Raw genomic sequence first — 121,896 nt, 5'->3', positions numbered from 1 at the left:
GACCGCATAGGGGCCGCGACATGAATGCCAATTCAAAACGCATCACAAAAGAAAAAAAAAAAAAGGCCAGCGACACGAACCGCAAAGGGACTGCCACACGAAGCGCAAACGGGCCGCGACACGAAGCGCAAACGGGCCGCGACACGAAGCGCAAACGGGCCGCGACACGAACCGCAAAGGGGCCGTGACACGAACCGCAAAGGGGCTGCGACACAAACCGCAGACGGGCCGTGACTCGAACCGCAGACGGGCCGTGACACGAACCGCAGACGGGCCGTGACACGAACCGCAGACGGGCCGCGACACGAACCGCAGACGGGGCTGCGACACAGACCTCAAACGGGCCGCGACACGGACCGCATAGGGGCCGCGACATGAATGCCAATTCAAAACGCATCACAAAAGAAAAAAAAAAAAAGGCCCGCGACACGAAGCGCAAAGGGACTGCCACACGAAGCGCAAACGGGCCGCCACACGAAGCGCAAACGGGCCGCGACACGAAGCGCAGACGGGCCGCGACACGAAGCGCAGACGGGCTCCGACACGAACCGCAGACGGGCCGCGACACCAACCGCAGACGGGCCGCGACACCAACCGCAGACGGGCCGCGACACGAACTGCAAAGGGGCCGCGACACGAATGCATCACAAATGACAAAAAAAAAAAACGTACTGCAAAGGGCCCACGACACAAACCGCAAACGGGCCGCGACACGAACCGCAAAGGGACTGCGACACGAACCGCATACGGACCGCGACGCGAACATCAAACGGGCCGCGACGCGAAATGCAAAGGGCCCGCGACACGGACCGCAAACTGGCCGCAATACCATTGCCAATTCCAAACGCATTGCAATGGAAAAAAAACACATACAGCAGAGGGCCTGCGACACGACTGCAAAATGCCATAGCACGAATGCAAGAGGATGACCTGATGCGGTTCGTGTTGCGGGCAATTGGGGTTCGTGTTGCGGGCGAACAGTGATCGTGTTTCAGGCCCTTTGCGGTTCATGTTTGAGGCCCTTCGCGGTTTGTGTTGCTGGCCCTTCGCGGTTTGTGTTGCAAGCCTTTCGCGGTTTGTATTGCAGGCACTTTGGAGTTCGTGTTGCGAGCGATCGGGGTTCGTGTTGCGGGTGATTGGTGTTTGTCTCGTGGCTACTGGCACTTGTGCTTTTCTTTTTGCAAAGCGACTTTGCAGTTCACTTAACTTATCGGCCACCGTATAAATGATGAACTGGCTTGATCAATAACTTATAAATGCTTATCGGACAAATGAAGCAAAATGCCGTGCTTGGTGAATAAATACAGCCAAATATAATCATGTATTTACAAATTGCTTTCTTCAATTTAAATACTATTTTTGATTGTTGGAGAGGAAAAAAAAAAAACGTAAAAATAAATAGTTTTTACAAATTTGGAGTTAAGGTTTACGGGTGCTAGTCGTGGAGAGCAACGGTGGCGGTCCACAGTTGAGAGGGTGAGCCAACCTCCGCGTGAATTGGCAGGCCAATGTCTGCAGGGAAATAAAGAAACAAATATGACCAACCAGTTCAACCAAGAACACAGTGTTAATCGAGCCTAATTTTAGAGCAAGTCTGATCAAAGAAAGCCCAATTACCCTACCAGACATCGTTATGACGTGCTTTTATTTTTGAAATATTCACTGGAAGTAGGTTCGGTAAGCCGCTAACCATAAGCTTTACACTCGGTAAAATAAAAAGTGCACTTGTCTTCTGTTTTCGTCATGCATGTGGTATTGGGTCTAGATTTTTCCATTTTTCGCTTTGTTTGCAAATGCTCTAAACCAGCGAGTTTTCATGTTTGAAGTGTCACCTTTTAACTGCAGGTTTGCATTTCGGAGACGATTGCCAATGTTTTATTGGAGGTTAAAGTGGTTGGTACATTGTATTTTTTCCTCTTAGCCTCAATGTAGCAATGCTAACATTTTACAATGTTTAATATAGATGTGTTTTCTTATTTTACATGTCTGACCTTTAGTTCTAAGGTGTGTTGATGATCTGTTAAAAGAACAGGAGTCTCATATGCAATCAGCAGCGCACACGTGTGCCAAGTGCACACGCAAACACACCACTCGGCGATATATCGCAACCAGGAAAATTACCAACCTAATTTTTATTTAGTGTGATTAATTTACTTATAGCATATTGCGACAAGCTTATGTGTTACTATCATCATCCACTATAACATACAGTGGTATGTAAAAGTATCTGAACCTTTTGGAATTTCTCACACTTCTGCATAATATCACCATCAAATGTGATCTTATCTTCGTCAAAATCACACAGACGAAAAAACAGTGTGTGATTAACTAAAACCACCCAAACATTAGTAGGTTTTCATATTTTAAAGAGGATAGCATGCAAACAATGACAGAAGGGGGGAAAATAAGTAAACTCTATGCCAAAGGAGACTTGAAGAGCAATTGAAATCTATTTTTACCAAACAATTTAAGTCAAGTGAGTGCCCAATCACTGGTGAGTGGTTTAAAGCTGTCCTGCCCACTATAAAACACACAACTGGTAATAATCGTCTTGATGAGAAGCATTGTCTGATCGGCATCATGGCTCGGTCAAAAGAGCTGTCTGTAGACCTGCGATCAAGGATTGTTACCTAAAGTCTGAATGTTCATCAATCGACAGTCAGAGAAGTTGTCTACAAAAGGAGAGAGGAACTGTTGCTTCTCTTCTTAAGTCCACCAAAGATGACGCCAAGAGTTCAGCGCAGAATACGCAGAGAGGTAAAAAAGAACCCTGGAGTGTCTGCTAAAGACTTACAGAACTCACTGGCACAGTCCAATACCTCTGTGCACACATCAACTATATGTAAAACTAAGGCCAAGAATGGTATTCATGGGAGAACTCCACAGAGGAAGCCACTGCTGTCTAAAAAAAACATTGTTGCTCATTTAATGTTCGCAAAAAGGCACTTGGACACTCCCAGGAGTTTTGGCAAAATATTTTGTGGACTGATGAAACCAAAGTTGAATTGTTTAGGAGTAACACACAACGTGTAGAGGAAAATTGGAACAGCTCACCGACATCAACACCTCATCCCCACCGTGAAACATGGTGGAGGTGTAGCATTGTGATTTGGGGCTGTTTTGCTACCTCAGGGCCTGGACAACTTGCAAACATAAATGGAAGAATGAATTCAAAAGTTTATCAGGATGTTAAACAGGAAAAACTGATGTCGTCTGTCAGACAGTTGAAGCTAAAAAGAGGATGGATGCTGCAAGACAACAATCCCAAACACAGAAGTAAATCAACTTCAGAATGGTTTCAGATGAACAAAATACATGTCTGGAGTGGCGAAGTCAAAGTCCAGACTTGAACCCCATTGAGATGATGTGGCATCACCTAAAGACATCGATTCATGCCAGACATCCAAGGAATCTGAAAGAACTACAGCAGTTTTGTAGAGAAGCATGAGCCAAGATTAGTCCTGATCAATGCGCCAGACTGATATGCAGCTACAGGAAGCGTCTGGTTGAAGTTATTGCTGCCAAAGGGGGTGCCACAAAATATCAAATATGGTTCACTTATTTTACCCCCTTCTGTCATTGTTTGCATACTATCCACATTAAAATATGAAAACCTATAAATATTTAGGTGGTTTTAGTTAAAACAGTTTTTTTCATCAGTGTGATTTTGACAAAGATCAGATCATATTTGATGGTGATTTTATGCAGAAATGTGAGAAATTCCAAAGGGTTCAGATGCTTTTTCATACCACTGTAGCTCCTATAAAGAAAAATGACAATCTAGCGAGTTTAAATGAGTCATCCGAGTACGATCCATATTCTACATACCAAGAAGGCCTCTTTCCACTGGGATCCTTGTGCATCCCCACTGGGGCTTTAAATGTCTTGTTCTAGGATAAGATAGAAAGTTGAACATGAAGCTGAGTGAATGTAACTTCAGGAAACCAGACAAACTTCAGACAGGAACGTCTCGGCAAGTTGTCCCACATCAAGAGTTGTTTTGCGCTCACCTTGTGCTTTTTGCACTTCATGGAGAAGTTTTCCTCGATGAGGACACAATCTACGAGGACAAGAAGAGAAGGTGAGTCGGCCCACGCGTTCACAGTGCCAACAAATAACAGGAAGTGGGTGTAAGAAAACATTCAGCCAGAATAATGGTCATGTTCATTTTGAGCTGCCGCATCACAATCTAACCACATGTGAGAAAAGTGCCCACACGTTTTGTGTTTTTGAATAGATTAAAGGGGCGCTGACATTGGTTCCTACACTAAAGCTTAACCGATTACCTGTAAGTCATTCAAAAGATTAATTTAGCTCTACCAGTTCAATGTTGATGGGGGAAAATATTATGTGATGCCTTAACATTAGCACATTATGCCTTTGTGATGTATGATTGCTTCTGTGACCTAGATTGCAACAACTTCTATTGTGTTTTCACCTTGGGTCCCATAGTTAGGAGGGAATCTCACGAGATAACTTGTTTTGCACCATAGTATGCGCTTGAGTTCCATAGTTAGAACTTAGGAGGGAATCTCACGAGATGACTTGTTTTGCACCATAGTATGCGCTTGAGTTCCATAGTTAGAACTTAGGAGGGAATCTCACGAGATAACTTACAGTGGGGGGAACAAGTATTTGATACACTGCCAATGGAAAAACCCATTGGCAGTGTATCAAATACTTGTTCTCCCCACTGTAAATAAACATTCTACTTTAACCGCTGGGAGCCTCAATTGGGGGGATCTCATACCCTTGCGGGGGGGGGGGGTGTTCTCACGAGTTCGGGTGGTGCGCTTTCGTGGGGGCAGGGAGTGGCCACCCATGTCCCTGCGTCAGACGTGCCTATAAGAGTCGGGAGATTCCCCCAACTCGCACAGGTCGCTTGGCTTTGTTCCTTCGCCGCTTTGCCGGCGCGTTTGGCTCCCCGCTCATTTGTCAACGGTAAGCGATTTTCATTTTTAAGGAACAGTTTGTTGTGCTGTAACGGTAACGCGGGCATTCTGGGATTGACAAACTAGATCTAACGTCATCGTTACCACTTATTCTTGTAATCAATAAATCTCATTGATTCTGCATTTTCTAATCAATAAACATCGTCTATTGAGCAAAAGTGTGCTGGTTGCTGACTCACCGCGAACCCGGAAATTTCAGAAAACAAATGTTTATTACATTCAATTTGATGCAAACTGTAAAACTTAACACTCAACATTTTTTTCCCCACATTTCCAACCTGGAGTTTGTAATGCTTTTCATTTTTGACAGATTGCGTGATGATTTTTGCACATTTATTTTTGAATACCCCTGCATACTATAGCCTGAGCTTACCTGCCTCCAGAGCACACCTGTAGTGGTATTTGCTGGGACAACCTTTGAAGAAGCAGCCTAGCGTCGCACCAGGGGCAGAGCATGCCGAGCACATCTGCACATACACAAAAAAGGTTTGCATTTGTGCATCCAGTAACAGATTGTTTTTGCTGTGTATTTTACATAGATAAGCACTATCAAGTGGAGCCGACAATATTAAGGGAAAAAACTGACATTGCATCTTTTAAGGGGTTCGCACCTTCGTGAAGCTGGCCCCCCATCAGATGCAAATTTATACAAAAATGTCAATCGTTTGTGCTTGTTTGTGGTGTAAAAAATTTTGTTTGTGCTGCCATCGTTTTTTTAGATATATTAATTTTTAAATGACGATGTCACGCAGTTCCCCATTTATTGCAAAATGGACTCGAAATTGTGCCATTAGTTTATGCTGTAAAAATGTCGTTTTGCTGCTATCGTTTTATCGCCCAAAATTACCTCATTGCCTGGCATTGGCTGCCACTACCGGCCATAGACGTTCAGTCCGTTTGAAGTGGGAGGGATGGCAGCGAACTCATTTGCTGCCATCCCTCCCACTTCAAATGGATTGGACATCTACAAGTGATAAAGTCATTCCAATTCACAGCAGAAGCTTGTTTTTCTGTTTATTAGTCGTTTGTAGAATATCCTAGAATGATTTTCTGACCAATGTATCGATACCCAAAAAGTGCCACATGGCAAAAAAAAAAAATGCCACATGCCAAAATCCATTTTGCCACATACCCAAAAAAACGGCAAATGGCAAAAAAAAATGCCACATGCCAAAATCCATTTTGCCACAAGCCAAAAAAAATGCTACATGCCAAAATCAATTTTGCCACATACCCAAAAAAATCCACATGGCAAAAAAAAAAAAAAAGTCACATGCCAAAATCCATTTTGCCACATGGGAAAAAAATGCCACATTCCAAAATCCATTTTGCCACATGGCAAAACAATGCCGCATGCCAAAATCCATTTTGCCACATACCCAAAAAATTCCACATGGCAAAAAAAATTCCACGTGCCAAAATCCATTTTGCCACATGGGAAAAAAATGCCACATGCCAAAATCCATTTTGCCACACGGGAAAACAATGCCAAATGGCAAAAAAAACGCCACAATCCAAAATCCATTTTGCCACATGGCAAAACAATGCCACATGCCAAAATCCATTTTGCCACATGGCCAAAAAATTCCACATGGCAAAAAAATGCCACATGCCAAAATCCATTTTGCCACACGGGAAAACAATGCCACATGCCAAAATCCATTTTGCCACATGGCAAAACAATGCCACATGCCAAAATCCATTTTGCCACATGGCAAAACAATGCCACATGCCAAATTCCATTTTGCCACATGCCAAAACAAATGCCACATGCCAACATCCAATTTGCCACATGGGGAAAAAAAGCCACATTCCAAAATCCATTTTGCCACATGCCAAAACAAATGCCACATCCCAACATCCAATTTGCCACATGGGGAAAAAATGCCACATGCCAAAATCCATTTTGCCACACGGGAAAACAATGCCAAATGGCAAAAAAAATGCCACAATCCAAAATCCATTTTGCCACATGGCAAAACAATGCCACATGCCAAAATCCATTTTGCCACATGGCAAAACAATGCCACATGCCAAAATCCATTTTGCCACATGGCAAAACAATGCCACATGCCAAAATCCATTTTGCCACATACCGAAATAATTCCATATGGCAAAAAAATGCCACATGCCAAAATCCATTTTGCCACATGGCAAAACAATGGCACATGCCAAAATCAATTTTGCCACATAGCCAAAAAATTCCACATGGCAAAAATAATGCCACATGCCAAAATCCATTTTGCCACACGGGAAAACAATGCCACATGCCAAAATCCATTTTGCCACATGGCAAAACAATGCCACATGCCAAATTCCATTTTGCCACATGCCAAAACAAATGCCACATGCCAACATCCAATTTGCCACATGGGGAAAAAAAGCCACATTCCAAAATCCATTTTGCCATATGGCAAAACAATGCCACATGCCAAAATCCATTTTGCCACATACCGAAATAATTCCATATGGCAAAAAAATGCCACATGCCAAAATCCATTTTGCCACATGCCAAAATAAATGCCACATGCCAACACCCAATTTGCCACATGGGGAAAAAAAGTCACATTCCAAAATCCATTTTGCCACATGGCAAAACAATGCCACATGCCAAAATCCATTTTGCCACATGGCAAAACAATGCCACATGCCAAAATCCATTTTGCCACATACCGAAATAATTCCATATGGCAAAAAAATGCCACATGCCAAAATCAATTTTGCCACATGGGAAAAAAATGCCACATGCCAAAATCCATTTTGCCCACACGGAAAAACAATGCCACATGCCAAAATCCATTTTGCCACATACCCAAAAAAATGGCACATGGCAAAAAAAAAAAAAAAAAAAAAAAAAAAGCCAAATGCCAAAATACATTTTGCCACATAGCAAAAAAAAAAATGCCACATGGAAAAATCAATTTTGCCACATAACAAATACCATTTTTCATTCTCGGCCCCGCTGATAAGTCTTTGTTTTTTTGTTACAAACAAAACAATGCTAATAATAAAGTTATACTTTATTGTAAGTTGAACTGTATTCTTTTTTTTCTTTCATATAAAAAAGGCATGTTATGCTGAAGTGTACTTATAATTAATTTATGGACAAATTATACTATTTACAGTAGCAGCACGGTGGGGGTGGGGGGTGGGGGCGAAACATTTACGTCTTGTTAGGGGCGGGCGTAACACAAAATAATTGAGAAGCACTGGACTAAAGAGTGCCAGCAAAAGGCCTCACATCAGAAAACTGATACGCAGCCATTAACAAAGACATTATCTTGTATAAAAAACAAAAATTGACATCACAGCCTTAAATTGCTACTTTACCATCTCCTGGGCCACTTTGACAGATTCCACCAAGCCATAGATTCTGCCCTTCACCAAGAACACGCCTGCTGACCAGATGCCGCAGTCCTCGTGCAGCCAGTACTCACAGGAATCAAGGGGCAACACCGGAGGGCTGTACCAGTCCTCACCATCTGTATTCCACATTTCTGAACAAGCGCGTTTTGCTGCGGGGCTGCCCGTGTTGTCCGCGGTCCTGTGGCGGCTTAACGGGTAGCTCTTCTGCCACCGCTGATTCGCCGGTTTATGGCTCCAGGACGAAGGTACAAATGCACGTTTTCTCCTCCTGCCCGCGTCGCTACAGCTCGAAGAATCACTGTCGCAATCCGTGTCACCTTTAAGGGTGGGCGAACATGCAGATTCCTTAGTGCTCGGCTTGTACCCTGCAGGGTAATAGGGACCGTGGAGATCCCCCAAGTCCATCGCATTGGCAGAGAGTCCACACAGGCAACAGACGAGGGAGTCCCGGTGTTGACCCTGAGTTGACCTACGTCCCAGGTGGAGACAAGAACTGCTGGGTACAGTTTCAGAAATAAAGTTACCGCTATTATCCGTCAGTTCTCGCTGCGCCCTGTTCTGCGGCGTCTTGCCCTCTTCTGGGTAATTCACGACTGAACACAGCGACGTCGATGAACGTTTCCGATGAACGCGGATAAAAGGGGAGAAATTATCATACCGAAAGTCCTTTCTCTCCTCCCTGTAATGAATATACTTTAATTTAATCTCTGGCTCCTTGGGAGCAAAGATGGAAGAAAACGGTTTCGGTTTATGCTTCTTTCGTCGCTTCTTGGGAGTGGGCGCTACCTTGGTCTTTGCAGCTGAACGTTGGCTTTTTGGAGAAACTTTACATGCTGGTGGGGTGGCTTGATTTTTTTCCAACTTAGATTGTACAAGTTTTTTGGAGCTGTTTGACCGAAGACTCGATGCCAAACAGTGCTTTCTGTTTGACTTGACTGGGCTCGTCAAATGTCCAAGGCGGGAAGTGTCCTCTAGTGTACTCTTTGTAAACTTCGGGCTTTTGCGATTTGATTTTCTAGAATTATTAACACGATTCGAGGTAGTGCTTTGGCAATGATTAGTTTTAATGCTATTCGTTTGACCTTTTTTACAGTGGCTTACTGCTTTTTGTTTCGCTTTACTTTTCCTGACATTCCTCTTTAGGTTTGTTGCATAAGAATCCCAAGTTGCCATTTTGGAAACGTCTATGTTGGCATTAATGCATCCGGATACTTTATAACTGGTTGAACTGAGATTCATAATGAACGATTCTAAGCGAACGCCTCGATTAGAACGGAAAGGTAGTTTCCTTTCCTGTAGAGTTGTTTGGATTGGGCTGACGTTGCCGTTTTCGTGAGGTGGGGTGACAGTTTTGGGTTTGTCCTCTGAAATTCTTGACAGACATCCATCCTCTGTCAAGTCAATTACAGGGGTTAGCTCAGTTTTTTTCACGCGTTCTGTTTTCTGTCCGTTTTCATCGCTTGAATCGAAACTTTTAGCAGCGTTGTCAATGCCTGACCGGAGCTCAACGGCTCCTTCATCCCATGCAACCGCGTCTACTCGAAAAGAGTTTTCCCCGCTTGGTGAGCTGGAGGTCAGGGGCAGCATGAACACATCTTCAACTGAGGTAGCAGAGGGCGAGACGGGGTCCTCTAGAGGGCTTTTATAGTCCTTAGTCAGTGAGCACAGCTCTATTGCAGCCATTTTGTTCTCGGCTACCACTTGCTCTTCATTTTTAAAGATTTGTGGCGGTGTCTCAGAGCTTCCCCCGCTCTCATCGTTGCTTAGGACAGTCATGGGAGTCTCTGGAGACATTTCAGTTGCCACAACTGAACTTGAGCAGCTGTCATGTTGCCCGTTCTCCAACCGTTCGCTGTGTTCTTCTCTGATCGTCGTGCTTAAATTTACAGCCCCGTTTAACTCGCAAAGCTGCTGCGGTAGATATACCACATCGATCTCTGGGGGTTTAGACAATGAATGAAAAGACTTGGTAGCGAGGTCCACTGGTTTGCCGATAGGTTCCAAGTAATGCTGGTTCAGTGTATAGGCGGTTTCAGCCTCACAAGAAGGGATGAGGGAGAATTTGCGGATAGGCTGCAAACCGGTTAGAGGCTGAGATGATGAGTAAATGTGAGACCTGCTCACGTAGGATAGGGTTACTGTAGTGTGGGACAAGGCATTGTCGGGTTGAATTTGATCAACTGATTGGTGCGAGGCATTAGAGGATGTAGTCTCTAGCAATCCAGAGTTTGGGTGCCAGTCTGGCATGTGGATCAGGCGCTGGACGTTGCAGGACATGACATTCTGACTAGCTTTCTTGGTCAGGTCAACCACGCTGCGGATGCTTGAGGTGGATAGGTCCTGAGGTTGCAGATCATCTAAGCTCCCTGGTGGTTGCTCCATAGCAACTGCAACAAGCGAGGACAAATTTTGTAATTTAACTTTGAACAGTTTTAAATAAAAATGTTGCATTCAAATCATGATTTGAAACAAGTTCAGTCACTAAACCACACCCTTTCTTCCTGTAAACGGCGTTAAACATTCACACGTAAAAATAACAAAGACACTCTTTGAGTTCTCGCTTAAAACGACTTTAAACTTTTCGAAGGCATTCGTTTTTTTCTCTTTTTGAAACGACAATGAGTCAAAAACGTAACGCTGACACATTGTAAACAGACGTGGAGGCGAATGTCTTGTATTTCGCAATAAAAGACGCAATATAGTCAAAAGTATACGTTTGACGTATTTAACCAAAACGTTGCCGAATGTGTTATAGGTAACTACTTGGGTTTAAAAGATTATTGTCTTGGAAGCGGCTGACAACTTAACATCAACGTTGACAGGTCAGGTATGCCAACTCGAGGCTAAAGCTTAGCTATGGCAGATGTTAGCTAGCTAGGCCCGGCTAAACGGAACTACGCCTACAAATTCTCAGTTTTAGCTTGCTCGGAAAAATAAGACAAAACGTCGACGTAAATAAAGTTGTTTCGGACATGAATGCAATTGACAACAGCTATTATTAATTTCGGCGTGGAATACATACACTAGAACGCTAATATTTCTCTAAAATATCACATTTTATAGCTGAACCGTTCGACGTGAAGTCACTGTGCTAGTAACTTCTTTATAAGAAGAACGGCAATAGCTATTAAAGGTTAGAATTATTTAATGGGCGTTGTTTTCTAATTATTATCCCGAATTGAAAAGTGTATGTAAATGTGTATGAACTAGATAAATGATTATTTTTGGGCACATTCAACCTTCCAGACACGAGTTGTTAACAAGTTCGGAGTTTATTTTCATTGACTTTGGTAACGTGTGTTGGAGCAATGTACGTAACACGGAAAGGCCTGTGTCTGGCTGGCTGAAACAAAGACAGAACGGAGGTAATGCGCTATATACTGAGAAGGTGCTCAAGCTTACCCGGACGGGAGGGATCCTCGCGTTTTAAAAGTCCAGCTGACAAAGACTTCCACCCAGCATCTCCTTCAAGAGGCCATTTATTTAGACAAAATTACTACGGAGAATGCGCCAATTTAAAAATTGGAACCTTAGACTTTTCAAGAACGCTGATGAATTCAGCATCAAGTTGTGTGTACATTTTTAATTTCCGCTTGCTCCCTCCACAATAAAACTACCTAGCTCGTTTGGAAACCATTGACGTTGGGCAGGCTCTATAGGTTAGGTAATAACTTATTCAGTTCAACTTTAGTCAGCTATAGTAATGCATATTTTCTTTAAAAAATGCCAGTTTTCTGTTAAACAATCAGTTACATTATTTCACACAATATAATCATAAGTTGCGCATTAAATTAGATCCATACATAAATCTAAACAAAAACGGTACCAGTCTGTACAGAGCATAGGTAGAGATGATATAGAGAGATATAGAGGATATAGAGAGAGATAGAGAGGGGGTCAGTCGGGGCAGTACCCCCCAAAAAATGTCATTGCACGTATTTGACTCTTCTATAGAGCTATCCCTCGTTTTTCGCGGTTAATGGGGACCAGAACCCGCCGCGGTAAGTGAAAAAAACACGAAGTAGTGCCCCCCCCCCAAAATTTTGTGTGTTCAATGTATGTATTTAGATTTATCATTCGAAAGAGATACACATAAGACATGTTCAATTTTTCTCCGCAAAGTATAATTTAAAAAAATGTATGCATCGGTTTAACATATTTCAATAAATGGTTTTGAGGCACTTCAAATGTAATAGTTATGATAAGTTTTAAACATGTTACTGTCCCACCAAATTATTTGTAAACAAGAAAAAAAAGGAGACGCCCAAAAAAAAACGAAAGAAAAACGCTTCATTGAGTGAGTCCACTCAAATCCGCTCAAGCTGCTCACTTACACACAGAGTTGCCACAGCAACTGTTTAACAAGTTAAACAATGTTGACGCATGCGGTACTTTGAAGTTTCGGCTTAGATGCTCTCTGGCAAGATCAGACCTCGAATGTCTGTCAATCATTGTTAACTATAATAAGCAACCCCAGCGCACTGCCTGACCAAGAAAAGCGGCAGGAGCGAGAGTGAGACAGCTCTAGAGACAGCGGGACAGCTCTATAAAATACTGCGATGAACTGAGGGTGCAGTTTGAAGCACAAAGTAGCGAGGGCTCACTGTAAATGAATTTAAAGGAGAAGTTCAGAATTTTTGACATCTCAATACGATATATAATGCCATTATAAAATGGATGAAATTATATTTTAAAGACATTGTAAAGGCTTTAAAATGATAATAAATTGGTAGAATATAACAAATACAGCATAGATGGTAGATGTCTCAAAGTGGGAATGCATTGCGGGGACAGGCACTTTTTCCCATTGATTTCAATAAAGTTCAGAATTTTTGACATTAGGCTTAAACTTCGAGTTAGGAGGGGGGGTTTATCAGTCGGTGGAGTTGATTTCAACAAATTCCGTGCAGTTTGTTAGGTTTTTTTGTAGTTTCAGGGCTCCAGAATGGCTAAGCTAGCGCGAGTCAATGATGCCTGCTGAGCATACACATATACCAAAAAAAAACAACCAAAAAACAAAACAAAAACATGTACAGATTGAGAATTACTGATGACCCATGTAATCAATAGTGTTGGCTATGTTTTCAGGATAAAGTTATTAAAACTTATCATTGCACATCAACAATTGTAGTATGAACAACAACATTTGTAATCCAGCAGCTCTGCAGGGAACAGGCTTTTTTGTGATATCACATCATTTTTTCCACTGCAGATTATTTTTTTTTTGTGGGAATGAAAGGGACTCCCCGGCAGACTGACCACGAGTGGCCGAAGCAGTCCTCTCTATTGTGTGGTCGCATAACGCATCTTAAAAAAAAATTAAAAAATCCGCAGAATTAAATGAATTATGGCTGTTTGGTGTGACCACATAGGTATTTCAAACAATGATCTGCATTTTGAATTGATTTGAAGATGTTAGATCTGTTAAAATTAGGGCTGTCAAAATTATCGCGTTAACGGGCGGTAATTAATTTTTTAATCATGTTAAAATATTTGACGCAATTAATGCACATGCCCCGCTCAGACAGATTTAAATGACAGTACAGTGAAATGCCCACTTGTTAATTGTTTTATGGAGTTTTGCAGCCCTCTGCTGGCGCTTGGGTGCGACTGATTTTATAGGCTTCAGCACCCATGAGCATTGTGTAAGTAATTATTGACATCAACAATGGCGGGCTTCTAGTTTATTTTTTGATTGAAAATTTTACAAATTTTATTAAAACGAAAACATTAAGAGGGGTTTTAATATAACATTTCTATAACGTGTACTAACATTTATCTTTTAAGAACTACAAGTCTTTCTATCCATGGATCGCTTTTACAGAATGTTAATAATGTTAATGCCATCTTGTTGATTTATTGTTATAATAAACAAATACAGTCCTTATTTACCGTATGTTGAATGTATATATCCGTCTTGTGTCTTATCTTTCCATTCCAACAATAATTTACAGAAAAATATGGCATATTTTATAGATGGTTTGAATTGCGATTAATTACGATTAATTTTTAAGCTGTAATTAACTTGATTAAAGATTTTAATCGTTTGACAGCCCTAGTTAAAATCGTTTGTTAAATTGGTATGCTAAGCAGGCACCATTGCTAGCTTAGCCACTCCTGAACCCTGAAACAAATAAGTGAGAAACTGCACAGAATTTGTTGAAATAAACTCCACCGACTAATTAAACCGCCAGCAACTCGAAGATTAAGCCTAATGTCAGAAATTCTGAACTTTTCCCTTTAAAATAAAGACCTAGCTGTTAAATGTTGTCTATTGAAGTTGTAAAGCAATAAAACAAAACAACAAAATTTAATGTAATTAACCAGAATCCGACAAAATATTTCATCATCATCTTTTGGTATAGAGTATTAATCTCACCAACCAGTCCATTTGCGTTTCTTAATGGGTTTCTGAAGAAATGACAAACTTTGTGCTAGCAAAGAAAAAGCATATTATGCGAACATATTTGTCAAGGTCGCTATATACTGCCGTTGAGTGAATAATAATTTTGAAGGACCTCAAGAAATAGCGAACCACACAACACAGTCATGAGGGGTGCAAAAATATTTATTGCTAATAAACTTGTAATCAGTTGGTGAATATGTGTATTTGGTTTATATTTACAATATTAGAGTACAGAGGAAGGGGAACGTGAAAGAAAAATCCCAACCATTTAAATAAATACAGACCGTCACGAAACAAAACTACAAACACAACCAACTTCTAAACAGCTGGAATGATGATTGCAGTGAGAAAAAACAAAAACTATATAAAATTTTATATATAACTTATTGTCAGAGAACCTCATCCATGTGCTTTCAGCTGCAGTTTGTCCACGGTGATTCCCATCGATGATGTTACTTTGAAGATGGATCATCGTGGTTATTTGACCATGCAAATCTGCATTTCTCTATCCGCTGCCGTCTGTGTTGAATGACCGAGCGTTTCACGTTCGGACCTGAACGCCAGAGCCATTCCTACATTTTACGCGTGTATTAGTCGCCGAAAACGCTGGGCCTTTCCGACCTCACATTCTTGGCTCGCAACAGTCTAGGAAGTAAAACAGTAGCTTACGCAGTCATAGTTTTAGTCTACGCGTGGCGGATGCTTAATTAAAAACAATATTTACAGTAAGACAGCAACAACAACAAAAAACGTGACTGTTAATTGAAGTGCATGAAATGCAAATTCTAAGCATGAAATGCAGACTTCATACCATGTGTCCTTTTTGTTGACCAGTGTGTGTAGCGATATCAAATAAGTCACGGAGAGCTTAAATAGTGGACTTTTAGGCATGCGGCAGGGTAGGTGGCGGTGACGCGTAACATTCAAAACTCCTTAGTGTCCTTATTTTCAAACAGGTGGAGTCGTTGCTCAGGTGTCAGCCCTTCCTTAAGACTCTGTCGGGGTTGCAAGGAAAGCAGACGTTAATGTCGAATTACCAGATGTACATTATTCAAAAGCAAAGTTGATGTAAATATGTTTCCACCAAAAAAGTGCAGCTGAGTGTGTACATTTTTTGACACTCTACAACCTTTAATTTGACCAGGAAACAGATGAAAAGAACTCAAATTCAAATCAGTTGTACACAAGTTTTCCCCCACTTTACTTATGTTTCGGCATGTCGTAAGTAGCAATGAAGACAAAATGAATGACAATTTCTTCTAACTGCATCGATTATCAATTCGTTGGCAACTAATTTATTAATCGATTAGTTGTTGCAGCTTTACTAAGAAGCTATTTTAGACAGTAAGAATTGTTTTCCCAAGTAAAAGCAGATATTTGTTAATGTCCTACTTCGACTTAACATATAATGGAGAAATGTGATAACATTTACAATTGAGAAGCAATATATTTTTTATACTTTCAAAAATTTTGACCTCAACAATTACTGTAATTTTCGCACTAGAAGGAGCACCCGAGTATAAGCCGCCACCCACCAAATTTAACACTAAAACAGCATTTGTTCATAGATAAGCCGCACTGGACTGTAATCCGCAGCTGTCCTCACCGTATTATCAGATATTTACACCAAAAATATCAACCGGTAACACTTTGAGAGCGACATCATATGACTGGCATAAGACCAAATGAACCGCCATGATTCATTGGTTCAAGAAGCTTCAATTTGGCCATCACTGTTCTCTTGGGGGAGACAGTCAACCTTTGCTGCCACCTGCTGTGAACACTCTTGTCATCCAACATGCCTCCTAGCATGAATTGCAGCGCTACTGATTTAAATAAGAAATCAAAATGGATGTTCTGTGCTAATTATTTCGTCAGTTACTGCTCTAGTTGTTTCATTAATTTCTAGTTATGGAATTTGGCAACACTTTATTTGACAGTGGGGCCATAAGACTGTCATAAGCCCATCATAATTATGACATGACACTGCCATGAGCATGAATGAATGCTTATGACAGATGTCATTTAGTGTCATCTGGCAAATTATCTCCTTTTTGAATCGATGTAAAAGATCCGAACTAGCGATAGAGTTAGCAACATAATTTGCCAGATGACACTTAATGACATCTGTCATAAGCAATCATAATGATAATGTCATGTCATAATTATGACGGTCTTATGGCAGTCTTATGATGCCGATGTCAAATAAAGTGTTACCTATTAAACCAAACAAATCAACAAATAAGCCGCACTGGACTATAACCCACAGGATTCAAAATGAGGGACAAAAGTAGCGGTTTGTAGTCTGAAAATTACAGTAATTCGTTATTAAAATATTTGTAGCACACATATGTACACTTATGTTCAAAACGACACAAATTTTGACAATTCCTGACACAAAATAATTGATGTTCAAATGTCAATATCGTCTGATTAAAATGTAAATTTCGTAGATTAGCCTAATTTGCCGAGCAAAAGTCAGCCATCTTAAATGCTACGAATGCTAATGTGTTAACAATTTTCAAACCAAATTGCTCACATATTCAGGTTACGTCGCCAGTGTAGAAACGGAACTCGTTGGTAACCTGGGGAACACCTATATACATGTTAGAGTATGAAGTCATGCTTTATTTTAAAGTTCATTTTTGTATATGGTGGAAAACACAGACAAGACTGAAAAAGCAGTTTCTGCTCTTGCAACCCTCTTTAAGATAAACTGCTGTATTTTAAGTCAAAAGAATTGTTGTGTTTGATAGAACAATATTCAATTCAATTCAATAACAATATAGAACAGATTCATGGCGCATTAAGCCCCCGAACAATTAATTTGTCCGTGTTACCCTGGAAACCCCCGTTTACAGACGTCGTGCAACCGCTTTTGTTTCTACCCATCCATAAAACGTAGGTAATTAATTATATTTATTATTCAAAATGTCATTTTTAGCTTAGAATCATTAATTGATGTCCTATATTTCGTTAAAAAAAAAAAAACGACTTTAAAAAATTATTCACTCACATATTTTTAACCTTTCAACAAATTATGTCACAATGAAAAAAATGCCATCTGTAAAAAAGTCACGGATATCTACCTCATAACTATCGCTTAATTGTATTTTTTTTTTGTTACTGTCGCATTTTCTCCAATATGTTAGATGATAATCGATCCAAAAAAAAAAAAAAAAAAAGTTTAAAGGGCAAATATATGAAAAAGAAAATCTCAAACATGCCTTGATGTCTGCGATTTCTGCATCGTGACCCTTGTTATATTACCAGGTTTCACCCCTAAAATCCCCCCAAAATCCAGCTGTGGCCATTCACAGCTTTATCTTGACACTCAGTGATACATGCTACATGGAGTTTTTGGATCGAAACAAGGTAAGTACGCGATAATATCTCGTTAAAGTCATGGCGTCTGTAATTCTGCTCTCGCATGCTCTCACCTCCAGATAGGGTTTTGCTGTTTTAAAAAAATAAAATAAAAAAAAAAAATTTTTTTTTTAAAAAATGCCCTCGTATTCAAAATTTCAAATTTTTTCTTCACCCAGAAAATTGAGATTTTAAGCTTTCCAATGACGTATCACGCATGCATATCGGACAATTTTGAAATTTGGCCAAATTGGGGGTCTCAGAGTGGAACTTCAAGTCACCTGAGTGTTTTCCGCCATATTTATAGCTTAATCAGGAAAAAAATGATGGGGTAAAGTTGTTCAGTAATTAAAAATGCTGAGTGCTCTTCCTGTCAGTTCCTGATGTAGCAAGCACACAAACATAATAAACTAATTAGCTTGAGTGTTCATGTTGGCACTGCAAACAAATGTCCACCATGTTGTTACACAAAGGTTAACATTGTAATCATCGGCGGACGAAAGGACACCACACACACAAACAGTCCTCCACAACAGTTCTCGTCACCATCATGCATTTGTGCAGAAATGTGTGAATTGGAATGTACACGGGTGACTCAAATTTGCCAGGTGCTTTGGAGGAGGATTGAGGAGGACGTACTCAAAACGCGTCATACCTAAAGGTGAGGAAAGGGAGGCCTACACATCTTCAGCAACACTAACTGTCCCAGGGCATGTCACGACTCACTGACTGGGGACACAAGGGGGAAGAAAAACCAAGTAGTGCGCGTTAGACTGCTTTGGAGTTAACTTGGTAACACACACTTAACGCTGTAGTGGCTGTACTGTCGCTAAATGTGCAAGTCCGACCCAGCCAGTAGATGGCAGTAGGACACTGAGATGTCATTGTATAGTCTGTTACGGCAATTTACCCTAGACACAATGGGCGAGTCACTTTCATAAGAAATCCTGATTGGCGACAATTATTGGATGACTTAACGGAATTTGGAGTTAAAACAAAAACCCACCTTTGACCTCATGGTGCGTTCTGAGCGTTTGGCCGCTGCAGCTGCCATTTTGAGAATGTCTGGGTTGCTTTTGGACTTCATTATGTCTGAGGAGGAAAACAGAAACCAAAAAAAAAAACATAAAACTGGGTGCAATCAACTGCTAAAAAAACTTGTAATGCAATAGTTTGTCCAAAACTGAATGATTTATACGGAGACCCTAAAGGGACAACGACAGAAACAATACAAATTTAAGCAATCTAGCGCGCAACTGAAACTATCTGGTAAAGGTTAGCATTATATTGCATTTAAGCTAGAGGACTTAAGCTATGCAAGTTAGCCAATTGTTGTAAACATTAGCATTATATATACTGGTGCACAATAATTATCGGTCCGACAATAGGAATTATGACGTCATCCCGATAAATCCAATAACATTTATAATAGGACCGATAATATGTACTGTTCTGGCTTTCCAGTTTACACAGTAGTATGGGAAATCAGTTGACCATTTGCGGGGCATTGCTCCCACCTGCTGGTCAAAATAATTCACTGCATCAATTTTTTTGTTACAGTAGTAATCACTTACACATTGCGGTGTCTAGCGGTCGCATTGACAGTCGTGAATGCTTTCTGTTACGTTTCCGCCTCGGAAATATTTGTAAGTATTTTATGTTTACTATAACATATGGATGTGCAATATATGTTTACTTCTGTGGTGAAGGGTCATATGTACAGAACTTCATAAATTGTTGTGTTATATTAGCCAGCCAATGCTTTAGTAGCTCAAGCTAATGTGCTATGCTATACATATAATAGTTGTGTATATAAGTGCATTGTGCAGTTTGTTCTATATTGAGTATTGAATATGTGTATTTTTCTGTTGTACTTACACAATATTAAGACGAGTGTATTCCCATAAAAGCGAGAAAAGACCAAGCCTTGTGGTTTATGGAAGTGCATTCATTCTTAGCTGGCTGTCGGGCAGTGCAGAAGTGAAACGCACTGTTTTGTTCATGTCATTATGGAAAATCTGGTGAGATCAAAGGCAAATCTATGTTGAATCCACCACTATTTTTTTTTTTAAACCTCCAGGAGTCCAGGTGTTCAAAAGCTCAGGTTATACATTAAAAAATTTATATATTTATTATCGGTTTTTGATAATCGGTTATCGATATCGGCTTTGAGCAGCAGGAAGTTATCGATATTGGTTTCAAAAAATGGATATCGTGCACCCCTAATTATATAGCATTTAAGCTCGCGGACTTTTGCAATGCAAGTTAGCCAATTGTTGTAAACATTAGCATTATGGAATTTAAACTCGCAGACTTTTGCTCTGGAAGTTAGCCAGTTGTTGCAATAGGCAATAGCTTAAATGCTATATAATGCTCACGTTTACCAGATAGTTTCCGGTGCGCACTTGAAACAATCTGGTGCGTACCAGATTGCTTAAATTTATTTTATTTTTGTCGATGTCCTTTTAGAGGCTCTGTAGATTTAAGACGTGTAATCAAGTAAACAAACAGTTTTCAGTGAACTAATTAGCTTGCAATATTTTTCTTTAAGGACCTATAGAACCATGGAAGACAGTGCTACATCTTTTATTTTGTTCAGGCCAGTGTTGTTTTCGTCAACGATGACAATAACGAAAATATTTTGTCAACCAACAATTTTTTCCTGACGATGACGTGCTAAAAATGTGTCTTGGGAGACTAAAACATAACAAGACGAAAGCCAGATTTTATCTGATGAGACGTGAACGAAATGAAAATAAGCCAGTTTCCGTCATACGTTCACGATGTATGACATTTTCTTATCATATGTGTAGTTAGCACGCATCGTAGCAGTGTTTGCCCATGTCACTCATGTGATGTGCTGTGCCTCAAACACGCTACGTGTGTTCTCCAGGCTCCAGAATTGCCTTTTGTGATCACATGTAAGGTATTGCTTGGTAAGTTTTCTTATCTTGGCTAAATATGCCATGTTGCTTTAGTCTTTAAAGGTCTGTGCTGAGTGATCGTCACACACCAAATGTAACTTGTAGCTTTAGCATTAGCATAGTGAGTGTCATCCTAAACATTTGGAAAACTTTATGTACAGTTTGTGGCATCCAGGTGAGTTTATAATTTTCCTGCTGAGTGTTTATTCTCATCAAGAAGATGGTGATGTCCTTGTAGACTCTACAATTACGTTCTTGTCTGTCAATGTTCATTTGAAATTGTTGGAAACCTTGACCTTTTTTAAGTTTACAGACTAAACATTTTGAGTAATTGTCGACTAAAACTCGACGAAGACAAACACATTTTGAAATGACTACGATATGACAGACTAATAAGTGTTTTTGTCCAAAAGACTAACGAAAATTAAAAGGGCACTGGCTAAAAAGTGTAAACCTATTTTTCTGTATACCATATCCTCCTCCTCGGTCCACTTCTTCTAGCGAAGGTTCACCAAGTGCCTCATGAGCCAGCTGGAGCTGGTCCCTGAGCCGCCCCAGATCCCGCTCGGCTTTGGCCTTGACGATGCTCAGCTCTGTGTAGATGTCTTTGTATTTATCTGTTGCATATTTTTTGTCCTGAAAAAGACATGTGGTACTTAAGTCAAATTTCCATCACGAGCTACACAGTCCATTTAAGGGACATTAGGAAGAAGGTGGAAATAAATACTCTTTGTGCTGCTTGGAGTTCATCTTTTAAGGAGTTGATTTCCTGCTTTAAGTACTGGACCTCAGATTCCTTCACCCTCAGCATCACCTGCAGACAAGCAAAAGCAGCAGACAACTTTACCTGAAATTCCAGGTAATTATGTATATAAGTCACGCACAGTAGAAAATACAGAAAAAGGCTGTGACAAAATATCAAAATGGTGATATACCGTGATACTTTGTATCCCAAAAAGGTTATCGATATGCTTACGCCAAGAATTGAGATATCGTTTTAAAAATGTGTCAATGTTTAAAAAAAAAAAAAAAAAAAAAAACGGCCAGCTGCTAACAAAATTTTCCACCATGATAGTTTTTCTTAACTCTATGGCTGCCATTGACGAACATTCGTTCGAAACAGATCATTCACCGCCAGTCTTTCTGATTTTGGGGTGTTTACGGGTCACTTTTAATTCATATTAGGCCATTTACAGGTCACGTCTTACGGAGCCCTTAAAGCACAGGTGTCAAACCGATTCCAGAAAGGGCCTAGTGGGTGCTGGATTTTGTTCCAACCGATAACGCGCTGAGAGTTTAACCAATGAACTTCCTGCTGAAACAAGCAGCACCTGACAAAGTTTAACTGACTACACATGTAAAAGATCTAATTGGTGAAAAGGTGTCCTCTTCATTGGTTGGAAAGCAAACCTGCACCCACTAGGCCCTTTCTGGAATCTGTTTGACACCTGTGCCTTAAAGGGACAACAACAAATGTAAGCAATCTGGTGCACCAGAAACAATCGGGTAAACATTAGCATTATATAGCATTTAAGCTAGCTGACTTTTGCTATGCAAGTTAGCCAATTGTTGGAAACATTAGCATTAAATAGCATTTAAGCTTGCGGAATTTTGCTATGCAAGTTAGCCAATTGTTGGAAACATTGCCAACATAGCCAATTGCAACAATTTGCTAACTTGCATTGGGTAGGGTGACCAAACGCAACAATTTGCTAACTTGCATTGGGTAGGGTGACCAAACGTCCTCTTTTGCCCGGACAAGTCCTACTTTCACGTATCCTTGTCGTCCAGGCGGGTTTTATAAATTCATAAAAATGTCCGTTTTTTATGATTTTACACGGGACCGATCTGAAGAGTCCCTCCGGCCGCTGGGTGGCTCCTAGCAGTAGGGAGGGAAGGAGTAGTACTTGTTTTTGTTGGCAGTTTACCCCGATCATGAGGCATTACCGCCATCTACTGGGTTGACGATTTGGCCACAACGCCTGCCCAGTTAAGTTTTTTATGATAAATACGTATAGAACGGCAACTGTTGACTTCTGTCGGCGCTTTGACTGTAAAATCCCGTTTGTTGTCGCATCGTTACGCTGCCAATGATTGTAAACTTTTATAGCGAAGTTTGATTTTTGCCTCAGCTAGCCATCAGTAAGCTAAACCACGCTAGGTATTATGGGAAACATAGTTTTGAACAGCTACGTTTGGAAACATGCTGGTTGAAAGGTTTGTCAGTTTATTTCGGTTATTGTTTGTGTGCAATCTAGAACATTGAGTGAGAATATCAATTGAATGGGAATAAAAATTTGTCAAGGACAATTGTCGTGATAGTAATTTATAAAAATGTTTAGTTGGCACATAGCCTACTGTGTGTATGTGTATTGACTGGACTACATTTCCATGGGTCTGCATTATATATATATATATGTCAATATTATGTTTTTCAAAATGCATTTTTCCATCCAGAGTGAGGGGGCACACTATATTAAAGTGATATACTGTAGGCATCTTTGAGTGAACTTCGAGTAAAATTCAAGTATCTTGAGGCCAGGCTGAGTGTCCTCTTTTTTGGAAATCAAAATATGGTCCCCCTAAATTAGCCAACTGTTGGAAACATTAGCATTATATAGCATTTAAGGTAGTGGAATTTTGCTATGCAAGTTAGCCAGTTGTTGGAAACATTGCCAACATAGCCAATTGCAACAATTGGCTAACTTGCATAGCAAAAGTCCGCTAGCTTAAATGCTATATAATGTTTACAACAATTGGCTAACTTGCATAGCAGAAGTCCAGTAGATTAATTCTATGTAATGCTAATGTTTACCAGCTAGAAACTAGATGGATGGATGGCAATACTAGACTTCATATCTCAAATTACCTTCCTTATTTCTTTAGTTTTGTGAAAGCAAAACCCCGGGTCAACAGTCAACACCCTAATCTACGTGGTGACGTAGGCTCTTACGTGATGCGTCATAACTCCTTTCAATTTCAAACCAAAATTCACGTCGCCTACGTTGCCTCAGCACAAGCAGAGTGTTGATCCTTTGCTGCATTTCGACCATTTTGCGGGCAGTAAAAAGCATGAAAACAAAACACAAACGGAAACGAGGCTTCCATGTTGCTCTGCATTGTTTACTTCCTTGAACTGAATGAATTCGGTCGCACTTGTCGATGCGCATCTTAGCGTGGTGACGTCACGTAACCTTACGCATGGCTGAGGAGGGGTGGGGGGTTAGACGGGTGAAAAAAAAGACTCGGCTTTTTTTTGTCAATGGGAAAGGTGCCAAATGCCAATTGCTAGTGGGTTGCATCGGCTTGGAAAAAACGCGCGTTGACCTACTAGTTTCAGTGGGAAAGGGGCATTAGACTGTGTTCCATGCAGGATTTCAGAATTTTAAATCCCATTTATAAAGAAAACTGAACTCTGTGGCATCCTATAAGGGGCTAGCTTCAGACACACCTACTGTGTTTACAGAAATTTAATACACATTTCACCCACAGCTTTACAAACACTATCGCCAATTAGCAGTCCTTGTACGGGTACTTCACAAAACCTTGCCTAAAAAGTCTTCACATTGACAAGGAATATTTATTTTTAAGAAAATAAACATCTAGAAGGCGATCAATGCTGCTCTATGATTTCACGCATCTGAATGTGTCTTTGTGTCATCATTTTTATGATCACATTTTTAATCATTTGTGTTTCTATTTCTATCAGTTGTGTCTTGGTGATATTAATGTGATGTAAAGCACTCTGAATTACCTTTGATGTACAAATAAATTTGCTTTGCCATTTGTTTGCACGAGCCAATATTTTTATTATACACCTTCCTATGGCTATATATAAAAAAAGCCATTCCAAATAGGTCTTTACAAAAAATACATTCAAGAAAATTCCTCTAGCAGTGCACAAACACAAATAAGTTATTTCAGTGTTAGTAAGAGTTTGCAGGGAAAAAAACAAATCTCTAAAAATATGAAAGTGCAATATATTAAACACAAAAATGTTACGAACTCATTTACTGCCATCAACATTGATATACATCACCATTTTTACTGGAATGGCCGCCATTGAATAGTCATATTTGAGAGTCGTTGAAAGCGATAGATGTCCAATCAATTTTAACTGGGACGACTGACAGCCAGCTCTCTTAATTTAAATGAATCGGATGTCTCCTGCAGTCAAAGGTAGCCTATTAGTTAATTCACGAAATAACGAGGGCTGTCAAACGATTAAAATTTTTAATCGAGTTAATTACAGCTTAAAAATTAATTAATCGTAATTAATCGCAATTCAAACCATCTATAAACTATGCCATATTTTTCTGTAAATTATTGTTGGAATGGAAAGACAAGGCGGATATATACATTCAACATAAGGTACATAAGTACTGTATTTGTTTATTATAACAATAAATCAACAAGATGGCATTAACATTATTAATATTCTCTTAAAGCGATCCATGGTTCTTAAAAGATAAATGTTAGAACAAGTTATAGAAATTTTATATCAAAACCCCTCTTAATGTTTTCGTTTTATTAAAATTTGTAAAATTTTCAATCAAAAAATAAACTAGTAGCTCGCCATTGTTGATGTCAATAATTACACAGTGCTCACTCATGGTACTAACCCATAAAATCAGTTGGACCCAAGCGCGAGCAGAGGGCGCCGAACACCAAAAAACAAGTAACAAGTGGACATTACACTGCACTGTCATTTTAGTCTGTTTGAGCGGGGCATGTGCGTTAATTGCGTCAAATATTTTAACGTGATTAATTTAAAAAAATTAATCACCACCCGTTAACGCGATAATTTTGACAGCCCTAGAAATAACATTAAAGCCATTAAAACAGTACAAAGGTTGTTTATCTGTTTGCTTATTTTCAGTCTTGTAAGTGACAAATATACAAAAGTTACTACTCGGTCAATGTAAAAACAGTTCATTTTTAGAGCAACTCTGGATCCTCCATCACTGTCAATGGCAGCCAATGAGTTCAAATCAATGTTTTCAATGTCGTCATAGTCATTTAATAGCAAAAAAACAACCCGGATAGGAACATACTTTGTTCCGTTACTCTCTTGGCTGAAAGAGAAAATCATCAGAACATACTTCCAACTCGTAGAGCTCTTTCCCCTGAATTGCGTTTGTGTCTCCAAGCCCGTCCTCAGAAGTCATTGAACGCATCTTGGTGATCTCTGCTGCCAGACGATTGTTAAGTTCCTGTAAGCGCCACGCAAAACAAGCTTAGACCAGTTGAGCAAAAGCATGTACTTTGTACCACAGTTAATACAGTATTTGGGAAGGCTATTATTTGTTATTGGCACCTGGTTGTGAGCGTTGAGCTCCTGGTTCTCTCTCTGACACTGCCTGAGGGCCTGCCTCTCAGCCTCCAGCGCATGGGCGAGGTGGGCGTTTTCAAGGCACTTCTGGGAATACTGCTCTGACAACACCTCAATTTCTCGCTGGTAGGAACACAGTTCCTCGCTGTCGCACAGCAAAATACCAGAGTGAGGACAGAGTTGACAAAAAATGTGCAGTTCTAAAAACATACTCATGCTGTCTGCGGATCTCCTCCACGTCTGCATTCTCCGTGTTGCTGTTGGCCTTACGAGCCTTGTCCAGCTCTTTCTCCAGCTCATTCCGGTGCGCATTTTTCATTGCTTCAATTGCTAAGATAAAGATAAAAGTCTTATTTCCCTACATCAATAGCAAGATAAAATCAATGAACTATGACTGTAATTGCCTATAAAGTCAGACATTGAGCTACATAAACTGAAGCAGGAGTAAATGTTTCATTGCATAGCTCATAGACTTCTTAATGTTATTGATAGGTCAATTCAGCCAGCCACTGTGCAACGCCTTCAAGCACATCCCACAATCCACTTCAGCTAGTCACAGCCGATCGCAGCGACGCACGCTGCGTTCTAACGCCGGATTTAGGATAAAAGTACGAAAGCTGTACCGCATACAAATGGGAAGGATTGTCTCAGAAGTGATTTGTTCGAAGACTCAAGGTAATTACTAAAGATGTCGATCGGGTCCGATCACGTCATTTTCAAAGTATCGGAATCGGGAAAAAATATCAGACATGCCTTTTTTAATATATATATATATATATCTAATTGAATCGTTTCCTAATTGTATTTAACGTTACAGACAAATGTCTTACACTCATCCAGAGTCTTTAGTTTTGGCTTAAAATAGGGCTATCAAATTTATCGCGTTAACGGTAATTAATTTTTAAAAAATTAATCAAGTTAAAGTATTTAACGCAATTACCGCATGCGCTGCACGACCCACTCACGCATTGTCACGTTCAATCTATAATGGCGCCGTTTTATCTATATATAGAGGTAAAAGGCAGCGTAAAACGAGTAGAGTGAATTTTGGCAGTCTTTGGAGCCTTTTTTTAATAGGCTAAAGCCTTAAAATCCCTCTCTCAACAATTGGAAATATCGTGACAAGCAATGTGGGGAAGAAAGGTAGTGGTTGATCTTTTTCTTAACACTATGTTATTTCCCAACGCAGAGAAGTTATATAAATTGGTGCCACTATGCACAGTCATGGTTGCACTTCCCATCATGCATTTGGGCAGAACAGTTAAATGGGTACAGTATCATTTACTGAAAGCTCAACAAATACACAAGATGGCAATATTTAGTCACAATATACAAAGTCACATTTATCCTTTAAGAATTACAAGTCTTTCTATCCGTGGATCCCTCTCACAGAAAGAATGTTAATAATGTAAATGCCATCTTGAGGATTTATTGTCATAATAAACAAATACAGTACTTATGTACTGTATGTTGAATGTATATATTCGTCCGAGTTTTATTTTTTTTCTTAATGCATTGCCAAAATGTATATGATCGGGAAAAATTATCGTGAATGATTGGAATTGAATCGGGAGCAAAAAAAAAAAAAGCAAGTGGATCGGGAAATATCGGGATCGGCAGATACTCAAACTAAAACGATCGGGATCGGATCGGGAGTAAAAAAAACATGATCGGAACAACCCTAGTAATTATCGTATTGGCCCGAATATAAGACTGTGTTTTTTGCATTGAAATAAGACTGAAAAAGTGGGAATCGTCTTATATTCGGGGTCTAGACATTATACCCATTCACGACGCTAGATGGCGCCAGATATCATTGAAGCGATGTTCTGTCATGACAGATCTCAGCTACTCTCAAGTTTAACCAGTTTGCATTATTTCGGCACGACACCGGCCGCTGCTTGCTTCGCATGCCTCCCTTTCTATAGTTGGCGCCTCGCTCGGAAATTTATTAAAAATGATCACATTCGGTTCGTCCTTCCTGACATCACAACGACTCTTGGGATAAGTAGTCTTTTGTGCTGCTTTCGCTTTTGAAAAAGGACAAGAAATGATGGAAATATGGAGATGGATACATGGTCCATGCAGCGTTTTAATGCATATTTATGAGTGCAATAAAACTATAAAACTCAAATGACATTATCTCCCGTTTTTCTTGGCCGATTGACTTCAAATAAAAACTGGTGTGGACATCAACTTCTGCACTTTCACACGAGACCAACCAGCAGCACGTGGGTGATGTAATTACAGCATGACGAAGCTTCAAAGATGATATGCGTAAACGCGTCGCTGCCGACACGTTCGGTGTTAAAGGGTTAAATAAATGTAGCTTGACTTGAACTGACACAAACTATCACGAGTCACGAAGGAGAGGCCAAATCGGCCATTGCTCGGGAATATTAGGGGTGTTTGTCTCGGGAAAGGCCAAGTCTGCCTCTGCTGGGTTTTCTAGTGTTAACTGTGAATGATTCATTTTAATGATGGACATTTCGGCTTATTTCAATTTGTCTTATTCATATGGGACATTTCCTAAAATGTTAGTTGTTCTCTTAATTTTCACAGAAAGTTTATTTTATTTGGAAAACCTTGAAGTTGTTACATTTATCATTATTAAAGTATCCAGTAGGGCATCACAATACAATTAGCAATAATATGTTAAGTGCATGTCCGCATATATCAGAATCTGTTTTATATCGGTATCAGATTTTGAGTTGGGGTATCACGGCATCTCGGTTATCGGTTAAAAACTCATTATTGGACAACTGAAAGCTCCTTGCGACAGCTTTAATTTTTCACAACTTACCTGAAATAGTGGCTGCGGTCTCTTCGGCCAATAGTCTTTCTTTTTCCTCATGGAGATTCTCCAGCTCTCTCTGATGTTTCCTTTGGAGCTCATCGATCACCTTCTGATGAGATACTTCCATTGCAGCAAAGCCCCTCTCACAAGTCGCCTGTGAAGGAACAATGCGGGTAAAATGAGTATACGGTTCAGCTCAAAAAGGACCAACAGGCTCCCTGGACCATATGAGCTGAGCAGGAAAAACCTCTCGGCACACATGGACCCGGACGGATGGCCCGTTTATTAGCCTTGCAAGCTACTGCTGCGTGTTAGCCATGAGCAAGTTGAGCCTGTGTGAGTACAAAAGGGTTTAGAGGAATGACAGGATACATATGAAGGTACGATACGATGAAGGAATGCATAGACATGAAAGAGGGTTTATCGAAGTGTATGCTGTCATTTTTTTTCGTATCAACAAATATGTCAATGTTGCTTATGAGCTGCTATACAGCCTCATTCACACGCTGACAAGCACTGCACAGCAGTCACGGTGCAAGTTTCTACAAGCCCAACCAAACACATGGAGTGCTTCCGTTCCTCTATTCACTGATGCTAATCTGTGAGCTCAGTCCATGGCGGCAGATCAGCCCGCGTCCATTCTTTGGGCCTCCGTTTAAAACGGCGGCCACAGAGGGGAAATGGTGGTCTAGTCTGTTTTTACAGGGATAAAATCTCCTGGGAGCTCAGCTCTAGGAACCTACTGTGAGAAGCTGAAAATCCTCCCGAGAGCAAACGTACACTTCCTGCTCTGACGTCAGACCAAGCAGAGGCTTTATTTAGCAGCATGTCGGACTATATATCATTATCAGTAATGAAAAACATACTCGGTCATGAACTCACTATTCAGACACTTCAGAAAACTTAGACAACATGTAAGTGGACTAACTCCAACTGCATATAGACGTACAGTACATATTCTGCATCATTAACAAAGACCATGTTTGTTTTGACAATACAAACCACTGCTCTACACTCTACAGGAAAAATAATTGACTGTAGTTTTGCTAATGATACCAATAGTTAATTCAAATTTTTTGGACATACAGTATTTGAATGTTAAGATTCGGGATGTCCCGATCCAATCACGGAAATCGGGCCGATTGCACCATTTTTCAGAGGATCGGAATCCGGTGAAAAGGATCAGGTTTTTAATTAAAAAAAATATATATATTTATTTTTTTCTACTTAATGCTCGTACAGCCTCTCACTCTCCCTCCTGCTGCTTTTCTTGCTCACCAGGCAGCTAGAGTTTGCTACTTAAAGTTAACGATGATTGACAGGTCTGTAGCTTTGATCTGGCGAGTGAAGGCGCTGTAGCTCTACGACAGCGGTTCTTAACCATGCTAAAGGTACCGAACCTGACATGTTTCGCATGTTGATTCACTGAACCCTTCAGAATTAAATAATAAATCAATTTTTTTTTCAAATTCAAAACCGATATATCTAAGCTAGCGAGCTAATAATTTAGCAAATTCCCATTCAAAATTTCTCTCATTTTGACAGCATGTTTTATAAACAGGTTAGAATTTGAGACCACGCTCCCCATTGGTCAGTTGTATTCCTTCATACCAAGCTTGAGCCAACCTTCCACTGAGCAAACCAGTTCCTCCACCTATCAGACTGAGGACTAGCAGTTAAAAGAAATATGTTAAGCCAGTAAATTGGGAGCAAACTAGTCCAAAACCTGGCCTAAAAAGCCCTTTTGCGTAGATTTAATCAGTGTACAAAAATAGGGCTCTGTGTTTCTTTATCTTCGCCGAACCCCTGGGGTTTGATCGAACCCAGGTTAAGAACCACTGCTCTACGCTCAAAGGCTCAAATGTGTCAATCATCATTTAGGTTTTTACAGACTAGCAGTAGTGTGCTGTGACAACTCAATGTGTAAGTGAGAGGCTGTTCTCAGCAGCGTGAGTGGATTTGAGTGGACTCACTCAATGAAGCACTACATAAAGACAAGCATTTTTCTATGTGATTCTTGTTTAAAAATAATTCAAATTATGAAGGTGGGACAGTGGGACAGTAACGTCTTTAAAACTTTTCTTTAAAAATAACTTTTTTTTTTGTATCGGCAGATTCTCAGAAACAGGGGACTCGACCATCGGGACATCCCTAGAAATGACTATTAAACATACTTTTCTCCTTTACAAAATGTCAACTACTCCACACCGCTGCACCACAAATACAATATCTCCATAGACAGTAGTTGTAGTATTTCTGGCAAGTTTATTTCAGTAAGCGCACCTAACCATAAGGGTCATCGCATTAGTGTTTGTTGTTCAGTGTTTCGTCAATGATGACTACAAGAAAAATATTTCATTAACGAACAATGTCCTCATGACGATAACGAGCTAAAAATGTACCTTGGTTGACTAAAAAAATTAGACAAATGCCAGTTTTGTCGGACGAGATGAGAACGATACAAAAATGCGCCATAGTTTCCGACACGTGTTCACAATGTGTGACAATTTTATGTGTTGTTAACCTTTATTGTGGCAGTTTCTGGTTGTGTCACTCATGTGACATGCTGCGCCCCCCCTTAACTCACTCGTGTCCTCTCCAGTCTCCAGGCTTGCTTGTTTAGAAAAACACACGGTAAGATGTGTTTTCTTATCTTGGAAAAAGAGAATATGCAGTGTTGCTTTAGCCTTTAAAGGTTCGTGCTGATCAACACACACAAAATGTATCTTGTACCATTAACATAGCGTTCGCATTACATTAGTGTAATGCTAATGGCGCCTTCCTCTTAAACGCTCAGGTTTTTTTTTTAACATACAATTCGTGCCATCCATGTGGATATAATTAATTGAAAATAATGTATTGTTTTCCTGCTGAGTGTATATTATCACCAAAGTTGTCCTTGTAGATGCTACAATATGTGCTTGTCTGTCAATGTTCACTCGAAATAGGTGGAAACCGTTATTTTTGGAGTAAAACTTTTGATTCTCAAAATCAGGTGACTCAGACTCAGGTGCAAAAATGTACTATTGGGACATCCCAAGTATTCATATAGTGCTGTTTAATCCAGGCTAAAGAGGGGTTGGTTCATCTGTAAATGATCAAGATTGGTGTATATAAAAGGGATACAGGAAGCCATGTCTCTGCACAGTTGCTGCTTTTATGAAGCAGAACAAAAGTTTACATCTAAAAAAACAAAAAAAACAAAACATTTTGCGATGAGACTATTGCGCATTCGCACAATGCAATGTTGATGTTCAAACGATATATTGTACAGGCCTACTTATAAGTATTATAATCCAAAAGACTAAGCCGAAAATTAAAAGGGCTGCCAAAAAAGACATCGTAGCATTACCTTTAACACTTAACATATGTTAATGGTGTGCATATATTGTAAAAATCTACAAACACCTGTTAAAATGCCTTGTTGAGACAAAATGCCTTGTTGAGACAAATATATGATATTTCAAAACCCTCTCACCAACTATAACCTATACAGTTCAATATAAAGAGAAAATGAAAACAATAAAAAATTCAATAATTTGACTGCACAAGAGTTAAAACTCTGCGACGAAACACCTTAAATTGACCCCAATTAAAGTTCAGATGTTCTAGTAGGCTTTTTCCGATTTTGTATATTCACGTCTTACAGGAACAAGCTGAGAGCTTCCACAGCATCAGGTCGATAAGCAGCTGCAGCTTATACTGTGGATTTAGTCACAGTGGAATGCATTATCCAAATGCTAATTTGTGTTAGCGCAAAAGGTAAAAGAACTGAAAGTCAGGGATAACATCTGAACTTTAGCTGTGGGTAATCAGAGTCCCCTTAAGTGGTGAATGTTGTGAGCTGACTCCTATTAAACTTGAGTTAGAATGTGATTGGTTAATTCTGAACACAACCACATCACCAGGTATCAGTGTTCACATGCGCAACCAATCTCAATTGTTAATTTTCATTACACCTCTCTAAAAAAAATATTTTTTTCAGTTGTTTGGGGCATATACGGGCCACATAACATTCAGCAAGATTGTGTAGATTATTTTCTAAATATACAACTATGACTAACTTCATCTTATATTGAAGAACGACTTTAAAAAATTGTACCAATGACAGAATAAACTCAATGGATGTTATAGTTCATGCAACACAGAAGGAAATTGGTTAATAGAACAAGGAGCAAGTGCAGAGGGAAGAAAGTAAGGGTTGGGAGAAGAAGTGGATCTGGGAATGCCACAAAGGAACACAAGGCATCACAGATGGCGAACGGTAAGGACAATGAACGCTTCCACCTTTAAATTTTCCAGGTCTTTCTCGTATTTCAGCCGTAGGGTGGTTATCTCGCCCTGCTCTTCACGACGTCTCATCTCTTCAGTCATAACTGAAACTTGCGTCAGCAGCTCCTGGATTCCCTCTTTGATATTGGACGTTCGGCCGGGGTTGCCTTGTGACTGACCTTCCTCGGCCGAAGACACTTTGGAAGGTGCAATCATACTCCTCAGCTCCTCCATCTCTTGGTCAAAGGTCTCGATGAGGTTCATTCGTTCTAACTCATGCTGCTTTTTGAGATCCTCCATGCAGTTTGTCAGTGAATCAATCTCTCTGGCGCTCTCTTCTGAACGATAGCTAAGAGTTTCACTGACTTCAGCAATTTGCTCCCTCAGTTTGTCAGCCTCCTGCTTATAGCGGTCTTTACGTTCCCTCTCATGCTTGGTTGCAATGTCATGAGGTGTCATATCACCGGTTTTCTCAGGCTCTCCTAAGTTTACGAAAGCATTTAGCTGTGAAACGGTTTTCAAAGACGCATCACTCAACTGAGTATGAAGGTCTGCTAGTTGGGTCTGCAGATCTTCAGCAATCTTTTGCAATTCTGGACACCTGGGACACTCAAACCCATCTACTCCGACATTGACCTGCTTTTTTACAAGTTCGTTTTCATGCTTTATCTTTAGCCTAATAATTGCATAGGACATACAAGCATCTTTAAGTGCATCAAGCAGATACTCGGATGACTGCCTCTGTTCTTCACCAAATTTAAAGCTCGCTAGAACTAAAGACAAAAGATTATCATCATCAGCTAACTGAACCCTCCGTCCCATTTCAGCCAATGAGTTTGCCTTCTCCTTTAATGCTTCCGTTAACTCTTTCAGAATAAAGCTATTTGTTTCATTATCGAGCCAGTTATACATCAATGTGAAATCCGACTCGGCCATTACGTCTCTCTCAGCTTTCGCGTCGGTATAAATCTGACTAATCAAGAAGTTCCAGCGTTTTTGAGCAATCTCTGCTAAATTGTTTTCATAGTCAAGAGGATTTTGTTTTGGCTGACTCAGAATCTGGCTCAAGAATTCCGCCTCTAAAACCAACTTGTCTGGATTTAGAGAAGGGAGGAGTTTCTTTACACATAAAGCACTTTTTAAATGTTTCAGCATTTTCTCTACATCAACATCTACCTTTGATAACATGTCTAAAACTTGATTAACTGCCTCTGACCTCCGCTCGAGCTCATCTACTACTTGCTTTAAAAGACCTTTATCAACATGCTCTTCTCCTTCCTGGACACCGTCGCCAACATCCATAGACTCTTCACCTCCCTTCATCTTTAGTTCTAACTTCTCTTGTAGCATTGATATTTGATATTCGGCTTCTCTAAGTTTTGCTCTGTTCTCCACCTCAGATTTCTGATGCAGTGCGATTAATTCACGGTTCCTAGATTCAAGTTCAATACAGTGCTTTTGCGTAGTATGGAGGGCTGCCTCAGTGTCGGATAAGTTTTTCTGTGAGGCTTCAAGCAGCTCTTGAAGATGCTTCTTCTCCAGGTTTAGTCCGTCAGCTTCGTAATCTGCTTGGAATCCCAGACCTTTCAGTGTAGCTTCTTTTAACTGCAGTTTTTTCTCAGTGCTCTTTAGGGTGTTGCCGAGCTCCTCCAATGAAACTAAAGCTTCACGGAGCCTCAGCGATTTCTCATTCAGCTCTCTCTCAAAATACTCCCGGTCAATGGCATTAGCTTGGCTTTCAGCCAAGTCAGCTTTTAGTCGTTTCATCTCTTCCATAGCAAGATGATGCTGTTTGCCACACTGATGGCTGAGAAGCTCAGCTTTTAGTCTGTCTATTTCTCTGTCTGCCTCAGTCAGTTGGTTGACTATCTCCTGGCATTTTTGTTTTAACGCGCAATTTTCACTCGTTAAAATCTCTATCCTCTGAGAAAGTATTCCGAAAGTCTGCTCTTTTGCCTCTGAATGGTTATCAATTTTGGAGAGAGGACCATAAAGGCTTTCCAGACTTTGCTTTTGAACCTTCCCCACCAAATCCTCCATGTTTAAGAGACGAGACTCGTATTCGCGGATGGTTTCTCCGGCTCGGGCCAAAGTCTTTCTCGTCATTTCATTGTCAGCCTCCTGTTGGCTTTTCCAGGTCTCCAAGAGCTTCTGAAGTTGTTGTTTCTCGGCTGTTTCTTGATTACACGAGTGGAAATTTAACAGCTTCGTCAGCTCCTTTACGGTGAGATGTTTCCCAGTTGTTAAGTCGTGAAACTCTTGAACGGCTTCTGCACTATCCAGGATTATAAGGCTAACGGTTTGTTGGACAGGTTCAGGCACAGTGCTTTCTGTTACGGGTGTTTTGGAGTGTTCAGAAAAATAAGGTTCCTTAGCAGGGTGGTGAGAAAGTGAAATGCCAAGCTGTGCCTGCATATTGCGCTTTTTCAACTCTTGTAGCTTCAGGAGTTCTTTGGTCTCCTGGTACTTCTTTGTTAAACTTTGTGCTTGAGGACTAACCAGTTCTGGCCTCTTCATCTGGGGCGTCACTTCAGCCTCCAGACCCAAATGGTGTTCCAGCTTGGAAAAGGGGACCAAACAGTTGGTTAACACACAGCAGGGGACGCACACATACTTCAACAATTTTCAATTAGGGTTCTCTCATTTCTATTCAAATGAGACTTTACAACTTTAATTCCAGCATGATCATATCAAAATATGTATTGTGTAATAAAGGAACTTACAATTGTTGGTTTTAATTCTGCTAACTAAAATCAAATAAGAAAAATTTGAGGGAAAATGTTAGTTACAATAAGGCATGCTTATGAAATATTTCTAGGTTACTTCATGTGGTAAGTAATGCAATATTAGTGTTCTTTAGTTTGATGGGTTTCAAAAGGATGAAAGGCATACCAAAACTTTTCAACACAGTGTTACGGTCCAAACTCTCGTCTTCCACGAAACAATGCTTAATCACATTAGCCAAGTTGACCCTGATAGTGTTATCTAAAACTTCCTAAACTGTCAATGACATTGCACCAACATAGCAGGGGATGAGAAATCAACCATGACCAAGAATAATAATAAAATTGATTGAACCAGCCTTGCTCTGGCAGCATCCATCCATTAATACACACACACTGCACACACACACACACACACACACATACAATAGGAATCATATGAATGGTCTTTGCATAACCATGCTGACAACATTTACAAGAGAATTTATGCAGTTAATAGACAATGAGTTTTGTATCCATGCACATAATTAGAAACAGCCGAAATACACATTAAAATATGTTAATAATGTGTGTAATAGCGCAAAAATATTTGTATCAACATGTGATGTATTGTTATTCAACTAATCTCAGCCTATAAAACCTTCCGAGTTTTTCAAACTTGGCTAGAAAAAGCTACATTAGAGGTGCTGACGGCACCAAGTTTACATTTTTGTGGTAAATAATTATATATATGAATACAAATTCCATATATCTACACATATATATTCAGTAACTGTTAAAATTCGTCTGTCACAACTAGGCATGTGCCGGTATGATATTCTGACGGTATGATAAACTTGAGCCAAAATAACAGTTTCATGGTATGGCGGCCTGCCTCCACATTTGGTCCGGCCCCCTGAACAATTGTTTTTTTTCCTCAATAGTGTTATTTCCTGGCTTTTTTCTGTGAAGAACCCAGAGAGGGTTATTTGGTTATTATCTATTTAATTAATAGTGTTATTATTATTTATTATTATTATTATTTAATTTATTTTATTTACTTTTGTTCCGTGAAGAATCCAGAAAGGGTTCTTTAATTGTGGCTTTCTGAAAAACAATAAATTTTTACATTTAGGCACTCCTGCAATCGTCACACTTTTTCCGTTAAAAACTGACCCGGCCCCTCATCAGAGAAGGGAAAAGTTATGTGGCCCTCACAAGAAAAAGTTTGGGGACCCCTGCTTTACAATATCTGGGTTAAAAAAACAAGACATTTTCCATTGAACAGAATTTTGGAACATAAATATAATGTTAAGTTAAAATCAATAAAACAAATAACTGAAATATTATAAATAAAATAAAAAATGCAGTCCTTTAGAAGAGGCTAAACCCACAACCACAGCTCAACATTATAGCCATCAGAACCACAATAATTGAATTATTTTCCATAAAAACCAAGTGTGTATGACTCGTATTTTGTTTACATTACACACACATACTCTTTCTCAACACAGACAGTTGCCAGAGAGAAAAAAACAACCGCTAGACACACTGAACACGCCGGAGTTATCTCTCATAGCTGGTGGGCAACGTTCATGACAGTGTTTACTAACCTTTATTTTTTCATAAATGCGAAATCATATTGGAGGTACTACTTCCTCGGCAGCCACCCCCAGAGAACATGTTTTACATGTCGGTTGGCCCTCCTTCTCTAAGCCGCGGCCGTCTAACTTTTCTGTAACCTAAGTATTCTCATACTAGCGATATCGATTTCTTCGATGGGGGAAAAGACTTCAGGGTTTCAACCTCCTCCAGCCGTCGTGTAGTACAGCTGACTCACTGACACTAAGCTAGGGCTGCAGCTATCGATTATTTTAGTAGTCGATTAATCGATGAACTAGTTAATTCGAATAATCGAGTAATCGGATAAGGAACATGAAAAATTAAAATAACAGAGCTGGGCCTCAAACAGTTATATATATATATATATATATATATATATATATATATATTTTTTTTTTTTTTAATGAGGATCTATGTATAACAAAAGAACAATTGGCTAACTTACATAGCACAAGTCCGCTAACTTAAATTCGATAAAATGCTAACGTTTTTTTTTTTAAACAACGTTCTTAACAAATGGTTCAAATACATATTCCCACAAAAAACAGCAAAATATACCTATAAACTAAATTACGAATGCATTGTAAAAAAACATTAGCTCAAACAAAAAATTAGCTTATCTTGGTTTTAACGGGAAGCAGCTGGATTCAGCCATGTGAAATGAAGCAGACAAGAGAAGTGTATCCAACCAAATCAATAAAACTAAATGCAAACACTTTCAAAATAAACCATTACAACGCCACTGCAATTAAAAGAATACTCGAAGCAGCAAAATTTAATTTGATTCTTTTTTTCTAATCGAATACTTGAGTTAATCCAATAATCGTTGCAGCACTACACTAAGCAACAACCAGTGGGGGAGGGTTGAGCCTTGCAGCTGCAAGCGAGCTAATACCGAAGAGACGGTAAGACGCAAAAAACTTTTGCTGTTCTGAAACTGTAATGGTTTTAAGGTATACTGTGATATGAAAACCTCAACCGGCACATGTCTAGTCACAACGGATTTATCGCATGAGTTCAATTATTGCCTAAACTATGAAAGAAAAGAGATCAACTAGTAGAAGCCAATGTAATAATTAGATCTCAAATGTTTTTAACATGCAATGAACTCATGCAAAGGCACACATTGTTGCCCTCTTGTTTAATATTTTTAAATACAGTATAAACACATGCAAAGGATGTTAAAAATAAAATTAAGAGAAACGACTGTATAAAATCTAAGCACCATGAATAAAGAGTAATCAAAGGTCAAATGCAACTGCAACTTAAAAATGAACTCACCGGAGATATGTAACCCGTCCGTATGTCATGCTCTCTCTCCAGAGCTGTTCTCAGCTGCAGTTCTAGCTGCTGTTTGTGCTTATTGGAGTCAAGCAGCTGCTGGTGACAGCCTTCCAATTGTGTTTTAAGGTCTTCTATCTGGAAGGATGCAAGACGGAAAACATTTGATGTAACATCAAGACATGTCATTTAACATGCAAAGTGATGGCAATCAGCTGATTGGTTGTGGTTGTTCACTGGCAGAGAGCAAGGCAATTTTAAGAAGTGAAAAAATAACCTCTGTGAAGTTGGACGAATAACTATATAAAAATGATGTCATTGTTTGTGCTGCGATCATTTTTAAGATATTTACAATTCCTTTTTAAGTCAGACTGAGGTCACCCAGCACCTCATTTTGATTAAAAATGGTGTCAATCGTTTATGCTTTGTCTGTGCTGCTATCATTTTTGAGACATTGAAATACTAATTTCGAGTGATGACGTCAATTGTAGCCCCTCCGTCGCGGCTGACGGAGCGTACCAACTCTCTCAATAACAGAGGGGTATTCCAACAACGAACGCAAACATGGCACAAACGAATGTCACCCCTTTGAGTCCATTTTGCAGCACATGAGGGGCTGCGAGTCTTGCCATCATTCAAACTAAATATCTCAAACCACGTCATCGTTTGAAATTAATACCTCAAACCCCCCATTTACTGCATTATTACCCATTTGAAGCTTCGAATAAAATTTAGCTGCTTCAAGGATTCGTTTAATTAGAGTAATGTTGCAATGGTTTGTTTTGAAAGTGTTTCCATTTAGTTTTATTGATTTGGAGGGATACACTTCCCTCTAGTGGCAACAGTGAATATGACACAACTCATCCAATATGGCTGGATTTAGCTGCTCACTGTTAACTCATTTGCTCCCAAAAACGTATAAATATGTTCTATTTTTAATTGTTTCAGTGTCCGAAAGACGTATTAATACATCTTTTACGTTTTTTTTTTTTCCACAAAAGACATCTCTGGGTTCTGATTCAACTTAGTTCCAAAGCACAACGCTGAAAATCCATTTTAAAGAAATAACCGAGCAGAACGACCAGGACAACCAGTGCAGCGAAAGATGCCGTTGAGTCCGTGCTGCTCGCCGAACAGAGACAGGCGGCGATGAGGGAAAAGTTTACCCTGGCTGTTGCGACCACAACAGCGTCATCTCTCAGTTAGTTATGTGTAGATAAATTGTTACTTTGCTATCAAAAGCTCTATTTGTATTGTTGTTTATGATATTTTGTAAAGGAAAACATTTTTCAGATGTTTGGGATATAACTAAGGCAAAAAATAGCTGTGTTAAAGTTATGTTTGAAATGTATGCTTTCACAAAAAGCTCAATTTCTCTGTTTTTCCATCATAAATTGGAAAATTGCTCAAACTAAGCTATTTTCTAATGCTGATTTCTAAAGAATGGAAAAATATATGAACTTTTTTTTCCTGGTGAAAGAACAGAGTCTAATCCTTCTTTTGGTGGGTTCCATGTTTATATAGCAATAGAACAGAATTTTCTGTGGGCCTTGCAAAATCAGTCAAAATCCAGTAAAACGGCCGGGAGCGAAGGGGGTTGCACCGGTGAAAATGGCTGGGAGTGAATGAGTTCAGATCAACATAAGATTGTAAGCTTTTGGTTGAGCTAATAAGATTGTTATGCATTCATAATTTAGATTAGAGGTATACTGGTATTTAGCGTTTTTTGTGGGAATAGGTGAATGATTTGTTAAGAGCATTGTATACAAAAAACAGCATTTTTTCTAGCTAACGTTTGCTTTGCAAGTCAGCAAATTGTTTTGTTGTTGTACTTCGATCCTCACTTTTTTATACCGTTTGAGGCTAAGCTCAGCTATTTTAATTATTGCTTTTGTGAAATAAAAGTGCATGGTTTGAAAAACACACATAAATTTCATTTTGTATTCGCAAATAATGCTCTTTCGAAAGTGCAATCTTACCAAGCCTTTGTCTAAACGTCTAAAATTTATTCTGCAACTTAATCTGCATAAATGTTCCTTATCCGATTACTTGATATTTCGAACTAACTAATTGATGGAGTAATCGATTACTTATGTTAGGGCTGTCAAATTTATCGCGTTAACGGGCGATAATTATTTTTTTATATTAATCACGTTAAAATATTCGACGCAAGTAACGCATGCACGGAATGACCGGTTACATGCGTTGCCTCAAATAGTTTATGATGACGCCGTTTTAGCACATTAAGAGCACAAAGGCATAGAAATGCGAGTGGGCACAGGCGTTAATTGGACCGTGCCTTTTATTGGCTTAAGCTTTGGCAGCCACTACTAACAGTACTGTTTGCCCAACTTCCCATCATGCATTTGGGCGGAGCAGGAGAATCTTTTTCTTCACACGCCTAATTGAACACAACGCAGAACATACTGTATACCATTTGCAGCCACCACTGACAGTCATGGTTGCCCAACTTCCCATCATGCATTTGGGCGGAATAGCTAAGTCGCTACAGTATCATTTAGTGAAAGCACAACAAAAATAATATTCCTATCGCTCAAAAAAATAATGTTCACAAAAAGAAAAGTGACGAAAATATTAAGAGGGGGTTTAAAATAAAATTACTATAACTTGTACTACTTTAACAGAAATAATGCTAATAATGTTAATGCCATCTTGTGGATTTATTGTTATAATAAACAAATACAGTACTTATGTATAGTATGTTGAATGTTTATGTCCGTCTTGTGTCTTATCTTTCCATTCCAACATTAATTCACAGAAAAATATGGCATATTTTAGGATGATTTGAATTGCCATTAATTACGATTAATTTTTAAGCTGTGATTAACTCGATTAAAAATTTGAATCGTTTGACAGCCCTAATACACTTAATTCTTATCATGAATAAGATACAAATGAAATGTAATACTACAATACTGTACTGCTGTTGGGGTTGAAAAGTTTTTAACACAATTGTACGGCAGATAATATGGGTAAACGTACCCCTTTCTTGTAGTTCTCCAGTAGCTTTTCGAGCTCCACAGCCTCTCTTGCGGGAACAGTCAAAGGTAGCGGCACCCTTCGCTCTTCCCGTATCGGCGTCTTCTCTACCTGTCGCCAATGTTGCTCAATCACCTCCTCTACTTTATGATGCATCTCTACGATTTGAGGATCGGGTGATTGAGGTACTCTGTCTGGACTCTGAACATCCGTTCTTCCACCGTCTTTCAGCGGCAAAGGCTCCATCGTTGAGCTTGTCACAGACTCGAATCTTTTTTTCCTCTCCTCTCGCCTTCGACTACGCTCAAGCTCTCCTATGTCTGCCTTTAGGCTCTCGGCCTCCAGTGCCCTTTGCTGAGCCAGGACTTGGGCGATTGGTCTGAACTCGGCCCAATCAAAAGTCTTCGAACGGCCTTCTCGCCTACGCTCTCGTACTCGGCTCTTAACGAAGCCTTGAGTAGTTTCTCTTTCAGGGTGTGAGGTTTCAGAGGAGGGAGAGTCATGTGTCACATCTGGTCTGACCAGTGGAGAATGAGAACGATGGTCGTCCGTTGAGCTGAAGGAAAGTTAAAGGACAAAAGCCTTAAAATGAAACATGAAGCTCCCAGAATGAATTTAAAAATTGGGTTTTACTAACCTTGCAACATCGGGAGCAGTAGATGGTCGGACATTTTTCATAACTGCCTGGATCCAATTCCTCCGTATACCAGCTGTCATTGCCGAAAGTGTGTAAATTCCCTCACGAGTCTAAACATTTAAGAACAAATTTGTATAAAACATAAAAATCCCACATTAGTCAGAGAAACTACTGTAAAATGAAATAGAAATTAAACAATGAAATCAGAGACAGCGAGAAAAATTAGCTTACTTGTATTTGGAAACCATAATTTCGTTGAGCCTGGCATTCAATGACATTGTAGCATGTTGACAGATCAATCTCACCGTCAAGGTCAGAAGCCTTAAGGATCAATATATTTATAAAAAATGAAATAACAGCAAATTCAACTAGTCTGAGCAAAGAGAAGTCATGGACATTACCTCTTCGGCAATGGAGTCCTTGTAGAACCGCAAGCTGTGATCTGTCAATACAAACCAGTACTTCTTCCACTATAAAGTACAAACAAAACAAAAAAAAAAATACAATGATGTCAAGCATTCAATGAATCATGGTTATACGGTAACATAGCTACAGAAGGGTGGTGTATACTTTCCACGTTTAATTTAGGAGACAAAATTAGATTAGAAAAAGCCTTCAAATCAAATTCTGCTGCCAAGAGAATGCATTTAATTAGAATGCTGACCCGGGTGAGGTCACATTCGCATTTGTCCTCAACCAGAGACTGAAGCCGAAGTCACTCACTTTCATGGCGCGGTATTAAAAAAAATTGAATACATAAAACGATCGCTTCTACACAAATCAAAGCGGTCCATTTTATTCAGGAACATAAAATACTACATGAAATATGAAATAAAAATGCTTCTTGCTGTCATAGGCACTTTAAGAGACAGAAAAGTCTACCAAAAACAGCCGTTTTAGATGTCTGTAAAATGGAGTCTTAATTTGTGATCGTGGGAAATGTACATGGTTCCTTTGAATGTAGCCTTGCCTCTTTTAAAGGTATCAGCCAAGAATGCTGAAAGTGTGTGGATACATCGTGTGCAAGGAAAGCAAATACCTGTCCTTGTTCATCCAGCTTCACCATCCATCCTTTTTTGAAGTTCAGTAAATCTGGCTACAATTCAAAAGAACAAAAGTTCCATTACAAATCTGTCATTTCAAATTATACTAGTAGATAGCTGTGAAACATTTATTCTAAAAAGTTATAGTTTAAGGTGGACATTATTAAAAACAAAGCAAATACAACAGAACATACAAGACTTTATATGTGCACTTTCCACACACACATATATTGTATAAACACATTTAAAAAATGGCTCAAAACCCAAAGACACATGCTAAATCCAATCAATTGGGGGAGAGTTTGACGTGACCAATGGTTTGGACGATTTCAACTAATAAGGTAAAACTGGTCTCGATGCAGACCACTGGTCAGGTACAACTTCCACCTCATTAGTTTTTGCTCAGTGAGGATCCAGCTAAGGATGCAGAATCTAATGCTTGCTAAAGTTGTAGTAAACTGCTGTGGTTGTTTGCAGTGCAAGATGACACAAATGTGACCGGTGACCACGGGAAGCAGATGCAGTGCACACACATGCACACCAAGATTTATCTAATTGTGAAGCCCTATTTGGTTAACCTATTTTCACACCTACGTAACCGTTGGTTGCTCTTATACAAATTACCCAAACAATTCATTTTTCAAAATTCTTATAGTCACCGTTAGACTATTAGATGGTTCTTATAGTCAATGTTAGACTATTAAATGGATCATCTAAATTTAGTTACGGTACCATAATTTTTGCACTATAAGATGCACCTGACTATAAGCCGCCACCCACCAAATTTGAGAGGAAAACTACATTTGTTCATAGATATGCCGCACTGGACTATAAGCCGCAGCTGGAATATTTACCCCAAAAATATCAACCCGTGACACTTTTTTAACAGCGGCATCATAAAACTGTCATAAGACCAAATGAACCACCATGAAACTTTGAACCATTTGGCTGCAAAGCTTCATTTGGCCATCACTGCTCCCTTGGGGGAGACAGTCAACCTCTGCTGCCACCTGCTGTGAACAATGCTGTCCTCAAACATGCCTCCTAGGATGCTTTGCAGCGATAGAGATGTAAAAAACTATCAAAATTCATGTTCTGTGCCAATTATTTCTTCAGTTACTGTTCTAGTTGTATCATTAATTCCCAGTTATAGTATTTGGTAAAACTGTTATTGACAGTAGTGCCGTGAAACTCTCACTAGACAATCATGATTATGAAATGACACTGCCATGAGCATTAATAAATGCTTATGACAGATGTCATTTTGTGTCCCCCGGCAAATGATCTCCCGTTTGAAGGGATGTTAAAAGATTAAAAGAGCCGGACATGAATGGAGTTAGTGACATAATTTGCCGGATGAAACTTAATGACATCTGTCATAAGCATTCATTCATGCCCATGATAATGTCATGTCATAATTGTGACGGTCTTATGACAGTCTTATGATGCCGGTGTCAAATAAAGTGTTACCTGTTAACCCAAATAAATAAGGCAGAAAACACAGACAAGACTGAAAAATCAGTTTCTGCTCTTGCAATCCTCTTTAAAAGTAACTGCTATATTTTAAGCCAAAACAACTTGTGTTTGATAGAACTATATGTCTATATGCTGCCGTAGCCGATTCATGGCGCATTAAGCCCCCGAACTATTTTTAATTTGCCCGTTTCACCCTCAAAACCCCCGTTTACAGACATCGCGCAACCGTTTTTGTTTTAACCCAGCCATGAAAACAAGGTAAGTAATTATATCTATTATTCAAAATGTCTGTCATTTTTAGCTTAGAATCATTAATTGATGTCTAATATTTTGTTTAAAAAAAAAAAAAAGAAGACTTAAAAAAATTATTCACGCGCATATTTTAAAGTTTTAAACAAATTACGTCACAATGAAAAAAATGGCGTCTGTAAAAAAAGTCACGGATATCTACCTCATAACTATCGCTAAATTGTATTTTTTTTGTTACTGTCGCATTTTCCCCAATATGTTAGATGATAATCGATCCAAACAAAGAAAAAAAAAAAAAAAAAAAAAAGAAAAAAAAAAAGTTTAAAGGGGTAAATATAGGAAAAAGAAAATCTCGATCACTCCTTAATGTCTGCCATTTCTGCATCGCGACCCTTGTTATATGACCATGTTTCACCCATAAAATCCCCCCAAAATCCAGCTGTGGCCATCACAGCTGTGTCTTGACACTCAGGGATACATGCGACACGGAGTTTTTGGATCAAAACAAGGTAAGTATGCTATAATATCTCATTAACGTCATGGCGTCTGTAATTCTGCTCTCGCGTGCTCTCACCTCCAGAGAGGGTTTTGCTGTTTACATTTTTTTTTTGAAAAAATGGCCTCCTGTCCAAAATTTTTCTTCCCCCAGAAAATAGAGATTTTAAGCTTTCCAATGATGTATCACACATGCATATCAGACAATTTTGAAATTTGGCCAAACTGGGGGTCTCAGAGCGCAACTTCAAGTCACCTGAGTGTTTTCCGCCATAAACAAATAAGCTGCACTGGATTATAAAACACAGTATTCAAAATGAAGGAAAAAAGTAGCGGCTTATAGTCCGAAAATTACTGAATGGATTATCTAACTGTAGTTATTATTCTTTTACATTTCACCAAAAATCCCGAAACCTACAATGTTTGCCATTTGCGGTTGCGCTCTATCTTAGGTGATCCATTGTGCAATTTTTCCATTTCCTGTTTGTAATAGCTTAAAAAATATATCTGAAGGGAATAACCCCCCCCCCCCCCCCACACACACACACACACACAAACACATACAATAACCAAGAGCAAATACAAGCATACAAACTAAGAATGAGTGCACTGAAAACACGCAGCAAAATCTGCAACAGAAGCAGAATGAGCATGTAACCTGAAGAGGAGTGGGAGAGGTGTTGACTTGCCAATACTCTCACACATCAGAGCAACACAAGGCATGATGAAAAAGGCAATAAACTATAGAAATACAAATAATAAAATGATCAGGTCAAATCAAGAAATATCCACACATTCTGTAGCCAAAGTTTTAATTTACTTGAAGTAGACCAGAAAACTTTCCACTAAAATCAACTATTGTTATCTAACCAAATGTGGTCCTACAACAAAAACAAAAACAAAAACCTGGAGTCTTTTCTACACAGTTCAAATCCTGTAACTCATGTTGACCCTGGATCCTAAGGCTGAGCAGAACAGGAGCAGCTTTGTCTAGAGCCCACAGACACACAGTGGCTTCTATGGTAATTGGCACATTTGAGCTGAAGGTAATTACATAAGTTTCTACCAAAGCTTGCTACTTACTACAGCAGCATTTATTATTCTCTTGATATACAGTAATAAAGCAAGCTAGTTTATACTTAATACCGTATTGTAGGCCTGTCGCGATAACAAATTTTTACAAAGCTTGTCTCTTTTTATCTCATAAATTATTGCTGATATGCGATATTGTCTTTTTTTTAACCAATTCAACCACTAATGTAGTGACAATTTGTCCTAATAAATCACCAGTTCAAATGCAATAAATTGTTTTTCGATTAGAAAAAAGCTTTGAATCCAACTTTGCCTCTTCGAGGATTCGTTTAGTTGGATTGAGGTTGTAATGGCTAGTTTTGTAAAGTTGCATTTAGTTTTATTGATTTGGGTGGATACACTGCCCTCTAGTGCCAACAATGAATAACTTGTCTAACATGGCTGAATCCAGCTGCTCCCTGTTAAGAACGAACGGTTTAAGAGATAAAGAGGAAAAAAAAGTTCACCTTGTATAGCATTTTAGCTAACAGACTTTTGCTATGTCCAAGTTAGCCAATTGTTCTTTTGTTGTACTTAAAGTTAGGTATGATTTAGTTCGAAATGCATTTATTGCTCTTGTGAAATGAAAATGTAATTTTGCATGGTTTGAAGGAACACGCAGGAATTTTATTTTGTATTCGCATTTAATGCTCCTTTGAAAAGTGCAATCTTAGCAAGCCAAAATGAATGTTACTGCAGGCATAAACGTTTGTTGCTTTGTTCTACATCTATTAAAATTTATTCTGCAATGCATTATATGTTCGGAATCCAATTACTTGATTATTCAAAGTAACTAATCAATAGATTAATTACCTAAATAATCAACTGCTGCAGCCTTACTGTTAACATTCAGAAAGCATTTGCCAACGCCTCTCCAATAGAATATGCAGTCAGATACACTGACACCATTCCAGAGTAGATTTTTTATTGTAAATCGAGGTAAATGACATCATCACTTTGCAACACTTATACATAATCAACGCTTTAGTCGACTGTGCGCCACGTCCTGCTAAGTGTAGTGAAAAAAGGCCTATATGGACAAATGCAAGCACAAATACACACTCCGCCAATCTCTGGGACAGACTCACCGAACATTGGGGATCGTTCAAACCCCCATTGAGAACCGCTATTGGGAAGGAAGGATTAGCCAAAAATGAATCAGTCACTTACAAAATATACAGTACTTTTAGCTCGAGGGTTCTAAGTATTTAAAAGTTTATGCTGTGTGCCAAACCTGCTTTCACATAGTATCATGTAAGAATCAGAACCTATTAACGGTAAAACTATTTAGGCAACTCTTGTGAACCGAATGAGTCCTTTAAATAGAGGAGGAAAAAAATACTGCACTTTGACAAGAATACGTCAACAATGTGCCGACACACCCATCTGGGCAGTACACTAATGCTAAAAGCAGGTGACATTGAGATGGGAGTGCAGAGAGAAGCATAGTAATAATCCTTTATGAAATTTGAGCCGCTACGTTCTCAGCACAGCATGTTTGATACCACGAGAGTGAGCTTCCTCAATTGCTTGAGAGAAAAAGTTACTCGGGACGACATAAGTACACATCACAGTGGCAGAACTTTCAAGGGTTCTACCAATTCAACCGTCTTCCTAACTACACTGGTCATAAAAATACTGCAACATTTATCTTCATCGATGTAAGCAGTGAAACATAAAAACAAAACTTGTGAAGACTAGTTTATAAAAGCAACTGGTATATATGTTACTTACTGTCATGACGGAATCAGTGGTCCGTCGGTCAAGGGACTTGGCTCTCCTAAAAAGCGGCATGGAGGAAGGGAAAACCAGACCTTGACCTATGGTGGACCTCTGCTCCTAAATAATTAAAAGATATAAAAGTCAGAAATAAAGCATCGTCTACAGTGGGGCAAATAAGTATTTAGTCAACCACTAATTGTGCAAGTTCTCCCACTTGAAAATATTAGAGAGGCCTGTAATTGTCAACATGGGTAAACCTCAACCATGAGAGACAGAATGTGGAAAAAAAACAAGAAAATCACATTGTTTGATTTTTAAAGAATTTATTTGCAAATCATGGTGGAAAATAAGTATTTGGTCAATACCAAAAGTTCATCTCAATACTTTGTTATGAACCCTTTTTTGGCAATAACGCCAAACGTTTTCTATAACTCTTTACAAGCTTTTCACACACTGTTGCTGGTATTTTGGTGCATTCCTCCATGCAGATCTCCTCGAGAGCAGTGTTGTTTCGGGGCTGTCGTTGGGCAACATGGACTTTCAACTCCCTCTACAGATTTTCTATGGGGTTGAGATCTGGAGACTGGCTAGACCTTGAAATGCTTCTTACGAAGCCACTCCTTTGTTGCCCTGGCTGTGTGTTTGGGATCATTGTCATGCTGAAAGACCCAGCCACGTCTCATCTTCAATGCCCTTGCTGATGGAAGGAGATTTTCACTCAAAATCTCTCGATAAATGGCCCCATTCATTCTTTCCTTTACACAGATCAGTCGTCCTGGTCCCTTTGCAGAAAAACAGCCCCAAAGCATGATGTTTCCACCCCCATGCTTCACAGTGGGTATGGTGTTCTTCGGATGCAATTCAGAATTATTTCTCCTCCAAAAACTACAACCTGTGTTTCTACCAAAAAGTTCTATTTTGGTTTCATCTGACCATAACACATTCTCCCAGTCCTCTTCTGGATTATCCATCTTGCGAACTGCAGACGGGCAGTGCAGGATTTGAGTCCCTTGTGTTGTGTTATTGATAGTAGCCTTTGTTACTGTGGTCCCAGCTCTCTGTAGGTCATTCACTAGGTCCCCCCGTGTGGTTCTGGGATTTTTGCTCACCGTTCTTGTTATCATTTTGACGCCACGGGGTGAGATTTTGCATGGAGCCCCAGATCGAGGGAGATTATCAGTGGTTTTGTATGTCTTCAATTTTCTAATAATTGCTCCCACAGTTGATTTCTTTACACCAAGCGTTTTACCTATTGTAGATTCAGTCTTCCCAGCCTGGTGCAGCTCTACAATTTTGTTTATGGTGTCCTTTGACAGCTCTTTGGTCTTGGCCATAGTGGAGTTTGGAGTGAGACTGACTGAGCTTGTGGACAGGTGTCTTTTATACCGATAATGAGTTAAAACAGGTGACATTAATACAGGTAACGAGTGGAGCCTTGTTAGACCTCGTTAGAAGAAGTTCGACCTCTTTGACAGCCCGAAACCTTGCTTGTTTGTAGGTGACCAAATACTTATTTTTCACTCTAATTTGGAAATAAATTCTTTAAAAATCAAACAATGTGATTTTCAGTTTTTTTTTCACATTCTGTCTCTCATGGTTGAGGTTTGCCCATGTTGACAATTACAGACCTCTCTAATCTTTTCAAGTAGGAGAACTTGCACAATTGGTGGTTGACTGAATACTTATTTGCCCCACTGTATATCTCGGCACCACTGTAGAGGTAGTTTGTTACTATCAATAACACAGTTGTGTACATGCTGTCCCAGTCTGTGCACACTGTTAGTTACATGAGGGGGTGGACATCTGGCAAAACAAGAGAAACCTCTTTAACAGTATCAAAAAGAGTAAGATCATAGCGTGGGGAGCCACGGTGAGAAAAGGAAGCGCAATCACCAGGGGATTCCCACCACAGAATGGAAACTGGAAACACATACAGCACACTTGTGTGATCTTTGACCCACAAACAAAAAAAAATGACAACATAGTATGAGGAGAAAAAAAATGAATGTAAGACAAGGCAAAGAAAAACACAGGAAGCTGCAGTGGGACCATGTTTGGGAAGAAAAACATGTCGGCTTGACTTATGTTGAATTTATCTCTGCCCTGATGTGATGCTATTAAAAAACATTTGCATTTCTCGCTTCGCTCAAGTCTTATACCTCTCTCTGGAAACGTCTGAGCTCACTGCGGCCTTGTCGAGCGCCGCTCTTGTGTGACTCGTCCACCTCCATTTTCACTGGATTCTCCAGCTCCAGGGCTTCCAACTTCTCAATAACGCCCGAGCGACTGGAAATCAACATTAACAAAGGAAATTTTGAAGCGGTCGAGAGGGGGAAAAAAAACATTATACAACGATTATATATAATAGCAACTTTTTTACCGTTTTCTTATGTGTGCAAATGATGGTGTGTGTTAATTTTGTATTCGCAAGCTTTAAACTTGAAAAGATTCTGTCAAATTAAGGTCAGTGTACAACTGAGCAAAGAATGTTGGGTGACCAGACAGGCAGTATATTGGTTTAATAATTGTAAATAAATTAAAATCATATGGAAAGAACTAAAGATGCACGATAATATCAGTTACAGATAATTATAGGCCTATAATGGGAATTATGATGTCACATCGACGATCGAGATAAAAAATTTAAAAATTAAACCGATAATTATATACAGATGGTTCCCTGGTTACAAACGAGTTCTGTTCCTATGCTGGCGACGTAAACTGAATTTCTGCACAAGTCGGAATTAACCCTTTAAGAATTCAAAATAACTATCCAAAAAGTCCAAAAGTATTGTATTTCGTCAAATAGTGGAGGATGCACTGCCCTCTGGTGGCAGCGTTGGTTCTGGCTGGACTGTCGTTCAATAATGCTTCCATACAGGAGCACTCAGACGTCTCACATGGATAAAGGATAGCTGCGCTCTGGTTTGGCCCACATAAGGCTGCAAGTTGATTCAGCTAATATATGTTTGTGTATGCATTTGTAATTAAGTTTAGAGCTACTGTATATTTTGTGGAGTTACGTGTGAGCGATTTGCTATGAGAATTAAAAATACGTTAACATTCGTAGCATTTAAACTAGCTGACTTTTGTGAGGCAAATTAAGCCAATTCATTCTACTAAATTTACATATTGATCAGATTAGATGGACGTTTGTACACCATCTAGTTTTGTTTCGGTGTCGAGTGTTTTGTTGTTAAAATGTGTCTCGTTTAGAAAAGATGTGTTCATATGTGCATTAAAGCTTCACAAATTGTCAAAAGTGATAGAGGTAAAAAGCTTCAAAAAGCACATTTGCTTTGTTTGCTGTCTGTCAGGCTGAACAACTTCACGTTTCGTGAGGACAGAACAAGTCATGTTAATAAAGTAACAAATAAGACACTGTGAGGTACAATAAGGTTCTGTTTGTGCAACTAAAAAAAAGACTGGAGACAAAATGGCAGACGAGACTCTGGCGTCGCAAAGTCTTAATCACATAAATGGTAAATAGAGAGTACTTATATCGCGCATTTACCTACATTGTTACAATGCCCAAAGCGCTTTACACTAGCACACATTTACCCTTTTACGCACACATTAACACACCAATGGCAATGCAAGGCACTGCCCATTGGGGGCAAATTAGGGTTCAGTGCCTTGCCCAAGCTTGGGCTGTCGTAGCCAGGAATCGCAGACCCTTTGGTCCCAGGACAACTCAAGCTACCAACTTCGCCGCGGCCGCCCCGTAAATAGAGTATGTGGTAATCCGGGGACTAGCTGTACTTGACTTAACCTCCAAATGTGTGTAATAGATGCAGTTTTGTCCAATTCTGCGCTGGCGTTTCAACCCCTCCTAAAAACATTTTGTGCAATTACTTTGTAAGTATTATTTATATTAATGTATTGTTTGGATGTTGGAATTTACTACTTGTTCACAATTGATGTGGAAAAAGTTGAAAAAAATAATAATTTTTGCACACTAACATTTGCTCTTATGTATAATTCAAAAATTGTACAGTATATTAATAGAATTAGCGGTTTGACATTATTGGTTATCGGTTGGAAGGAGGAGGAAATTATTGGTTGAAAAATGCATTATCGTGCATCACTATAAAGAACGTAATCAAAGAGCATTTCTGGTTTGCCCATTTGATAATAACGCTGCAATTACAACAAAGGTAGAAAATAAGGACTAAAAAATTTAGCATGGATAAGGGTTCAATTGAGCATGAAGCTGGGCCTGAGAGGAAAACGATGAGTTTGTCAGAAAAGCTGCTCTCTCTTGCGTACGTGAGTGGGAGACTTTTAACCTCTAAACTAACAGCATGGGGGCAAACAGGCGGATTACAGCATGGAAAATTCACAGTGTAGATTTATATTCCATTCTTGCAGTAAATTATGTAACTCCAGATAAGACTAGGCTGCAACAAATACTTTCTGAAAAACTAACATATCAGAGGTTTTGCAACAGCCTTTCATGGTTCTAAGTCACTCATTGAATCATTTATATTCCTGTCTAAGTGAATCACAACAGTTACTGTGTCTAACCTAGCTCAGTGTCTGCTTTCCATTTAGATGATGCAGTTTCCTGATGTGTTTCAGGTTAAAATGAAACAAACTGTAAAAACTCTTAGGGGATGCCAGGTTAATATTAACACCTCTCAATACAGTTGTGAGGTATAATGATATATAATGTTGTGGATCCGCATGATTAAAAATGCCTATCGTACAGCATAGTTCTCTCACAAACATAGCACGGAATTCACATTGCAGAGCTACCAGGAATCCGGATAGATACCAAAACAGTCCGCGGAATACAGGGCGATGTGCAGAATGTCACCGTTAACATATAATTACATGTAGTACCCGGGTTACGAACGAGTTCCGTTCCTCGCTGACGACGTAACCCGAATTTCCGTGCAAGTCGGAATTAGCCCTATATGTGCTCAAAATAACTATCCAAAAAGTCCAAAAGTATTGCATTGTTTAATAATGGAGGATACACTGCCCTCTGGTGACAGCATTGGTCTGGCTGGACTTGAAGATGACAGAAGCAGATTCAGACATCTAACATGGATAAAGGATAGCTGCGCTCTGGTTTGGCCCACATGAGGCTGTAAGTTGTTTCAGCTAATATATGTTTGTGTATGCATTTGTAACAAAGTTTACAGCTACAGTTTGTGGAGTTACGTGTGAACACTTTGCTATTAGAATTGTAAATAAGTTAGCATTTGTAGCATTTAAGCTAGCTGCACTTTTGTTATGCATATTGGGCTAGTTTAATCTATTAAATTTACATATTCATCAGACAAGATGGACGTTTGAACACCACTTGTTTTATTGTTAAAACATAACCTAACTGTACATGTTTTACAGCTTTACAAATTGTAAAAAGGAAGTAAAACATTTCAAAAAGCACAACTGCCTTGTTTTCTTTCTGTCAAACTGAACAACTTCACGTTTAGAGAAGATTGTGAGTAAAAATTAAGTAAAATATAAGATAGTGTGAGGTACAATAAGATATTGTTTATGCGACCAAAAAAACAACTGGAGAAAAAAAATGGCGGACGAGACACCGGCGTCGTATAGTCGAAATCACCTACGTCAAGTATATCGTAACCCGAGGACTACCTGACAGATATTTGCATCTTTTCCAGTAGTTTCAATTGTGATTTAAATTGTTTTTGAATATGGGAATCAATCAGTGTAAACCACTTAACTATTTATGCAGTGCTTATAATCTACATGCAGATTGCAATGAGGGTGGGGGTTAATTTCCTGGTGAGTGTCCTGAGTTGCTGCAGTCGAAAATGTGCCAAAAGAAAAAGAGGACACTGACCTCCTCTCAGGGCTGAGCACAGCCTCCCTGTCAGGGCTCCTAAACCGGCTCCTCTTCTCTGCCTTTCTTGCTTCTGCCTCCAGCCTTCGGGATCGAGGCGTGTCATGGTGACTAAATGAGTGGTTCCCCCTCTGGGTGGACGGGTGGCTCTCAGTGCTGGTCACTGTGCTGCCGCTGGCATCGGAGTCCAGGGAGCTTACCGAACCGCTAATGTGTGAGCCGTTAGAGAGCAGCGAGCTGCCAGAAGGGAAGGGGTCACTAGGAGCTGGAGAGAGGCAGCGGGGTACACCGCCAAGGCTAGAGCAGGAGCCTGTCGGGGAAAGGAGGTCAGCCGGCGGCTGTGGCGCAGAACCGTGCAAGGCCAAGCTACCCTGATCCACTTCATCGCCATTCACTGAGCCTGCGTCAGACCCCTGTCTGACAGATGTACATTCACCTACAAAACAGTCAAATAAATCAATTAACATCCTTAAAAAAAAATTCAGCAGATTTGTTGACATTAACTTGATCGTTAATGAAGCATTTTTTTTGTAATTTATTGTCATGTAACTGTGATAGAGTTGTCCGATAATTACTTTTTAACCAATATCCTCATATTGTCCAACTCCAAAAATCCGATATCAAACCGATACCGATATATGCGCTCGTGGACTTATCATATTATGGCTATTTGTATTGTGAATGCCTTAACCCCATATACTCCACGCTGTACAAATGGGGTCGCTGGCCATAACTTCTGTTGTACTCGTCATAAGCACGTCTTTTTTTTTTATCAGTGTACAGACGAATAGTAGTTCCTTCATTCAACACCAGATGGCAGCACTGTTGCACTGTAACTAAATGAGTTTTGCCTAGTTGACGGGAAAAATCATTTCGAAGTTCACGTCAGTGGCCGCCATCTTGCATCCGCAAAGTTTTATATACGCTCTCTGCTGGAATAATCTATTTGTTCACAATTATATTGGAAATATGGCATCACAACGACAAGGCAGGGGTAGAAGAAGGTGCGGAACACCAGGAGAAGACCATCCCGTCCATATGAGGCGAGCACAAGCAGTAAATTATGCCGAGACATGGCTTCGGAGGAAGAGGTGATGATAAGCAATGGCATTGATATCCTCCAAGAAGAACCGGGAATGAACAGACCCCTCCCAGATTTAAAAGATGAAGCTTCATTTCATTGAAATGAATACAAAATGTTATTTTTCAGGTTTCATGACAATAATATCTATTGTTTACAAACTATTGTCAAAATTGCTATTTTTGGAACGTAAATTACTCGGTGCAAATTTTCTCAAGCTCGATGTGCAATATGTCAAATTAAAGCCAAATGCTAAATTTTTATGATAAGTTGTCAAAACCTTACTGAGATTTATAGTTAATCAGTAATCAAGCAATGTGTGCGATTTTTTCAATATTATGCATTTTAAAATTCTTCAACGGTCAATAAGCATAACTGCTATGCTAAGTTGTGAACAGCCCTTGTACAAAGGCAGAAAGCTACTACATTCACTTTGAAAGCAACATGCATATTGGCCCAAAACCGATAATGAAAAATGTTATTAGATAAAATTTCAAAATGCTTTTATCGTCTACTCGATAATATCGGACAACTCTAGTGATAAACTATTGTATTTGAAAACTAAGCTGTGGAGAATGACCTCTCTTCTAAAATTTCAAGTCCATATTTACAAAACAGAAAACCCGTATACAATAAACGATATAGGGGTAAAGTTGGGTGAAACAGGGTAGGTGTATGACTATTACAATCCCGCAAATAAAGTTATATACAAACCTACGAACCAAAAGGGATTCTTGCTTAAAATAATCAAATTTTAAAAAGTCATTTTTGCCTGTTGGGTGTGGTAGTGGCGATCCTAAAGGCAGTTCAGCAGAGGCCCAAACTGTAGCCGCCTCAGCCTCTCTTTGGTTCAATTCTTCCTGCCAAATGATTGAACTGGAGTCTAGAACTTTCTCTGCCTCAGGGATACCCAAGCCAGTCACTGCTACTTTGGCCGGCCCTGGCTCCTGTGTGGAGGTAGGTAAAGAAAAGAAAAAAACTATTAAAGAAATCAAAGCATCTACTATACCACAAAATCATGGTTGTATGCACTGCATATCCCATGCAATATAAGTGGTATAGAATCAAAGTTTTAATGGTGATGAAAGCTACCTGGGAGGTCGTTGGCTCAACTTTGCGTTTCTTCTTCTGGTTCTGTTTATTGGTGCGGGGATACACAACCAGCTGCTCAGTCCACCTGAATGAAAATAAGCCCTCTTAACAGTGATGTCACTCAACTTCTGGATGACTTTCAGGTTAGCGATAGGAGTGTATCTTCAGTATTTCTTCAATGGTGATTGTGTGCACTGCTTCATAATCCACTAAAAGTTATTTAAATTTAAAAGATGCAAGTTAACATTATTACTTTATGTCTTGATAATGTTATCTGTCTTTTACGCATTACCATTTGGAAATTATGTTAAATTCGCCTTGGAATTTATGCTATAAACCAATGCTAGGGATGGTGTTGTCTGCCTGTGTGTATGTATCACAGCCTTATTTTTATTGTTATAGTTTATTATTTTAGTATAATGACGTAGAATAACAGAATAGTGACCAAATCATCCGCAGTAACTGTAACAAAGGATTTCTTGTGTTTTAGCTAAAATGTGTGACTGCACGTCACGCTGTGTATACATTTCTGTCGGTGACTATAATGTGACGATAGTTACTGATATTAAAATACATAACGAGGTGAGGCTTTAAACACTGGTAGTTTGCTAGCTTTATGAGTGGTAGTTAGCTTCCATACCCACCTAATTTAAAAATGTTCATTATAGTTAAATTCAACATATGTATATATTTAACAAGACAGCATATTGCCTTGTTGTAAATAAATGTTATCTTCTTTATACCTTTTAAAATTGAATCTTTTTTCTAGAGGTCGAACGATATATGGCTCTTTACCCAATATCGGCCATAGCCCAATTCTTTACCCTAAACTAGACTCAGGGATATTGCGGACATTGCGATAACTAGATTGTAACCTTTGTTATGTTTGGAAGTCATTTAATGTTGTGAATCAACTGTTAAAGTTGTTCAAATTGCTCCTGTTATTGGATTATTTCCCTTCTGTCTACTTTCGACATGTGAAAACTGATTAATCTTCCATCAAGATAGATTCAAGCCAAGATTTTGCCGATTCAGGAGTAATTAAGATAAAAAGTTATTTAGGTTCACTAGGAAGGTTCGCTACAACACAGCCTTCCAGAGAAGTCTACTGCTTTAAGATGGCGGCTGTTTATTAATGCCAGTGAGTCTCACTTCACATCTAGTTCTACATATATGTGATATCTACCGTAGCATCATGTGGGCGTAGTTTGTACCAACGTAGGTGTAGTTTGAAGGCTGTCGGCTGCAGTCAGGTATTATTGACTTGACGGCAGGCTGCGATAAGACGTTTCAGGCTTGCCAATTTTGTAATATTGTAAGATTTTTTTTATCTTGCTTGAAAGAATATGCAATGTTTTTTTTAGTTTTTTTAAGGTGTTTACTAAGTAGTGATCCTTTCACTCTAAATGGAACTTGTCACGTTAGAGTAGCATCCGCGTTAGCATTAGCTTTAGCATGGCGAGCATCCTCTTAAACTCTCACTTGTTTACATCTCGTTGTGATGTCCTGGTGGGTTCAATTATTTGAAAATAATATACTGTTCTTGCTGAGTGTGTATAATCATAAAAAGAAGCGCTGCGCTTGTTGGTTAAGTAGAACTAGACTGAATGAATACTGTAAGTCATGTCACCATTGTAAATTTGAAGCTGTTGAAGTAATTTTAAAAAAAATTGCCATTATAATCTACATGCTTTTAAAAAAATGTAAATTGGCCTCAAATATTGACTTACAAAATCAGCTTTGGATATCAGCAATCGTCTGATTTTTTTTTTTAGATATCGGTATCGGAATTTGAAAATCCCATATCGGTTGACCTCTATTTTTTCCTTGTGGTTCATATAAACTCAATAGAGTTTCACAGGGGAATACACTCCTATTAGCAAACCCGGAAGATTGTAGGACGTCATGTCAATTAGCCCAACTCCTACACATGATCTTAAACGTCATCACTAACCAGAGAAATAAACTCAACCTACCCATTAATGATCTCCTTATTCTCTCCTCTGATGAAGTACTCCTGTTCTGGGGTGATTATGCACAAGGAGTTTTTCTGACCAGTCTTTGGTTCTGCATCGATGACATCAGTACATGCATTCATGTTGACTGTACCCTGAGGCAGCGTGCTTGGCTAAAAGAGAAAAAAACAAGGCAATTGGTGAACATTTAGTAAGCCAAAAAGAATGACAACTAGGGTGGATTCCCAAAAAAGAAAACATGAACAAATATGGAAATAGTTGAACCAAGAAATAGGCCAGGGATGGGTGACTGGCCAACAAAATAGTGATAACCCAGTATCACGTTGCGCACTGTGAAAAGACGGATCTTGAAGAAAGCGTGATTTAGTGCCACAGAATGTTTTGAAGCGAACCTCTTTCATCAGTATTTTCATTTTCACTTGCAGATGTCAAAGTAAATCACATTCATGGCTCTTATCAACAGATTACCACGGTAACCGGACAATTCATTTCAGTTGCTGCACAAACAAAAGGGAAAGAAAAGAGATGGGAAGCCAAAAAAAAGCTGCTTTGTCAGTGCGATCATCTGTCCAGTAGAGTTTAAACAAAAATCTAATGCATGGAAAACAGTAAAGAAACTGGCAACTGGTTTGACGCATCTCCGTTTTCTATCAGTAAAACCATGAAACTTCCATTGAGTCTGCTCTAAATCCTGTGGCTCTGTTATCAGGCTTTGTTGGGTTATGGCTGCTACACAACTAAAACAGGTGCTGGGTCGCTTTTCAGCTCCTTTTAAGGCCACTGAACACAGATCAAGCTTTATTAAGATCTGCCTGAAACCCCCTGGGGGCTGCCAAATATGGCAATTACACATGGGTTCTTCAGTGCTCCGACGCTATGGAAGAATTTCCTCCGTTTGAGAGGAACAGTCAAGTAGCAGTAGCTGTCAAGTGTTTGGAAGCCTACAGTATGGTAAAAATAATCTACATGTACATTTAAGTAATAATGTATCTGAATATGTAAACATAATACCATTCAGCTGAAAGCCCTTTTACCATATTTTCAAATATGAAAACGTAAATATCTGTTAGACAGTCAATGTTGTCAACTTTTACATATTCATTAAAAGATAAAACTGGCAATACTTCAAATTCCGGTTTACCAACTTGTTCCAACTTTTCAAAAAAAATGCCACAATATGGTTTACAGGCAAGTATTACATTACAAATGACCCATTGACCAAATTTTTAATCAATTAAAGCAACACTTGGTAACTTTTTGGTTTTGGTCGATTACAGCGACGCCAGTGGACAAAAACGGTAGTGTTTTGCCTTAAAGGGTTCCATGGATGGAGACAGAAATATACACTCACCGGCCACTTTATTAGGTATACCTGTTCAACTGCTAATTAACACTTAATTTCTAATCAGCCAATCACATGGTGGCAACTAAGTGAATTTAGGCATGTAGACATTGTTTAAGACAATCTCCTGCATTTCAAACTGAGAATCAGTATGGGGAAGAAAGGTGATTTGAGTGACTTTGAACGTGACATGGTTGTTGGTGCCAGAAGGGCTGGTCTGAGTATTTCAGAAACTGCTGATCTACTAAGATTTTCACGCACAACCATCTCTAGGGTTTACAGAGAATGGTCCGAAAAAGAAAAAATATCCAGTGGGCGGAAATGCCTAGTTGATGCCAGAGGTCAGAGGAGAATGGCCAGACTGGTTCGAGCTGATAGAAAGGCAGCAGTGACTCAAATAACCACCCGTTACAACCAAGGTAGGCAGAAGAGCATCTCTGAACGCACAGTACGTCAAACTTTGAGGCAGATGGGCTACAGCAGCAGAGGACCACGCCGGGTGCCACTCCTTTCAGCTAAGAATAGGAAACTGAGGCAACAATTTGCACAAACTCATCAAAATTGGACAATAGAAGATTGGAAAAACGTTGCCTGGTCAGATGAGTCTCGATTTCTGCTGTGACATGCGGATGATAGGGTCAGAATTTGGCGTCGACAACATGAAAGCATGGATCCATCCTGCCTTGTATCAACAGTTCAGGCTGGTGGTGTAATGGTGTGGAGAATATTTTCTTGGCACTCTTTGGGCCCCTTGGTACCAATTGTGCATCGTTGGAACGCCACAGCCTACCTGAGTATTGTTGCTGACGATGTCCATCCCTTTATGACCACAATGTACCCAACTTCTGATGGCTACTTTCAGCAGGATAATGCGCCATGTCATAAAGCTGGAATTATCTCAGACTGGTTTCTTGAACATGACAATGAGTTCACTGTACTCAAATGGCCTCCACAGTCACCAGATCTCAATCCAATAGAGCATCTTTGGGATGTGGTGGAACGGGAGATTCGCATCATGGATGTGCAGTCGACAAATCTGCACTGTGTGATGCCATCATGTCAATATGGACCAAACTCTCTGAAGAATGCTTCCAGCACCTTGTTGAATCTATGCCACGAAGAATTGAGGCAGTTCTGAAGGCAAAAGGGGGTCCAACCCGTTACTAGCATGGTGTACCTAATAAAGTGGCCGGTGAGTGTATATATACATATACAGTGGGGAGAACAAGTATTTGATACACAGTCAATGGGAAAACCCATTGGCAGTGTATCAAATACTTGTTCTCCCCACTGTATATACACCGATTTTTTTTTTTTTTTATTGACACGGCCACGTTGTGTTGAAGACACGTATGTGCCGATCCGTTGCCTACCATTACGGTACGTGACGTCACCATTTTGTTTCAGTAATACCTCACTCTGATCGGCCGAATGATTTCGTCTGTGTTAAATTCTGCTTTTTTCACTCTTCATAAAGCACAGAATTTAGTTTCTTGAACTCATTTGAGTCAACGTTCATTGTAGCTTCTCAACTCGTACCATAACAAACGTAACAACACAGACTTCCTGTGTGTGTCCGTCAACTATATCTGTTCCTCGGGAAACCCAAACCCAAATAACAATAGTTCCTATTGTTACTGTCGTGTCGACAGTGATAAGCTTTCTTGGATTTCCGACTTACGTTCTCACTTTCATTTTACCGTATCAATCCATGGAAGAAACATTTATTCATCATGATGAAACGAGCAAGTTATACACCAGCCTTTAAAAGAAAAGTCACATCTGTTTTGTTTTCTCCTAGATTCTGGTAAGTTGGAGTTGTCAAATCATATTATTACCGTACATATTGTAATGTTTAAATGTTGTAATGTTTTGAACTACCAATATACTATGCTTGTGCTGTGTTTCACCATTCAGTAAAATGACATTTCTGTATCTGTACACGAGCTCTGTTTTCTTGTATTCTTCTATTTATTGGTGCTAAAATTAGGGTGCGCGTTATAAACGGGTACAATAATTTCCCCTAGATATTACAAGTAAATTTGGGGTGCGCATTATACACGGATGCGCCTTAGGCTACGGTCATACTACAGGTGTTAATGCACAAATCCGATTTTTTGTCATATCTGTTTTTTTGGCGTGCCCGTTCAGACTGCTTTTGTCCATTGAGACCATTCAAGTATTACGCATGCGCACTAATTCGCAGTCTGACAAGCGCTGAGCAAGACGACCCGCATGCGCAGAAGCATCAAAACAAATGATAACACATGCTGGCTGTCATCCGTCATTCCAGGGATATCATATTTTGATTTTTAAAAAGAGGACACAAATAACAGGCATAAATAATACCAGATTAGGCTTATATTCAAAGTATATGGATCGATAGCATGCACGCACTGTCCGTGCATGTCACACACACATACGCGCAGTTTGCCCCGACTCTCGGCCGTGTAAGCAATGTTCAAATATTGCTTATATGGAGCAGACAGAAAACCGATCATTCTCAGGCTTATCCTCAACCCATTTTTATTTTTTTTAATGACTGTTGTCAAGTCCGAGTCTTCCTAAAAAGCCGTGTTCAAGGCAAGCTAGGCACTAATAACGCACAGCTGCACCGCTACCGTGGCGTCTCTCTCGCTTTTTGATGACGTAATTGCTGCATGAATTCCGATTTGAGAGACTGGACAGTACAGACCGCCGCGACAGTCTGGAAAAATGTGGCCCAGATCGGATTTGAACCACATACGAAAGTGACCCAGATCGGATTTGAAATGGTCCAGTTCTCTGCGACTTGTCACGTTCAGACCGTCAAGTTAATGCCTCACTCAAGTCGGAAAAAGATGAAAAAATCGGATTCGTGCATTAAGACCTGTTGTATGAACGTAGCCTTATATTCGGGAAATCATGGTAATCAAGCACCTTCATGACAAAACAACCTGGCAGCCCCATTTTAGCTGCTAAAAGGAGACAAAGAGGTTTTGAAGACGTTTTAACAAATATGGGACGAAAATATTAAAATTAGGAATTGATGCAAGATTTTATTTTCTTGTTAAACATCTTCTCAAATTTGTTTGCCTTTTTAAAAAAAGTATTACTTCCATTCTTTAAAGATAAAATCCGACTCTCCCTGACAAAATCCATGTATGGCCTGAATGTGTAAATTAGATGTGCTTACAGTATCCTTAACATTTCTGTTGCACTACGAACCTAGCATCAGCTGAGCTGCTTGCTGTGGCAGGCCATGTGTGGAATGTCTGGGTCTGCGGCATATCTAACGTTTTCTTCGGTGGTCTTTAGGGGTTACAACTCCCTTTTTCTTGTTCTCTGTGATCCTGCGGCTGTGCACTCACTTATGGTTACCAAATAAGGGCATTAGGAAAGGAATGCTGCTTTCAATAGGAGAGCATCTTCCCTTCCATTAGTTGTGAAAAGACCCCAGTTTTTCTAGAGTTCAATGCTTCGGTTCACATCCTGCTATCTGCTGGGTGAAAAATAACAGGTGATGTCATCTACTCCCTGGACCTTTAATCTGCAAGATGATGCAGATGTTTAAACTACCGACAAGGCGAAAAAGCCATTCCTATGACCTGGTTGTGAGTTAAACAACCTATGACAAACTATTATCGCAGTATAAATAAAAGCCTGTATGGAGCAAAATTAAAAGCATGTAAAGTCAACAACTCTGTTTCTCAATGTTCATCTGCTGTTCCTTGTAGGTGTCTTTGTTTCCTAAACTGTAGAAATGCACGCAAATGTAAAATATCACTGTCATCAGCATATAAGTGGTGTACAAGTGCCCATTTGCACTGAAAATATTGAAGTGCGCACCAGATTCCAACCTCACTGTTTGACTTGACCGGCTAACCACTGTCCAACACGCACGTTAAGCTCCTTATACGTGACGCAGCAACGTTTAACAGTTTGAACATGAAATATATTGCATTTGTAGAGTGTATTTAATTTGATGCAGGTTGAAAAGGTTTTGTGTAAATACAGATGTGACCGAAAATTCAGCGCCAAAAATAGCTAAAAATGCATTCTCGGTTTTCGGTTTTGAAGACCGAATGTTTACGTTTAAGTTTGCGTGTTGTTTTTCGTCGTGTTTTGATGAAGTCATTACAAGAGGACTAAGGTTCTTTACACTATTCGCTGGTTAACTTTTGGTGGTCTTCGAAACTGACAACCGAGAATGCATTTATTGCTATTTTTCTGCGCCGGATTTTCAGTCACATCTCTATTTTTTAATTTATTGAATTCCCTTATTTCTTTACGTTTTTCATCACAACTTCATTGGACTTGGGGTTTCTCGAAAAAATATCGATAATAAGCTGCTGGCCAAAAGTATTGGCACCCCTGCAATTAGATATTGCTCAATTTCTCCCAGAAAATGATTGCAATTCTCCAAACTGCCATTTTCAGATCGCTCCACAGGTGTTCTATGGGAATCAGATCTGGACTCATTGCTGGCCACTTTAGAAGTCTCCAATGCTTTCTCTCAAACCATTTTCTAATGCTTTTTGAAGTGTGTTTTGGGTCATTGTCCTTCTGGAAGACCCTTGACCTCTGAGGGAGACCAAACTTTCTCACACTGGGCCCTACATTATGTTGAATAATTTGTTGGTAGTCTTCAGACTTCATACTGCCATGCACACAGTCAAGCAGCCCAGTGCCAGAGGCAGCAAAGCAACCCTAAAACATCAGGGAACCTCCGCGATGTTTGACTGTGAGGACCGTGTTCTTTTCTTTGAAGGCCTCGTTTTTTTCCCTGTAAACAATGTTGATGTCTTTTCCCAAAAAGCTTTACTTTCGTCTCATCTGGCCACATTCTTCCAAAACGTTCTTGGCTTTCTCAGGTAGGTTTTGGCAAACTCCAACGTGGCTTTGTTATGTCTCTGGGTCAGAAGTCTTCCTGGGTATCCTAACATAGAGTCCCTTTTCATTCAAACGCCGACGGATAGTACGAGTTGACACTGGTGTACCCTTGGACTACAGGACAGTTTGAACTGGTTTGGATTTTAGTCCATGTTCTTTACCCACCATTCGCACAAGCTTTCGTTGAAATCTCTCATCAATGTTCCTTTTCCGTCCACATCTAGGGAGGTTAGCCACAGTGCCATGGGCTTTACACTTATTGATGACAAAGTGCACGGTAGACACAGGAACATTCAGGTCTTTGCAGATGGACTTACAGCCTTGAGATTGCCCATGCTTCCTCACAATTTTTCTTCTCAAGTCCTCAGACAGTTCTTTGGTCTTTTTCTCCATGCTCAATGTGGTACACTCAAGGACACAGTACAGAGGTTGAGTCAACTTTAATCCATTTTAACTGGCTGCAGGTGTGATTTAGTTATTGCCACCACCTGTTATGTGCCACAGGAGAGTAACAAGTGCTGTTAAATACACAAATTAGAGAAGCATCACATCATTTTTCAAAAGGTGCCAACACTTCTGTCCGGCCCATTTTTGGAGTTTTGTGTAAAATGATAATGATTAAAAAAAAAAAAAATCCCATTCCCTTTGTGTTTTTTCATTGCAAGCAAATTAAATGAAGATATTACTACCAAACCATTTGCAATTGCAATCATTTTCCGGGAGAAATTGAGCATTTTCTGACAGAATTGCAGCAGTGCCAATAATTTTGGCCAACCCCTGTATATTGATTTGACTAAAACCTTGGTAAACAAAATTGGAAGAAAAAAAAAAAATTACCCAATTAGTATAATTTCTGTTTTTATCTTGGCTTTGTAAAACATCGATGAATATTAACGAAAAACAATAAATTAAATGATGATGTGCTCATACATGTAAAAAGGTAATGTGTACTAGGGTTGTCAAAAATATCGAAAGAAGTATCAAAGAATCTATACTGAAATATTGTATCCTGTTACGATACTTGATTACAAAAGTATTGATACTCATTTAATCGTTTCTGCGTGACCGCGGTTACCAGACATTTGTTCTTATGGGGGAATTTTGCATTTTGTACTACTCTTGATAGTAATGGAGGATATTTTGGCATTTTCCTTGTTAACTATTGGCCATTGATGGCAGTAAACGTCCGATCGTTTTGTGACCCAAAGTAAACAGGAAGTGGCCTGGAATTGTGGCTAAATCAACAGTCCTGACTAGAGGTGGGAATCTTTGGGCACCTAACGATTCGATTATGATTCAGAGGCTCCGATTCGATTATAAATCGATTATTGACCCCCCTCCAGCCCGGCTTTTAATGTGTTGTACATTAGTTCCAAAATTGTTCAAAAATCCTCTCAGGCTAAACCAAACTAATATTTCATTATCAAGTTAACTGTTAAAATCAGTAAAAATCAGTTAACTGTTAAAATCAGTAAATTAAATACTGTCCCCATAAAGTCCCCATTCTAAATCAGTAGCTTTAGACTACATTCAATTAATTTAATGATGTGAATGAATTGTTAAAATTGTCATAATTGCTATCGTTATTCCATAATTTCCCTTCTGTCTACTTTTGACATGTCAAAGTTTTAAAACTGTTTCTTCATTTAAAGATAAGATTCAAGTCAAGATTTTGCCGATTTAGGTGTATTTTAGATAAAATGTTATTTAGGTTCGCTACTACAGAGCCTTCTAGATAAGTCTACTGCTTTAAGATGGCGGCTGTTTACAACGCGGCAACTACTAAACGGCAAGTCTGTCATTTCGCATCTACTTCTCTTTATGTTTTTACGCCGGCGTCGTCTGTCATTTTCCATCTAGTTCTACATATATGTGATATCTATTATAGCCGTATGTGTCCGTATGTTTGTAGCAATTAGCAACTGGGCATTGTTTGAAGCAGCTGTCGGCCTCAGTCAGGTATTATTGTTTTTTTATCTAGCGGCGTGAGTTGTACATGATATTTACTCTCGGTCCGCTCCTCATTGCGTCCCGAAGACCGCGCTGACAGTGTTTTAGTTCTGCTTTACCTGGTATAATTCAATAATCGGAATTTGGATGTTTGTGAATCGTTCTGGAATCTTCCACGGCCGAATCGCGAATAATCTAAGAAGCGGAAATTTCGCACGCCTCTAGACCTGACCTAGGAATACCACAAAAATAATTATGAAGTGACCAAAAAATAAACACCAAGTGACCTGCAGGACACTTTAATTTAGTTTCTATCAACTCATTCGCTCCCATTGACGGTGGGATGTCAATTCGCTGCCAGACCTACCACTTCAAATGGATTGGACGTCTACTACAAACAAACTCCTTTCAGTCACAGCAGACGGATAATTGGACGCTGCACGATTGGATATCGATCATTGTTAATGCCATTGAAAGTGCTTTTGAAAAAAACTAATTTTAGTTTTTTTAGTCAAGTATCGAAAATAGTATACATATTTTTTTTAGTGTCGATATCAAGTTAAAAATGTTAGTAACGTGACAACAGTAATGTGTACATGGGTGTGGTGTAGGAATTCAGAGCAGCCCCACTAGAGGCTTGATTCATTTGGCAAACACGGATGAGCCTGATGACATCTAGAGCGTTAAATGTGCCGTTATATGCGTTTGGAGCATTTGGAGAGTTCCTGTTATATGGGTCCAGAACTCTAAGCAGCCATTTTCCTCACACTTTTCCTGCCTTATGGAATACATGAAAAGGCTACAGGACAATGAGGCTGCTAGTTTTGGAATCATTGTTACAATGAGAGGAAAACACAATCCCACACAGGGCTGGGTGTCACTGGAAACACAGTGGAAACATACATGCACTTTTGTAGTCAATGGCAATTGTGACTTCACAACATTTGTTCCTTTGCACCACAACGTCTGAATTGCTTTCATTTTAAACTTTGACGCCCTTCTAAATCAACACTTGACATAACTTTAGAATGGCCCATTTGTCATGTCCAGATTTGTTTAAATTCTATCATATGTTTTGCAGATACCAATCTGATACCTAGACTTAAGTCTGACAAGCAAGCATGGGGCATGTGCTCCATATCATGACTACTTTCTTCATTCTATGTATAAACATTCATGTTTATCTAGCATTTAAGGAGCTGAGGGTCCTAGTACTGTATTTTTCAGACTAAAAGTTTAAGTCGCTACCCCCCCCCCCCTCTATTTGAACCCTGTGGCTTCAATACTGAAGTGCTTTACAAATGGAATTTTACAGGTTAACAAGCTTCACGCGTCCTTGTTGCAGTTAGTGGGTGTTTAATTCATTTTGCTGGCCGGCAGCATCATGGTGAGGTTGCTACTTTAGAGTCTTGAACCACTTAGCATGAGTGTGCCAACAACACTTTCTGAGTGTAGCAGCTCGTGCTGAAGTGCACTGTCACAATACACCTTAGCTTTGTTACTAGCATAGCATTCCCTAGGATACGCTTGGGAGAAAATGAGTTATTATAACTAGGGTTGTTCCGATCATGTTTTTTTGCTCCCGATCCGATCCTGATCGTTTTAGTTTGAGTATCTGCTGATCCCGATATTTCCCGACCCGATTGCTTTTTTTGCCCGCGATTCAATTCCAATCATTCCCGATAATTTTTCTCGATCATATACATTTTGGCAATGCATTAAGAAAAAAATGAATAAAACTCGGACGAATATATACATTCAGCATACAGTACATAAGTACTGTATTTGCTTATTAGAACAATAAATCCTCAAGATGGCATTTAATAAATCCTCAAGATGGCATTTACATTATTAACATTCTTTCTGTGAGAGGGATCCACGGATAGAAAGACTTGTGACTTTGTATATTGCGACTAAATACTGCCATCCAGTGTATTTGTTGAGCTTTCAGTAAATGATACTATAGCCATGCCCAAATGCATGATGGGAAGTGGAACCATGACTGTGCGTAGTGCTACCAATTGATATATCTTCTCTGCGTTGGGAAATAACATAAGGTGTTAAGGAAAAGATCAATTGCTACCTTGCTTCCCCACATTGCTTCCCATGATATTTCTAATCGTGGGAAGAGGGATTGTAAGGCTTTTGCCAATTAAACAAGGCTCCAAAGGCTGCCAAAATTCACTCCACTCATTTTACGCTGCCATTTATCTCTCTATATAGGTAAAACGTCACCATTACAGATTGAGCGCGACAATGCGTGAGTGGGTCGTGCAGCGCATGCATTAAATATTTTAACGTGATACATTTTTTAAAAAATTAATTACCGCCGTTAGCGGGATAAATTTAATAACCCTACCTTAAACCTAAACTAAAGACTCTGGATGAGTGTAACATATTATGTCTGTAACGTTAAATACAATTAGAAAACGATTTAATTAAAAAAAAAAAAAAATATATATATATATATATTAAATACAAGGTATGGCCGATATTTTTTTGCCGATTCCGATACTTTAAAAATGACGTGATCGGACCCGATCGATCGGGATGCCGATATCTCTAATTATACCAATATCCACATTTTGCTACAACAAAGCTGCTACGCACACTGCTAGTCGAGTTCATAAGGCATTATGGGGGTTTTATTGCCAATGAAGTCTTAGTCTGATACTTGCTGCCATTACAGAAGAACAAGTAAGGACTAGCAATGAAATAAAACAAAATGAATTTCACAGCTGCTATGCTAGGGCTGACAGCCGTTAGCTATGAGTACAACAGGACCTACGGGGATTTTAAGGTACCGTATTTTTCAGACTAAGTCGCTGTTTTTTTCCATTGTTTGGCTGGGGGTGCGACTTATACTCTGGAGCGACTTATGTGTGAAATTATCAACAAATTATTATATCATTTCACATGTTATTATGGTGTTCTGGAGTGACACTGATGGTTTGGTGAACTTGTTAGCATGTTCTTTATGCTATAGTTATTTGAATAACTTTAATAGCTATGTTACGTTAACATACCGGCCACGCTCGCATTTCGTTGTTCATTCATCATGCAACCTTATCATACTGTACAGTTTTTCAGCATGTTGTTCTCCATTGTATTTTTATTTTAAATTGCCTTTCAAGACGACATATCTGTTCTATTTGTTGGATTTTATCAAGTAAATTTCCCCCCAAAATGTGACATACTCTAGCGCGACTTATATTTGTTTTTTATCTCTTCATTGAGCATTTTATAGCCGGTGCGACTTATACTCGGGTGCGACTTATAGTCCGAAAAATACGGTAACTACAAGCTATACACGCTATAGCACGAAGTAGTGCTGCACCGATTAATCGATTTACTCGAGTAATTCCATTAGAAAAAAGCTTATATTAAATTTTGCTGCTTCGACGATCCGTTTAATTAGAGTAGCATTGTAATGGTTAAAAAAAATTTTTTTTTTGCATTTACTGTTAGTCATTTGGGTGGATACACTGCCCTCAAGTGGCAATCGTGAATATGACATAACTCATTTAACATGGCTGAATCCAGCTGTTCCCCGTGAAGACCAACATAAGGAACGTTTTTTTTCTCATTGAACATGGTTGAATCCAGTTGCTCCCTGTTAAGACCAATATAAGGTAAGTTTTTTTTTCTTTATGCAAATTTTTTTTTTTTAAATGCATTCGTAATTTAGTTTACAGTACCGGTATATTTGGCCGTTTTTTTCGTGGGAATATGTGTTTGAACAATTTGTTAAGAGCATTGTAAAGAAGAAAGTTAGCATTTTATACCATTTAAGCTAGCGGAAATTTGCTATGCAAGTTAGCCAATTGTTCTTTTGTTGTACTTAGATCCTCATTTATTTATTTTTTTATTCCGTTTGAGGCTAAGCTCAGGTATTTTAATATCTTTTTAAATGAAATCGCAATTCTGCGTTGTTTGAAGAAACACTCGGGAATTTTATTTTGTATTCACAAAGTGCCTTAGCAAGCCTTTGTTTTACATCTCCTAAAATTTAATTTGCAACGCATTAAGTGTTCCTGATCCAATTACTCAATTATTTGAACTAACTAGTTGATATATTAATCGACTACTAAAATAATCTACAGCTTCAGCCTTAGTGCGAAATTAATGGTACTTACCGATTCGTCAAGGGCAAAGCGAAGACAACCATGTTCGTAAAGCACAAAAAATCTCCGTTGCCATTTCTGTTGGGTGGAAAAACGACAAGTATAAATATTCTGTAAAAAGGTAGGGCATGCAGTCTCTGGAATTGATTAGAACCATATGAAATTTCAGTTCCTGTTTCAATGAATAGTTCGCCGAACCGGCCTAAGTTGATTTACTACAAGATATCATTCTAATATGGCTAATGCACTTACCCGCGATCGCTGCATAGGATTGTCAAAGTCAGTCCCCTCAGGGGCCAAGCACAACCATCCACCATAAATCGGCTTAGCCTGTAAAAAGAAAAAAAAAAGCTATTTAGGTAATAATTAAAACTTGTTAAGCGTTTGTAAGCTGAGGGGGATGGGCAAAGGAAGGAGCGTAAATATAAGAGGACGCCTTTTGGACTCCAGATGTTGCCTTGGCCCTAGTAGTGTATTTCAAAGCCGCACAAACCAGCCAACCTTTGAGTGCGATCAACTCTATTTGCTGAAATGCTTAGGACCCTCGTTCTTTTTTTAGTTACACCAGAACAAATAAGAACCAGAGTGAGTTAGGCCTACCTGCGACATACAAAAAAAAAAATCTTGCCATATGCTCATCATTCTACTTCTGGATTTATTTGACCACAAATTTCCTTCATGGTATAGAAAGATACTTCAAAACATGTGGGAATTCCGGTAATTCTAGCCCTCATTTAATAGGGTTTACCGAATTACAGTGTAGCAAATAGCCTTAATTGGAACACAACCAGCTATTTCACAAATCAAAAACATCTCTGGGAATGTAAGACTGTCTGATCATCATTCTAAGGGCGCTTTCACGCTAGCAGTCTTTGGTCCATTTTAAATGGACCAGAGTTCTTTTTCTCAGATAGTCCGCGTCGTTTTGTAAACGCACATCCGAACTCTAATTTGGACCAAACAAACTAACTCTGGTTTGCTCAAAAATCGTGGGTCTCAGTCTGCTTTAAGCGTACCCTGCTTCGCTTGTGAATGCAAACGGAGCAGTGTACACATACCTGTAAGGCCGAGTTATACTTCCGCATCAGACCTGCGCCGTCAAGGAAGACCTGATTTACGACCCTGCGCCGTACCCTGACGCTGTCCTATTGATTTTTCAAACCCTAGCGTCAGCCTAGCGTCACGTCAATGCATATGACGTGGCGGAAATGGACTGCGATCGGTTCGCTCAGACTGTTGTTTCAGCTTCAGCGTGAAATCACCGCCATTTTAAAACATTACATTTCTACACGCAAAAATGGACCAAGCCGACGAGAGTATCATCGAAGAGCAAGTCTCGTCAAGACATTATTATGATTGCCACATGGCAAGGTTGGCGACTTGAAAAAAAAAAAATTTTTTTAAATGGAAGAACCACCGAGACGTGTGTGTTCGGAATCGAGTGGCCACACGAAGCAGTGACCCAGTCGGCCAAAAACCGCCAACGTTTTATCACTTTATGTCGTATTTTTGGTTGGTGCACTTCATCATTTATTGTGTACATATGTTTGCTGTGAGTCTGTGACTTACTAACGTGTCACACTTCACGTATATGAAGAATAAAGCACAGGTTTGGTGTCAAAAGAGTTGTTTTGATCTTTAATTTTCAATAACAGACAGTTCACACACGATACATCATCACTGATTGACAGTGCCTCGGTGCTTTTTATGATAACGTTAAAATCAAGGCTCCCAACGCAGTTTGGGAAGTTCCATAGACACCAGAAATCTGCTATGGCTTCCCACTGGCTGGTTGTAGGACACGGGAAACACATCGGGCTGGAGGGCTTTGCAGACCTTGGACGCAGTGCTCGACGCCAGTTTGAAGCTAGCCGCCACAGCTAGTTGTCTCCACCCGAGTCTAGAACTCTCTGTGCGGCATCAAAAGTCGGCCAGACCGCCTCGACACAGTCTTCTGCGTCGCCTGCCCCTCAACATTTGAATGATCAAAATTTATTCAATGTTGATGACCAGAAGATTTACATTCAAGCGTTCCATCTTGCATTGTTTATTTTTTTCTCCGTTAAACTAGACTAGCGGAAGTCAACAAGCCTGCCTCAAAACCGTACAAACATAACGCCACACCCCTCCAGTGGCTTGGCGGTGAATTACAGAGCAACACATTCCCTCACCGCAGAACTATCGAATGCTCATTGACGCCGTAATCACTTCGCCGTCACCGCAATGCCTGAGTATAACTCAGGCTTTAGGCTACATTACGTGCACTCATGCAGCGTCACAGCTCCACGCTCCCTCCCCTTCCAGAAGGGAGGTAGTTCTTCTAAATTCTTCTTTCGTCCGAGTAACACTACTCTGAAAGTTCAGTCTGAATACTGAGCCTTTTCAACGAGTCATTTGCAAGTGTTTTTGCAAGGTAGCTCTCCAACCGGACCCTGGTCCTCTTGATCTAATGTGAACGTGCCTTTAAAGGGAACCTCGGACTTAAAGACTTGTAGGCTCTAAGCCACAACTGTTGTCTTTTACGAAAATATGTTATTAGAAACACATATATTATTGCAATTGAGTAAAAATATCTATAATATTTAGTACATGTTTTGATCTACGGATGGCGCCATGTGTTACGCGTAATGCGTGCTGTGGGTGATGACGCGGTGGGGCTGGACTGGGAGAATAGCTGTGCTAGCTAGCAAGTGAAGCTTGCATGACGCCTGGCATGATTTTGTCACATTCTACTGCTGGTCAGATTGTTTTGTTACAGAGCTTTGGAATGAGTTGTCGTACCTGCATCCAATCCCAGCCCATCAGCAGTGTCTTTAAACCGATCCTAGGCAGCTTGCCGAGATATTGACTTGCTACCATTTGACAGTTTGTATTTCCCTTTGTTGCTAGTTGTATCATTGCCCTGTTTTTTTTTATATCAAATTATTATAACTCATAGTAACATTTATCTTTGAAGAATTACATGTCTTTCTATCGGTGGTGCCTTTTCAGGAATAACCAAATGACTAGAGCTGGGAATCGTTGGGCACCTAACAATTCGATTACGATTATGATTCAGAGGCTCCGATTCGATTATAAAACGATTACTGATGCACCCCCCTCCTTTTTTTTTTTTTTTTTTTGTACATTAGTTCCAAAATTGTTCAAAAATACTCTCAGGCTAAACCAAACTACTATTTCAGTTTCAAGTTAACATATAGCAGTAAACAAATATACAAAAATAACAGTAAATAAAAAACTCCAGTCCCCATTCTGTATCAGCAGCTTTAAACTACATTCAATTAATTTAATGTTGTGAATCAACCGTTAAAGTTGCTAAAATTGCTCCCGTTATTCCATAATTTCCCTTTTGTCTACTTTCGACATGTGAAAGTTTTAAAACTATTTTAAAGATAGATTCAAGTCAATATTTTACCGATTTAGGAGTATTTTAGATAAAAAGTTAATTAGGTTTGCTTGGAAGGTTAACTACAACAGCCTTGCAGGGAAGTGTACTGCTTTAAGATGACGGCCGTTTACTAACGCCCGCATCTAGCTTTTTGTAGGTGTGCTGCTAACGCTACCGAATCTATATTGCATCTAGTCCTATATAAATGATATTTACCGTAACATTATGTGGATGTACTTTGTAGCAGCTTTTCGGCAGCAGTCAGGTATGTTGTTGTGTTCCTTTAATTTATCTCGTGGCATGAGTTCAGCTAGAGCCGTGAGTTGAGCATTGGCATTACCCGAGGGGCCGGGTAATGAGAAGCATGATGTTTAGCTACTCTTGCTCCGTTCCTCATTGACCGCGCGGCGTGCTGAGTGTGTTGTACTTCCGCTTTACTTGGCATATTTCAATAATCGGAATTTGGATGTTTGTGAATCGTTCTCGAATCTTCCACGGCCGAATCGCTAATAATTTAAGAATCGGAAATTTTGCACACCTCTACAAATGACTGTCATAAAGCCATATGAAAAATATTTGTACAACTGTTTCAGTGTTAAAATATGTTTAAAAAAGTGAAGTTTGTCTAAAGATGCTCCCATTTCAGCTCTGTTGGCAAATACTGATAATAAAAAAACACATTAAAAAAACACTTGAGCAGTTGCCCTAAAACTGGGCTTCTTTTAATACTACAGATTATTTATAGGCTTTTATTAATCATATGGTACACTATGAGCATGCAATAGCTAAGCAAGGACTTTTTTTCCCTCCAATCCAACTGCATGTCTAAACTTGTTCAACTCAATAAACCAATGTGTGATTATAGGGAGCATGTGAGTATTCTGGAATTATAGGCATGACATGAAACATAAGAGTAGAAATTAATTAATAAAATCAACCCATAAATCATATAGTATTTTTCTTGCACCGAAGATTTAGCACCACAATGTCTCTTTCAAAGCAACATTGCTGCAATGTGTCTTTCAGTTTTAAATCGCTCATAATTTGGTTGCTCTCACTTTGTTTTCGATAAGCTTTAGGTAAATGACTTACTTGTCAGTAGGTGTTTTATTCTCTCTGAGATTAGATCCTGAAATTTCTATGTCCCGATCCAATTACGTGATTGGAAATTGGGCCGATCAGACCATTTTTCAGAGGATTGGAATCGGATGAAAAGGATCAGGTTTTTAATTCATGCCATGTATAATTTAAAAAAAAAAAAAAAAACTATTGTGCTGGCTAGAGTCGCCAGTATTAAGAGCCAGTTAACATTTTACAGTATGTTACTGCCACCTTGTGGTATTATAATTCACTGCATTCACCGTGTGACGTAGTTTGGAACACATGCTGATTCACTTTCACCTTCTGTTACCTTTCTGCCTTGGAAACTAAGTTGTTAATATGCAGTATATGTGTGTTTATGGGGAAAATCTATATGAACGAAATTTGTGAATAAGTCCTGCTGTATGGAAGATAACCTACAGCTTGTAGCTCAAGTGAAGTGTGGTGTCTACATGGTATTTGTATACTGGCAGTGCAGTTATGTTGAATGCATGCATGCATGTTTCTTTGTTACAGTTTCACAAATTAAAATGAATTATTTCCTATAAAAACAAAACAATACCTAACTTTGTGTTTTATTGGAGGACATAGCTAGCTGGCTGTCGGGCAGCGTACAAGGAAACGAACTGTTTTGGGCAGTGCACTTATGTATTTTTTAATATTTTTCCAGAGTTAAAAAGTAACAACATAATCCAGAAATACAATAGCATTGCCAAAAGAAACAAAAATATATTCATTTTATCCTCTGCAACACTCCCGGAAAAAGAAGAGGAGGAAGTACTGCAAACAGTACAGTATAGTAACATGTTTGGAACCTAATTTTTATCTTTGCATTTGGTATTTTAAAATTTGAATGATTCAGGGAGGCTCAGAATGTTATTTAAAAGCAGCCTCTAAGACCTCTACTTCCATTTCCCAAAGCCACACTTCCTTTCACTCCATGTGACGCCAGCTCCCACTCATTAATCCCATTGCAACCCTTTCGGCCTTTACCCACCCCTCCCACGTACATGTCAACTTAAACCAGACAGCATTCTCCATCACTGTCCAGCCCCCCGCATCTCTTCATGGTGGCAGTGTGATCCCACAATCTAAACCAAACATGGGCTGCCAAGTTAGAGAGAAAGTAACAAAATGAAAAGGAATTCATGATTGCCTTATAAAGTATTTAACTCTGTCTGTTACACCAGCTGTAATAAAAACGCTTCTCCAGAGTCCACCTTTGTTTCTAGCATTCTGCCAGACACTATTTATATTGGATATTATCTTTTCCATTTTAAGTGTTCATCCTATTCCATGACTTTTCCATATGTCCCATCTCATTCATACACTTCTTTTCCACAAAAAACAGAAAGACGTGTCCATTCGGTGCTCATGTTTTGTTGGTTCGAATCACATGCTTTCTGGGGTGTGACGATAAATTGAAAAGGGGATATATCACAATGCTTTGTGACCCAAAAGGCCCAAAATATATTGGTACTATGAGTCAAAATAACCATTCGCACTCACACTTATACATAAGGACAACTTTGGAGTGTTCAATCAGCCTTCCATGCATGTTTTTGGGATGTGGGAGGAAACCCACGCAGGTACAGGCAGAAGATGCAAACTCAGGAAGGCTTGTGTCCGGGATTGAACACTTGATTTCAGAAACTGTGAGGCGGACGTGCTAACCACTCACTGCCATGTAGAGCTGAAATGAATACTCGAGCAACTCGAGTTTAAGAACGGATCAGAGTAATTTTATTCGTCTCGAGGAATCGTTTAATTTTGCTAGCTCTAAGGATCACGTTTTGTCCGGACTACTTTTAACGCGGAATAATGCGCTGACGTCACGTGCGTAGAGAAAGAAGCTAAAATACCTGACTGCAGCCGACAGCCGCAACAAACTATGGCGACGTTGCTAAAACTACACCCGCATGATGCTACGGTGGTAGCAGGTAGTGTCTGATGCGTCTCATAGATATCACATGTATATAGAACTAGATGCGCAATGACAAACTCGCCAGCGTTAGTAAACAGCCGCCATCTTAAAGCAGTAGACTAACAAATAGGATGAACATTACTGTCCCTTGCTCACGTAACGTTAGCCCTACGGAGGGCTAGGTTTCTATTCATTTTGACGACTGTCGATGCGTGGCTAATAGAGGCGTGTGAAATTTCTGATTCTTAGATTATTCGCGATTCAGCCGTGGAACACTCGACAACAATTCACAAACATCCAAATTCCGATTATTGAATTATACCAGGTAAAGCGGAAATAAAACACAGTTAGTGCGGTCTTCAGGACGCAATGAGGAAGGGACCGAGAGTAAATATCAGGTTCAACTCATGCCGCTAGATTAAAAAAAAAAAAAAAAAAACAATAATACCTGACTGCGGCTGTCAGCTGCTTCAAACAGCGCCCAGTTGCTAGTTGCTACAAACATACGGCAACATACGGCTATGGTAGATATCACATATATCTAGAACTAGATGCAAAATGACAGACTTTCCCGTGCTAGTAAACAGGCGCCATCTTAAAGCAGTAGTCTTCTCTAGAAGGCTCTGTTGTAGCGAACCTAAATACTTTTTATCTAAAAAAAAAAAAAAAAAAAAAAAAAAAAAAAAAAAAACTAAATCGGCAAAATCTTGACCTGAATCTATCTTTAAAATGAAACAGTTTTAAAACTTTCACATGTCGAAAGTAGACAGAAGGGAAATTATGGCATAATGGGAGCAATTTTAACAACCTTAACAGTTGATTCACAACATTAAATGAATTGAATGTAGGTTAAAGCTGCCGATACAGAATGGGGACTTGAGTATTTTATTTACTGTTTTTAACGGTTAACTTGAAACTGAAATGGTAGTTTGGTTTAGCCTGACAGGATTTTTGAACAATTTTGGAACTAGTGTACAAAAAATTGAAAGGGGTGGGGTTTTGTGGTGCATCAATAATTGATTTATAATCGAATCGGAGCCTCTGAATCGTAATCGAATTGTTAGGTGCCCAAAGATTCCCACCGCTAGTGGCTAACGTGTCTGACATACAGGTTTTATTTAATCTGTAAAAACAGCGCTGTAGAGGGATGAGGGTATAAAATAAAAACTTAATAAAGCTAACTGTCAATTTTAGCTCAGTGGTCATTGCTGGATAAAACACCAAGTAGCATGGTCCCTAATGTGGTCCAATACAACAGGTATCATACATTTATTTTGAATACTGTAAAAACTCAAAATCCTATCAGCCCAGGGCTATCAATAGAATGGACAAACATGCCCGTCAATGGCATTAAACAAAGTAAATGCCAATAGAAATGAATGGGAAATTTGGACGTCTATGGCCGTCAATGGCAGCACCCTTCAAAAGCGTCAATGGAATCGGGGAAGTTTGGGGGACACGTCCTATAGATATGTGATCATTTCCTGTTGATTTGGGGATTTTTTTGTTTTTCCCATTGAAAATGAATTGGGAAAATTTTGGACGTCCATGGCCGTCAATGGCATTGAGTTACATAGGCGTTGATAGAATTCAAGTCCATTGGCATCAATAGATTTGACCTATATGGCCGTCAATGGCAACAATGCAATGTAGATTCTATTGGAAATCCCATTGAAAGTGAATGCGACATTTCCCATTAAAAATGAACGGGAAAGTTTTTGGCAAATTCCCGGGGAACCGTAAATTTTTTCCAAATTCTGTATACAATCTTTTGTAGGACAAGTAGCGTTTTGAAAATGTTTTTAAAAATCGGAAAATCGGCGTTTACATGAAAACGGAAAATTTTTCGGGGCCGTTTGGCAAAAAGCCACAGTCACACGAAAATTCCGGACGTGCCAATACCTGAGCGGTTCCGATCGGTGCAGTGGTACGGGCTGTGCGGCGCGCCGAAAAAAACGCGGAGAATAAGTTGATTAATAATAAATAATAACAATAAAGTCGCAGAATAACATTATCTGGCTTTGCCAAAAAGGCTAAGACCAGATAATTATACATATGTTCCAATTTGCTAATATGTTTTAAAAAATACAAATCCTGTTCAATGGAAAAAAAGTTTTTGTTTTGTTTTGTTTTGAACCCAGATACCTCAGAGTAACGCATTTTAGAGCTGTAATTGCAATACCGTGATACCGTGAAACCGTGATATTTTGCCTCAAGGTTATCATACAGTCAGAATCTCAGGGGGAAAAATACATACATTTAATCAATTTTTCAATCATGTGTTTCTTGGCATTGACACTATTTTATTATCGGTAAAAATACTGCAAGTATATTTCTTAATAAATGAGTCAATATGTAAAAAATACTAAATTATTGATTAGAAAAGCAGTAAGTAGATGGCAAAATATTTCAATTTAACGCAAGCAACTCAACTAAATGAAATCATGTAGATTTTAAAAGGTTCGAAATAATCCAAACGAACTCATACCTGTGTTAAATCCTGATCCGTCAACAGATGCAGCTCCCGGGGTTTGAAACAGTTCTGACATTTGCTTTTGTTGAAAAAGTTCGCCTGGAATTTCCTACAGGAATTTTCCTTAGCGGTAGACATCGTTGTTGACTGTCTTTCCGATGTTCTCTGGATGACTTTAATCAGCAGTGCAATTGTAATCCTGCTGTTTACTTGTCTCTTCTCTACTCCAACTTCGGAAACGACCCGACGCTCCCATGCGTTTTCCAAAAACAATGCCCGGCTTTTAATTCTTCTCAGTCGTTCTCAAACCCAATTTCCCTTTCCCCTGAAAAAATAGGTGCCATCAAGCCACCCCGCTCATCACTTAATCAGTGATGAATGCTTAACAGTCAATGACTCCCTACCACAAAGCCGAGCGAGAGGGGGCTAATATCCTGTTAGCTCGCCAGCGGGTCTCCAGATCAATAATGTGATGGCGTAAGCCACAAAAACTAAGTTAGCACACTGGTATCGCCATCAGACTTGTACGAGATAATGTCCAATAGGCGACACAAAACCTCCGTGCGAATACGTTAAATAAAAAGGCCTTGCGGTCAGAAAGCAGGTTATTATCCCAGTCGCAGGCGTTGGTCCATGCGAAGTTCATCCAGATCTGCCTTGCTAGGCTAACGACTAGCCAGTCAGCTTGTTTGCAGATACGCTAATGCTAAGGAGATAACGTCCCAGTCGGCGTCTTCACTAAAGGTTAAAAAAAATACGTTCGCAAACACCAAATGAGTCCGGTGCCTTTACTTTCCAAGATTTAAAAAAAAGTCGGCGTGCAAAAACAGCACCGAGCAGCTAGTTACTAGTCGGAAAACAAGTGCTTCCCGAACTAGCTGGCTAGCTGCAGTGGGTTTATTTTTCTTCTTTTCCAAACGGAGTGAGGGGGTTGAGAGAGAGCAATTTGGCTCAAGAGCCTGGAATGCCAGGAAATCTCGCGAGATCGACTCAATGTCGCCATCCAGAGACGTAACATAGTACAGCATCGTCATTGAGTAACTTTTATATTATATTATAATATAATATAATATAATATAATATAATATAATATAATATAATATAATATAATATAATATAATATAATATAATATAATATAATATTATATTATATTATATTATATTATATTATATTATATTATATTATATTATATTATATTATATTATATTATATTATATTATATTATATAATATAATATAATATAATATAATATATTATATTATATTATATTATATTATATTATATTTAGGGCTGTCAAACGTTTAAAATGTTTAATCGAGTTAATCACAGCTTAAAAATAATCGTAATTAATTCAAACCATCTCTAAAATGTGCCATATTTTTATGTAAATTATTGTTGGAATGGAAAGATAAGACACAAGACGGATATATACATTCAACATACTGTACTTAAGTACTGTATTTGTTTATTATAACAATAAATCAACAAGATAGCATTAACATCATTAACATTCTGTTAAAGTGTTCCATGCATAGAAAGACTTGTAGTTCTTAAAAGATAAATGTTAGTACAAGTTATAGAAATTTTATATTAAAACCCCTCTTAATGTTTTTGTTTTAAGACATTTGTAAAATTTTCAAACAAAAAATAAAATAGTAGCTCGCAATTGTTGATTTCAATAATTACACAATGCTCATGGTGCTGAAACCCATAAAATCAGTCGCACCCAAGTGCCAGCAGAGGGCGACAAAAGACAAAAAAACACAAGTAACAAATGGACATGACACTGTGCTGTCATTAATCTGAGCGGGGCATGTGCGTTAAATGCGTCAAATATTTTAACGTGATTAATTTTAAAAAAATAATTACCGCCCGTTAATGCAATAATTTTGACAGCCCTAATTATTATTATATTATATTATATTATATTATATTATATTATATTATATTCATGGAGTAAAATAGAATGCAATTTATTGTACTTTTTCTGACACCCATACTGTAAATTAAAAAAGAAAATACCCAGTGTTGGATGAAGTACTCGCTTTTTTTTTTTTTTTTTTACCTAACTAAAAGTATAGATACAGGTGCAAAAAATACTTAGGTGAAAGCAAAAGTATCTAAAAAAATACTGAAGAAAAAGTATAAACGTGCTTACTATAAAATTTACTTTACACATAAAAAGTAAAAGTCTTTTCTCCCGATGCAAAAATGTAAAATACGTATGCATATATACAGTGGTATGAAAAAGTATCTGAACCTTTTGGAATTTCTCACATTTCTGCATAAAATCACAATCAAATGTGATCTGATCTTTGTCAAATCACACAGATGAAAAAATAGTGTCTAGCCGCCTTTGCTCCATATGCTACAACTTCTCTAGTGGCCTGCACTTTAGGGCATCAAAAACATACAACATTGTTTTCTTTAATGAGCTCTGTTTGGAGAATAGAACAGGGCAATATAACCCATATACATGTACAGTATTTAAGGGCGTATTATAAAAACATGTTTTTCTGGGGGGGGTGGGGGGGGGGGACGACTAATGCTGAATTATATGGACTGTGATATAATTATAGATTTGTAGTTATTATCAAATACGTAACTACAAATGCTGAGATTAGATATACTAGTACATAAAGAGGTCTCAGTCAATATTCAAAGAAAGAACCAGAAAATTCATGAACTGCTTAGGTTTATTTAAAACTGTGCAGAATGGAAAAAAAAAACAAGCAATAAAATTTACATTTTAAACAGAAGCTTAACAAGCTAAGAAACTCCAAAATTTAGCTTAATGACGGATTGCAAGCAACTATCGGGTGCATAGCTCCACTTACTGTACAAGAGTGTCGTGGTTTTCATTGGTCAATATCTTGTTCACCTGCCTAATCTTGCTTGTACTTGTGTTGCTGCCTCTTGTGCTTGGTTACGGTATAGTTGCACGGGGCTTGTCGATTGTGGCAGAGGCATGAAAACATCAATTCACAATGAGAAAAAAGAAAACAAACAAAAGTAACGTGTAACGCAGGCGACAATTTGAAAAGTAGTGGAGTACAATGTAGGGATACCTGCTGTAAAATGTAGTGAAGTAAAAGTAAAAAGTACCACTTCATATTCTAGTAAATTCAAGTATTCAAGTAAAGTACAGATACACAAACATGTACTAAAGGTACAGTAACGAAATACTTTTACTTTGTTACATTCCACCACTGAAAATAACAAACAATTGGTCTTGAGTCACAGGGACTTGATTCAAGTTGACACAAGTTGCAAATCTGATGACTTGCAACACGATTTGAAGGAAAAAAATGCAGACTCGGGCTAGATTTGCTTGAGCTGGGGAGGTCCGAGACTCGACTTGACTTGCAAGGCAATAACTGGAGACTTGACTCAACTTGTGAGACAATGACTCGGGACTCGACAAGCTGACTTGAAAAACTTGGATCGTTGATTGGTTCACACCTGCCAGTGATCCGCTGGGAACACCTAAATACTGGTTAATTCCCTGCAGACTATGCTACATAGTCTTTTTGTTTTTTTTTTTTTACATTGATTTACATTGACAGTAGGTTTACTGATAGATAAACCTGAGTGCTTTGTGGGTAGGTTGGGGAACAATGGTGAAGGCCTTGTCTAACCTGTGACTTGACTTGACTCAACAACCTTTCACTTGACACGACTCGTCTTTACAACCCAACCTCATACCCCGGCTCGACTTGACATGACCTTATGGCTCAAATCGACTTGACATGACCTTGTGACTCGACTCGACTCGACTTAACCTTGTGACTCGACTGACATGACCACGAGACTTGACTGGACTTGACCTAACCTTATGACTTAACTTGACTTGGCATAACCTTGTGACTCGACTCAATTTGACTCGACATAACCTAGTGATTCGACTCGACTCGACGTAACCTCGTGACTCGACTCGACATAACCTCGTGACTCGACTCGCCTTGACTCGACATAACCTCGTGACTCGACTGACATGACCACGAGACTTGACTTGACTTGACGTAACCTTATGACTTAACTCGACCTGGCATAACCTTGTGACTCGACTCGACTTGACTCGACATAATCTCGTGACTCGACTCGACTTGACGTAACCTCGTGATTCGACTCGACTTGACTCGACATAACCTCGTGACTCGACTCGACATAACCTCGTGACTCGACTCAACTTGACTCAACATAACCTCGTGACTCGACTCGACTTGACATAACCTCGTGATTCGACTCGACTTGACTCGACATAACCTCGTGACTCAACTCGACATAACCTCGTGACTCGACTCGCCTTGACTCGACATAACCTCGTGACTCGACTCAACTTGACTCGACATAACCTCGTGACTCAACTTGATTCGATGTAACCTTGTGACTCGACTCGACTTGACGTAACCTTGTAACTCGACTCGACATGACCTCGTGACTCGACTGACATGACCACAAGACTTGACTGGACTTGACGTAACCTTATGACTTGACTTGGCATAACCTTGTGACTCGACCCGACTTGACATAACTTCGTGACTCGTTTCGACTCAACTTGACATAACCTCGTGATTCGACTTGACTTGACTCGACATAACCTCGTGACTCGACTCGCCTTGACTCGACATAACCTCGTGACTCGACTTCACTTGAAGTAACCTCGTGACTCGACTCGACTCGACATAACCTTTTGATTCGACTCGACTCGACATAACCTCGTGACTCGACTCGGCTCACTCGACTTGACTTGCTTATAAAAGGTAAGGCTTACTTGTGACTCGACACGCAGTGACTCACGCTATTGTCTGGAAAAGACACACGAAGTTTCAATTACTTTATAACTGAAAAAAAATCACTGTGCTTAAAGTTATGATTTACACATTATTCTACATTGCACTGAGAGGTATAGCTAATGATTTCCCCCATCTATAGCTATAAATGGATAGCAGAATCAAAGCTTTGTAGTCACAATTTTGGCTACAACTGTTTTAGTTTCACAGCTTGTTGCCAGTCAGCAGTGTTCCATCAATTTTATAACTTAACCAAGAAATATACAGTATATTATAAACATAATACAGTATAATATAACGTTTTTTCTATTCATCATTCAAATATCTGAATCAAATGAAAACAGATTTACTCTACTCATGTCCTCAGCTGCAGAAATGAACTGCCTTAATGCTGGCAACAAGGCAGCATACTTCAGATAGCTACTGTGCACCATATGTGAGTATTCATGGCTGACACCACCAAAGGCTATTATAAGCAACAGGTTCCACCGTACACCAACAAGTCAGAAAGACAAGCGGGGCGGCGTGAATGGATGGTGACCGTGGAGGGAGGAGAAAGGCCGCTGTTACCTAACTAAATCAGGAAAAAAAAAACTGCCACCAGTCCTACTGAAGGATTAGCTTCTTGTGCTGTACTGTGAGTGAACCAAGAATAACAAGGATTACAGGTGTGTGTGTATGTGTGTTGTGTTTTTGGAGTGCTTATAAATGTGCTTCACAAGCTGTCTAACCCAACAGGATCCAATCACGTACAAGTCCAAATACGGATAGTTGAGGTCGTCATTAATTCAATGATACTTGTGTGTATTAATAATCTAAAGTATTTCCTATTAGTAAATTAAGAGAATTCAGTTAATCCAGTATCTGCAGGAGCTTGTCCAGAATATATTTAGCTGTTGTCTTTAAACACACTTTAAAGAGTGACCTTATTGCCATTGCTGGTGAATTTGTTACATCAAAAATAGCTGAAAATTTAAAACCCAAGAATATAAAGTGCATGTATAACATGATGTTTGATACAATTCATTCACTTTCCCAGTAACCGAACATTTAGAATTGGGATATTGTCTGGTAACCGATATTATAGGCCGATAAAAACAGTTTAAAATGATATCGGATAATAGACAAGTTTCCGAGGTACTTCCACATTTCTGCTCGCAAATTCCGTTTTACAATTTCTTCATCCAAAACAACAGTGGAGCTGGAGTAACATTACTCATCAAAATCCCTTAAAAAAGACGACAGGGGAGGACAACATGTTCATGAAGGCAGATGTGGAACCAAGCTAGTGCTACCACAAAGACCGGGTGTTTTTTAGCCATGTTGCTGCTGTGTTATGGAAGGTATGTTCTTCCTATCCCTGCATTTTCATGTGTCCGGTGCCCCCCAAAAAACTAAAGCTAAAATCTTGCGCATGAAACGACTTTTTGCCTTTGATATTGTTATCATGACGATGATTGCAATTATGATAATCTTTAATATTATTTATTACAACTACTGTACTGCTGTGGCTGCTAGCCTGTTGCTAATAAATTATGTCAATGCATAAATTCAAGTGTTACAAGTTTTTTGTTCGTTTGTTTACAGGTGGAATACGCTGTTTGGCAAAGGAAGAGAAGTTAATGTGCCTTACAACAACACTTACTATACGTTGATGGACGTACAGTATATCGAGATTACGTGTGTTTTACTCGGGGGCGACCGAGAGCCGTTATGTCGGGTGAAAGTTTGGTTAGGCTCCGTAACTCTGCTGTCTGATATCACATTCTTGTATGCTATTTTTCTAAGAATTTTATAAATTGTGAATTACTGACCTGTTTTGCGCATGCACCAATTGTTTTAAATGAAACAAGAAATTGAATCATGTTGTCCAAATGTTTTATTGTGATAACTATCTGCAATAAAAAAAGAATGACATACTATTTTTGTTTATATGTACATATGTACATACCTTGTAGTATTTCCTTGTAATAACAAAATCCGTGTTAGCCCTTCTGTATTCGGTAAATGAAATATTATTTATGATTTCACCTCATTTTAGTCACTGCAGTGGCCGGCGTATCAATCTACACCTCGCGTCAACACAGGCTGACAGGTTGTTACAATTTTGTCCATGAATGATCAACAAAGTGATAAGAACAATCATACGATCCTTATCACTTAATTGATCATTTTTAGATATATCCTTAGGTTTAAATGACATACTGTAATTAACCTCTCATCTGCAGCTGGTTTCGATTTAAGGCATATGGCGAGGTAGATCCACACTGGCGCTCTGAAGCTGGACGCTGTTCAAAACATTCCACTCCAGACCATATAAATAGGCGCTTCCAGGAGTTCACGCACAGCACAGAAAGTCTCGGAGTCTCATCTACGTCATGCTGAATCCATTTATGGAGATTCCTTGGGTTCTTCTGGTTTGATTTTGCAGTTTTAACATTGTAAACACACTGCTTACTTCAACCACAATTCATGTTGTTCTTTTTAAACCGGAAGTTCGGAGCCAAACCAGCCAAACCCATGTTTCGCTCAGGAAACTTGTCTATACAGACATAAGTTTTTCATTATCCGTTTTTGGCCAATATGCATATGCCAATGCGGTCATGTCGAAAAATGCACCAAAAACTGATATTTGCACTATTTTGATTCCAACAATAAATATGGTAGTGAAATATAGGCACTTTTTGCCATAATTTCAGTCGCCGTTCTTCTTATTTTCACAGAATGTTTATTTGGAAAACATTGACGTTGTTACATTTAGTATTAAAGCATCCAGTGGGGAATTACAATACAATTAACCATAATAGGTTGAGTCCACGCCCGCACATATCGGTATCGGATTTTTGGAGTTGGGCAGTATCGGGATATCGGTTATTGGTTATAAAGTCATTTTTGGAGAACCCTATTTGGAATGATTGCTTCTGACAGATCATTGTTATAAACATATTTAACTACAGTATAATAATCATTAGGGACCTTTATTACTGTATTTTCATGGCATTTAGTGATAAAAACATTTCATAATTATGTCACTAGTGAGTTAATATGCAAGTTAGTCAATAACAAACACAATTGTTGTTAAAAATTATATTCATATGCAGAAGGGATTTTCACATTTCACCTATACAGAGTGTTCTTGGATTTTTGTGTGTCTGTTCGTGTACAGTAGATACAGAGAGTCACACAACTGCACCGTAAGTGTTTTGTCAGCACTTGTTTTGTTTTGTTCTCACAGTTTGACCTCTTCCCTCTTTTGCAGACCATGGCTCTTCCTTCAGCGATGGTATTACCACTGCTGATTGTTTTCGCGGCAGGGATATACTACATCTACAATGAGGTCATGCATTACATGGCCAAGTCTTTAGTACGGAACAAGGTGGTGGTGATTACAGATGCCGTGTCTGGTGTGGGAAATGGTAAAAAAAAAATCTTAGTCATGTTATTGTCATTTATAACACATTTAAAAATTTTGTCTAAATAAATTTTCTGCACTATGAGGCACACCTGAAAGCCTTCAATTTTCTAATAAGCCAACAGTGCCCCTTATAAGCCGATGCGCCTTATATATTGGTTAATCATGGCATGACATTCCCTTTAGCGCAGCTCCATCAGGTGGATGCATAATGCAACCCCAACAACTACTACTACTACTATTGTGCCTTACAGTGGGACAAATAAGTATTTAGTCAACCACTAATTGTGCAAGTTCTCCCACTTGAAAATATTAGAGAGGCCTGTAATTGTCAACATGGGTAGACAGAATGTGGAAGAAAAAACAAACAGAAAATCACATTGTTTGATATTTAAAGAATTTATTTGCAAATCATGGTGGAAAATAAGTATTTGGTCAATACCAAAAGTTCATCTCTATTAGGCTCGAGCGTATGACGTGGCATTCGCGAGGTTTCCGCCGCTATCGCCATTTTGGAAGCGAGAAACATAAACAGTGAGGCATTTCAACACAGGTCGCTCTTTAAAAATGGTTGGAAATAATTGTGCGGTAAAGAATTGCAACAACCGATCGAATAGAAAGGAGAATGTACAGCTCGACGGAACACCATTGAATTTCTTCCGGATCCCTACATGGAGAAAAGGCGAGGGAAAGGTCATATCTGAACTTACCAAATGTCGAAGAATGGCATGTGTGGCCTCGATCAGAAGGAAGGGTATAACGTTTGATTCTCCAGTTACACACAGAGTTTGCTCTATGCACTTCCACTCCGGTAAGTTAATTTCGTTTGTTTACGCAAATTTCAGTAACTTTATGCCCTAAGTCGGCCTGCTGTTAGCTATAGCTACAGCTAAACAACTAGCATGCAGACATGTGCATTGTCTTCATAAGACATAATTCCTGTCGTTGCGAAATGAAAAAGCTGTAATATTTTGACGTGAGAGAGAGGCCAAGAATTTGTACACAGGCTACATTTTCGGCAACAAAAAAAGTGTACATCCGTGGTCACAGACTAATGTAAACACACATTGCCTACCTTTGCTAGAAAGATGGTGTTGCCGTTTGCTATGGTCATAATGTGCAGATCCTGCACCCATCTGCAGCAAAACTGTTCGTAGCTTTGTAGCGATTTGTAGTTTCAGAATTGCTGATGAGTGTAGTAACATACACCAAACACTAAATACAGCATGATGTCCATTTCGCGTAGTGGTGGAAGCTTGTCAACATCTTTATTCCATTTGTGTTCGGCTTGCTCGTGAGGGTCAACATTGTTCACATCCTTAAAATTGCTCACATATCTGTCTTTCGCCGTGGTAACAAGTTTGTCTCTGTATCGAACTGGCAAGTTTTCCCTACATTTTTCCATCTTTGGCACTCGTAGTTGAATTGTATTTGCCGTTAAGTTTAAATGTCCTGTGATGCAGACGTGCTTCCGAAACGGCTGCGTTGTCGCAAATCTCGCACGATCCCGTGCTGCTGTGACGTAAACGCTCGAGCCTAATACTTTGTTATGTACCCTTTGTTGGCAATAACGGAGGCCAAACATTTTCTGTAACTCTTCTCAAGCTTTTCACACACTGTTTCTGGTATTTTGGCCCATTCCTCCATGCAGATCTCCTCTAGAGGAGTGATGTTTTGGAGCTGTCGTTGGGCAACACGGACTTTCAACTCCCTCCACAGATTTTCTATGGGGTTTAGATCTGGAGACTGGCTAGGCCACTCCAGGACCTTGAAATGCTTCTTATGAAACCACTCCTTTGTTGCCCTGGCTGTGTGTTTGGGATCATTGTCATGCTGAAACACGTTTCATCTTCAATGCCCTTGCTGATGGAAGGAGATTTACACTCAAAATCTCTCGATACATAGCCCCATTCATTCTTTCCTTTACACAGATCAGTCGTCCTGGTCCCTTTGCAGAAAAAAAGCCCCAAAGCATGATGTTCCCGCCCCTATGCTTCACAGTGGGTATGGTGGCATTGAGTATTCTTTCTCCTCCAAACACGAGAACCTGTATTTCTACCAAAAAGTTCTATTTTGGTTTCATCTGACCATAACAAATTCTCCCAGTCCTCTTCTGGATCATCCAAATGCTCTCTAGTGAACCGCAGACGGGCCTGGACGTGTACTGGCTTCAGCAGGGGGACACGTCTGGCAGTGCAGGATTTGAGTCCCTGGCGGGGCATTGTGTTACTAATAGTACCCTTTATTACTGTGGTCCTAGCTCTCTGTAGGTCATTCATTAGGACCCCTGTGTGGTTCTGGGATTTTTGCTCACCGTTCTTGTTATCATTTTGACGCCACGGGGTGATATCTTGCATGGAGCCCCAGACCGAGGGAGATTATTAGTGGTCTTGTATGTCTTCAATTTTCTAATTAATTTCTAATAATTGCTCCCACAGTTGATTTCTTTACACAAAGCAAAGAGTGAAGAGTTATAGAAAATGTTTGGCCTCCGTTATTGCCAACAAAGGGTACATAACAAAGCATTGAGATGAACTTTTGGTACTGACCAAATACTTATTTTCCACTCTAATTTGCAAATAAATTATTTAAAAATCAAACAGTGTGATTTTCAGTTCCCCCCCCCCCCACATTCTGTCTCTCATGATTGAGATCTCGGATGCGCCAGGTAGTGAGGAAAAGACGGTACATTAAGGATATTACTCATTTGTCCATTTTCAATACTGCTTGTCCTCACGAGGGTCGCGGGGGTGTTTTACAGTGGTATGAAAAAGTATCTGACTGTGTGCTGACTGTTGAATATTCTTCTTTGTCAAACTTGTTGTCGTCCAGAGTGTGCTCATCTCTTCCATAAAGGCGGAGCCAGGCTTATCCTGTGTGGAGCCAACTGGGATAAACTGGAGTCTCTGTACGACTCTTTGACAAATGATGCCGACCCCAGCGAGGTGAGGCCATTAGATTTTAAATACGATGGTGTATTATATGTCAGGTTGGAAATTTGAGGACTCAGGATAACAGCTTCGAAAAGAGGTTCTATATCATTAACTTTCGAGCCAAACGGGTTGTGTCCTTGTTCTCATCATTTTCCCCTCTCTATCCCCATTTCCCCAATCACCACTTCCTACTCTGAACAACACAATAGCAGGACATCCTCTGCGACAGCAAGCTGTCCTCTATGTACAGTATCGTTTGCACGGACCTGCACGGGGCATAACAGATGTTCGCGAGCAAGACATTTTACAAACAATGGTCACAAAGTGAAGGATGGTGTTTGATAGATATACTGTGCTTTTTAATGTTGCTTTTTTACATTCCATTTCCATTCAAATACACTTTATTTTTTTTTCTCTTTGCACTTCTGTAAATATGCAAAAGTACATTTTGTGGTCTTTGATTTGATTGAAAATGATTTTTTCCCCTAATATGACTGAGTAACATCAAGTTCGACATGTTTTCCAGCCCCAAATTACTACTTACTTATTAAAAATTAGTGTTGGCAACAGGTTGATAAAACTTTGTTTGGTTCACTTATCATATTTAGTTAAGTTGTATATTAGTATTTACATTACATGTATGGTCGCGGGGGTGCTGGAGCATAACTATGGGCAGGACGCGGGGCATACCCATAGGCGGAGTTTGATTTTTGGAGCATGGGGGGGGCAAAACATGCTGTTATTATAATAAGTTGACAATTAGCCTTTTTTGTTTCCCATCATTCTTGAGGGGATTTCTAAATCAGGCTGCTTAGGCAATACTTTTCGCCAAGATCGTCATCCATTGAATATGATACGCCCGCCGGTGTCGTGCCAATGTAGTTACCCCAGTTAAAAATTGTATCCCTTGCGCCGTGCCATATGGAGGTAAATTTGTGTCTTTATTATTCAATCAAAAAAAGGTGCTTCAATCAAAATATATATTTTCAATCCAAAAAAAGTCGCTTCAATAAAAAAAATGCTTGAAAGCAAAAATAAATTTGAAACTTAAAAAAAATGGATGGGAAAGCTATTTTTCTTTGAATTTTTTTTTGATTGGAGTCAAGTTATTTTTTTTTTGATTGAAGCAACTTTTTTGATTGAAGTAATGTTGATTTGTGTTTGGGCCACATTTTGGCTATAATGTTTTTGTCTTTATTAATTAATCATAAAATATTTTCCAAAAGAAAAATCACTTCAATTGAAAAAAAAAAAAAAAAAAAAATCAATCCAGAGAAAACGTTTTTGAATGTGAAAAAATATTTGAGATTGAAAAATTTGCATTTGAGCACTTAATTTTTTTATTGAAAAAGATTTTTTTTTTTTTTTTTTTTTTACTTTTTCTTTGATTAAAGCAATCCTTTTTGTGTTTGGGCCATATTATGGGTAGGACATTTTTGTCTAAATCACCCAAAAAAGTTGCTTCAATCAAAAAAAAAAATTTGAAAAATAAAATTGAAAAAATGGACTGGCACATTCAGCGAGTGAAAAGGGGTCAGTATAAGTCTGAACATAATGAAAGTACTGTAATTCACTTATTAATGGTAGGATCAATTCTATCCTTTCAACATACAGTATAGGAAGACAATCTAGATGACTTGCATAACTGAAGTCACTATATAATGCAAATAAGGTTGCTTAAAAGTTGGTGGGGATAATTTGAGCATCCTGAAAAGTTGGTAGTATTATGTCCGTACCGTCCCTATGCAAAACTTCGCCCTTGAATATAATAATTAGGGCTGTTAAAATTATCGCATTAACAGCAGTAATTAATTTTTAAAATTTATCATGTTAAAATATTTGACGCAATTAACGCACATGGCCCGCTCAAACAGATTAAAAAGACAGCAAAGTGCAATGTCCAAGTGTCCATGTGCAATGTTTTTGGAGTTTTGTCGCCCTCTGCTGGCGCTTGGGTGCGACTGATTTTATGGGCTTAAGCACCCATGAGCATTGTGTAATTATTGACATCAACAATGGCGGGCTACTAGTTTATTTTTTGATTGAAAATTTTACGAATTTTATTAAAACAAAAACATTAAGAGGGGTTTTAATATAAAATTTCTATAATTTGTACTAACCTTTATCTTTTAAGAACTACAAGTCTTTCTATCCATGGATTGCTTTAACAGAATGTTAATAATGTTAATGCCATCTTGTTGATTTATTGATATAATAAACAAATACAGTACTTATGTACCGTATGTTGAATGTATATATCCCTTTGTGTCTTATCTAGCTATTCCAACAATAATTAACAGAAAAATATGGCATATTTTATTGATGGTTTGAATTGCGATCAATTACGATTAATTACGTTTAATTTATTTTTAAGCTGTAATTAACTCGATTAAAAATTTTAATCGTTTGACAGCCCTAATAATATGATTATAAATGATAAAATCCAATCCAAATATGGCATTACTTGTCATTTGTCCATTTGAACAGCAGAGGACAGCATTTAGCATGTCAACAAAGCATTCAGCAGTGGAACTTGAGTTAAAGCAATGGGATTCAGTGATTCATGGGAAATGTGACTAACCTAAGTATTTTGTCTGTATGTTTAAATTCCCCCTAATATTAACCTACCTTCATCCAAAGTGGCTCTGCAATTTATTTATTCGGTATTTATTTACATTATTTTTCACAACCTTTGATGCCATTTTACCTGATTTGCATGACACGTTTCTCATTAATATGCAACTAACCGGATCTAATTTGAATACTCTTTGCTCAGATTGCCTGTCACTGTATAATAAGTCTTGAAATTGGATTGGATGTCGTGATCGGATTGCGAAATCAGTATATTAATGAAAAAATGTTATTGATTAGGGCACAGATCGTTGTGTTTTGTGCGAGTTTATTATGTGTTTACTATTCAGAGTATATCATGTAACCACATTACTGTATATCTCTTTCCAGACATTTGCTCCCAAATTAGTAATCCTGGACTTTAGTGACATGGAGAGCATGGAGGACGTGATGGCTGAAGTTGTGGACTGTTACGGGTGTGTGGACGTGTTAATTCTGAACAGCAGCATGAAAGTCAAGGCTCCGGTGCAGAGTGTGTCCCTGGAACTAGACAGAAACATAATGGACATCAACTACTTTGGGCCAACAACCTTGACCAAAGGTGGGGTACACTCTACCTGGAGAATTTCAGTACCAAATGCATAACCCAAAGTGAATTCGGAGGCTCTTCTCATTGATCATTAAACTAAATCTTTTTAAAATCATATCAGGAATTCTTCCTACCATGATTCCGAGAAGATCAGGACAATTTATTTTGGTCAACAGCATCCAAGGGCGACTGGCCATTCCCTTCAGAAGTTCCTGTGAGTTGTAACAATCGCTACTTACTGCATGTGACACAATGTATGTTTCTGTCCTATAGTATTTACCTCTTGATACATCAATACTGTTACGGTTCTGGGTGAGCGGGGGACCTAAGCACAGAGAAGGCAGGCAAGGTGACAGGGGACGCAATAGTTTATTGCTTAATACTAGGGCTGTCAAACGATTAAAATTTTTAATCGAGTTAATTACAGCTTAAAAATTAATTAATCGTAATTAATCTTAATTCAAACCATCTATAAAATATGCCATATTTTTCTATAAATTATTGTTGGAATGAATAGATAAGACACAAGACGGATATATACATTCAACATACGGTACATAAGTACTGAATTTGTTTATTATAACAGTAAATCAACAAGATGGCATTAACATTATTGACATTCTCTTAAAGCAATCCATGGATAGAAAAACTTGTTCTTAAAAGATAAATGTTAGTACAAGTTATAGAAATTTTATATTAAAACCCCTCTTAATGTTATCGTTTTATTAAAAATTGTAAAATTTTCAATCAAAACATAAACTAGTAGCTCGCCATTGTTGATGTCATTACACCAAGCTCACTCCCCAAACCCATAAAAGCATTTGGACCCATGTGCCAGCAGAGGGCGCCAAATAACAAAAAACAAGCAACAAGCGGACATTACACTTCTGTCATTTTAATCTGAGCGGGGCATGCGCGTTAATTGCGTCAAATATTTTAATGTGATTAATTAAAAAAAATAATTACCGCCCGTTAACGCGATAATTTTGACAGCCCTACTTAATACCAGTGTTGTTTTCGTCAGCAATGATGATAACGAAAATATTTCGTCGACGAACATTTTTTTCATGATGATGACAAGATCATAAAATAAATCTTGCGAAGTGTTCAAAAATGACATTTTGTAAAAGGTACTCCACTAAAAAAAAGATCTACAAAAACAATTGCTCATTTCCTTATCATATTCGTAAATATCCACATAGGGAATCCCCAATTTATCAATTTATCAATATTAAGATGAGGAAGATTTTTTTTTTGCTGATGTCATACCAATTTTCATAATTCTTTATTATTATGAGCTACAATTAGGAATTCAATATGTAAAATGACTGTCTGAGCACAATTTAGTATTTGCATGCTACCTGATATGATGAGATGTAATCCGTGAATGTTTTTTTTCCGTTTGCACCAATCAGATGCTGCTTCTAAGCATGCAGTACAGGCTTTCTTTGACTCCCTCCGGGCTGAAGTGGAGGAGTACGGTATCACCGTGAGCACTGTCAGTCACACTTTCATCGATGCCAATGTTACTCCATCATCCGAGAAGCCTGACTCCAAAGCGAACAGCCTGACTACATGTGAGTAAAAAAAAAAACGGTGACTATGTGAGATTATAGTCCCTGACAAGTCTTGTCGCTTATCCATTTTGTAGAAACAATTGCTAATAACCTGACTTTTAATTATTCAATTGGTTTCAGAAATGGCTCATATGAAAGCTAAGACCCTCCCAAATGATGTTGAAGGTACAAAAACATATTTGTTTCTCTGAAGAAAGATTTATCATTTAATGAAGACATAAAGATCAAATTTTGGCAAGACAAAAGTTTTGTCGCCTACAGAAAGCAGTGTGAAAATTGAACAAAATATGTACTTCAAATACAAAAATATGTTACATAACATGAGAATTAAGTAGTGGTGCTGTGAGATTCAAATCTAATATTTTGTATGACTTCCATAAGCTTCGGTAAGGATTCATAAAATTATTTGATGAAGTCATCAGGAACATCAAAGAAAGCAGTCTTGCATGCCTCCCAGAGTTCACCAACATTCTTGGGTTTCGTCTTCCATGCTTCCTCTTTCATCCTGTTCATGTCTGGTGACTGCGCTGGCCAGTCCTGAACGATCTTTATTTTCTTTGCCTTGTGGAACTTTGAGGTAGAAATTGAAGTATGCGATGGAGCACCATCCTGCTGCAGAATTTGTCCCTTTTTATGGTTAGGAATGTAAGGGGCAGCTAAGATTTGTTGATATTTCAGACTATTTATGTTGCCTTCCACCCTGCAGATCTCTCGCACACCCTCATACTGGATGTAACCCCTGACCACAATTTTGGTAATGATGTAACCACCAAACTTCACTGTTTTCTGAGTGAATCTCGGATCCATGCGGGCTCCAGTAGGTCTCCTGCAATATATGTGGTGACTTTGGTGTAATTCAATGGAAGATTCATCTGAAAAATCCACCTTTTGCCACTTCTCCAGCGTCCATCCTTTTGACAGGCTGTGGGCCATGGCAAATGCCACACGTTTTTTTAATTTTCTGCACCCTGAGAGATAAATACTCTGATATATCAACAAATCTTAGCTGCCTCTTACATTCCTAACCATAAAAAGGGACAAATTCTGCAGCAGGATGGTGCTCCATCGCATACTTTAATCTCTACCTCAAAATTCCTCAAGGCAAAGAAGATCAAGATCGTCCAGGACTGGCCGGCCCAGTCACCAGACATGAACATCATTGAGCATGTCTGGGGTAGGATGAAAGAGGAAACATGGAAGACGAAACCCAAGAATGTTGATGAACTCTGGAAGGCATGCAAGACTGCTTTCTTTGATGTTCCTGATGACTTCATCAATAAATTTTATGAATCCTTGCTGAAGGTTATTAGCAATTGTTTCTACAACATAGATAAGTGACAAGACTTTTGTCAGGGACTGTATGTGAGAATAGCAGTATGTTCAGTGATTCATCAATTAAACTATTTACAAATGCAAATTGTGTTTTTGCTAATCCATCTAGTTGTTGCCAGCCATCTGACCCACGGGGTGCATCCTACAGTCCTGGCCAATGAGATTATGCGAACGGTTAACAGGAAGAGGAAGGAGGTTGTGTTGGCCCACCCCATCCCCAGGGTGGCAGTCTATCTCCGAGCTGTCCTACCCTCGTTCCTATTTGCTGTACTGGGTGCTGGAGTGAAGGACTCCATCTTGGCTGAGCAGATGCAGTAATTGAAGGCAGAAGAAAACAAAACAAAAAAACAATCAACAAATGATTGTTTTTGTTTGTTTGGCTAAATTTTAAGTTGATTATGATTACTGGAAAGGCTAAAGAGATGCTGAACTGAGCACTCTACTCTCTGCTGAACTATTATTAAAAACTGATATTTGCAATATATACGATGTACATTTGTTGGGTCACCAGTTGAAGTATAATATTTTTAGGGCTGTCAAAATTATCGCCCTAACGGGCGGTAATTAATTTTTTAAATTAATCACGTTAAAATATTTGACGCAATTAACGCACATGCCCCGCTCAAACAGATTAAAATGACAGTACAGTGTAATCTCCACTTGTAACTTGTGTTTTTTAGAGTATTGTGCAAAAAAAAAAAGCATTTTCAGGCATATCTTCTACCCATTTTGTTTTATATGACTGTCGTCAAGCCTGCTCCTTCACCAAAAGCAGTGTTCAAACTAGGAGCAAACGCAAGTTGCACCGCTACCGTAGCACCCTGTCTCTCTCTCTCTTTTCTGATGTATTTGCTTCATGAATTTCGATTTGGGAGACTTGACAGTTCGGACCGCCGCTACATTCTGGAAAAATGTGGCCCAGATCAGATTTAAATCACATACGAAAGTGACCCAGATCAGATTTGAAATGGTCCACTTCTATGCAACTTGTCAAATACAGACCTTCAAGTTAATCCCTCACTCGAATTGGAAAAACACGAAAAAAATAGGATTCGTGCGTCAAGACCTGTGGTATGAACCTAGCCTTTTTTCCACTCTCTTTAAAGTGACTTAATTCTGGAGCATCAGCTGGGTTTCTCACTTTACGCATAGATGAGTACAGGAATAAATGGTTAAAAGAATCATATACTGTGATTTCTGGATTTTGTTGTTGTTGAGATTGTCTCTCACAGTGGACAAGCACCTACCATGAAAATTTCAAACCTGGCCATCATTTCTAAGTCGGAGAATCGCTGGGTGTTCAAATACTTATTTTCCTCACTGTATCAAAATGTTGGTCATTTTTCACCTGAATCAAGAAAATAAATCCTTTCAAATAATGTTTTGAACAATATCTATTCCTGAATTAAGAACATTTCTGACAAAAAAGCTTTTTAAAAAGATTAAATATACTAATCGATTGCTTAAAATAAGTCTTATGCTTATTTTCAGCTGGATATTTTATTGATTTCAAGAAATCCAAGTGAGTAAAATTTACTTTAAGCACTGGCAGATAATTTCACTTATTTCTAGTAGATTTACACTGAAAACAAGGGAATTTAACTACGTAGTTTTCAAGAGGTGTGTTTTTGCAGTGTATGCCTGGATGTAGTTTTCTTCTTTTACAAACCGCTAGATGGCAGCAACGCATCTTCCTTATGATGCTAGCCCAGGATATGTTCAGCGCTAAAATGAATTACTGACGAGAATGTATTATGCAGGCTTTGTACTTATGATCATATTGCAGATATTATTACCACATCTGAGGATTGATTTTCCCACTGTGATTTTAAAGTCCGCAAACAAGATCAATTATCTGTCATTTTACGATTTATAACATTCTAGAGTGCTCCAAAATGGTTATCCTTCAATAATTTAGTTTTTAGAATCAATGTTTATTCATTGTTGATGGTTAATAATTTCGGATATGAAACAACAATTAACCATTTCATATTGCCGCATGTCTGATAAGAATTGGGTGTTTTCCTTTGTGTGTGGGTGCGAGTGTGTGTGTGGACATCAAGTCCAGCTGGTAAGCGGCTGTCCTCCAGGTCACCATCCTCTGGGGAGTTTAACATCCATTGTCTCCACGCATCAGGACAGGAATGTGCCTATAATGTTCACATGAATAAATGCAGTTTGATGACATTTGCACGTGTCAAACAGGAAAGATCTCTGACGAGCACTCTCCAAATTGGAATTTTTAAGGGTTCTCTGTCACATTTGCAGTCAAGTTATGTATGTTTCATTGGAAGATAGAAGTCAGCCTGAGTGACACAGAGAGAAATTGCATATTGTATACAGGGGCGGATCGAGATAAATAAATTAATGGAGTGGCAAGAGGGAGGCAGCAACTTTTTCACGGTGGCAAATATTTCATGACAGTATTGATATCATCATTGATTTTATGGACAATGATACAATATTTTGCGACGATTCTCAATTCAAAGGCTTTCAAATAGCTTAATACAAAATGATAAACACATTTAATACAATTAGTCCCAATTTAGCCAATGCAGTAACAAATACTAATCAGTTTTGATGTAACAATTTTGTTGATATTTTTTTTCGTTACCAAACAGCATAATGAAAAGAGACTCATTTTGCATTTTGATCAAATTACATTTGATTTTGCTGAAGAAATCGATACATTGATCCACAACGATTAATTGTTGCACCCTTTGTGTCAAAATTGACATGTACACATATTGAGTCACAGTTTGCCAAGATATCATATGTAGACACTACAAAAAGTGGCATTTACAAACTGATACAGAGAAACTTAGCTTCATTTTGTTTCATGTATATTCTCTATATTATATATTCTTAAAGTATGTGAACCTTTTGGAATTTCTTTGTCAAAATCACACAGATGAAAAAAAAGTGTCTACTTTAATTAACTCCACCCAAACATTTATAGGTTTTCATATTTTAATGAGGATAGTACGCAGAGGCGTAACACGGGTCCCCGGGGGCCCCAGGCAACAAGCAACATGGGGCCCTTCGAGCGTGTGCAAGTAAGGGGGACAGTTGGACTTGGAGCAATAGAAGAAAGAGTAGCAACACAAAAATACCACCATCGGATACGGAGGTATATACCTTTGTGTGAAATCAGTAGTCAGATTGGCCCTACGACCAACCAAATTCAAATTATTCCGTAAAAAACACTGATTGGTGGACTTCTGACCGAAATGAGTATTAAATTTGCTGATAAAATTGTTTAGGATTATTTTAGATGCATATATGTCATATTTTCCTTATAGAGTATTCGACGAGGAATACGATAGACCATTAATAGACTTTTTTGAAAAAAATTCCCATTTGTTTAAGTAGTCACATGAATAATGACGTGGCATGTGAAAATCAACGTAAAACAATTCGGCAAGGACTTTCAAGAGAGTACTTATTGAGTCACTCTTTAAACAATCATGTGGTATTAATAGCTGATTGGACTTTCTTTAACATATATAATCTAAGTGACATGGTTAGTGCTGATTGGGATTGATAACAGAATCGTTAGATAATCTGTCAAACGATTCCATGGTATTAAAACACTCCTTACTTGTCGCTGAGACAGTGCAGTAAAGCTGCGTGTACTAAAACTGTTGGCCCTCTGGGGGCCCCTGCTGGCTGGGGGCCCTAGGCAATTGCTTGGTTATCCTAATGGGAAGCGACACCTCTGATAGTACGCAAACAATGACAGAAGGGGGAAAATAAGTAAGTGAACCAACACATTTAATATTTTTTGCCACTCCCAGATGTTGGTGAGGTTACATTTTTCCTCCACACATGACGTTGTTTGTTACTCCCAAACAGTTCAACTTTGGTTTCATCAGTCCACACAAATTGTTGCCAAAAGCTCTGTGGAGTATCCAAGTGCCCTTTTGCGAACATTTTGTTTTACACAGCAGTGGCTTCCTCTGTGGAGTCCTCCCATGAACACCATTCTTGTTCATAGTTTTACATATAGTTGATGTGTGCACAGAGATATTGGACCGTGCCAGTGATATCTGTAAGTCTTTAGCAGAAACTCTAGGGTTCTTTTTTAACTCTCTGAATATTCTGTGCTGAACCCTTGGCATCATCTTTAATGGACGGCCACTCCTTGGGAGAGAAGCAACAGTACCAAACTCTCTCCATTTGTAGACAACTTCTTTGACTGTCGATTGATGAACATCCAGACTTTTAGAGATGGTTTTGCATCCTTTCCCAGCTTTGTACAAATCAACAATCCTTGATCGCAGGTCTTCAGACAGCTCTTTTGACCGGGCCATGATGCACATCAGACACTGCTTCTCATCAAGACAATTCTTACCAGGTGTGTGTTTTATAGTGGGCAGGGCAGCTTTCAACCACTCATCAGTGATTGGGCACACACCTGACTTAATTTTTTTGGGGGGTAAAAAATGGTTTCAATTGCTCTTTAAGTCTCCTTAGGCAGAGGGTTCACTTACTTATTTTTCCCTCTCCTGTCAATGTTTGCATCCGTTCCTCATTAAAATATGAAAATCTATAAATGTTTGGGTGGTTTTAGTTAAAGCAGACACTGTTTTTACATCTGTGTGATTTTGACAAAGATCAGATCACATTTGATGGTGATTTTATGTAGAAACCTGAGAAATTCCAAAAGGTTCAGATACTTTTTCATGCCACTGTACAGAGCCTGGCCATTGGTCGGCGTGCCGCATTTTTCCTGGTGTGATGAAATAAAATAGCAAGGGACTTTAAAATGATATCAGAGCATATTTTAGACACATATCCATCCCAGAATGTGACAAAAAAGGCTTAATAATAAAATTGATTCTAATTAATCTTCCTTCTCTGCTGCTGTGGCCCCACCCACTAAAAAAATGTCCAAACAGAACATGATGCCACACCCAGATTTTTGCAGACTGCTAACATGCTATCCATAAGCTACCTGTTCTAGTAACTGAAATATACAGTATATATATGTACATATTAGGGCTGTCAAAATTATCTTGTTAACGGGCGGCAATTAATTTTTAAAATTAATCACGTTAAAATATTTGAAGCAATTAACGCACACGCCCTGCTCAAACAGATTAAAATGACAGCATAGTGAAATGCCATCTTGTAAATTTTTTTTTTTTGGAGTTCTGTCACCCTCTGCAGGCGCCTGGATGCGACTGATTTTTATAGGCTTCAGCACCCATGAGCATTGTGTAGGTAATTATTGACATCAACAATGGCAGGTAACTAGTTTATTTTTTGATTGAAATGTTTACGAATTTTATTAAAACGAAAACATTAAGAGGGGTTTTAATATGGAATTTCTATAACTTGTACTAACATTTATCTTTTAAGAACTACAAGTCTTTCTATCCATGGATTGCTTTAACAGAATGTTAATAATGTTAATGCCATTTTGTTGATTTATTGTTATCATAAACAAATACAGTATTTATGTACCGTATGTTGAATGTATATATCCATCTTGTGTCTTATCTTTCCATTCCAACAATAATTTACAGAAAAATATGGCATATTTTATAGATGGTTTGAATTGCGATTAATTCCGATTAATTAATTTTTAAGCTGTAATTAACTCGATTAAAAATTTGAATCGTTAGACACTCCTTGTAAATATATATCGATATAAATAACTGAGCCAGATTTGAGTACCAAATTTGTTTTCTCCGTGTAAAATTACGTTAGTGAAGTCATTTTCATTATTTGATATAGTTACCATTTCATTTCATACACATACACAAACCTAGACACAAACTGTATGTAATAAATATAAATCTTGTTTCCAAAACAACTTCCCAATGACTTTTATTTCGGACAGTGGTTACGTCTGAACAGTTACTACACAGTGCAGAAAATACAGTTGTTTTTACATCCGGTGTGAAAACAACTGGACAAAGTGAACCCCACTGCGCAGACATTGCAGTAATAATCATTCGTGCAATAAAACCGGCTATCAACCAATAATTTAAAATAAGAGCCAGCCCCTATGGTGTTGTACGTGAAAAATTAGGGAATCATTACCATGGCCCCTGCATAACCTCCATAAATCAGGTTTGTGTCAATAACCTGGGCCTTAAAAATTGATAAGGGTGATCACCTCTCTCATGGAAAGACCATTTCGGAGCTGCGCTTGTCCCTGTGAGGCGATTCTCATATATAAGTCATGAAGTACATCACTTTTAATACAGCTTGAGGACAATATCCATAACAATGTTTGGGCCTTATCAACATTTTGTGCATTTGCGAGCAAAGAGTTATTAGTCTTAGATCATTTAAATAAATTAAGGCGCACCTTTAAACATTTGTCTGATATAATCTGACAATATTAACAGTAAGTGTTATACAACTAGGGGCGGATCCACCAGGGTGTCATGAGGGGGCAACTGGAACCCGAAAAGATAGGCTTGCCACTCCAATTGCCACCATGGTCGGACGATAAAAACTTAAATTTGATATTTTCTGCCATCAAAATTAAGTGGTGGTTTAACTGAGGATCCTTTAGTCATAATAATAATAATATAAAACGTATATCATATATAGTACATATAGGTAAGTATATACAGTTTATATACAGTCCTGATCGATTTGCCAGACTGATCTGCAGCTGCAGGAAGCGTCTGGTTGAAGTTATTGCTGCCAAAATGGAGCCACAAAATATTAAATGTGATGGTTCACTTACTTATTTTCCCCCCTTCTGTCATTGTTTGCTTGTTATCCTCATTAAAATATGAAAACTAGGGCTGTCAAACGATTAAAATTTTTAATCGAGTTAATTACAGCTTAAAAATTAATTAATCGTAATTAATCACAATTAATCGCAATTCAAACCATCTCTAAAATATGCCATATTTTTCTGTAAATTATTGTTGGAATGGAAAGATAAGACACACGACGGATATATACAGTACATACAACATGCTGTACATCAGTACTGTATTTGTTTATTGTAACAATAAATCCACAAATGGCATTATTAACATTCTTTCTGTTAAAGTGATCCACGGATAGAAAGACTTGTATTTCTTAAACAATAAATGTTATAGTTACAAGTTATAGTAATTTTATATTAAAACCCCTCTTCATGTTTTCGTTTTAATAAAAATTGTAAAATTTTCAATCAAAAGTAGAGTTAATATAATAATAAGAAGAATAAAAATAACAATAATAAAAATAGAGTGAAAAGTTTTACGTGTATTTTGCATAGCTATTTTGATATGGAATGCCAGTTCATTTTGCATTGTTGTTTAACTGTCAGAATCGGGCCTCATTACTATAGACTGAAGTGCTTTTCTTTTTGTGAACATTATTATTATTTTTTTTTGAGAGATAGGAATATTATTTTTGTTGTTCTTTCACTAAACGATACTTATGTTTGTTGTGAAGGAGAAGCTTATGCCAATAAACAGCGCGGTCCAAAGAACGCCTGTGTCCACTCGCCTTTACTGTATAACATATATCTGTACATATCTTACCCAAAATAAAACACGAGACACATAATTGCCTCTAAAAGAAAGAAAACTTACCGAAATATGTGTGGAGCACAAATAGCAATTTGCATTGCATTGTGAAGACAGCATAAACGTCTCACAACTACTAATTCTCCCACGTTTAGAAGACATAACATGAGTATGGAACGGCACTGCCCCCAAGCGGGGATCCAAGTGGATCTCTTCACTGTTAATGTCCATAAACGGCCCCATTGTAATGTTTGAGGCAATATGCCAGCGGGTCATTCATTGCATGCGTTAATTGCGTCAAATATTTTAACGTGATTAATTAAAAAAATTAATTAACGCCCGTTGACGCGATAATTTTGACAGCCCTAATGAAAACCTATAGATGTTTGGGTGGTTTTAGTTAACGCAGACACTGTTTTTTCATCCATGTGATTTTGACAAATTATACCTCACATTTGATGGTGATTTTATCCAGAAATGTGGGGAATTTGACATCAGTCTTAACCTTCCAGTTAGCAGGGGTTTAATCAGGGCCAGCCCAGCCAATACGCAAACTAAGCAGCTGCTTAGGGCCCCTGACCACTAGGGGGCCCCCAATCTGGCAATTGTTTATTATTATATATGTTTATTTATTAATTTATATTCTATTTTGTTTACTACTGTTGGCTTTATTTGACTGTTGTGAGTTTTGATATTTAATTTCAAGCTTAAAAAATAGAAGTTCTTCCTTAACCTCTTTTCCTCTTTTAGAAAAAGGTTTGGCGCTATCTACTGTAAGTACCGACAATCATTTGGGGTGAGAAGTTTGAAGTATGCAGTGCAACAAAATCTGATTAATATTAAAAAATATGGACGTATGGGTTGGATTGCATGTATGGGTTTCACAGTACACTGTGACGAAATGGTGTGCAAAAAATATGGGCCCCTTGGCATTATTTTGCTTAGGGCCCCCAAATGGGGGCCGGCTCTGGGTTTAATTGGTCAGTGGAGTTGATTTCAACAAATTCCGTGCAGTTTGTTTAGATATTTGTTTGTTTCAGGGCTCCGGAGTGGCTAAGCTAGCGCGAGTCAATGGTACAATCTTAGCATGCCAATGTAAAATGATATTAAAAGATCTAAAATAGCGAAATACATTCAAAATGCAGATCATTGTTCGAAATACCCGTACGGCCAAAACAATGTCATATCAAACTGCCGTAGTTCATATAATTCTGCAGGACTATTTTTAAAAAAATGTGTAATGTGACCACAAAAAGAGAGGAGTGCTTCGGCCACTTGTGCTCATGCTGCATTTGAGGAAGGTGAGATAAATCGGATTTTCCCTTATGGGAAAAGTGCTTGTCCCTACGCCGCATGCCCGTTTTGAGACATCTGCCATCAATGCTAGATTTGTCATATTTTCCCAATTTATTATCAATTTTAAAGCCTTCACAATGTCTTTAAAATATTCTTTCATCCATTTAATCATTGCACTATACATCTTATTGAGATGTCACATTCTTTGTTAGACATGGAAGACCTCCTAATCCCTGAGTTGTATTTGGTTTAAAGATTACACATTTTTAATCTACAAGAGAAATTTTGCTTTAATCCTTCAAACATCCCAGCATGCATTGCTTCTCAAACCATCACCTCAGAAACAGTTTCTCACAGTCACACAACAGACTCCGCGCCGCAGATTAAAGATTTGCAATGTTGGTTACGTTAATCCTTCTATGTTCTTGCTTTTTGCACAGAAAAGCTATTATACTGTTTCTCATGCCCCGCACCCCAAGAGGGACTATGAACATAATTATTTCAAAAGCGGATGTAAAAGACAGATAAAAAAAAAAAGAATCAGTGGAAATTTCTGGGAATGAGCTTTACAGTTGACTCCAAATGCAACAAAAGACCTGCATTAACCACAGTGGGTTTGATTGGTTATTAGAATGTCATCACGTCACGACAGTATTGATTGGTCCAGGTCTAAGTGGAGATGTTATAAAGTTGGAGTGTCACTATTGATGATCTGCCTATTATAAATCAATACACAGGGTGGTAACTCAATGTCCAGTGTCAGATCCTGTGCTGAAGTGTCAATTTGACTGCCACCATTGTAACTAACACACCGTGAGTTAATTTTACACCCCCAATTAACTCCCCCCCCCCATTCAATTTCATTGCCAAGAAACAATGTATAATCTGTAGCGATAATGAGATGCAATCTAATATACGTATTGCGGTGTGTCCAAATTACAGTGAAATGTCATAGACTTCATAATGTATTGACATAACATATTCCCCACTCATTGTGTCACGCCTTTCAACCTAAATCTGGCGTTAAATCGCCGCATGTGACCGACTGCTAATAAATGAAGCAGAGTGTTGGACGGCCCCCTCCAACACTCTGCTTCATTTATTAGCAGTCGGTCACATGCGGCGATTTAACGCCAGATTTAGGTTGAAAAAGTACAAAAGCTGTACTGCATACAAACTGGAAGGATTGTCTCAGGAGTGATTTGTTCAAGGTAATTATTATATTTTTCGTACAATGCATGCATTTTGAAACGTGAAAAAAAAAATCAATGGGAGGATTTAGCCACTACAGCATTGGCAATAAACTTCGCAATATTTATGTAAAATAAATGCTACCTGCACGTTTTTGCTTTTAACCAAGGATTGAAACTGTTTTACGTCCATATCTATAAAGAATTCAGGGATTTAAGCATTTATTCACAATAATTTTCAACTGAAAAAGCTCTTTGTGATGATAAGGCTGAAAGACTAGCAGCACATTTGGCATATTTACGTGAAAATTGCTAACTACCCGGTTCTTTGCTTTTTTAACAAAGAATCGAGACTGTGTTACGTCCATAGCTATACATAATTCAGGGATTTAAATATTTCTTCACAAGAATTTTCACCGGAAAAGCTCTGTTTACATAAGGCGGCCGCCACATTGACTAACAGACTAGCATCTTACTTCGACATATTTACGTAAAATAAATGCTACCTGCACGTTTTTTTGTTGTTGTTTCTTTTAACCAAGAACCAAGACTGTTTTACGTACATATCTATTAAGAATTCAGGGATTTTTAAGCATTTATTCACAAGGATTTTCAACGGAAAAAGCTCTTTATTTACATATAGCGGCCGCTAATTTCCTTACTGGCTAGCCTCATAGTTCGCAATATTTACATAAAATAAATGCTACCTGCACATTTTGTTGTTGTTTTTTTTTTGCTTTTAACCAAGAACCAAGACTGTTTTACATCCATATCTATGAAGAATTCAGGGATTTAAGCATTTATTCAAAAGAATTTTCAAAGGAAAAAGCTCTTTGTGATGATAAGGCGGTGCTACAGTGGCTGAAAGACTAGAAGCACATTCGACATATTTACGTAAAAATTGCTAACTGCTCGGTTCTTTGCTTTTTTAACAAAGAATTGAAACCGTTTTACGTCCATATCTATAAAGAATTCATGGATTTAAGTATTTATTCACAAGAATTTTCACCAGAAAAGCTCTGTTTACATATGGCGACCGCCACATTGACTAACAGACTTGCATCGTACAATGACATATTTAGGTAAAATAATTGCTACCTGCAAGGTTTTTTTTTTTGCTTTTAACCAAGAATCGAGACTTTTTTACGTCCATAACTATAAAGAATTCATGGATTCAAGCATTTATTCACAAGACTTTTTAATGGAAAAAGCTCTTTGTTTACATATGGCGGCCGCTAATTTCCTTACCAACTAGCCTCATAGTTCACAATATTTATGTAAAATAAATGCTATCTGCACGTTTTTTTTTTTTTTTTTTTTTTTTTTGCTTTTAACCAAGAACCAAGACTGTTTTACGTACATATCTATAAAGAATTCAGGGATTTGAGCATTTATTCACAATAGTTTTCCACGGAAAAAGCTCTTTATTTACATATAGCAGCCGCTAATTTTCTTACTGGCTAGCCTCATAGTTCACAATATTTACATAAAATGAATGCTACCTGCACGTTTTTTTTTTTGCTTTTAACCAAGAACGGAGACTGTTTTACGTCCACATCTATAAAGAATTCAGGGATTTGAGCATTTATTCACAAGAATTTTCAATGGAAAAAGCTCTTTGTTTGCATATGGCAGCCGCTAATTTCCTTACTGGCTAGCCTGATAGTTCACAATATTTACATATAATAAATGCTACCTGCACATTTTTTTTTGCTTTTAACCAAGAACCGAGACTGTTTGAGACTGAATTCTAAATCAGATGAATTCGTGACCCTGCCGACGTCATCCTCCAGCTGGGGACGCTAGAGCGCTATAATGACAGGCGGGGCTAAATGGCAGATTAAAAGACAAATTTATCGTCATGTGCACTATGTCCACGACCGCACGTATCGGTCTGATATTGGTATAGGATTTTTGGAGTTGGATAATATCGGGAAATCGGTTATTGGTCATGATCGGACATCTCTTACTAACAGTTTATGATTTTCTTAAGCTAGGCTATTTCTTTTAATCCAAACATAAATACATATAAATGATTATTAGTAATTTGATCTGACACTTTGCACAAGTAAATTGCAGACCAACAAAGATTCGAACAATAGGAAACATGATATTAGTGTTGGCAGTCTGCTCATCTCCAGTGTATTGAGTTCTGATGAACCATTCCTCAATGGGCATATTATATGAGAGCTATGGGAATCCAGATGCAACCATATTGACACTGAGCAATTAGAGAGACGTTATTAGCTCATGTGCAATTTTAGACAAGCAGGTTTTGAATCACTGGAATCCTACCTGACTGGGAGATGGAGAACAAGTAGAAAAAGAATAAAAAACTATGCAAGCCTCTAATATTCAGGCGACTGAAATAGAGAAATGGGGGCTGGGGTAGAATAATGGTAGTAGGGGAGAGCTAATGAAACAGAAGGGGCGCAGGCTTAAAGTGAGATTTCTAAGCCTACTAGATGCTGGATGCCTTGACCCCAGCTCAGCTCCTCACCTTTTTGGCCTCCTCGGGCAAGGATTGCCTGGCCTAAAGAGGCTACATGAGTGTCTGGAGAATGATTGGATTTTGGAAAAGAAGGGTTAAAAAAACTTGAATTGAAGGAGCGTGGCTTCAAGAAATATGATGTGTGCTCGAGCATAACTATGAACCATCCGGGATCATAACAGAGTGTTTCTTTGTCGGCGAAGAATAAGATCCCTGCTTTTTAAGATGACAAAACGCACTTACGTTTTAATGTAAAGGGGTAAATCACACATAAAAAGGCATGTGTGTATGAATATATGGCAGTGGCTAGCCATGCAATAAGTCACCCAGCAACCCTCTGGCATCGAATTTTTGCCGAGTGAGCGCTGCCTTTTTCGAGCCCTTGAACGCATCACTCTGCTGATGCGTTAAATTTCGAAAATTTTGTGAGCTTGTGAAAAAAAAAAAAAAAAAAAAAGGATCAATGGCGCCCACTTGAATTTTTCAAAATGGCTTCTTCTTTACGTTTTTTTTTTTTTTTTTCAAAGAGCGATGAAAACTGGGGGTTGATCCCTTGTGAAAATCTGCACCAAAAAGTCTCTTGGACCCATATCCCGAACCCCACAGAAAATTGGAAATTTTAGTCGATTTACAGGGTACACATTTGAGATATTGGCGCCTAGGGAGTTAGTTGTATCCTTGCCTGGTACACCAGACTCACCGCTGTTCCAGCAATTGAGTCTGGCGACAGTCCGGCTGATCAAATTCCGAGGGCGGAGCAAGCCACGGCAAACAGACAGTGGAGTGGACCAATCAGCGACAGGCAGACGTGACGATGTTAAAGCGACAAGTAATTAGCGTGAGCGGGGAATGGAGAAGTTTATTCAACTTTTTGACTGTTGTCAATGACTTGTTTCGATGTGTTTTTGGTAATTTAAAACTGGTTTAACCGCGGATTGGAACATAGTTTCGGCTCTCCCGTTTGCCATCTGTGTTGTTGTAGAGACGACTTTCGACGCGCAAGAGTGACGTTACTCGTTAAGAACACTTCACGCAAATAAACGAATCTGATTGGACGGTTGATTTTGTACCTTGCTCGAGAGGCCGTTAATGGGCTGGGTCGCAGACTATTTCTCACAGTGTTTGAAAAATACAGGGAGAATAGTCTGGCTGTGCCAGGTAAGTTGTATCCTCCTATAAATTGGTGCGACTGTTCATGAGACATACAAAACCTTAAGTTATTAAAATAGTGAGTTTTCATGCACGGACCTGACCTGAAGCCAAATTCAGTAAATGACTAATAACTCCCTGATCCAAGTTTTTCATATCTAGCAAGTATGACAAGTATCCCAGCCTGAAAAAGACTGCTCTAAAATATTACCCAATTGGCCTGGTGCCCCCTGCTAGGAACAGGAAACAGGGCTTTCCTCCAAAGGAAAAAAACAACTGACCTCAAACCTGCATCATGGGAGCCTTAAGACATGTGTACAGGTGCCTGATGAAAATATTAAAGTTTTGTTGAAGCAGAGGGGTCCAAACAGGAAAGTCAAAATGACCGTCGCCATTTTGTCTCACTACAAATTTTGAGCAGTCATAACTTGGCAGTAAATACAACACATCTGTGCTAAAATTTCCGTGCTTGACGAGAGTCATACTCTGGAGGATCCTGCATCAACCCTACAGCACCAACTAGTGGCAAGAGAAAGGTCACTCATTTTACTTATACATGTCCAGGTCCTTTCATTTTGCTCAGTGTAGTTACAAGACCTTTTGTAATACTGTAATCCCTCTTTACTTCGCGCCCTCAGTCTATCACGGATTTTTTTTCAATTAAAAGAAGGAAAAGAAATACAAATGAGCTTTCCCTAGCCGATCGCATAGTCTCACGCTCGCTACTTCCCTCCCTTCCTCCCTCCCTCCCTCTCCCTGCTATTTGTTTGTCAGAGTGTGAATTGGAGTTGCTGATTAAAGTAAATGATGATTGGCAGACGGTTAAGCTTTTATCTTGCCAGAGACTCGACCTGCAAAGAGCCGCATGCTTCAATCATTGTTTAACTTGTTAAACAGTTGCTGTGGCAACTCATTGTGTGTAAGTGAGCAGCTGGAGCAGATTTGAGAGGACACTCAATGAAGCATTTAATAGCATTTTGTTGTTTTGTTTTGTTTTTTACTTTTTTTTTTTTAAATGGATTGGGCGTCTAGTTTTTTTCTTGTTTAAAAATAATTCTGTAAGGACAGTAACATGTTTAAGACGTATCATAATTATTACATTTAAATGATGAAAAAACCTTTATTAAAAAATTTATACATAAATGTTTTTTTTTTAAATTATACTTTGGGAAAAAAGGTTTAAAAAAACATGTCTTATATGTATCTCTTGCCAATGATAGATCTGAATGAATACATTGGGGAAAAAAAAAAAAAAAATTGGCGGGTGGGGCGCTACTTCACAGTTTTTCACTTATAGCTGTGGGTTCTGGTCCCCATTAACCGCGAAAAATGAGCGATTACTGTACTACATTTTTTTGCCCATGTCCACATGTCTCTGTCTGTTGCAAAGACGACACTTTGTTAGCCATGAAAAGGACAGCGATTTCTTTAGGGACTTAGGCATCTTAGAGAAATTTGGCACACTTGGTCGAATTGCCCCAATTTCGAAGATTTATTTTGGTTTTGAATAAGGACGTGGCTGCACAGCTCAGTAGCGCCTCCTTTTTTGTAGTACACTCTTCAACAGGGTTTTTTTTTCACCTGGGTGTGTGAATGCATTTCTTAACACAGGTAATACAAAAAAATCTTTGTCAGTCATGCCCACAATATGAAAGAGGTGACTTTCAAGCACATGTTTCTCATGAGATGATGAGAGGGGAACGATCTGCCACCACCCTGAGCTGCGTGCCGTCCGAGTTGCGCCAAATTGCGAGGGCACGTTCAGTCCTGCTTGCAGGCCTCATTTAAGTTTAAATTTAGCAGGACATAAAATAATTTATTGTTAAGTAATTTGTCATTCCGAACTCATTTTATCAAGTTAATATTGTAAACTTGAAATTTTGCGTTGATACTGCTTAACTGAAGTCTAGGTTTTGTTTTTTGTTTGTTTTTTTTTTTTTTTTTAGTTTTCAGCATAGACATTCAGCGGTACTTTTCCTGGTGCCCATATTTGATGATATTTAAGTAAATACACAAGCGATATACTGTAATTCCACTTGTTATTAGAAGTTGTTGGGTGCTAATCTAGCGATGGGACATGCGGGGGTGGGGGCAAGGGACCGACAGCCGCACATGATACATTTTGATTAAACATAGCCCCCTTCCGTGATCAGACATGCAAATCAGGGTCAGTATTCCATATGTTTTACATCATATTATGAGTTCAACTCTGAAAGCGGGTCACTTGCAAATGAACAATAACAATAATGACCCCGAATAAAAGTCCCATTGTTTAAATTTCGGAAAATGAGAACACTGCTGCGTCAGGGATTTACAGATAGTTCCAAAACAGTGTTGTTTTTGGCAACCCTTTTAATTTTCTTCTTACTCTTATGGACAATAATACTTATTAGTAGGGCTGTCAAAATTATCGCGTTAGCGGGCGGTAATTAATTTTTAAAATTAATCACGTTAAAATATTTGACGCAATTAACGCACAAATGCCCCGCTCAAACAGATTAAAATGACAGCACAGTGAAATGTGTAGTTTTTGTGTTTTTTTGCAGTTTTGTCGCCCTCTGCTGGCGTTTGGGTGCGACTGATTTTATAGGCTTCAGCACCCATGAGCATTGTGTAAGTAATTGTTGACATCAACATTGGCGGGCTGCTAGTTTATTTTTTGATTGAAATATTTCCAAATTTTATTAAAACGAAAACATTAAGAGGGGTTTTCATATAAAATTTCTATAACTTGTACTAACATTTATCTTTTAAGAACTACAAGTCTTTCTATCCATGGATCGCTTTAACAGAATGTTAATAATGGTAATGCCATCTTGTTGATTTATTGTTAAAATAAACAAATACAGTACTTATGTACCGTATGTTGAATGTATATATCCATCCTGTGTCTTATCTTTCCATTCCGACATTAATTTACAGAAAAATATGGCATATTTTATAGATGGTTTGAATTGCGATTAATTGCGATTAAATACGATGAATTAATTTCTAAGCTGTAATTAACTCGATTAAAAAATATAATCGTTTGATACCCCTACTTATTAGTCTAAGTCACATTTTAGTCATCTCAAAATGTGTTTATCTGTATTTATGTGTAGTTTTTGTTGCCAAAATTCAAGTCTAGTTTTGTCGACATTTACTAAAAATGTTTTTGTCTGTAAAATTAAAAAAATTACTCGAAAAATGAATAAATGTTTCCAACTATTTCGAATGAACCTTGGCAGACGAGCACATATTGTAGCTTCTACAAGGATAACGTCAACTTGGTGATGCTAATACACACTGAGCAGGAAAAGCAGTTCATTCTTCAATTAAACCCACCTGGAAGCCACGAACTGTGTGTTGTCTGAGAGTTATGGAGACGCTCGCTGTTACCATTAGCCTAATGCTAATGCGGATGCAATGCTAATGCTACGAGCAGTGCTGTTAATTTTACTTTAAAAAAGAAACAGTTACAAATTACTTCTCCCAAAAAGTAATTGAGTTAGTAACTCAGTTACCTGACTTTAAGTAATTAGTTACTTTTCATGTTTTTTTTTTTTTTTGGTCCATTCCCCAAAAAACCCCAAAAAACATAGGTCACATTATGTGATGTTCAAAGGGTTTTTGGAACAATTGGCCCTAGCCCATTTCTTTTACCTAAACTTAACGAGACACTGGGGTAATTCTGATATTGCGATATTGAGATAGTAACCTTTGCTATGTTTGGAAGTCAATTAATGTTGTGAATCAACTGTTAAAGTTGTTAAAATTGTTCCCTTCTGTCTACTTTCTACATGTGAAAGTTTTCAAACTGTTTCATCATTTAAAGATAGATTCAAGTCAAGTTTTTGCCGATTTAGGAGTATTTTAGATAAAAAGTTACTTCGATCGCTAAGAAGGTTTTCTACAACAGAGCCTTCCTGAGAAGTCTACTGCTTTAAGATGGCGGCTGTTTAGTAACGCCGGCGAGTATCATTTCGCATGTAGTTCTCCATATATGTGCTAACGCCGCCGTGTCTGTCATTTCGCATCTAGTAATCTGGGTCTTTTCCAAAGACCCAGATAGTGTTATTCAGTTTTTTTTTTTTTTTTTTTTTGCGAATGGGATTTCTTCGGCGCGCCGCATAGCCTGTTCAAATATCGAAACGGCCGGAATTTTCCCGCGACGCAGGGAATTTTTCAAAAGACTCCGAAAAATTTTCCCTTCGCCCGTAAACGCCGATTTTTCACCGCTTTTTGGACAAAAACAAAAAAAAAAAATCAAAATATATCTAGTCCTACAATTTTTGACCAAATCACATAATTTGGACATCAAATTTCCCATTAATTTTCAATGGCAAAAAAACAAGTGTCCCCAAATCAACTGGAAATGAACAGATATCAATAGGACGTGTCCCCCAAATGTCCCCGAGTCCACTGACGCATATGGAAGCCGATGCCATTGACGCCCTTAAACGTCCAAATTTCATCATTCATTTCCAATTGCATTAACATTAAACCGAGGCCAATTTAGTCAGATGCCATTGATGGCCATGTATATCAACTCTATGCGTCAATGGACTCCAAGTACATTGGCATCAATATAGATGTCAATGCCATTGACAACAATGGACGTCCAAATTTTCCATTCGTTTTCAATGGCATTTACTTTGTTTAATGCCATTTACGACCATGTTTGTTGATTCTATTGATGCTAATGTACTTGGATTCCATTGACGCCAATGTAAGTCAATGCCATTGACGGCCATGGATGTCCAAATTTCCCATTTTTATTTATTTATTTATTTATTTAATAGGGACAGTGCACATTGATGAACATCTAAAAAGATGTAAATATGCCAGATTGTAGCAAGAATATGCTAATTTACATCTGTTGTCCCGAAACAGGTGACACAAAGATACAAAAAGTAAAGAAATAACAAACGATTACAATAAAACAACACAATACAACACGTTACTAAGAACTTAAAAGTCAGTGATTGCAAGACTGATTTGCTTTCAACCACTGCTTGAGCTGAGTTTTGAAAGTTCGTATTGTGGGACATTGCCTGATGGCGAGTGGTAAACTGTTCCAGATTTTACTGGCCTTTACAGATACAGATTTACAGATTTATATTCAATGGCAAAAAAAAACAAATGTCCCCAAATCAACACGGAATGACCAGATATCAATAGGACGTGTCCCTCAAATTTCCCCAAATGACCTGATATGACTAGGACACGCCCCCCCAAATGTCCCCAGATGACCTGATATGACCAGGACACGCCCTCCAAATGTGTCCAAATGACCTGATATGACCAGGACACGCCCCCCAAATGTCCCCAAATGACCTGATATGACCATGACATGTCCCCAAAATGTCCTCAAATCAACAGGAAGTGACCTGTTATGACCAGGATGTTCCCCCAAATGTCCCCAAATGACCTGATATGACCATGACATATCCCCAAAATGTCCCCAAATCAACAGGAAGTGACCTGTTATGACCAGGACATTCCCCCAAATGTGCCCAAATGACCTGATATGACCAGGACATGCCCCCCAATGTCCCCAAATGACCTGATATGACCAGAACACGCCCCCAAATGTCCCCAAATCAACAGGAAGTGACCTGTTATGACCAGGACGTGTCCCCCAAATGTCCCCAAATCAACAGGAAGTGATCTGATACTGTCCCCGAAATGTCCCCAAACCAACCTGGGCGGGGCGAAGATCTGTAATTTCTCCAGAAATGGTAGTTTCTAGTTGTTCAATGGAGATTCAAATAGTTTCGATACCATTACTACTGCTGCAACAAATGAAAATCTCAAGCACAATCTCAATAAATAAATAGATATAGGCCTACTGCTACAGTAGTAGTACTCATGCGATAATAAGCATTTTCTTGACAAGAAAGCACCAGTATCCTCCTAACTATAGGTTTAATAAAACTTAAAGCAGGAAACTGGACGGGATTAAGCGCATATTGCTTTATTCTGCCTTGTGCTTTAATCCCTTTGCGGAGAATATCCCACTCGTACTAGCCTGGGATAACAGATTTATCCAGGATAAAAATCCATGTCGTTACATCGCCTCCCCTCCTGTCGGAGACCAATAATCCAGGTCCCATTGTGACACAATGTTTAAACAATACCAGCAGATGTGCATGGCAGTCTGTGAAAATGAGGGCAGGTTTTCTAACAGGTAATCTTAATCTGATTTTTTTTTTTTTTTTGCCAACTATCACTCTCCTAAACATGCGTGCGTTTGGTCTGGGATATTAACCTCTTGGCTCTAGTGTGTATTGTCTGATGTGGGATAATTATGGTGGGCTGACTGCAGGAGCCATTATAGAAATACATTAGTTGCACAATTGCAATTTGTTAACATGCAATGACGACCCTATAAAAAATAGCTGTGAGCTCATTTAAGCAGACTGTAAAGGTTTGTCCGTCATTCCGTGCGAGAACCGTTCATCTCTTCTCGTCTCAACTCATCTGTGTTAATCTTTTTCAACTCAAAGGTGTTTACATGGTGTGTCTGCCGCACTGAGATGCAGCCATGTTTATGGAGGTGATGGCAGCAGAGTGTTCGGGCAGATTAGGGTCGACCTGGCAAGTCCATCAAAGCAAGCTTGCCTTTACTTAAATCGTAGTGGAGGTGTGAGGTGAGTGTACAAGTATGTCAATACACAGTGGGGTAAAGCTTGCATGTTCTATTTGAAATAAGGACAACCGTATTTTCCGGACTATAAGTCGCACCTGAGTCTAAGTTGCACCAGCCAAGGAATGCACAATGAAGAGGGAAAAAAACATATAAGTCGCACTGGAGTATACGTTAGGTGAATTTTTTAATTGATCAAAAATCAAGAACAAACATTGCACCGTATTTTCAACATTGTCATGCTGAAAGAGCCAGCCACGTCTCATCTTCAATGCCCTTGCTGAAGGAAGGAGATTTTCACTCAAAATCTCTCGATACATGGCCCCATTTGTTCTTTCCTTTACACAGATCAGTCTTCCTGGTCCCTTTGCAGAAAAACAGCCCCAAAGCATGATGTTTCCACCCCATGCTTCACAGTGGGTATGGTGTTCTTCGGATGCAATTCAGTATTCTTTCTCCTCCAAACACGAGAACCTGTTTTTCTACCAAAAAGTTCTATTTTGGTTTCATCTGACCATAACACATTCTCCCAGTCCTCTTCTGGATCATCCAAATGCTCTCTAGCGAACCGCAGACGGGCCTGGACGTGTACTGGCTTCAGCAGGGGGACATGTGTGGCAGTGCAGGATAATGAGTCCCTGGCGGCGCATTGTGTTTCTGATAGTGGCCTTTGTTACTGTGGTCCCAGCTCTCTGTAGGTCATTCACTAGGTCCCCCCGTGTGGTTCTGGGATTTTTGCTCACCATTCTTGTGATCATTTTGACGCCATGGGGTGAGATCTTGCATGGAGCCCCAGATCGAGGGAGATTATCAGTGGTCTTGTATGTCTTCCATTTTCTAATAATTGCTCCCACAGTTGATTTTTTTTTAACTAAGCGTTTTAACTATTGCAGATTCAGTCTTCCCAGCCTGGTGCAGGTCTACAATTTTGTCTCTGGTGTCCTTCGACAGCTCTTTGGTCTTGGCCATAGTAGAGTTTGGAGTGTGACTAACTGAGGTTGTGGACAGGTGTCTTTTATACCGATAATGAGTTCAAACAGGTGCCATTAATAAAGGGTAGCGAGTGGAGCCTCGTTAGACCTCGTTAGAAGAAGTTAGACCTCTTTGACAGCCAGAAATCTTGCTTGTTTGTAGGTGACATATGAACAGTTTTTCAGATACTGTAGGTATTCATTAATTTGGGGGTTTTAAAAAAATTCTGCACATTTTTAACGGGTGCAGTTATTGGTAGGGTCCTCTACATGGGCTTTAAATCACTTCACTCACCAGTACACTTGCTCGGTTGTTATTTCCCGTACAACTACTGTATTTTTTGAATAGCACGTGTATTACTCGTCAAAGTTTGCATTCGTCTCACTCATTACTTAACAGTAACTTTCAAGTCTCCAATGGAAATACAAGCTGACCTCAGTCTCGTCTGGTTCTCCTCATTGAAATTGTCAATCAGTGGACCATGAGAGTGACACAATAACCTCATTGCAGTTTTCACAAGATGAGGTCACGGGCATAGCGGGCTCATTAAACTCCAAACCATATATACACATGAAAAGGAGTGTTCACACATAGGAATTGGCCCAAACAAATACATGCATTACAACACGGCACCCTCCCCAAAGCTGCATAAGTAGAGCTTATCCCTTCTTGGAGTGCTCCGTTCTGATCTGGCTCCTAACTCTGATCCCTGCTCACCCCCTGGGTCAAACACACGCAATTGTTAAAATACAGGAAATGTAAATGTATGAGGTGCTTTGGACTTAGTGGATAGCAGGTGGAAGAGGTTTTCCTTCCCTCTGGCGGGATGTAATGGACCTCAGGCACTAAGACCCGTGCAGAATAGGAGCCCTCCAGTTACAGATGATGATTTGATTGGTATAATGTTCAGCATCACTTTACAATGAGGATAGCCTTATTAATGGGTTATGCATTCTTAATAATGATAAGTACTTTAGTAAATCATTCATTACCGCAGTATGGTTTTCAATAGCAGCTGGTGACTCTCCTGGCACACTATTGTGAATCTTAAGCAAAAAAATGTGTGATTGTCATCATTATTATTTTTCTTTTTATATCCTCCTCCCTTGTACTCACCACCTGTGTGTGTGTGTGTGTGTGTGGGGGGGGGGGGATAAAGATATACATTGGTATGAAAAACTATTTGAAACTTTTGGAATATCTCACATTTCTGCATAAAATGACCATTAAAGTTTGATCTTTGTCAAAATCACACAGATGAAAAAACTGTCTGCTTAAACTAAAACCACCCGGACATTCATAGGTTTTCATATTTTATTGAGGCTAGAATGCAAACAATGACAGAAGGGGGAAAAATAAAGTAAGTGAGCCATCACATTCGCAGCAATAACTTCAACCAGACGCTTCCTGTAGCTGCAGATCAGTCTGGCACATCAATCATAACTAATCTTGGCCCATTCTTCTCTATAAAAATGCTGTAGTTCAGTCAGATTCCTGGGATGTTTGGCATGAATCGCAGTCTTTAGGTCATGCCACAGCATCTCAATGGGGTTCAAGTCTGGACTTTGACTTGGCCACTCCAGAACGTGTATTTTGTTCTCCTGAAACCATTCTGAGGTTGATTTACTTCTGTGTTTTTGATCATTGCTTTGTTGCTGCATCCATACTTTTTTTTTTAGCTTCAACTGTGTGACAGACAGCCTCAGATTTTCCTGCAAACTTTTGAATTCATTCTTCCATTAATGATTGCAAGTTGTCCAGGCCCTGAGGCAGCACAACAGCCCCAAATCGTGATGCTCCCTCCACCATGGTTCACGGTGGGGATGGAATGTTGATGTTGGTGAGCTGTTCAAATTTTCCTCCACATATGACCCCAAATAATTCAAGTTTGGTTTCAGCAGTCCACAAAATATTTAGCCAAAACTTCTGTGGAGTATCCAAGTGCCTTTTTGCGAACATTAAATGAGCAACAATGTTTTCTTTTAAGACAGCAGTGGCTTCCTCGGTGGAGTCCTCCAATGAACACCATTCTTGGCCATATTTTTTACAAATGGTTGATGTGTGCACAGAGATATTGGACTGTGCCAGGGATTTCTGTAAGTCTTTAGTATGCACTCTGGGGTTCTTTATTACCTCTCTGAGTATTCTGCGCCGAACTTTTGGCGTCATCCTTGGGAGAGAAGCAACAGTGCCAAACTCTCTCCTTTTTTTAGACAGCTTCTCTGACTGCCGATTGATGAACATCCAGACTTTTACACATGGTTTTGTGTCCTTTCCCGGCTTTCTCATCAAGACAATTCTTACCAGGTGTGTGTTTTATAGTGGGCAGGGCAGCTTTAAACCATTCATCAGTGATCGGGCACACACCTGACTTTCATTGTTTGGTAAAAATGGGTTTCAATAGCTCTTTAAGTCTCCTTAGGCAGAGGGTTCACTTAGTTATTTTTCCTTTTTCTGTCATTGTTTGCATGATATCCTCATTAAAATATGAAAACCTTTAAATGTTTGGGTGTTTTAGTTCAAGCAGACACTGTTTTTACATCTGTGTGATTTTGAAAAAGATCAGATTACATTTGATGGTGATGTTATGCAGAAACCTGAGAAATTCCAAAAGGTTCAGATACTTTTTCATACCACTGTACTTACTTGTCCTTCATTAAAAATGACTACCGTGTTCAAGGTTATAATAACAATACTATAATATTCTACTTTTACATCCAATGGTATACTTATTTAGCGTAAGTATATAGTGTCTCTCACTATTTACTTGGTTGATTCAGTTATATTTTTTTGATACAGTTAGGGGAGGAAGGAGTGCAGGGGGTACAACCGCACCCGAGTTTGCGGATGTAAAGTGGGCATGGTTTGATGAGTGTTGAACAGAGAGATATGATGATGCGTGGAGCTGAGGGGTCCGCAAAAGTGTGAAACGGCTCACGAATAATTATCCAAAAGCTGTTTTCAGGATAAAGTTATTAAAACTTACCATTGCTTATTAATATCTGTAGTATAGACAGAAACATTTGTCATCCAGCAGCTCTGCAGGGAACAGCCTGTCTAGGCAAGCAGGGCAGAGTGATATCACAGCGGTATTTTCACCGCTAATTCTTTTGGGTGGGAACAAAATGGACTCCCCATCCCCCAAATCAGTCACCCTAATGCATTGTGCTAATTACTCTTTGACCACGACATGGCTTCATTTGAACAATTACATCTGCTAATATTGTTTTTTATTGGCATGCTAGCAAGAACCATTGACTCGCGCTAGCTTAGGGGCCGTTTACAAGGTGACTCTCCAGGAATCCGAACAATTTCAAATTTGCATTTATATGTGCCCGTCTCCATTCGAACAATGTCGCAATTCCACATGAAAATGGTGTAGTATTCATGCCAGGCCCTAGGGGGCAGTGCAGATTTACAAGGCGACAGGGAATGATGCACTTTGACCCCGCCAAGCTCCCTCAGCCCGGAAAAAAATATGCCCGCCCATTTGAAGCAATGTCATTTTTCTTTAGTTCAAAAAGGCACAAAAGTCGAAACATTCAACATATTTAATTTTAAAATATTATTAAAACACTAAATTAACACTAGAAGTCCCAGAGAATTCTTGTACTCCTAAT

At 38.9% G+C, this 121,896-nt stretch overlaps 3 protein-coding genes across 9 annotated transcripts; 1 reads left to right on the top strand and 2 right to left on the bottom strand.

The window, feature by feature from the left end:
* Positions 1–407: 407 nt before the first annotated feature.
* On the bottom strand, positions 408–11,902 carry si:dkey-94l16.4 (retinoic acid-induced protein 1). The gene is made up of 6 exons (XM_057826180.1): positions 11,721–11,902; positions 8,283–10,705; positions 5,326–5,419; positions 4,011–4,060; positions 3,829–3,890; positions 408–1,512 (listed from the first exon to the last, which is right to left on the bottom strand). Coding segments are annotated over exons 2-6 (2,625 nt in total). The 5' UTR covers positions 10,701–10,705; positions 11,721–11,902; the 3' UTR covers positions 408–1,511.
* Positions 11,903–14,868: 2,966 nt separating this feature from the next.
* On the bottom strand, positions 14,869–80,780 carry mprip (myosin phosphatase Rho interacting protein). 6 transcript variants are annotated; one of them, XM_057826175.1, is made up of 25 exons: positions 79,871–80,780; positions 71,222–71,299; positions 70,982–71,047; positions 58,682–58,833; positions 56,706–56,790; positions 56,386–56,560; positions 54,533–54,968; positions 50,874–51,000; positions 48,727–48,831; positions 43,698–43,754; positions 43,060–43,128; positions 42,890–42,979; positions 42,659–42,768; positions 42,025–42,577; positions 39,022–39,159; positions 33,431–35,974; positions 29,150–29,297; positions 26,559–26,676; positions 26,332–26,491; positions 26,117–26,227; positions 21,742–21,828; positions 21,485–21,650; positions 19,097–19,182; positions 18,746–18,819; positions 14,869–15,719 (listed from the first exon to the last, which is right to left on the bottom strand). In XM_057826175.1, exons 1-24 carry the CDS (start codon positions 79,991–79,993, stop codon positions 18,787–18,789), a joined length of 5,817 nt encoding a protein of 1,938 aa, XP_057682158.1. In that variant the 5' UTR covers positions 79,994–80,780; the 3' UTR covers positions 14,869–15,719; positions 18,746–18,786. The 6 variants fall into 6 exon arrangements, with proteins under 6 accessions (XP_057682158.1, XP_057682159.1, XP_057682156.1 ...); XM_057826176.1 differs by lacking the exon at positions 18,746–18,819 and having other exon boundaries at positions 54,533–54,842; positions 54,903–54,968; XM_057826173.1 differs by lacking the exon at positions 18,746–18,819.
* Positions 80,781–85,168: 4,388 nt separating this feature from the next.
* Positions 85,169–98,344, top strand: dhrs7cb (dehydrogenase/reductase (SDR family) member 7Cb). Of its 2 annotated transcripts, XM_057826183.1 has the most exons (9): positions 85,175–85,317; positions 86,691–86,744; positions 86,878–86,905; positions 87,909–88,065; positions 90,894–91,006; positions 93,956–94,166; positions 94,276–94,368; positions 95,570–95,731; positions 97,173–98,344. In XM_057826183.1, the coding sequence occupies exons 4-9, from the start codon at positions 87,912–87,914 to the stop codon at positions 97,379–97,381; spliced, it is 942 nt and encodes a 313-aa protein (XP_057682166.1). In that variant the 5' UTR covers positions 85,175–85,317; positions 86,691–86,744; positions 86,878–86,905; positions 87,909–87,911; the 3' UTR covers positions 97,382–98,344. The 2 variants fall into 2 exon arrangements, with proteins under 2 accessions (XP_057682167.1, XP_057682166.1); XM_057826184.1 differs by lacking the exons at positions 86,691–86,744; positions 86,878–86,905 and having other exon boundaries at positions 85,169–85,317.
* The last annotated feature ends 23,552 nt before the right edge of the window (positions 98,345–121,896 follow it).

Source organism: Corythoichthys intestinalis, chromosome 21, assembly GCF_030265065.1.
Source record: "Corythoichthys intestinalis isolate RoL2023-P3 chromosome 21, ASM3026506v1, whole genome shotgun sequence".
NCBI lineage: Eukaryota > Metazoa > Chordata > Actinopteri > Syngnathiformes > Syngnathidae > Corythoichthys > Corythoichthys intestinalis.
Note: the sequence above shows the minus strand (reverse complement) of the source record. Positions and strands in the feature narration are given on the sequence as shown.

What these genes read in the sequence shown, in the direction of transcription:
- dhrs7cb (XM_057826184.1), top strand. Translation starts at nt 87,912, where the DNA reads ATGGCTCTTCCTTCAGCGATGGTATTACCACTGCTGATTGTTTTCGCG. An exon ending in ATGATGCCGACCCCAGCGAG is followed by an intron (nt 91,007 to 93,955) that starts GTGAGGCCATTA and finishes ATCTCTTTCCAG; the next exon opens with ACATTTGCTCCCAAATTAGT. An exon ending in AGCGAACAGCCTGACTACAT is followed by an intron (nt 95,732 to 97,172) that starts GTGAGTAAAAAA and finishes TAATCCATCTAG; the next exon opens with TTGTTGCCAGCCATCTGACC.
- mprip (XM_057826173.1), bottom strand. Translation starts at nt 79,993, where the DNA reads ATGTCTACCGCTAAGGAAAATTCCTGTAGGAAATTCCAGGCGAACTTT. An exon ending in AATAAGGAGATCATTAATGG is followed by an intron (nt 56,791 to 58,681) that starts GTAGGTTGAGTT and finishes ATTTTCATTCAG; the next exon opens with GTGGACTGAGCAGCTGGTTG. An exon ending in AACTCCAAGCAGCACAAAGA is followed by an intron (nt 21,651 to 21,741) that starts GTATTTATTTCC and finishes TGTCTTTTTCAG; the next exon opens with GACAAAAAATATGCAACAGA.
- si:dkey-94l16.4 (XM_057826180.1), bottom strand. Translation starts at nt 10,700, where the DNA reads ATGGAGCAACCACCAGGGAGCTTAGATGATCTGCAACCTCAGGACCTA. An exon ending in TCAAAGTGGCCCAGGAGATG is followed by an intron (nt 5,420 to 8,282) that starts GTAAAGTAGCAA and finishes GTGTATGTGCAG; the next exon opens with ATGTGCTCGGCATGCTCTGC. An exon ending in TGAAGTGCAAAAAGCACAAG is followed by an intron (nt 3,891 to 4,010) that starts GTGAGCGCAAAA and finishes ATCTTATCCTAG; the next exon opens with AACAAGACATTTAAAGCCCC.